This window comes from Bacillus rossius (genome assembly GCF_032445375.1).
Source record: "Bacillus rossius redtenbacheri isolate Brsri chromosome 4 unlocalized genomic scaffold, Brsri_v3 Brsri_v3_scf4_1, whole genome shotgun sequence".
NCBI lineage: Eukaryota > Metazoa > Arthropoda > Insecta > Phasmatodea > Bacillidae > Bacillus > Bacillus rossius.
The window spans coordinates 25,404,064-25,526,616 of NW_026962010.1; the positions used below are offsets into that span (position 1 = coordinate 25,404,064).

Below are 122,553 nucleotides of genomic sequence, written 5' to 3' on the forward strand. Positions count from 1 at the left end.
CTAGCACAGGTCCTGACTTGGACACAAAACATTTAGCTTCACACACTTACAGTGCTTGATGTGCAATTCCTTGATTACATAGGACTGCGCAGTGTAGGTAACATGTGCACTTATATTGTTACTTAATTCCCCAAGAAAAAAAAACCATTAAACACTATTGTAGTAGCTGACACAAGCAAATAACACTTGTTACTGTGGGACCATAGGCTTGTGGTAGGCCCTTAGCTGGGTTAGGTTATACCTGCCTATGCTGTGGTTGGTGGCAGGGTCTGCCAACTCATAGCAGTTGTTATGTATCCTGTCTGTGACCACATAGGGTCCCTTGAACAGCAAGAACAACTTCTTGGTGACTTTGTCCCATTTCTTGCTCACACTTGCACTCCTGCATAATACGAGCTCTCCTATGTTAAATTGCTTGACTTTCGAAGCCTTCTTCCTTCTTTGCCTTGCTTGTGCCTCAGACTGTAGGCGACTGTTGATCAGATGTTCTACCTCACTGCCTGTGGGTAGTTCTTCGTAATCGGTTTCTTTGTCAAATTTGGGCATATAGAGCGGGTCGATCGCCACCGATTTATCCAGATACAGAGCTTCATAAGGGGTGACATGTAGGCTCTGGATAGCGGGTATGAGTTCGGGGCGATGCAAACCTGACCCGTTCTAGTTTAATGCTCTATCCTGGTTGTTCTGGCTGCACTGCTGGGCAGCTGAACCTGCTGGGTTAGGCCCTGTCCAATTACTTGGACCATTAGCAGCCCTGTTTACTGCTGCCTGAAACTCTGCAGCAACAGGATTCACTGGTGCGTTACGTTGAAAATAGCCTTGTTGTGGCTGGAACTGTTCTTGTGATGAGAATGAGGGTGGTGGATATGCAAAATGAGTTTGTATGCCGCCAGACGAGCTGTGATGACTCGGTGGTCTGCCGCTTCTGTCTGGGCTGGCGGGGTTCTTGAGATGTGGCTGGCGGAAGTCATGTTTACCCCTAGTATAGTCAGCGTAAAATTGGCGTTGACTCTGGTGACGGTAGTCAGCCTCACCATCTGAATCTGCATAACGATGGGGGTACGTGACCTTCCTGGGGGGCCGTTCAACAGATGTTTTACCCAAGCGCTGGCCGTGGTGGCCATCCTCACCATCACTACAGGCATGTTTGTTCGACCACCAGATAGTCTTGTTGTAGGGCTTGTTATGCCTATTCTTATGGGTATACTTGCCCTTTTGTTTCTTAGCGAGATGCCCTTGGTTGTGGTCCTCATCACTCTTGACTGTACTCTCCCACGTCAAGGTGTGCACGTTTGCCTGCTGGTCCTGTTTGGTCCTGTTCTGCCAGTAATTGTGCACTGGCACATTCTTACTGGGTGGTTGGTGAGGTGTTCTTTCAGATTCCTCTCTAGCACCTTGACCTCGCTGTAATCTCTGTAGTTTGTCTACAGCCAGAACATGGTCCCTAAACTCAGTAACATCTTTGTAGGTATGTCCCGACATTTGTATTTGGTAGGCGATAGGGAGTTGTGTCAGCATGGTTGCGATGAATTCATCGTCTGACATGGTAATGTCTAAATATCTGGTGCGCTCATACATTGATGAAAGGTGCGCCTCCAGACTGCTCCCTTTCCTACTGTCGAATCTGTCGGAGTGTAGCTGGGCCCTCAAATTCCCTTGTACCTTTAGATTCCAAAACTGGGATCTAAATTTTTCTTTGAATTGTTCGTAGGATTTGATGTGCAGGCTTTGCAACTCCCACCAGAAAAAGGCAGTACTTTTAAGGGCTACGTTCAAACACTTCAATTTATCATTGTCACTTAGTACAAAGGTTCGGGCATATTCCTCAAATTTGTTGAGGAACCTAACTGGATTTTCTAAGGATTTGCCAGAGAACGTAGGCATAGCCTCAGCCCAATGTTTGGCTGGGTGATGTATCAGAGCCACCTGATCAAGATGTGAAGTACTGCAAGATGGGGTCTGATGAGGTGGTGTGGCGTTTGAGGTAACCACTGGGGCTGGTGGTGAAGGGTAACTGGCAGTCACGGTAGGCTGTAGGTTGGGTAGCTCTGTCCTGGAGGAGTTGGCAGTTGTCATCCGATTATGTAATTCCTCCCCTCTCAGTTGCCTCTGTTCTTGTAGTGAGCTGGTGCATGCTTGAGCAGCTTGTTCAGCGGCTGATCTTGCCCCTGACTCTACTGTTTCCATTCGTGACTGCAGAGTGACTGCTGTCTCCTCTATATGTGCGAGTCTCTGCTGGAGTAGCTGTGACTGGTCTCGCCCCTCTATTCTTACCAGTTCCATTGATCGAATCATGGAGGTAGTGTGTGACTCCAAGTTCTCAACTCTTTCTTGTTGTGTCAGTACCTGGTTGGCCAGCTGTCCCACCGACTGACATTGTTCCTGTAATCTGGCATCCAAACGTCCCTCCAGGTCACTGAGGCCTGTTTGCAGCTGATGATCTAAAACCTCTATTCTGGTGTTGAGTTCACTCTTCAACTCGCAAAGGTTTGCGTCCAGCTGACCTCTGACTCCGTCAATCTTCTCAGTAAGCTGCGTCACGTTCTGTGCGTTGTTATCCAAACGGTTGGTGATAGCTGCCATGTTCTGTGCGTTGTCCAGAGCGTTGGCGTCCAAACGGGTGGTGATAGCTGCCACGTTGTCGTCCAACCGGTTTGTTATAGTTGCCACGTTCTGTAATAACAACATAATGCTAGACCACTCAGTTGACGGCAGGTTCTCGGTCGGTGTGGTGGTGTGAGTCATGTTCGCTGCTTGCTCATCTTCAGCTGCAGCTGTAGGTGTGGCTGTAGCTGTCCCACTCTCTCTGTGACATTCATTTCTTTCTGGTGTGCTGGGTTCAGGCTGTACCTACATTACCAGTTGATATACAGGCTCATATCCTTCCTGTATACTGTCGTGTTCTGAGAGATCTTCCAGGTTGTTGCTGAGCTCTGACCGACTCCTCAATTCATAGGTCTTATTAACAGACATCTTGTGTTTTCACCTTGGAGAGGTAGTCTACTTAGGGATTCTCTTCGAGCCCCACACGTTGCGGCGCCACTTCCTCTGTTCTGCACCTCCCTTTGTTACACTAATAATTCTATCTCTCTCTTTCTTTAATTTATTGTTGAAGTAGGGAAAGAAGGCAGTACAGGGTGGAGGAAAAAAGTGTAGGTACTGTGTTGTTGATACCTTCGTAAACTTAATAATATAACATTGCATAAAAACCTTAGAAACAATGCTCTAACAAATAAACAATAGTAGACGGTAGCAACTGACGAATCCAATCTGTAGTTTACTATGGAAATATATAATATTTTAATTATGGAGTAAGAAATTTGTATATTATGTGGATAGGAAATTGATTATTTAAAGAGTGGTGAAACATCTGAGGTTTAATAGTTTGAACCATAGATAGTAAACATAACACAGCAACACTTTCAATAACAAACATACACTGACATACATAACCTGAACCTGACTCTTGATACATATGAAAATTAACAATATTATTCAACGATATAATTAGGAATCTTTTGTAAGTTTGAAAATATTATAAGAAATATATATATTCATCCTTTCCAAGTGTGTATAAGAATTTAAGGTTGGTGGAGTTATAACAATTTTAATACTCAACAATAAAATATGAATTTACTTAAAAATTCTTAATTTATATTGTGACAAATCTTTCCTGGAGATTATTTGCAGTTCAAATGTCTTAGGATGTATGTTGGCACAGATCACACCCAAAAGTTCAAAAGTGATTTAATTAAGTCCAGTAGTTGTTTCAAAATTTATATCGTTCATAAATCAAATGATTTCAAAGTGAGTTAAAAATTAGAGAGTTTAATATCAAATTAAATTCTATTTTAAATAGAATTACACGGCTTTAGTTCAGCGGGAGTACGATTATCTTAAAAGTAGGACTTCTGGGTGTCTAAGTAGAATTACTTCTCTTTATATTATGTTATATACACCATCTAATTGAAGTTCAGTTTTATCAACTTTTGCAACAATATAGTTTGTTTGGCTAGAAATCTCACGTATTTATAAGCATGTAAGCAAATTTATACTGGCCGCTTAAGCCTTGAACAATGGCGACACTGCTTAATTATGGCGTCCCTAGCTAAGCAATTCTTAAATTGGCTTATACTTGGCATAACTGCTTTAAATCCAAGTAAATATTACTTACAGTTCGTTAAGATATTTAGTTGTAACAATTTCATTAATGTACACAACCGACGATACCCTAAACTCATATTTTTAATAATTTTAATTGTTCAGGCGTCAGGCCTTAGCCTACACGTAGTAACGCCAAAAATCACACTTTTTTAAGTTACTTCCTGTTCCTGTGTGGCTGAGATACGTGTATACCCAATATATATGGTTCATAACATCCTTTCATGGCCTTTGGTTACAACAATACGGTAAGGAACTAGAATAAAATTAATTGAATTTACAAATTAAACAGATGGTCAGAATAAAAAAATAAACGGTAAAAAAAAATTAACGAAAATTACAACAATGCAGATGAAAGAAAAAAAAATATTAATATTATTAAAGTTCCACAGATGAAAAGTTTATGGTTGTAATAAGGCGAAATATTTACTAAACATTCATAGCAGATATCTTAATAAACACGAAGATGTCTGTGCTATCACCATGTAATAGTACAACGTTTATAATGAATATTATGATCTCTGGTGTCTACCGTTTTAACACCAACACAAGGTCACTTTCATCATAGAGCCAGTGATCATCACAAGCTTGATCAGGATAATTAATTTTATTTCGTCGTATCCATCGTTTTGGTCTCAAGACACCATCACAGTCTTCGATCTTGTCAGCTTTAGGTGCTTCAGCACAGTCTTCGATCACATCGTCAGCTACAGAGTCACTATCGACATCTCCGTAGAAGGCATCGTCTTCACCCGAATTACTGTAAGAACTCGAAATCGTTTATGTTGGAGCTTCTTTATTCTCTAAAATCTTCCTTTTTAGGAGTCCATCATTATTCCAAAGTATGGAGGATCTACTGAATATGGGCTTGAATGTATTCTCACTTTTCACGGTGTTGATACTTCCATTAGTTTCAGTCTTCCCGAAGCCATCAGCATCCTTCAATTTATGTTCTTCGTCACGATCGGGTGAGCTAATACCATCACGCTCAGGACAAGGAAAATTATTGTTGTAATGCAGATCACTCTTCTTTAGTCTAGTGGATCCATCGATGTCCTCTATGCCGTAAGTGGGCTTGGCTTTACATGTTCTACCATGTCTTTTTAAGCTGTCAATTCGTGTTAACAACCTGCTACACCGATTACAGCTTAACTTTTTGCGTAGTGGGTTTTTAATACAATCATTCTTCTCATGACGTCTAGCATTCCTTCTCATGACAAAATCCTTGCTACAGTATCTACAGCGGCTTCCTTCCGATTCAGCTGCAGATAACAAGCCATGATCAATGATAGCTTCTGTGAATAATGTTAGATGCAGACTAACAGTTTTCAAATTGGAACCATTACTTAAATATAATTTTTTAAATATTTCATCAGCGAGAGTTATCTTATGCAAATCAACTTGTAAGTAGTTCTGCTTGTCAACGACAGAAGATGCTACATTTTGCTTGTAGGTAAATAATATTTATTTTATGTGGGATGCCTGTTTCAGAACACTTTTTCGCGTATCGAGGTTCGCCACCCTGACTGGTACAACCTCGCCGAACCTTGCAATGCTTCAAGCGACCAGGAGCTACTTCAATCCTAATGTCATATCTTGCTCAATCAGGTAACTCATGTTGTTCCTAGGGCCTCCCATAGTCCTAGCTGCTATTATTTACTTATGGTTTGCTGAAATTGGAACAGATTCGCTAACTACCACTTGCATTACAGGAACTTCTAATTGGTCGGGGGTAAACAAGACCACCTCTTCCATCTTTAATATGCAGTACCTATCCTTCCATCTCAATAACGAATCCGTATCAGATCATGATTTACACTCCTAGAATTACCTCATTGGTAATATCAGCAACAAGAAATGTCTGGGTGAATGTCCAAGTTCCAGTCCTTCCGTACCCCAAAATACAGCTGTCCATGCACAGGTGAAGTTTCTCTGGTAGATGTTTAGTCTGTATGGGATATGTGTTTTCTTCAGCTTTTCGCTACTTACAATGTCTGTGCGAACTATAGATGCCGATGCCTCTGTTTCAACAGTAAATAAACACTGTCTGCCAATTACCGATACATTTAGCAACAAACTGGCATGGCCTCTACGAAGTAAGGATACAGCAAAAATCCTAAGGGCTACCAGTTCCTGTAGAGCTGGCAAGTACCCCCCTCACACCAGCTACTAATCGTTTCCCTGTTTTTTCCTGCATGTCGGGAAGTGCTGCTGGATGTGTCCTGGTTCATTGCAGACGAAGCACTGCAGGCAACCCCCAGCTCTTCTGATCTGGTTACCTAGACTGTCATATAGGATCTTCTTCAATGCCCTGAGAATGTCTACTCCATTAGTGGTGTTTCTGGTATTTAATCCATTGTAGGTCTCCAGTGCAGCTCTCCTTGTCTTGATTCTTGTGTTCCTTGAGGCACTACTCACTGCCTCGATTTCCAGAGTATGGACAAAGGCCTCGCAGCTCTACTTGTGCTGGGCAAAACAAAGAGTTTGCCGAACCTCTGTATCTCTGAGTCCGTCTATAAACGCACTGGTGACTAGCTGCTGGTGGAACTCTGTTGGTGCTTTTAGGTAGGCGAGGTGCAAAAGTCGTTCAATGTCGGCTTCGAATTCTTGGAGTGTTTCTGAAGATCGCTGTTGATGTTTCTTCAAGGCTGTTCTAAATACCTCGCTCATGTGTCGGTCGTCATACATAAGCTCAAGGGCCTCTACTAATACTCCATAGTCTTTCTGGTCTGGAACTGGTATGTCTGCAGCAGCTCTAGTGGAGATCCTCGCAGGGCCAATACGAGTATACGAGTGCCGTAGCCTTTTGTTCCTCGCTCCAACCATCTACTTCTTCAGCTGCTTCGAACTGTCTTCTGTACACTTCCACGAATACTGATCATCTAAGGTGGGTGGCTTGAATTTAGTGTGGCCGCTGAAAATGCCCCCCACCTTAATATTTTCGGAGTCACTCTTCTGGTTTGCAGCAGCTGTAGCTTCCTCGGTCACAGCCTCTAAACGCCATTCGTTTGCCTGTTCAAGTTGAATTAACTGCTGTTCCTGTCGGGCAAGTTGCTGTTCTTGTTGTAAGAGTTGCTGTTATTGATGTTCAAGATGCTGCTTCAAACTCTGCACTTTGCCTTCCAACTGGGTGCTGGTTACATCGAGCTCCTTCTTCATTTCTTCTTGGTTCTTATTGATGTCCTCTATCTCGGTCTTCATAGCATTTTTCACCTCTTCTTTGCATTTCTTGTTTTTATTCTTTATTTCTTCTTGGTTTTTTATCAATCTATTCTTAGTCTCTTACTGGCCATTCTTCAATTCGTTCTTCATTTTCTATTGGCCCTTTTTCATTTCCTCCTGGCCCCTCTTCAATTCACTCATACCATGTGAACCAACCTTTTGGGTAGGCCAGTGTGAGTCTTCCCCACCTATTAGATATGCTGAGCAAATACTGAACCCAAATCTAGAACATTTACTAAGATAATGCCGAAATAATCTAACAAATGAATAAATAGAAGAAGTCACAGCTTTTATAGTAAGCAACCAGGCTATAACATTTTTAGAAGATACTGACCTCGGGAGAACAAGCCTAGTCTACCATCGCATCAACACAGGTGATGCAGAGCCCATTCAACAAGCACAACAGCGGCTGCCTCTAGCAAAACAGGAGGATGCAAAGAAGTTGATCTCGGGTATGAATAGAGGGTGGTGTAATAGAACCATCAGCGAACCCTTGGGTTTCCCCTATCGTTTTAGTGGCGAAGAATGATGGCCAACTGAGGTTCTGTGTGGACATCACCAAACAGGACAGCTACCCCCTTCCACATATCGATGACACACTTGATACACTCTCTGACACCAGATGGTTCTGTACATTGGACCTGAAGAGTGGTTGCTGGCAAGTGGAGATGCACACTGAGGATAAGGAGAAGACTGTTTTCACGACAGGTAGTGGACCGTGTTACCATTCGAGTTATGTAATGTTTGCTTCAGCCTCCACAAGATCTGAGGTCACCAGGCATGATCGAACGTGCCTGCAATTTCCAAAGTTACACCAATTGCATAGTTCTCTTCTATTGCTTTCAGTACATTCTTCATAATTATTAAAGCCTTCTCAGAGCTGCAACCTCTTTTGAACCCATATTGTCTTGGGTGCAATCCATGACAATTTTACAAATGTGTAGATATGTACTTGCTCAGTAATATTTCATAATCCTTTTCTAAAATAGGGAGCATTGTTAAGGACGATATGACATTATCAACCTAATATCTTTACAATGTCCTTTGTAAATTAAATTCAATATCCCAGTTTTCCATAGGTAGTGAAGGGAAAATGCCTTTATCGAGACAGAGATTGAACATCACAGTCACAACTGTTGCCTTCTACTGCACTAGCTGAAGCGACGAGGTAAGAGATCTGACCTAACTCATAGTTAAATCGTAGCACGCCGCCTCTCCGACATCTGATGTCCGGAACAGCAAAGTCAGGCAAGCGACGACAAGTCCATCACCATGCATTTATAAACGTTACAAGTATCAGCACAGAGTAAGCTTGTTTAACCTGCTTATCAACACAGACACTATATACACTCTGAACAATTTGTGCATACCAAAATGAATGCGTAAGAAGTACATAATTGATAAACCTGTTTGTTTCTGGAGTGAAATCAGTTACTCTTCTTTTATCTTATATTTTTATGACGATAAAAAGCAACTAGCGAAGTCAGTTTAGTTAACAAGCCACCGTAAACAGACAAAGAATTTACGATCTCATTTGGCAGTGGTGCCAACTGCTACATGTTGAAATTTCAGCAAGCTTTTGTTAAATTTAATTTGTTTTTGAACATTACATATTAATCCCTGTTATAAAAGTGCTGAATAATGTAATGGAAGCGGCAATCTGGACTATTACATAGGTACAGATGCTTACTAAAATTTACTTTTAATATTTTATTTCAACTGAATAGAGAAAAGGAAAACATTTCTCCACTACAGACTTGTAATACCTACCCTCTTTTGAACTGTATATGAATGCATTTTCTATTAGTGTCGTGTTTTACAAAATTTTATCTGTGTATTTTAAAGGCTATTTGTTTATTATTACTATCAAAATTGCAATAATTTGTATGTTAGAGATAATATTCTGCTAGATGTGATATATAAAACCTTTTAAGCCTCCAGTTAAGTTAAGCAACTGAATTGGTTGTCAGTTTGTTTGGCGCACTATTCAAATGGTAGGTATGTTAACTGATATTATTGGCTGGAATTGTTTTAAATTTAAGTTGTGGTAAACCAGAAGGTAGAGATATTTTTAAAAAAAGGCCTAATTTATCATTATGGAGGAATGATTGATATAATTTGGCTTGACCCATTTTATGGCCTAACGGATATTCTAAGAATATATACGAGTTAAATACTGCTTAAGTTTAAAGCCAACAGAGCCTAGAAGTATTTTTGACATTTAGTCTGTTCGATAGCAGTGTTTCGCCGAAGATTTTTGATTATATAAAAATCAATAGTTGATTTTGTAATTGGTCGTAGCCATTTTGGTATCTTCTGGGGGATTTTAAATGTTCACCAATTGAAAATATGCGTACTGCTGCACAGGCACAACAAGACATATGCTTGGCAACCAGAACTACCGAGGTGAAAAGTAAACCAGCATCTATCCAGGTGGGACACCAAGTGTACATATTAAGATGCATTCCCAGTCATCAGGGGACCATAATTTCGGTGCTGGTTTAGCACTAAAATGGAGCTGTCCATGGATTGTTGTTAAGAAGACGGGTTCTACAGCATATAATGTCCGGATGAGCCAGGGTAAATTGACTAAGGTCCATTGTGATCATTTGAGGATGACAAAGGAGGAGGAACAGGAGCAGAATGAGAGCATGTTGGAAGGTGATTATCACCATTAAGCAGGAGGCGAACCAGTCTCAGGGCCTATGGTCATGTCCATGCTTATGTGAAAGAGTGGTGGCCACTACACTAGGGACACAAGAGATGCAGTATGGTATACATTATGACACATCGACCTCTTCCTCCGAAATCAAACTAGTTCCGTCTCTGATCCTAAATGGCCACTTGATTGCTCGTTAACAGATTCCTCTTTCCTAGTTAGAGTGAAGGAACGCCAGGACAGTGACAGTGGAGAGTAAAATGAAGCGGAAAACGAGGACACTCCTCTCGGTCGCTTATGTAACAGAAGGTGTGTTCCCACCCATTACCATTGTAAAGAGGTAAACAACTCAGTCCAGCTTCCCGAACCGAGAGACGACAAACCTGATGCGGGGTCAACATCTAATCATCCCGCCCAACAGGTAGAGAACTCCCAAGGAACTCACCCGAAGACAGGAGGGAACATGAACTCCCCACACCAGCGAGGCAGGACCGTACAAGATGCCTACGAAAGAGTTTAGAGGAATATTTTTGGGCCACATCATGACAGACATTTCCAGAAAGAAGGTGGGTGGCGAAGCCATCGAAAGAGAAAATTATCTGCTCTCGAACTTGGACAATGACCTGAAAAACATAATGAGCACAGCAGCAGGTCAGCACTTCGTCAACCTGCATGAAGTTTGGCGAGGTTTCCCAGTTTACATCCCACTACAACATTGTTACAGGGTGGTCCAGACATTGGGGCTTTCAGCAGCTTATGTAGTGAAATGCAGGGACTCAAGAACTGTCGACTGGTATGGTTAGGGGTAGATCTCCATGGCAGCCTTCGGGAGGGGGGCATATGTAGTGCAATGCCATTGCCCTTCAGACTTTTAATACCTTCAAGTAGCATCACCACCCAATGTATATGTTTGTAATAGGATAGAGGGACACAGACTATAAAAATTAAAAGGGTAACTTTTTATTTGTATGTTCATAGGGGTATTTGTATGTTTATAAATGTATTGGTATAATGAAGCACTGTAGTATTGTATAGAGAGAGAGCGCGCACTGCCCGAGGTAAGTGTCAGCATCATTCGCACCCGATCGATGGTGGCACGGTGGAGGAGAGCAGAAGATTGGCGGCGAATCAGTCGACAGCTGACCTTGGTGCTGTGTAAATGGAGCTCGTCGCTGGAGCGGTGAAACTGCGAGATTGGCGTGGCCTTCAGCTCTACAGTGTAGCTAACCTGTTTTCAGATGCGGACATTTAAACTGAAGTAGCATTGTTGAGAATGGGCAGTCATGTGGTGCATTTACAAGTAGTTTTGATAGTGAGGTCAGCAGTAATAAAAGTGTCTCAGAGTCTCCTCGTGTATGTTATTTGTCAGTGTGGTGTTCTGGTGGCCTGAACAGGCAGAGTTAACCCATCGTGCATCGTTTGGCCTTTAGGTGTCAAACCCCTGACCCTGAGTAGTATCGTGCCCGACTGTGTGCTGGAGCACAGTCACTTGTATATTATTCTCCATCTGACGTCCTGTACATAGTAACTTAGTTTTAAGAACATTAAATACATTAGGGGAGGTATCAGCAGTATTCTAAATTATTTTAAGTGATAAAAGGAAATTATGTTTTTACTGCTAAAAATAAACAATAAATAACAAACACACTATAAAATATTTGCAATAAACCTGGTTGCAATTGAAATAGATCCATGACTTAAATATGATCTGCATTCACAATTTTTTATAAACATACTTATACTTCTAGTGGTTTACACTGACTGAGTGTACTAGGCAATATGTTAGCAAATTATCCCAGTCTGCATTTGTATTTACAATCGTTTATTTTTGCCCATAAGTAAATTGTATCCTCTGCATATGTCGCCAAGTTTTTATCGTGCCTGATTTTACCTGTGCGATATTATTGTCTATCTAACGAAAGTTAATATATCAATAGTGACTTATTCCTATCTATTCATTAATTTCATGTGTAGCTAACCATCACTTAGCGAGATCAGAGATGATGGCATGGTTAGGAATTTGTGGATGAAATAGGTTCTACTTTAGTGTAGTGTGTCCCTGTGGGTATCACAATGAGAGAGAGAGCGAGAGAGAGTGTAACGTGTGTACCTGCGTACACATGGAAAGAATAGTGTCCCTGCCTTTTCACTGAATACCACCCGCGCAACAGCGAGCGCGCGGGCGCTCAAACGCCGCGGCAGGAGGCCTGCCGTCGTCGGACGAGTTCGTGCACCGTCGGCTGCGCGCGGAACTGGACGGAAACGGAAGTTGGGCTGGCTTCCCCCGAATAGACGAGACTGTTCTTCTTCCAGCTAGTCAGGGAAGCCAACGAGTATAAAAGGGCATGTGCCTAGTCAATCGAAGAGCAGAACAACTGGGACATCAAGCGGGCAGGCTGCCACGCTTCTACGACACCGCTCGCCAGGCTACACCGTCAACCACCACGTAGTTGCTGTCGCCCGAGGACCGAGAAGACTTCGACTGGGTGAGACCTCTCCAAGTTGTACCCCAGGATATGGACAGTTCATGTGGAAGCGTCGTTGTATATGGCATAAAATCTTTCCGAGTGGACATTAACTAAAAACGAAGGTCCAACCACAAGGGCAAGAGGGCGTGCGTTAGCAACTTCCGTGAGGGCCGAGCGAGCGGGTGTCGTGATACAATCACGAAACTATCGAGAGCGAGAGAGAGAGAGAGAGAGAGAGAGAGTGTGTGTGTGTGTGTGTGTGTGTGGTTGATCTACTGGATGACAAAAAAGAAAGGCACATGTGGTGTAACCTTCGATGCTGGATATAACTGTACAAGTAAGTGTTAGTCTACGAGTTTGACTTATGTTTTAACTAATTACCCAAAAATAATTTGGATGTAAAATTCTAGTACATACATGGTAACAGTAGGTACTGAAATAATTATGTAGTCAGAGTGTACTTACTCGAGCACACACTTATTGCCAAATACATCAAAATACATTAGAGTACCAATCATTGTTAATGTGGTTGGTGCCGAAAAATCAGGTGTTTAATATTGTACACATATGTACATAGTCATTACATCTCAATTCCATAGTTCTTCGACAAGGAATTTTGAGCATGCAAACTCTCAATGACCTACGTAAGGATGTGGAGACACTCTTCTCATCGCCACAAAAAAAATCTTCTAAATGCTCATACACAATACCCTTTGCACAACACATTTTACACTACAGCTGACGAACACCTTAATCCTTCGATGTACATGACAGTATAATAAGAATAATTTCCTCGTGACTTGTTCCCAGTTGCTTTTAGGGGATGTCTTCAGTAGCACCAGATCTCCGACATTAAACTTTCATATTTTTGAGGTAGGTTTTCTCCTATCCCTCACTTCTGCTTCAGTTATTAGTTTACCTGACTAACTCCTCAATCTCTTGTGTGTAGGTATTGTTTGTTCGGGGTCGTCACATTCAGGTAAGTACTGCGATGGAATTACCGCCGAGTGAACTAGACACAGACATTCATGTGGTGTTATATGGGTCGAAGTGTGTGTTTGTGTGGTTTAGCACACATTCGATGAAAGGCAGTTCGGCTGGATATTATGACTATATGTTAGGAGCATAGTACCTACTGAACACATCTGGCCTTCAACAAAGGAATGTTGTGGGTGCCTTGCAGATGAGATAGTAGGTATCACACCTAGCTTTCTGACACCTATTTGCCAGACTTCGCTGGAAAACTGTGTTCCTCTATCTGATAAAACATATGATGGTTGTGCCACTGTAATGCCCCTCGTGCCCCAAAATTATATTATTTAAATTTAATAAAAAAAATTGGTTGTCTGTAAAGTCGATTTACGGACTATAGTTAAACATGACAACATCATAACAAAACATTGATGAAATGATTGCGTACTTTTAGGAATAAAATTGAATCATTTTTATTTTAATAATAAAAGAATAAATACTTGAAATTATACTAATAATCAGATTTTAAAATGCAAGAATAATTATTAACCTTTATTGCCGAAATTGTTGTTGTAATAAGCAATGAAAACCACATTAACTTTTCACTTCACATTATAAACAGTCGACGAAATAGTTCATGTCTAGATGACTTGTCATTAATTTTAAAAACTGGCCTTTAGCTATAAAGTTTAAATATAATTATGAACAAGTTTTCATATAAATAAACTGTAATCAAATATATATCATAAATTATATGAATCACCATAATTCTGTAGCCGCACCTACTGGGATACAACTGAAAACGGAGAAATAACAGAGGTCTTTCCGTTAAGACCGACGGCAGATATTTGCTGGTGCTGCATCCAGATAACTTTCAAAATTTTCTAGGCCGAACCGGCAAGACAAGGCCTCCTTCTCATAGACACCTAATCGCTGCTCGGGCTCTGATAACGAGTGACTAGCATAGGCAATGGGCCTAATCTGGCCTTCCTCAAGGTGTCCTAGGATGGCTCCAAGCGCATTGTGCGAGGCATCAACCTGAATGGCAAACCGTTTACTAAAATCGGGTAGAATGAGCACTGGAGGTGAAGCCATACAAGACTTCAGCGCCTGAAAATATTTCTCTTGTCCGGGGCCCCACTCAAAAACTGTATCCTTGTTATGCAAAATATTTAAAGGAGCAGATAAAAAAGCAAAATTATAAATGAATCTGGAAAAATAACCTAACATACCTAAGAAACGCTGAACTCCCTTTAAATTGACAGGCCTAGGCAATTGGATGATAGGGGCGATCTTGTCAGGATCCATCAGGAGGGTACCTTGTGAAATAACATAACCTTAAAATTTAACAGATGTTTTTCCTAATGTAACCTTCTTCGGGTTAACAGTGAGATTGGCCCCTCGTAAACGAGAAAGGACTTCAGTCAGGTGAGTAATTTGATCCTCAAAGGTGTAACTGTAAACAATGATGTCATCGACATAATTAAACACATAATCATACTTAAGATCAGATATAACATGATCAAGGATCCGGCTCATAGCCTGACTGCCAAAACTAACACCCATAGGCACACAATTAAATTCAAAATGGCCAAAAGGAGTTGAAAATGCTGTATACTTGCGGCAACTAGGATCTAGCAGGCACTGGTGAAAACTTTTATTCAAATCAATAACCAAAAAATATCTAGCCCTACCTAGATGCTGAAGGGCAGACTCGACAGTAGGGAGTGGATAAACATCGTCTTTAGCAATTTTATGGTTCAGAGGAATGTAATTGTGCACCATGCGCCAGCTCGCGCCGTCTTTTTTACGCACTAAAAAAGAAGGAGTGCAAAAATCAGATGTAGAAGGTGAAATTACACCAGCGGCCAAGAGCTTATCCACGATGTCGCGCTTGGCCTGAAGTTTAGGGGGAGAAACCTTGAGATATTTAGCGCGGACAGGAACTTCATCCTTTTAATAGAATTTATAGGGCAAAATGTCTCAACGTCCTAATTTAGAGGTGATAACATCGGAAAAGGTGTGAACTAGGTCAGCAATAGCCTGCCCTTGCGCAATGCTATCAGCATCGCGGCACTCAAAGATAACAGATTTACTAAGCTGCGAACGTAAAGAAGCTCATAGAAGGGGCGAAATCAAAACCGAGATCACGCTGGCCCACATCCAGGATGCAGCGAGTCTTGCTCAAAAAATCTAAGCCCAAAATAAAATTAGGTGAAAGACCAGAAACAACAAGAAACTTCCAATTCCAGGAAAAATGTTTAATCTTGAAGTGAATAACAACGAACATATTTGCGCGAAGGCACTCGCCATTTGCCACGTAAATATTTATCTGGTTTTCAGAAAATACACGAAAAGAAAATTTAGGAAATGTTTCAATTAAGGTCTGGAGAAATGCCTCACTAATAGCCGAGCATGTAGCACGGGTATCAACAGGAGCCGAAAAGAAATGCTCGTGAATACACACGGGCAAGAAAATCAGAGAAACAGAGTTAGAAGCTTTCCTATAGAAGCGACAGAAACGACCTCTCTTCCGTCCTGTCAATGGCCGTTTCCCGGACAATTACTCCGGTAATGACCCAATCCCCTACAGGAAAAACATTTACGTGCGTTAACATCAACGTGTGCCTGATCACAGTCCTGAGTCACGTGTCCAAACACGCAACAGTTTGCGCAGCGAGCGCGAGTGAATGTTGGAACACCCTGTACCGGCTGTGTAGGAGTGGCAACACCGCCGCCAGTCAAACGCCGGCGCGGCTGGGAAGTGTCAAGAGGCAGGGCGGACAGGCGACCAGGGGGGGGGGGGGGAATTACACTAGCCGCACCGCCGGCGGGGAAGCGCGCACGCGACCCGCTGTCAAATCTATGTGGAGGCGAATGCCGCGCACGTGAGCTGTCATGAAGGCGAGGCACAAAGGAGGAATGCTGATGACTATTATTTTCCTGCGTGCGTGAAACACAAGTGTCAGCATCGTGTGCGTCACTGCCACGAAAATCTGACGTAAATTGTAGGCTGTGAAATCCCCTGTCACGAACACGTGACACGGACGTAGACCTAGTGGGAGGCGAGAACTCAGCTTCATATTTAGAAACCGCTAATAACCGCGCCTCTACCTCATTATCCAAGGCACGCAAGGCATCAAAGGTGGTAGGTGGAGCTAACATACCACAGTGGGTGAGCACATGGGGCGCAAAGTTGCCTAAAATAAGCTACTAACTCAAGCTCAGCGATGTCAATTTCCAAAACATCGGCATAGGAAACAACCTCATCAATGTAATGAGTCACTGACTCATTAGGACGCTGAAACCTGAAAATCAAATCGCGCTTACACGCGTCCATGACGCGCGGCGGACACACAGCACGAAGTACCGACGTCTTAAAAGTATGAAAATCGACCTTCTTTATCGATAGCCTCTGTTAACCTAGACACATAAATGCCAGTACACTTACTAAGCAGAGCCTTCATAAAGGCACCAGCTGACACCAAATTCAATTTAGCGAGGCGCTCAGCCTGTAGAAAAAAAATCTATAATAGGCCTAGGCTCACTACCACTCAACACAGGAAGGGATTTGAGAACAGAGAAAAATAATTTTTGAGAAAAGGAATTATCGGGAGCCGGACTTACTTCCAGTGTGGGCTGCGCCGTCGGAACACCAGACGAGACGTCACTGACCTCGCGTATGAATTGAACGAGCCGGGCGCGCAAGTCAGCCACTGTGTCGCTCGCTGCGGCAGGCAGCTGGTTCTCCTCGAGATACAGAATCAGCTCGTCGTGGTGAAGCCGGTAGATCCAGCTGACTCCCGAGCCGCTCATGGTCATGAAAGAAAACAAGCAAAACACAGCAAAACCACTGCCGAAGCAGAGTTGCGCAGAAGTTGTAGCCGCACCTACTGGGATACAACTGAAAACAGAGAAATAACAGGGGTCTTTCCGTTAAGACCGACGGCCGATATTTGCTGGTGCTGCAAGAAGTAAAGTCAATATACCAAATAACAAGCAAGGCAATTTATTTATAACAAATATGGCATACAATGCATATAATATAAGTAGTTTCTGAGGAATACATCCCACGGGAATCATTCATACAATACAAGTTAAAACAATGTTTAACAGCACAAATCATATGGGCCGCTAGGCAACAAGAAAGAAAGAAAGAAATTACACTTACAATTATATACAATTACTATTACCGTTACGACGTGGCTTGACAAGAAGTGTCCAAAGCCATCATGGCGTGCCCATATACAACCGCAGAAAAACAATATTACAGAAGCTGCAGGTAGTACTCGGCATGAGCAAAAGAAACTAAAGAATTTAATTAAGCAATGACCTGAAGGGTCCAAGATGACTTACAAACATTACTAAACATGGCAAAAATCCAAAGGTGAAGCGCGGCCACAACACACAAGCAAGAATAAGAGAACATACTAATTACTGAAAATTACAAAAGTTAATTTTCACAGCCGAGTACATACCAACGTGACGCCAGCCCCAAGTGACAGCCTTCGAGTCAGACGACCGATAGACTGCGGCAAATAGCCTGGGTGCCGAGGTTATATAGGCCGGGATCAATACACTTAAGAGTGCGCTGGTGGTGCGGCGCGGAAGGGAGGAAGAAAGGGGTGGGGAAGGAAGGGGAAGTCGGCGAGGAAGGGTTGAGGGGGAGTGGGGAGGGGAAAGGAGGGAAAGGAACGCTAAGCAGTGCCCGCACTGCTTCAATTCTTTAGTCAATTGTAACATAACTTATTATTACTGTACTCGCCGACAGATGCTACTTTTTTTTAATAATAAAAGAATAAATACTTGAAATTATACTAATAATCAGATTTTTAAAATGCAAGAATAAATAACCTTTATTGCCGAAATTGCTGTTGTAATAAGCAATGAAAACCAGAGATTAAAATCCGTCGAGAATATTTTTGTTTTTGTCTTCCAGTGCTCAAAATGATATGCAATTGTGGCCCCGGCCACAAAATTTTATTTATAATTCATTAATAATAACGCCCCTCGCGATAAACAAAGGAAAATATGAATTAAGGAGTGCCTGGTTCCCGCGATAGCGGATAGATATCGCTATTCATTCGGTTCGCGTCTGTCACCGTAGATGACAGCATGGTAGGGGAATAATATTATTTCGTTTTTATAACACGATTTTATAACAAATACACCAAACTTATGTATAATGTGTTACAATATTTTTTAAAACATTGTGCAAAAGATCCCGGGTGTAATTTGAATTAAGGTAGGTACGTGTACCCTATATGGCCTAGTACTCAATATGGCCTATTGACTAGTTCTTCGTAATGTCACCATCTATACAAAAGATGGTGCCAGCATCCTTTTCTAAAATTAACAAGAAGAGTGTGTTTCGTTTACCTGGTGCATAGTATCCATGAGCTGTTGGTGCAACAAGTAAGTGTGTTTATTTGTTACAAGGCATTTGTAGATTATAAATTTAATGTTGGTAACGTTTGTTTATAATAATTATATAATAAATTGTATGAAAATTGTTGATGTGTTCTTTGACAGTAAATAGTGTCTAGATTAAAGTAGTGTCATAGCAGTTCGCAACAAAATTAATAACAATGTTTTCTAACCTAAAAATCTTTATGAAGCAATGGGTACCAATATGGTCTAGTAGGCTATATTGAGTATATTTTCGATTTGCGTTTCCTCTCCCTCCCTATATAACATTATTTATTTCAGATTTGATATTTTTTATAATGGAAATAAATACTTTGGCTTCTTGTATATCTTTGATGAAACTTTCTAAAATTTCATCAGATTTTCGATACAGTGTACAGAATTCGAGATATGTTATGTTAAAATTTGGAAATTTATAAATAACTTATCATTGCTTTGTTGTCTACAATAAATGGTTTCTTATTTTCAGAAATGAAGTCGCCATCAAAGAAAAGAGGCAGGTGGAGACAGGAGGATCTAGAAAAAGCCTTACAAGCAATTAAGAGGAAAGAAATGTCAGATTAAAGGCAGCGTAACGTTTTGGTATTCCACGCAGGACCTTGCGGAGATATGTAAAATCTGGCAGAGTTACCAAATCAAAGTTAGGACGTAAGTTCGCTTTGTCTGATGAACAAACTGCAGAACTCTGTTCTCGAATCAAGCATTTGCCGAAGTTGGTTATCCTGTTACACCGAAAGTTTTAAGGTTATGTGTGTACAAGTACTGTGAGAAAAACAACATCAAACATCAATTTTCTGACATTACGCAAATCGCGAGTTGTAATTGGGCAAGAAAATTTCTGATACATAACCCTAGACTTTCGATCAGAAATTGGTAAAACCTCAATCCTGCTAGAGCGCAAAAATTAAACAAATATGTAATTGAAGACCATTTCAGTAAAATCAAAGCGATTTACGAGGATAACAATATTTTTGGAAGACCACAAAGACTGTTCAACATGGACGAAAAAGGATGCAGACTGAATTTACACAGAGAACCAAAAGTTCTAGCAGAAAAAGGTTCACGTCGAGTCCACATCATTGGCGTTATCTTTAAAAGATTTGTGCAATGGGAGCGCATGACTTCATGTAAGTTTTTAGACATACGCCATTGCTAAGAACTTTTTCTGTTGAAGAAAAACTAATAAATAAAATAAATAAAAATACACAAGAAAGACAAAAAACACACAAAATTAAGCAAATAATTGCTGTTGTCAACAAGAATATAAACACCACAAAATATTCCGAAACAGAAATATGGTCAACAAACAAAGAAAAAACAAAGAAAAAAGTACTAAGTGAACAAAAAACACACAAATGATGACAACACAAAAATATTGAAACCAAAAATAATTCAGCACAACAGTTGAAACGAGACAAAAACACGACAAAACGAAAAGACAAAAAAAAACAATAGTTTTACCAAAACAGAAGCAAGCGACGTTTCGGGAACTGCTATCTGCTCCCGTCCTCAGGCAGAGACGCACATGGTACGGAAACACAGGTGCGACTGAGAAGGGGCTTGTTTGCTCGAGCCACTGAGCCTGCACTCGTGAAGAGTGCCGCCCAGCGACCCTTTGCAGTTTGATATGGAGTACCTAGTCCACTGGACTTTTACCTCCTGCCTATGGGTTGTATCAGCTAATGATTGACTTGATTTAAATGATTGGCTTTTGCCTGCTTAGTTTTAACAAATCCTAATTGGTCAGTCCACCTTCCAACCACCATGGGCAGGTAGCCAGTTGGCCGAGCTTCCAGTACATGTTGACACTTATTTTTATAGTTTTATTATTATTTTCTGATTTTTATTTGGGATTTGCTATATATATATAATTTTTTTATTTTTAATGCTTTTTTTAAATTTTTTATTATTTAGTTACTGAGAAGGGGCTGGAAAATGAGGGTATTTATCAGAGAAAGGGCTACATCTTGCTCAGCCAATGACAGACGAGCTGTCTCCCCATTGGCTGTGCACCATGTAGTTAAAGCGGATTGGTTATGGTGGGTTGAGTCCTGATGACACAAATCAGGAATGCAGACAGTGACGTAAACAGGACAACACTAGCACTCACCGCACTGATAGAGTACTACACGAACAAGTGATGGCTGACACAACACAGACTGACGGACAAGCAGACACGCGGACCAGTGGACAGCTGAACGTACTTTACTGGAACGCAAACGGACTAAGAACACAGCTCCGGGAACTAGGACAAGTACTACACACGTACGCCGCATTGCAGTGGCACTAATCACAGAGACAGTGATGACACAGACAAGACGCGCCAACCTCCCCGGGTACACGACGTACAGGGACGACTCAGGGCGCGGTGTGGCGGTGCTGGTGAAGCACGGACTAAGACACTACCAGGCGCCGCGACCGCAGATGCGCAGCATGGAGAGCCTGGCTGTGGTTGTCCCCGCAGCCGGGGGCGAAATGCTGCTGGCGGCGGTGTACCAGTCGCCAAGCAAGCCACTGCAAGACACAGATTTGACAGAACTGACGTCCCGCTACCACATTTTTGTGCTAGCATGTGACTTAAACGCAAAACACACCCACTGGCACTCCCGGAGCATAAACACCGCGGGCAGACGACTGGACGACTACGCTGCCACAAATGGCTACGCAGTACTGGCCCCCGAGACCCCCACGCACTACCCGTACCGGGGGGGACCCGGTGACGTACTAGACATAATAGTCACTAACATCACGAGCCACACTTTCACTTTGACGTCACTCAGTGAACTGGACATCGACCATAACCCGGTACTGTGCGAAATGACCACATAAACGCACGCAATACTCAACAGAATGCCCAGACTAATACACAAAACTGACTGGACTATGTACAAGATGCTGCTGGATGACATTGACTACCCCACGGCGGACATAGTGACTCAGGATGACGTAGACACGGCCGTGGGATGCTTCACGGCCACAATCAAACAGGCGGAAAGAAATGCCACAACATCGGCACCACCCCGGGTGCGACTCAGAGAGGAGCACCCGGAAGTGGAGATACTGATAGGCCACAAGAACGCGGTGAGACACGAGTACCAACGTACTAGACTGCCAGCAAGCAAAAATACGTACAATCGACTGAAGACCAAACTGAGACAGCTGTCACAAAGACTCAGAGTAACTGAATTGGAGGACAAACTACGCTCACTGAACAACAACAAAGGAGGGGTGTGGAGGCTAGCCGCGTCACTCAAGGGGGACCTGGCACGCCGGCCAATCCCCGCCATCCATGGAGTGCGCGGCATGGCCTACTCTCCAGGGGACAAGGCAGAGGCCATAGCAGAGACACTAGAGCGACAGTTCACACCAAACGATGACCCACAAGACGACGACTTCACTGACGAGACCGAGGGGAGGGTCCACCGACAGCTCAGCAGACTGGTGGCGCAGCCCCTCGACGAGCAAGAGCACGTCACTCCAGCCGAAGTGAGGCACGCGCTCAGGGAGCTGCCGCCGGGGAAGTCGCCGGGAGCGGACAGAGTATCAAACATGATGCTAAAGAAACTCCCGGACAAGGCGGTGACCTTCCTGGCGGCACTACTCACGGCGATACTGCGCACCGGGTACTTCCTGCAGGCCTGGAAACAGGCCCACGTCATCACGCTGCCAAAGCCTGGGAAGGACCCGGTGTTCCCGCAGAACCACAGGCCAATCAGCCTCCTGAGCGCGCTCAGTAAACAGGCTGAGAAGACGATCCTCACTCGGCTGAAGTGCCACGCGGCAGAGCTGGGAGTGATCCCGGATTTTCAGTTTGGTTTCCCGGAAGGGCACTCCACGGCTCACCCACTGGCCAGACTCACTGAAGCAGCCACCCAGGTCTTCAACTCCAGAGAACACATGCTCGCAGTGTTCCTGGACGTTGAGAAGGCCTTCGACAAGGTCTGGCACGAGGGCCTCCTCGCCAAGTTGCTCGACTGGCAGTTCCCGCCGAGGTACGTCCTCCTTGTTGCCAGTTTTTTAGCGGGACGGTCCTTTCGAGTGAAGGTGGAGGGGGCCCTCTCAAAGCCCAGGCCCATCACGAGCGGAGTGCCCCAGGGGGCGAGACTCAGTCCCTTCCTGTACGCACTGTATGTGGCAGACATTCCAACATCACCTAACACCACGACGCAGCTATTCGCTGATGACACTGCCATATATGCGACAGGGGGGGGGGACGTCGAGGTCCTCCGCGACATCATGCAGGATCACCTGCGCATCCTGGAGGAGTGGCTGGAGCGCTGGCGAATGAAGGCCAATGCCGATAAGTCAGCCTCAGTCCTCTTCACCCGTCGCAGGCCGCAGCCCCCCGCACCTCTCTCACTATTTGACACCGCCATTCCTGTGGCAAGGACGGCCAAATACCTGGGCCTCACTCTTGACACTAAGCTACTCTGGTACAGCCACATTCAGGGCAAGGTAGCGCGGTGCCGACAGATGGTGGGCGCGCTGTACCCCCTCCTGAAGGGGAGGTCGCTGCCCCTCCGGACGAAGGCCCGCGTATACCAAGCCATCATCCGCCCAGCTATGCTTTATGGCGTGGAAACATGGGGCTACGCAGCCCACCACGTCATAAAGCCAGTTCAGATAGCTCAAAACAGAGTACTGCGACTCATCACTGGGTGCAGTCTATACACGCGTACCACCACACTTCATGAAATCACCCGCATTCATACCATTTCACACACCATTGTCACGCAAAACGCACGCTTCTACGGGAACGCAGAGGCCCACAGAAACGCCCTGGTGCGAGAGCTTGGAGACTACGACCCAGACGAGGAAGTATCCTACCGCAGACCACGACTACCAGCCCCTGACTAAGAAAGATGCAACAGGACAGACAACAAAAATGACAAGACACAGAACAACACAGAGGGCGACATAACGCAACACGCCAGAGCACAGGGGGGCGGCTGTCCACTGCCGCGGGGCCCCGGCAACTGGCACGCAGTAGGGGAGGACCCGAAGGACTGGACACCCCTGCTACTGTTCCTGTGCCAAGTGAGGTACCCGCGAGGGCGGCCGAGGCATGCCCCCCACAGCACAATTCGGCCGCGGACGCAACTCCAGGCAGCTGCGGCTATGGCGCGGGCGGCTCGCTTCAAAACCGGGCCAGCCAGAGCCATTTGTAAAGGCCAAACCAAGTCCTGAGGGAATAAGGGGGGGGGGGGTCACAGCCTACACCATGCCAGCTGAGCCTTACAGGGGCCTGCGGGGGGGCGTGGCAGGGGGCGGGGGGGGGGGGTCCGGCCTGGCTGGCCCTTCCTACCACGCCCCATGCATATGCCACCCCTGTGCGCCGCAACACGAAGACCAGACCTATACGAAATGAAATACGCAAACCAGCAACGACCGCCAGCAGAAGAAGCACGGGTGCGCGGGGTGTGCCCTCCCCTCCCCCTCCGCACGAGTGCAACTCCTGCGGGAGGGGAGAGGAGCACTCAAGTCGGGACCTAGAAGCGCAGCACAATCACAAATTCATAATAAATCACAACCCACCATCACTCAAACATTTCAACTCATTCACACAAACACACACACTCAAATACTCACTCCCACACTCATTGTCACACACACACATTCTCAAACATCACAGAAAACAGCAAGCTAAATCCCCGCACAGGGATTAAAACCAATTCACGAAACGCCAAAACATACCACACAAAAACAAAACAAGAGGTTAGGGGCGGCAGAACGCGGCCTGGGACTCTTAGCGAGCCCCTGGTTCGAGGCCAAAGACAGGCACTCGGGCCGGAGGCTCGCCAAAGGCAATGATGACAGTATCAGTTCCGCGACGCACAGGTCGCAGACTGTGTTGTCAGCATTAGCAACTGATCTGAGCCATGGTGGGTTGAGTATTGGCTATTGTTTTGTGCTGCAGGGATGTTTCTCTCTTTATCAAAGTGATCCACATATTTTTTAATTCAATGCTCTGCTGGCTGAAAATATTTTTATTGCTAATAATGAAGGCTAATTCTTTGATTTTCCTTTTTATTTTATCAGATTCCTGTATGAGTGGTGTGGAGTCTTCCCAGAGAATTTTGTGGCTATTTTCCCATGTATGTTCAGCAAGCCTGGATTCTTGCAGTTGTTTTTGTGTTCTTTGATTCGGGTGGATAGAGCTCTGCCAGTTTCACCTATGTACATGTGACCACATTCACAGGGGATCTGATACACACAGTTGTGAGTTTGTAATTTTTCTGTGGCTGGTTTCACCTTGGTAACAATACTTTTAATAGTAGATTTAGAACGGAATGCTGTTTAAAGTCCATATTTGTTTCCCAGGCATCTTATTTTTTCTGAAAGCCCTTGAACATACTGAATAACTAGGGTTCCTGCAGGTTTCTCAGTTTCTGTGGATTTGAGTGTTTTGTTGGATTTCATATGCTGTTTGATGGTGTTGACAGGGTAACTATTGGCTATGAGTTCTTTTTTTATACGATTGTGTTCAACCGCAATAGATTTCTCATTAGAACAAATCATCTCAGCACGGTTGGTTAGTGTGTGAATTATGCCAGTTTTTGTTGTTTTGGGATGGTTGGATGCAAAATTAAGGTATTGGCCTGTGTGCGTAGGTTTCCTGTATACTTTAGTTTCCAGGCTGTTGTTTTTCCTGCTGACTAGTACATCCAGGAAAGGAATGCTACCTTTGGTTTCTTTTTCATATGTGAATTTTATTGATGGCCTCAGAGAGTTGAGGTGGTTCACAAATTCCTCCAAAGTTTCAGATCCATGTTGCCAGACAGTGAAGGTGTCATCCACATAACGGAGCCAGATTTTAGGAGGGCTATTACTTTTGCTAAGTGCTTCCTGCTCAAAGTTTTCCATAAATATATTGGCCAGAAATGGTGAAAGAGAAGAGCCCATTGCAATGCCATCTGTCTGTTTGTAGAAAATATCCTTGAACTGGAAATATGTTGTGGTGACACAGAGGGTAATCATTTCCATGATGGATGGGATTGGTATTATAGTTCTGTCCTTTAGGGTTGGATCAGCTTCCAATTTGGCCTTGATAATGCTGAGTGTTTCGGCTACTGGCACATTAGTGAAGAGGCTTTGGACATCAAAACTCACCAGGGTATCGTTGTTTTCTATTTTCAGTGTTTTGACTATAGAAATAAAATGATTAGAATCTTTGACAAATGTATCTGTCTGTCCTGCTAGTGGCTCAACAATTTTCAGGAGATATTTTGATAGTTTCTGGCATGGGTAATTACAACAACTGATGATCGGGCGCAGAGGCATGTCGGGTTTATGAATCTTTGGAAGACCGTAAATGTGGGGTTCTTTACTGCTGTGTGGTGTCAGTTCTGATCTAGTTTTTTCTGGGATGTGATTCTGATGTTTTTTTAGAGTTTGGTACACTTTTCTTTCAATACTGGCTGTGGGATCTTTTACCAGTTTTGTATATTGATCTGTGGTAATCAAATCAGTAATTTTTTGCTCATAGTCTGATTTGTCAATTATGACTGTAGCACGACCCTTATCGGCTGGGAGGATTACAATGGTATGGTCGGATTTCAAGTTTTGATGGCCTTGAGTTCATCAGACGGCAGATTCGGTTTAGGCGGACCAGCTGAGGTGATTGCTGTACGCACATTCCAACGAAATTCATCTTGTTTGGCGACAGGAAGTTTGTATATTGCACTGTCAACAGATGAAACTATGTCAAGTGCAGGAATGTGTCGTGGAGCAATGCTGAAATTGAGGCCTTTTTGTAAAACATTTTCCTCGCTATTGGACAGCTTTCTTGAAGATGAATTAACGACAGTGTTGATGTTCTGTGTTGTGGGATGTGTTTTTGTATTCACCATACTCGTCAGTTTGGCTAATTTATCTTTTTGCTTCTCTTTGCACTGTAGAGACCTCTTTTGGACAAGAGTCATTCCTAGAGGACTCACAATCAAATCCCCGGTCAACAGCAAACAGGCTCAACAAATAACCCGGAAAGCCAGCCAACAGCTTCTGAGTGAAAGAATTGCCGCACATCACTGCCAAAAATCACATTTGAACAATGAAATTTCGGCACTACAGCTTGAAATTCAGTCTACTGTCAATACTAAAGATTTCAATTGCATCTATCAGTCCATCACGAATCCGGTTGAACACAATCGTATAAAAAAAGAACTCATAGCCAATAGTTACCCTGTCAACACCATCAAACAGCATATGAAATCCAACAAAACACTCAAATCCACAGAAACTGAGAAACCTGCAGGAACCCTAGTTATTCAGTATGTTCAAGGGCTTTCAGAAAAAAATAAGATGCCTGGGAAACAAATATGGACTTCAAACAGCATTCCGTTCTAAATCTACTATTAAAAGTATTGTTACCAAGGTGAAACCAGCCACAGAAAAATTACAAACTCACAACTGTGTGTATCAGATCCCCGGTGAATGTGGCCACATGTACATAGGTGAAACTGGCAGAGCTCTATCCACCCGAATCAAAGAACACAAAACAACTGCAAGAAGGGTGAAACCCTAAAATCCAGGCTTGCTGAACATACATGGGAAAATAGCCACAAAATTCTCTGGGAAGATTCCACACCACTCATACAGGAATCTGATAAAATAAAAAGGAAAATCAAAGAATCAGCCTTCATTATTAGCAATAAAAATATTTTCAGCATTGAATTAAAAAATATGTGGATCCCTTTGATAAAGAGAGAAACATCCCTGTAGCACAAAACAATAGCCAATACTCAACCCACCATAACCAATCCGCTTAAACTACATGGTGCACAGCCAATGGGGAGAAAGCTCGTCTGTCATTGGCTGAGCAAGATGTAGCCCTTTCTCTGATAAATACCCTCATTTTCCAGCCCCTTCTCAGCGAGTTATGGGAACGTAATAGTTCCCGGTATCGCTGTCACACGCTCCTGGCCGAGCATATGAGGAAACGGCGGCAGCCCCTTCTCAGTCGCACCTGTGTTTCCGTACCATGTGCGTCTCTGCCTGAGGACGGGAGCAGATAGCAGTTCCCGAAACGTCGCTTGTTTCTGTTTTGGTAAAACTATTGTATTTTTTTGTCTTTTCGTTTTGTCGTGTTTTTGTCTCGTTTCAACTGTTGTGCTGAATTATTTTGGTTTCAATATTTTTGTGTAGCCATCATTTGTGTGTTTTTTGTTCACTTAGTACTTTTTTCTTTGTTTTTTCTTTGTTTGTTGACCATATTTCTGTTTCGGAATATTTTGTGGTGTTTATATTCTTGTTGACAACAGCAATTATTTGCTTAATTTTGTGTGTTTTTTGTCTTTCTTGTGTATTTTTATTTATTTTATTTATTAGTTTTTCTTCAACAGAAAAAGTTCTTAGCAATGGCGTATGTCCAAAAACTTACATCAAGTCACATCATTGGCAATAAGTACAGGGAAAATGTGACGATTGTCACTTGTGTGAGTTCAACGGGTGTAGCCATTCCCCCAATGATATTATTCAAGGGATAACGAATGAGGCCAGAATTCACTGATGATTTGCCAGTAGGATCAGTTTGCAGCATGACTCTGAAGGGTTCCATGGCAACAAGCACCTTCATTGAATGGCTGCACCATTTTGGACATCATAAACCAGCAGGTCGTTGTGTCCTTATTTTCGATGGTGCCAAGAGCCACCTGGACTACGAAATAGTGGGCACTGCAGAGCGGTATGATATCGTATTATACTGTCTTCCTTCTAATACAACACATGAACAGCAACCTCTTGATAAGGCAGTTTTCCGTTCCTTCGAATACCACTAGGATGAAGAGGTAATGTTGTACTGGCATCACCATGGTGAAAGAACCCTATCAAAACAAAGTTTTGGAAGAATCTTCACAAAAGAATGGGACAAATCACTCATAATGTCAAACATAAAGTCTGGGTTTAAAGCAACAGGTATGTACCCATATGATCCTAATGCGATTCCTATGATTGCATATGCACCAAGCATAGCATTTGAATTACTACATCCTGGACCACCAAACTTAGGAGCATCACAACTGCAACAACCACAGAATGGACAATCACAACTGCAGCAACCACAGACAGGATCATATCAACTGCAGAAACTACAGTCCGAACCATCACAACTACAGCAACCACAGCCCGAACAATCTCAACTGCTGCAACCTCAGACTAAACCATCACAACTGCAGCAACTACAGCCCGAACCGTCACAACTACAGCAATCACAGCCCGGAAAATCTCAAGTGCAGCAACCTCAGACTGTACCATCACAACTGCAGCAACAACTGCCCTAATCATCACAACTGCAGCAACCACAGCCTGGACCATCATGGTTGCAACCGCAACCTGAACCATCTGTGGAGCAATTTCGCAAAGCCTTTTTTGATCCCGATAATGGGAAAAAAATGCTCATAACAGTTCATTTTCTGATTTACTGCCAACCCCGAAGAAAAAAATCAAATATTTAAGAAGAGAAAACCTGCTATAAACCGCAAAGGTGTTCTCCTGAAGAAATCATTGTTTTCAAAAAATGTGCCCACCATTTCTAAGCCATCATCACAATCAAAACCCTTCCAAGCAAACATGCAACGAAGATAGCCAAGTTGACTTCAGGTAAAAATCAAGATTCTTGGTATTGTAGGGTATGCAACGAAACTTCAGTGAAGGACATGCGTTTGTGCATTAGTTGTGGATAATATCTTCATGAAGAATGTGTCGGACTGCCAATAGATGACAAAGACTATTTCTGTTGTCCATACTGTGAAAATTCAGACTAGAAATAACAACTTGTTCCTATGTGAATGTGATTTTTTTTAATGCCTCTCATGTGTAGTCCATATTGAGTACACTGTGTACCCAATATGGCCGATGTGCACTTTTTTTAAATACATTGTTATGTAATTCCCTTCATCTTGATGTTTTCGCCATCTCTCTGGTATGTGTAAATGGTATTCCTTCTTTTCTTTCCAGGTGTCATTATGCAATTCTATGTCATTAAACAATTAAAAACAATATCTTATAATGTGTAAAAACAATACCTTATTATGTGTAACTGTAAAACACCATTTTTCGTTAAAAACGTATTTGAATATCAACATTACTTTTGAATAACCGTACCGATTATGCTGAAAATCGGTGGACGATCGTTAAATTACATAATATCAATAATTCAAACGACTAAAATATAATTGAAAAGTCCAATCGAGTGGAAGAGAGATGCCACGCATGCGTACAATTAGCATAACAGGACACATCCGTAGTGGGAAATCCGTGGTGGGATAATGTGTGTTATGGGACACTTTTTCGTGCGTGCAGCCGGCGTTCATCGATTTATTAGATGTTGTCACATCAAAAATCCTAGGAAACAGCTGAGCAAAAAAATAAAGAAAAGACAAGTATTTCCAGAGGTGGCACGAGGTGGTGAACAAGACAATTTGATACTCCCTGCTCACAAGCAACTTGGGAGCTAAAGGATCGTTTAAATAGATTGATGTGTCCCGGCACCGTGACTGGTGCTGGAGAGGCTGGAGGTGGGGTGTAAACCCCCTGGGGCTGTATGTCCTCAGTCGCGGCTGCCGATTAGCTCCTGGAGTCGGGCCGCAGGTCCTGGGACATGGAGAAGCGTAGGGGAAGGGTCCAGAAAAGGGTCGAGGAAGTGCAGTTAGTTGAAGCCCTAGAGCGAGCACCCGAAGGCCGCTCCAAGGGGGGAAGTGGGGCTCTTAGAGCGAGCTCCCGAGGGCTGCTCTAGAGGAAAGGGGTTTTAGAGCGAGCTCCCGAAGGCCGCTCCAGAGGAAGGAAGAGGGGAGGTACGGAGAGGAGAGAGAGAGGGGAGTGAGAGCAATAACTTTTCCTCTGTAATTCACATTGTACCAAGCTTAATAGCTAATTACTTAGTGGGGAGCTCTGTCTAGGTAAATATTTACCTAGCTTAAATATAACTCTTCCATACACTGGTCACTGACACAAGCGAAACGTATTGTACACACAGGTCATCATTTTTCCTCCCCAGTAATCCACACACAAGGACACTATTTAATAATTAGCACATAGCACTGACACACATTTTACATTGTTCATTAATTACAAATACATATGCACTGTTATAAATATCAATAATGCTTGACGCCATTTATGTTTGGTTGCGGCACCACTCGTCGCCTATATCCCAAGGCTGGTGTAGAGAAGTCTGTGGGATATGGCTTTTCTTTGAGAGGCGGCCATGTTGGTTTCAGAGGGAGGAGGCCGAGGCCAAATGCAGGACACGACAAGATATATGTTAATAAGAAATAAATAAATCACTACATAAGTAGATTGGTTTATAAGTTTCCTGGTTTATTTAAAAATAATAAATTAAATCTGTCTGTCATTTGTTTTGGATTATTTAAGTTTCACAATGAAGGGTATTAACAATATATTAAAGTTTGATGCCAACCGCCGGTGCTCCCTCTGGATCACACAAGCCGTTACGTCCCAACAACACTTACTTGTAAGTGCAACGAACACGCCCGAGCGTGATGTCCGCAGTGTGAGTGAAAGTGCGCCACGACGAACACCAAGTCGACTACAGCGCCCGGCCGGGTGTGGCCATGCGCTAATGTATAATTAAATCAGTAATTCTTCTTTTTAAAACAACCAAATTAATAACAATTAAAAGATACTGAAATAATATCGAAATTATGTGCAATTGTTAAATAATCATGTAATATCAAATATATCAATAAGTCCAAAACTGGTCGGAGCTGTTTTCCCGCGCTACTCGCATCTTGGCGCGAGGTCGCGCTGCATTCTCGCGCCAGTTGCCATCAGGAGCTCACAGGGGTCGGTCGCTCCGCGAACGCAGAGCCTACAGTTTCGCACCATGTCCAGTTCATCGCAATAACTGTAAGTTTACCAAATCTTTTCATTTAGCTCTGCGCCGAACCCACTCAACCGTACGTTCTTACGTGCGGCTCTTCGTCTCCTAGTCCGTCACCGTCATCCTCCCCACTCATAAATGTTCAGGAAGCTTATTCCGACAGCTCTCCTGCGACTATTTCTAACCGTCAGAATTCAGTTTCACATGAAAAATATGAAATACGCAGTTGTGATGAAATGGAACCAGGTAAAGATGTAGTACAATGGAAGTTGTTTCGAGGTTCTAAAAATGAACTTCAAGAATATTGGATAAGGAAAGGCCCTTCATACTGTCAAAATTTCAACCACAATTTTATTGATTCTGTTCGTAAATATAAGTGTTCACAAGATAGCGAAAAAGTAATTGAGCCACGAACATTGCGTCCATCCATGTTTTTTTTCCAGGAGCTTCAGACTGGGGAGAAAATCAGGCGTGAATGGTTACTGTATTCACCATCATCTGGTCGAATATATTGCTTTGTTTGTAAACTTTTTGGTTCTAATTCTTCCAGTCCCTTCTGTTCAGAAGGCTTCAACGATTGGAAACATGCAACACAGTCTCTAACTGGCCACGAAAATGGGAAGGAGCATAGAAATAATATGTTAGTGTACTTGAGATGCTGCAAAGAAGTAGGAAGAATTGATACAGCACTCCAGATCGAAATTAATAAGGAATGTGAATATTGGCAGAATGTTTTGGTTAGAGTTGTCTCTGTCGTAAGGTTTTTAGCTGAAAGATGTCTACCATACAGAGGAGATCAAGAGAAATTTGGTAATCCACATAACGGGAACTATTTAGGGTCACTTGAGTTGATAAGTGAATATGATCCGTTTTTAAAAGAACATATAAAGTAATATGGAAATACAGGCCGAGGAAATGTTTCTTACCTGTCGTCTTTTGTACGTGATGAATTCATAGAAGTGATGGGGAGAAAAGTGTTTGATCAGATTGTTATAGAGGTTAAGGAGGCCAAGTATTTCTCGATATGTGTAGACTCCACACCGTATGTAGCACATACTGATCAACTGACGTTTATTATTAGGTATGTAATAAATAGTGAAACAACTGAAAGGTTCTTGAAATTCATTGCCATTAATGGGCAATCAGCCGAAACACTCTTCAAAGAAGTAACTGGTTTGCTGAGAAACTGTGGTATTCTTCTTGAAAATTATCGGGGACAATCTTACGACAATGCATCAAACATGAGTGGCAAATACACTGGTTTGCAAGCAAGAATCAGACAAGAAAACCCACTAGCAGAATTTGTATCATGTTTTTCCCACTCTTTGAATCTTGTTGGTGTAGTAGCAGCAGAAAGCAACCAAAATATGACAAAATATTTTGACTTCATTCAATCACTAGACGACTTTTTTCCAGCATCAACTAGCAGATGGAACATTTTGTTATTTGCTATGACTGATTCAAGTAAAAAGCTAAAACCACTCTCCAACACTAGATGGTCAGCTAGGGCAGATGCTGTTTTAGCATTGAGCGAAGGATATGAAGTGATTGAGTCAGTACTGGGTGCGATTAGAAATGACACTTAGCAGTACGCTGACACGAAATTAAAAGCTGCAGGTTTGAAGAAATGCATGGAAAGATTTGAGAGAGTGTTTCTCACTTACTTTTGGAATGATATCTTGGGAAGAATCAACAAGGTCAACACAGTCCTGCAAAAACCTACTCTTACCTGACACCTCCTCTCAGTCGGGCCAAACTTCGCACTGGCGTACTCGATCACATGCCTAACAACGTCGCCGTCCACCTAGTACAGGACCGTACCCATCCCCTCCTGACTCTCATCCGTCTGGACGAAGATGGGGCGTTCGGGTGTCAGTCGCGACAGTGTGTGACAGTTCCGGAAACGGTCTTTGACCTGGCGCAGGTCCTCGTCTGCGGTGGGTGTCCACCGGAAATTGGCCTTCGGCGACAACATGTCAGCATCGGGGCCGTGATCGTTGCGAAGTCAGACACGAAAGACCGCAGCCAGTCAGCAGTCCCATCAGCTTTTAGAGCTGTTTTCTGGTGTTTGGCGCCTGCTTCCCTTCCAAGAGTTCTAGCTGGTCGGGACACAGACGGCATCCCTCTGCCGTCACCAGGTGACCCAGGAACACAATCTCCTCAGCCCCGATGTGACACTTTTTTGGGGCGCACGTCAGTCCGTTTCTGGCAAGTCCTTCTAGGAACAGCGCCAGGTGGTGCGCGTGGTCCTCCCACATTCCAGAGTATATGATGACGTCATCCAGATAGGCACTAGCGAAGACACCGTTTTACCCGTCCAGGACATACACCATCATAGACTGGAAAGTGGCCAGGGCGTCCATAAGCCCGAAAGGCATGGCACAGAACTGAAACCATTGTTCGTCTGGCGCAGTGAACGCCTTCTTAGGACCGTCGGCGGGGCATACTGGCACCTGCCAGTAGCACTATTTCAAGTCCAAGGTCGAAAAGAATTTTGGCGTCCCCCAGCCCGGCCAAGGCATCAGTAATATTTTTTTCCGGGTGGGGGGGGGGGGGGGCGGGCGGAAACCTTCAGTCGGTTAATCGCCTTGAAGTTCACGCAAAAACGTAAACTTTCGTCCTTTATGGTAGCCAACACCACCCTCGAGTAGTATGGAGAGGTGCTGGGCTTGATTACCCCGTCGCGTAGCATCTCGTCCACCTGGGACTGAATTGCCTCACGCTCCCGGGGCCCGAACCCGAACACCCTCTCGAACAGCGAAAGGTGCGGCACCATAGGTATTCTGTGCTACGTCATAGTCGTGCGCCTTAACCAGTCTGCTGCCTCAAATACCTGAGGTTGGGACTCCAGGGTCCGGCTGATGACGTCGATGTGTTCCTCAGGGACGTTATGCCGGAGATCCTCCAGGTGGGTGACCAACTGAGGAGGGCTAGGGGGACTCTGATGCACACCGTACACCATCCAGCGCCCCCGGTTGCCAAAAAGCATTCGTCCGGCTCGCACCTCCACAGCAGCATCGAACTCGTGCAGCCAGGGTGCCCCCGGATCAGCTCCTATCGCAGGTCAGGGACCACCCATTCCTCGATGCGACTAACATGCCCAACGATGTTCAGCATTACCTGGATGGTGCCCCTCGCTGTTGTGGTGGTGTCCCGGGTGGCTAGCCGCACCTGCTCCGGATGTGGTACCGTCGCCTCCACGTTGACCAGGTGAGCCGCCACGCAGGAACGGCTGGTGGCCTTGTCCACCAGAGCTAGCAGCCCCTGGCCATCGGCGTGGACGGGTACCCGCAGCAGCTGGCTCCTCTGGTCCAACTCGTCCCAAGTAGACCAGCGTCTGGCCCCCTTCGTCCCAAGGCACCTATTCGCCCGGCTGCGGGGAGGCCCTGAGGGCCCCAGTTGGCAGTGCCGGTGCCAGCACATTTTTTCTTGGCGGGTGTCTCCACCGGTGTCAGGCCGATGGAGTGGTAGGTCCTTTCCCTGGTGGTCCGATGACGAGGGCACGGGAGTGGTAACAGCAGACCTACCTGCTGACGGTGGCCTGTCCCACTCCGTCGGCCGTGTCTGAGCCCCCGGTGCCTGATGTGGTAGGTTAATTAGTTCGGGTGCTGGTTCGGCTGGTAGCTGATGGGCCGGGGCATGGCACCCAGCTGTCTGACCGCCCCCGGCTCTGTGTTTTCCTCCGACAGCATGTTTGACTCGCGCGCCTCCTCCAGGGCAGCCCTTGTGGGACACACATGGTGCCAGTGATACGCCACTGGACAGAAACGGCAACGCAGCGGGCGTTCGTCGCTGTCCTCACTCGTCCTGCCGTCCCCGTCCGGGACTGCCGTGGGTGGGCGCAGGCTCCTCCCTGACCGGACACCTGTTGGTAGCTGGATTTGCCGCAGATTCTCTCCACCGCTCAGTCGCCGTCTGGTACTTCTGTTAAGGTCGGTCCACTCGTCCTCCGCTGGTCCTGGAGCCCGTGTGCAGTCCTATGCTCTGGCCTCCACTGTAGTAGATCCCGTTCGATTTTGCGGGCGAGGGCCACAAACTCTTCCGCACTCCGTCTGACCGCCGCCCTCATGACGACTGTAGATAACGCCGGACGCGGGTCCCTTCCTTCTGCCATCCGCCGGTGAAGGCGCAGCTTCTCGAAAACAAAGCGCTGTCCTTTGTGGCCGGCAGTATAAATCCCTCTGGCACCTCGCGCACACCTGGTCGTTGTCATAACTGGCCTCAATCTGACATACAAAGTCGCCCCACCCTGTGCTATTACTTCCCGCCATGGACCACCAGTCCCTTGCTTCTTCACGGAGCTGTCCGCTTGCCCGCGAAGTCCATTCGGCTGGTCGCACCTTGTATAGTTCCAGGAGATGTTCGCACTTCTGCACAAACCCCCGTGGATCCTCATTGTCGTGACCCGAAAATGTCGGCAAAGTGAGTGGTGCACTCACGTACTGAATCACTGTCACCTCACCATCGATGCGCTCTATCCCCGCGGTTACATTCATGACAGTGCCCCACCAAGGCCCCCACGTGATCGCGTCCTGTGGTCCTGCCCGCTCCCTTCCACATGTTTACTACGTCACTGTCATCCTTGCCATCACCGATGTCCTTCATTGTGCCCCGCACCGCGTGCCTTGCTGCATTGCCATTGTTACTCGCAAACATGTCCCGCGTATCGTATGGCACTGCCTCGCCAACGTCACTCTTTGTCGTGTCCCGCATGACACAATTTCCCATGCTGCCAACGTCACTCATGAATGTGCCCTGCATAGTGTATGTCACTGCCTTGCCAACATCACTCATCACTGTGTCCCGCATCGCGAAGTCTTTCACTCTTACACCTATGTCATTGGTAAAGTATCCTGCGCAGCGTATGTCAATGCCTCGCGAATGTCACTCATCACCGTTTCTCGCGCGACATCTCTCACTCTAATGCCTACATCACTGGTGAACATGCCCCGTGCAGCGCAAGTCACTGCCTCTCCAACGCCACTCTTTATCGTGTTCTGCACGACGCATTTCCCTGTGCTGCCAATATCACTCGTGAGCATGCTCCGCACAACGTACGACACTGCCCCGCGAACGTCACTCATCGCCGTGTCCCGCGCAGCGAATGTCACTGCTTCGCCAACATCACTCTTTATAGTGTCCCGTACAATGCATTTCCCCGCGCTACCAATGTCACCCATGAGCATGCCCTGCGTAGCGTATGTCACTGCCCCACGAAAGTCACTCATCACCGTGTCCTGCGCAGCGTATGTCACTGCCTCGCCAACATCACTGGTCGCTATGTCCTGCACAGCGTATGTCACTGCCTCATGAACGTCACTCATCGCCGTGTCCCGCGCAACGTCTTACACTCTAACGCCTACGTCGCTGGTGAATGTGTCCCGCGCAGCCTAAGTCACTGACTCGCCAACGTCACTCTTTATAGTGTCCCGCACGACGCATTTCCCCGTGCTGCCAATGTCACTCGTGAGCGTTTTCCACACAGCATATGTCACTGCCTCACCAACGTCACTGGTTGCTATGTCCTGTGCAGCAAATTGTACTGTCTCGCCAACGTCCCTCGAGAGCAATCCCCGCACAGCGTATCGCACTGTCTCTCCACCATCGTTCGTTATTGTATCCCGTGTGGCGTATTGTATTGTGTCCAATGTTATCAGATCCTCTGTAACTCACATTACTTGTCTTCCCGTCATGGTTATCGATCACGCTCTCTTCCCCGCCGATCGCTAACATAACCCATGATCGACTCGCCGCGTTATCGCGCGCAGCCGGATCCTGACGCGCCACCGTCTCTGGTTTGCGTCGTTTCCACGATGCGCAAACGCAGCTGCTTCCTGTCGCGCCACCGTGGCGCGCACCAACTCCTGTTGCCGCGTGGAAAAAGGTCCGTGTTCGGCGACTCGCGTCCTGTTTGTAATGACCAGTGGCCACTCTAGTTGGGCAACATATGACGTCCCCAGGGCTCTCAGCCCCTTTTCGGTCCCCGAATAAAGTCAGGAATGTGGATTAATGTAAATGCCCGGCTAATCCAGCAAGTAGGGACGGGTTCGGGCCTGTCGTGGCCGAGACCAGAAAATTAAGGAGAAAAGGTTCGGAATGATTGAGGAGGGTGGAAACCAGGTTGAAATTAGGTATAGTTCGCTAATTGTTTGTACGCTGGTTTATTGCGGCTGATCCGCCTTTGCCCTAACCGCACCTGTCCCACAGTAACGGTAACGTAACTACATGTTTTGATGTTATCTGATATAAACATTAATAAATTTAGTTCTGTTAAGAATAAGTATAAATAAAATAAATAAATATATACATAGTGAAAGACTTACAGTGTATTTTTTTCAATGTAAAACATATATTTTATTGAAAAACCGTTGGAATTGTATTTTTTTTTGTATCAATAAACTGGACTTAAGTTAATGTAATGACGTCCCTCGGCCTGAGGTCCCTAATTTCCTGTTTGCGAAAATGTCCTGTTTTGCCCATGTAGCTCTCGTCGGTGAGAAGTGAGTTTAGGCCAACGTGGCCGGGACCGGAAAATACGGGACCTGGAGGGAATTTTACGTGGGGAAGAGGAACGGTAGGTAGTTCCAAGAATAACTCTGTGATGTCCATTTCCACGAGCCCCTTTTATTTCCGTACAGAGAACCTGCCGCAGCCTGGCCGGCACGTAGCGGAACGAGGGCCCTCCCCGCCGCGACCCGGACTCCCGGAAATAGGTCTCGTCCTTAGAATATGTCCCGACACGAAAAAAAAGGAGGTAACCCCGTAGCTAATGGTTCCGGTTACGATATTGTTCCGTATTGATGCAAAGCGCGTACACAGCCCGTCACATAAGAGGAATAAGGTCCTATGAGTGCTGTAGTGACTGAGAGGTTCAGCGGTCCGGAGTGGCACTTACACAGCCTATAACGTATGCAGGAGAAGTCCCGGAAAATCTCGTAAAACTGAGTACGTCCAACGATATAACGAATGCAGCTCAGCTGCAGAGACGACCCGTGACGTTTCACTGTCGGCGAACTTCGAGATAAGAAACGCGTCTCCCGAGCAGCGCGGAGCGGAGCGCGCATCTGCTCGCTCTTGTACCTCGTTCACCACTTCCGCCCCCCGCCCGCAAGCCGGCCGAGGACCGCGGGCTGTGGAGGAGGGGAGGGGAAATCGGCCGGCGTGAGAGAGGCCCGCCTCGCGGTGCGCCAGGCTGCGATTACATTACTAACATAGCATAAGCACTTGAAAGAATCACAGAATTATTAAAATGACATGAAAAGTAATTAATTAATAAAACGAAATACACATTAATTAATTAGTTACGAATAAATGACAAGTGAAGTATTTACACAATGTTTCAGACTGAGTGTTGTTACATTACAAAATATACGCAATTGTGGAGGCTCGTGAACACTTAAAAGTACATAATAAGCATAATTATTTACAACACACAAAGAAGCCCACTGGCATGCTAGGGCGCACGCGGGTGCGTCCCTGACCGTAGCACTTCACAGACGGTGCACTGGGGGGACAAACCTCCCTTAGGACCATGTCGGTGGACAGGTACGGCCTCTGCATCTGGGAGGGTACGACTGTCGTCGTATGCCCCCCCTCCCCCTCTCCCGAGGCCTTCCTGGCCCCCGACGTCGTCCTAGACCGGCAGCTGCGTTCGCGTCCGACCACGTGTCTGGTCGTCGGAGTTCGTTACGTCATTCTGTATGGGTCGGGCGAACTGGGGCAGGAGCTGCATCACACTGCAGCGCAGCCCCCCGGCGGTCGTCTGTCGTACGTCTCGGGGTTTGTACTGACCCCCCACCCATAGTCCTGGAGGTAGTGAGGGGCCGTCGTCTCACGCGTAGACCGGCGCAATGCCGGCCCTCTCACCGCGTGAGCGGTTGTCATTGGCTCCCCGAAAGGTAAGTCCAGGACCACCTGCTGGGCCCTGTTGACATCGCCCTCCCCACTGAGGAGCCAGACCGTTACCCCGTCTGTAATGTCCTTGTTCACGTCCGTCCTCGTCACCCGCTGTTCCCAGGGGTGGACGCGTCTCCGTCCACGCCTCTGGACAGGCTCCGGCAATGTCACTACTGGGTCAATCAGGTCGACCAGATCGTCCTGTACAGTGTCGTCATGCGTCACGTCCTCGATGAGTGGTATGTCGTTAACGTTGGCATTGGCGTTGTCGTCGTCGGGCGGAAGTACCCGGTCCACAAAGCGCTCCAGCTCTACCATGCTTGTGCCACGCGGGCCCCTTCCGCCCCTCCTGTCGGGCGTTCTTGCCCCACCCCCTCTCGCCAGCTGGGAGCCGCCGTCTCCTCCCTGATGTCCCCTCGTAGGGGGCGGAGTCGATATTGTCGTGCGGGCCCGTTCGTGCGTTGTGCCCCATATTTTATCGTCTCCGTCAATTTCCCCGCTTACCACCCGCCGTGACCCAGGGTGGGCATGTCCCCGTCGACGTCCCTGGTCCAGCTCCGGTGGCATCACCACGGGGTCACCGAGGTCGAACAGTATTTCTACGGCGACATCGTCATTGGCTCTGTCCTCGACCACTGGCCCGCTGTCCTCGTGGTCGTCCTTGTCGTGCGTCCCATCTGCCAATCGGATGTCGTCTCTATGTACCTTTGTCATCCGTCCGTCGGCGCGACCTACGAGGTATGTGGTGGTCCCCAGTCAGTCAACTACCTCCTGCGGGCCTGACCACTTAGGGGCCAGACTGGCACAGAAGCCACTCTCGCCAGACGACAGGTGGTGACACCTGACAAAAACCTGCTGGCCAGGCTCCAATTGTCCTGGGGGCTGGTGCGTCTTCGGCGTGCATCGGGCCAGGTAGTCAGCCTGGCGACGTCGGGCATCTTCGTGCAGATCGTCCGTGATCATGTCGTGCGAGTCAGGGGGTGTGCGTGCTTCCCCGGGCAGGGCAAGGTTTCGGCCCTGCACCAGTTCAGCGGGGGATTGGCCCGTGACAGCGTTCGTTCGATGGCGCAGGCAAAACAGCAGCGTCGGCAGGTGCAGGTCCCACTTGGTGTGGTCCTCGTCCAACCAGATGTGCAGCTGAGTCTTAATGTCCTGATTCCGCCTTTTGGTCAGATTCGTGTGCAGATGGTAAGTGGGCGTCGCAGGACATTCACCAGTTTCTCCCCGGGAACTGCACCCCGTTGTCCGTCAGCAGGACCGCGGGGTACCCGTATCGCAGGAAGAACTCTCGCTCGAGCAGGGCAATCACGGTGCCGGCCTTCACGTTTGGCACTGCGAACGCCTCCGCCCAGCGGGAGAAGACGTCCGTGACCACAACAATGAAACGCCGGCCACGGGACATGCGAGGATACGGCCCCATGATATCCACCTTCACAGTGTGGAAGGGATCCTGGGGTCGTCGTGGGACTTGTTGCTCCTTGCCGTCGGGTCGCCTGGACTTCCGCTCCTGGCAACGCAGGCAGGCCTGCACGTAGCGTCTCACTTCTGCCGCATCGCCAGGCCAGTGGAACGTCCATCTGACCTCACGCAGCATCTGCTCCGCACCTGGGTGTCCCGCCAGGGGGTGGTCATGCAGGTAGCCCATGACCCAGCACCTAGCCTCGGGCGGCACGTGGGTCTGCCACCTGCTCGTCCTGTGAGCCCCCTGGTCAGGAGCATCCCGTCCATACTCCGGCAGCCTGGTACCACCTGTTCCCCGCACTCAGTCAGTCGAGTCTGGGTGTCGGGGTACCAGAGCTGCGCAGCATGGACCCATTTGAGCAGTTCAGTCATAGTCTCTGGTCGCGCATCAGGCGCAGGGGCAGTGGAGCTGGACAGCGCGTACAATGCACACGGTCGCGGCACCGAGTCCTCGGCCCCGCGTTCGCGCTCAGGGTGGAGCACTTCCTCCCAGCCCTGGTCGTCGTGGAACTCATTCTCAGGATCCGGATTCCGGGACAACTCGTCGGCCAGTTGATTTTCATGTCCAGGAACGTGTTCGACCGTGAACGGAAATTCCTGGATCAGCATGGCCCACCGAGTGAACTTATACTTCCGGCCCTGAGCGGAGTCAAGCCAGCGGAGGCATTGGCTGTCTGTTCTCAGAGTGAATGAGTGCCCATCGACGTGGTGACGGTACCGCTATAGGGCCCAGACCACCACAAGACACTCCTGCTCATTCACGTGATACCTCCGTTCAGTCTGCCCAAACTTGGCGCTGATGTACTCGATCACGCGCCTCACACCTTGGTCATCCATTTGGTACAGTAACACACCCATCCCCTCCTGACTCGCATCCGTCTGGATGAAGATGGGGCGGCTGGGCACCAGACGCGAGAGCATGTGACAGTTCCTGAACCGGTGCTTCACCTGTCGCAAGGCCTCCTCCGCGGCGGGGGTCTACCGGAACTTAGTCTTTGGCGACAGTAGGTCTGTCATCGGAGCCGTGATCGTGGCGAAGTCGGGGACAAAGGACCGCAGCCAGTTAAGCAGCCCCAGCAGCTTCTGGAGCTGCTTCCTGGTCTTCGGTGCCCCCTTTCCCCCGATCAGCTCCAACTGCTCGGGTCGGGGACGGCACCCCTCCGCGGTCACAATGTGTTCCAGGAACTCGATCTCAGTGGCCCCAATGTGAAATTTATTTTGGGCACACATCAGTACGTGTCTGGCCATACGTTCTAGCACCAGTGCCAGATGGTGAGCATGCTCCTCCCACATCTCGTCCAGATGATAATGTCGTCCATATAGGCACTGGCGAAATCACCAATGTACCCATCCAGAACATGTATCATTAGGGCCTGGAACTTTGAACGGGCGTCCATGAGACCAAACGGCATGGCACAGAACTGGTATCGCCGGCCGTCTGGTGCTGTGAATGCCGTCTTAGGGCGGTCCTCCGGGCATACTGGCACCTGCCAGTAGCCCAATTTCAAGTCAAGTGTCGTGAAGATAGTCGCATCCCCCAGTCCTGCTAGAGCGTCCGTGATTTTGATCTGCGGGGGCGGGGCGGGAATGGTCAGTTTATTTACTACCTTGAAGTTTACGCAAAAGCGTAAACTTCCGTCCTTTTTGGTGTCCGGCACCACCCGCGAGCTGTACAGGGAGGTGCTGAGCTCAACCACTCCATCACGTAACATCTCGTCAATTAGAGTCTGTATTTCCTCCTGCTCTCGGATGCCAAATCCGTACACCTTCTCAAAAGGAGGGCGTCGCGGTACCATCGGTATCCGGTGCTCGGTCACGTTCGTCCATCGTAGCCTGTCCGCGGCCGCAAATACCTGTGCTTGGGAGGCGAGGACACTGTTGATGGCATCGACGTGCTCCTCGGGAACACTGTGCTGAAGATCCTCCAGGCAGATGACTGACTGAGGGGGACTGGGAAGAACCTGGTGTACGCCGTACACCGTCCAGCGCCACAGGGTGCCGAAGTGCATCTGCCCAGCTCGTACTTCCACGGTGGCGTCGACCTCGTACAGCCACCGGACTCCCAGGATCAGCCCCTCGTGGAGTTCGGGGACCACCCAGGCCTAGATGTGGCTCACGTGACCAATGATGCTCAATATTACCTGAGTGATGCCCCCTGCTGCGACAATGGCGTCCCTGGTGGCCTGCTGCACCAACTCCCTCCGCGGAGTCACCGCCTCCACCCTCACCATGTGGGCCGCGATGTAGGATCGGCTGGTGGCGGTGTCCACCAGGGCCAGCATCTCTTGTCCGTTAGCATGGACGGGAACTCGCAGCAGCTCCTGCTCCTTGGGGCCGACCTGCCCCAGCTGTGCAGTCGTCTGTTCCCCACAGCCCGCGGCCTCCTGGCCGTCCGGGCATCGGGAACTCGCAGTGAAGTCCTCAGCTCATCCTGGAGTTGACGCGTTGATGTTCCGGTGGTCCACCTTGTCGACGGCAGGTCGACGAGGCGGCTGGTCCGGCCCCCGAAAAAACCTCCGTCGGGGCCGCTGTGGTCGTTTTGACGCTCAGTTGTCCCTGGGGTTGTCCCGGCACGGGAACAGCTCACGGGGAGCATTTCTGTTGCCCCTCGCTTCCCGGCGACGGACATGATGTTGGTGTTGTAGGCGCGGGCGGTGGTCGACGAGTCCTGCTGGTTACTGGGTCTGCCAGTGGTTGGTGGGTCGGGGAGCGGCACCCAGTTGTCCTTCCGCCCCCGTCCCCGCGTTTCCCGCCTGCGACGTGTTGCCCTCGCGCGCCTCCTCCCACGCGGCTATGGTGGGGCACAAGCGATGCCAATGGTAATTTTTGCCGGGCAAAACTGGCAACGCGGAAGACGCTCGTCCCTCTTCAGCATTCCTGTCCGCTCGTGACGTTCCCCTCCTGCTGCAAATGTCTCTGGGCACCCCCTGGTGCCACTTCGGTCTGCTGTCTTCCGAGGTCCCGCGTCATCGGTGCAGCTCACCATGGCCATGTCATTGTCCGTGACTTCTGTGACGGTCACCCCCCGCAGTCCTGAGCGGGCCCGGGAAACTCTCGCGCCCCTAAGTGCCATCCTCCACTGCAACATGTCGCGCTCAATCACGCGAACGAGGGCCACGAACTTCTCTGTGTCACATCCGGCGGCTGTCCTCATGAAGGGGTGGAACTCTGGTAACAATTGTTCGACGATGGTTGGTAACACCGCACTCACGTCCTCACTTGTCCCCAATCGGCGGAACATGCGCAGCTTCTCGTAGATGAACTGTTCCGTGCTCTCGTCTTCGTCCTGGTTCCGGCAATAGAACGTCCGTAGACACATCGCACGCGCCTGATAGTTATCGAACCTAGTCTCGACTTGGCGTACAAAATGTCCCCAGTCGGTATAAAAACTCCCGGCCATTGACCACCAGTTTTCGCCTCGCCGCGGAGCTGTCCCGCCACTCGCGACGCCCACTCTGCCCGTCGCACTTCGTACAGCTTTAGGGGGTGCTCGCACTCCCGCAGAAACTCCCATGGGACCTCATTGTCTCTCCCCGCGAACTGCGTATTCACGTACCGCACTACCGGCCTCTCAACGTCCGCAGGCCTGTCGCTCTGTTCCCGTTTACAGTTGTCGTCTGTGCTGTCCGAGCCGTCCGCGCCTTCGGCCGCGCCGCCGGACCCGCACACTACGCTTTTCACGTCAACTTTCGCGGAGTACCCTTCCTCGTACATGTCTGTTTCGAAACTGATCAGATCGTTTCTGTCATGTCCTGTCTGTTTCCACGGCATCCTACCCGCCGGCGCTACTGATCCGGGACGTAATCGCAATCGCCCCCAGTAATGCAGTCCGATCCTTCCCGTCACGTTATCTTCAGCCGGAGATCCCACTGCGCCGCCGTCTTGAATTCCCGTCGCTCCCATGTCGCGCTATCTCTCGCCGAAATATCTCGTGTTCGCGCCGTTCCCGCGCCGCGATATCTCTCGCCTACGTCTCGACTTCGCGCCTTCCCGCACCATGCTATCTCCCGCCGGTGCGCCGGCGCGACGGCTCGAGTTCGCGTCGCTCTCACGCCGCGCAACTGCACCTGCCTCCATCCTGTCTGCGTGTGCTTACGCGCGCTTACGTGCGCTTACGTGCGCTTACGTGCACTTATGTGCGCTTACGTGCGTTCGTGTGTGTTTACGGCCATACTAGCTGGGCGCCAAATGACGTCCCTCGGCCTGAGGTCCCTAATTTCCTGTTTGCGAAAATGTCCTGTTTTGCCCATGTAGCTCTTGTCGGTGAGGAGTGAGTTCAGGCCAGCGTGGCCGGGACCGGAAAATACGGGACCTGGAGGGAATTTTACGTGGGGATATGGAACGGTAGGTAGTTCCAAGGATAACTCGGTGATGTCCGTTTCCACGAGCCCCTTTGATTTCCGTATAGAGAACCTGCCACAGCCTGGCCGGCACGACGCGGAACGAACGCCCTCCCAGCTGCGACCCGGACTCCCGGAAATAGGTCTCGTCCTTAGAATACGTCCCGACATGAACAGAGGAGGTAACCCCGTAGCTAATGGTTCCGGTTACGATTGTTCCGTATTGATGCACAGCGCGTACGCGGACCATCACGTAAGAGGAATAAGGTCCTATGAGTGCTCGTAGTGACTGAGAGGTTCAGCGGTCCGGAGTGGCACTTACACAGCCTATAACGTAGGCAGGAGAAGTCCCGGAAAAACTCGTAAAACTGAGTACGTCCAACGATATAACGAATGCAGCTCAGCTGCAGAGACGACCCGTGATGTTTCACTGTCGGCGAACTTCGAGATGAGAAATGCATTTCCCGAGCAGCGCGGAGCGGAGCGCGCGTCTGTTCGCTCTCGCGTCTCGTTCACCACTGCCGTCCCCCGCCCGCTAGCAGGCCGCGGAGGAGGGGAGGAGAAATCTGCCGGCGTGAGAGAGGCCCGCCTCGCGGTGCGCCAGGCTGCGATTACATTTCTAACATAGCATAAGCACTTGAAAGAATCACAGAATTATTAAAACGACAAGACAAGTAACTAATTAATAAAACGAAAAACACATGAATTAATTAGTTACGAATAAATGACAAGTGAAGTATTTACACAATGTTTCAGACTGAGAGTTTTTTTACGTTACAAAATACACGCAATTGTGGAGGCTCTTGACCACTTAAAAGTACATAATAAGCATAATTATATACAACACAAAAAGAAGCCCACTGGCATGCTAGGGCGCACGCGGGTGCGTCCCTGACCGTAGCACTTCACAGACGGTGCACTGGGGGGACAAACCTCCCTTAGGACCACGTCGGTGGACAGGTACAGCCTCTGCATCTGGGAGGGTACGACGACTGTCGTCAGTAATACAAATTATTATTTATTCATGTAAAAATTAACAACAGCAGAAAATATTGCAATTCCTCCAACTGTATATTCAATATTTTTGTTTTAAATAACACCTATAATAGCACCAATTTGCACCTTGTAATACAAATTTTTCTGGGAAGGACCCCGAACCTCCTGTTTTTTGCTTGGGGTATGTTCACTCCTGCGAAAGGGGCCTCTTTTCGGGATAATGCCAGGGGCCTCGCAGAGGCTTGATACAGGTCTGCACATATGAATACAAATTTAAGCAGTAGACTCCTTAAAATAAAGTCGTGTCAGCAAGGCATAGAAAAGAGAGTATCGACCAAATACATCGCGGCTACTTAAGTTGTTATTATAATATAATACAAACCCTATATATATATATATATATATAATATATGATAAACTTATTTTAGCTGCGTTAAACAAACTGTCATATTAATGCTAAAAACAGAAATTTAACGATTGTTAAGCCAATATTCATAGTAACTCAACTATCTGCAACAATATGTCATCCCTACATGTTAAAAAAAAATTTTAAAAGGAGGATAACAAGTTCAATATATTCATCCAGCACTGCGATGAATTATTTAATTTCAAAATCAAATTACAATTGAAAAGTTTGTGCTAGCTCAGACCAAAAATAAAGTTTAATAGTGTGACATGTTTTAAAACATATTTGCCTAATTTATTTGATGGCGGAAATTGTAGTTCATTACTACCCCTCCAACTGTATCGTCAAACATAGATGGAGGCAAATATTTGGCAGTGTGTCAAGGGCAAACACAGACAATATTACACACACCCACACCCTAACTTCTCAACTCCATGGTACCAGCCATGGAGTTAAGAAGTTGGTACCAGCTGTATAACATTTCTACTCTACGTTAATAATTTCGTATTAATAATATAATCTTTGCCTTGAAATCACATGCAACTGCTTTCTAGTAATGGTGGTTCAGCGGAGTTGACTGAAACGCAAATTATTATAAAGTTGCATTAGATTTCTGGTTTTTTTGGATATTAAGATCTATTAATTTCAAATATTGTAAACATGAGGATCTGCGGCCCCAAACTTTCTCTTTGTGGATTAATCATCAGCGTGTGGGGTGTTATCCAGTTGGTAAGTGCTTGTGTTCTAGCTACGCCCACTAGTTTATATAAACAAGTGGATTATATACATGTGTGTGTGATTTATTTTTTCAGGTTTTGATGGGAATATTTTATTATGTAAGAAGTGTGGCTTTGGCGGAGGATCTACCTGGCTTGGAGGAAGAACATTTTCATACTATAAATGACTTTTACGCTAAAGCGGATCTGGGTTATACTCAGGTTAGTTTCGTTTATACAAGATGTTACACACTTTGTTGTCTTTGTTTATTACAGCAGATATTATCTATAGTGAAGTATTTTGTCTTAATTTGTGTACGTACTCATCTGCAATCAAGTGTCATTTGAATACAGTTTTGTTTAACTGGCTTTATAAGAAGTTTAATGGGTAATTTTAAAAGTTAAGTTTTTTTTAAATTAAAAAATATATTTTTTTTTTTAGCTTCTGCCATGTTTTCAAATCATTTTCGAAGATGGTGTCCTAAAACTTTAATCATGAGAATGGTTGGTGGTGTTAGGTTAGCTACATTTAAAATACTTTCAGATAGCCCAGGTCTTGTTTGGAAAGTTGGTTAGGTTCTAGCCTACCTTGAGAGTAGTCTCAATCTCGATACCGTGATATTGATCACGTCACCCTCATGGCTGTGCTCATGTCATTACCACCCCAACATTCTTAATGGACAAGTGTGGGAATATTAAGGTTTTAGGCAGGAAAAATACATATGCTCATTTTGCATAAAAACTTTTCTTGGTAAATATGTAGTGTACGGATTAGCGCCAAAAAAAATCGTAAAAATCTGAAATAACTTTCATTATATGCTCTTTTATGTCCTCTTTTCATAACCGCCTGCGGAGATAAATTCCAATTACTTTTGGAGATATCGAATTTTTAAATTTTAATTAAATTAAAATTTTTTTTATAAAAATCTGAAATAACTTTTATTATATGCTCTTTTACGTCCTCTTTTCATAACCGCCTGCGGAGATAAGAAATTCCAATTACTTTTGGAGATATCGAAATTTTAAATTTTAATCACTATACCTGCACATTCACACGGAATTCACCATTGTTTTTTGTTTACGAGTATCAAATGTTTTTTTTTGGATAATGTTGTCACGTGATAGGCCAATATTCAAATGAACCAATAGGCCGCCTCCAACTTAGGTGAGTTTTTAACGTTTCAAATTTTTATGCTTTAAAAAATTACGTTCGTTTCTACTGTTAATCCTTTGTTCCGGTTTGTTAGGTTAGGTCAGCTACATTATAAATACTTTAAAACTAAACAACCATTAAAATTAATTGGTAAATATGTAGTGTACGGATTAGCGCCAAAAAAAATCGTACAAATATAAAATAACTTTCATTATATGCTCTTTTACGTCCTCTTTTCATAACCGCCTGCGGAGATAAAAAATTCCAATTACTTTTGGAGATATCGCCGTTCTTATTTTGCAATACAAGCCCTATGTTATCATTCAACAGACGCCATTTTTTATTTTGCAGTGTGCGCGTGAATGCCTAAATAACAGAAATTTTCCATTAGGTAAGGTTAGTTACATTATAAATACTTCAAAAAAAAAAAACGGAAATTAAAAATAATATCAATTAATTTTACTTATATAGTTTTAAGTATTTATAATGTAACTGACCTGACCTAACAAAACGGGACAAAGGTAGATTAGGTCAGGTCAGCTACAGTATAAATACTTTGAAACTGAACGGACATTAAAAATAATGGAAATTAATTTTAATGGTTGTTTAGTTTTAAAGTATTCATAATGTAGCTGACCTGACCTAACAAACCGGGAAAAAGGATGAACAGTAGGAACTCACGTCATTTTCTTTTTACGTGATGTAGTCGTTCAACTACGTCGGGGAAAAAAAAATCATTCTTGTAAACAAGCAACAATGGTGAACGCGGGAAGCCTACGATTCACTCATCCTTCTGGACATACCCGAATACTCACGTTGGCAAGCCTTCTTTCAACAGACGAGTGGCAAACACCCGATCGTGCATCTTCGGTTTTTTTTTTTGTTTATTGTAAATAAATATGCGACTCATGAAAACTAATGGTCAATTAGGTTATGTTAGCTACATTATAAATACTTGAAAACATTGTGGATGGTTGATTTGGTTAGGATAGCTACATTAAAAATACTGTGAAATCATGTAAACGGTTTCCTAGTGCTGGGTAGCTACATATTAAAAAGTTATTTGCTAAGCAACCATAAAATGATTTTACAGTTTTTTTAATGTAGCTATACTTACCTAATATAACCAACCATCCACAATGTTTTAAAGTATTTTTAATTACTTCTTGCTAATTTTAAGAAAAGAAGGCTTGCCAACATGAGTATTCGGGTATGTCCAGAAGGATGAGTGAATCGTAGGCTTCCCACTGAACGCTGCATCAGTGCACAGCATGAAAAATAAAAAATTCTATATCTCCTAAAGTATTTGGAATTTCTGATCTCCGCCGGGTTTAATGAAAAGAGGAAGTTAAAAAGCACAGAATAAAGGAATTTTTGGAATTTTAAATTTTGTTTTTAACAAATATTGCCCAAATATGAAAATTAAAAAATTCGATATCTCCTAAAGTATTTCGAATTTCTTATCTCCGCAGGCGGTTATGAAAAGAGGACGTAAAAGAGCATATAATGAAAGTTATTTTATATTTGTACGATTTTTTTTGGCGCTAATCCGTACACTACATATTTACCAATTAATTTTATTATTTTTAATGTCCGTTCAGTTTCAAAGTATTTATAATGTAGCTGACCTGACCTAATCTACCTTTGTCCCATTTTGTTAGTTCAGGTCAGTTACATTATAAATACTTAAAACTATACAACAAGTAAAATAAATTGATATTATTTTTAATTTCCGTTTAATTTGAAGTATTTATAATGTAACTAACCTTACCTAATGGAAAATTTCTGTTATTTAGGCATACACGCGCACACGGCAAAATATAAAATGGCGTCGGTCGAATGATTACATAAGTCTTGTATTGCTAAATAAGAACAGCGATATCTCCAAAAGTAATTGGAATTTCTTATCTCCGCAGGCGGTTATGAAAAGAGGACGTGAAAGGGCATATAATGAAAGTTATTTCAGATTTGTACGATTTTTTTTGGCGCTAATCCGTACACTACATATTTACCCATTTCTTAATTAAACTTACTTTCAGGTATCATATTTTATACTACAGACCTACTATTATTAAATTCTAAAAAAATGATGAATGTGTATTGCCTACAGTATTATAGTTTATATTGCAGTCCCACCTGGTTTAGTATATTTTCCGATACCACTTTTGATTACAGTATTAGTTTTTTAACATTCATCTATAATTTAAATGTCCTGGGTATCGTAAATTAGGTATGCTATAGCATCATATATTTAAATATATATATATATATGTATATATAAAAAACCATACCTAAATACATATTACCCACAGTATGGTATTACATGCTAGAATTCCGCTTGTTTTAGTACAACTTGCGATTCCACTTTATGTAAATAAATTATTTTCAACTGATTTTAACGTCCCGGGTATCATAAAGTATACTACAGCTCTTACCTATTCTAGTATAGAACATAATATCAAAGAAATATTTGGTATGCCATAATGTAGTTCCCTCAAGAAACAAATATTTTGCAAAACAAATGTGAAATTTTCCTGTCCCAAATGCCCTATTCCCATACTTGTACTGTAAGAACATACAGGTCGGGATTACTTCAACACCGCCTGGGTGATGACTTCATCAATGTCATTACCTTTTAGCAATCCAAAATAGTTGAACTAACCTCACCAAAACTTTTGCTTGGTTGCAAAAAAAAAAAAAAGTAAATTTTTTACATCACTGCTTTTCGGTAAATAAAATAAAATTACAAAAATTCTTTTTCAAACCCAAAACAGTATTTATAAACCTCAACAGGTTTCTGAGAAATTACAGTTTATAGGTTACCTACTTTAAGTAGCCTATGCAGTGAAGTGGTTGTTGCCATGTGCTTTAGCATAGCAACATGGGAAACCTAAGATTCACACGTCATTCCGAGGTCCAAACTGTTCCGAAGTTCACAGCTCGCACGTGAAACTGCACTAGCACATATTATAAGGGAAAAAAACCACACAAGAAAGATGTCAATATGGCCTTTCATCAACTTCAGTTATGGAGAAATTAGAGTATTGTCACACTGTAAAATACTTAAATATAGTGTGAACAGTTGGTTTGGTTAGGTTAGCTACAATATAACAGGGTGTCTACTGACCGGGAAATTCGGGAAATTCGGGAATTGTACATGAGTTTCACAACCCGGGAAAAAAACGGGAATTGTACATGATTTTTGCTTAGTGTACGGGAATTTTTTTTCTTTGCTCGTGCAATTTTCAAAGTGTTTTCACTTTTAAATATATCTCAATACAGAAGCCTTCGCACAGACCAATAAGATTTATGTCAGTTGCTTGATCAGAAGTCCAAGAACGGACTGATAATTTTAGCTAAAACATACTAGAGACTCGTAATTGCTTTAGCTTCTAATGCACGTCAATCCGTACTTCGGTCCAGAGATGTGAGGGGAATATTAAGAAGAATTTGCTGGCGACACTGTATTTTCTCTCGCTCTGTTTTTCATTTCGTCAGTAGTTTCAACGTCTCTAGTAATTCACTTTGTTGTTTACCTACCTAATCAGGGCTTACTGCGTAATAATTTACTTTTTTTTCTCTTTAAGGATGCCTTAGTTTTATGTTGCGTGTGTTTACCTAATCAGTGCTTACTACGTAATAATTTACGTTTTTTTCTCTTTAAGGATGCCTTAGTTTTATGTTGCGTGTGTTGTTTACCTAATCAGTGCTTACTGCGTAATATTGTACGTTTTTTATTCTTTGAGGATGCCTTAGTTTTATATTGCGTGTTTTTTGAAGCGGATTTGAAACGTGAGTACCATCATTATTATTTATTGATCTCGTTTACACCCGCTCCTTGAGTAACGTTGTTCAATTTCTGCTGTTTTTAAGTAACGACGTCTGTTATTTACAGCATAATTTGAAGTAGCGCCCTTTTGTCTTCTTTCATTTATGTGAAATTTTATTGTATCCGTTTAATGGCAATGTTATTCGCGTAAGATTAATTCAATGCAACGAATTAATAGTGTGATGAAAAACAAACGCTATTTTGCTTTCCTTAATAACTTTTCGCGTCTTTCAGAGTTTATGGTCTTAAGCATATTTCAGATATATTTCTATAGTTTGCATTATGTAGAAATATCTCCGATGACCGAGTTTTCAGCCACTGTTTGTATTACATTTGGCATGTCAGCAGCTGCTCTGGTGAGCAAAGCCAGAATCTTCCAGGGCTAGTTTAACTTCAGTCATTAGGATTCTCTAGTGGCTAGTTACAAACAAATTGTTCTAGTAAACAACAGTCGGGAATTACGTTAACTGATTAAATAATCTAAATAATAATATAAAGTGTTTAGTTTATGCTTTGTTAAAGCATACTGGAGGTTAAATGTATTTCCTCCATTATAACATACGCGATAGTATCTTGATTAAAATGGTGTTAGGCAAGCATGATTGGAAAACAAATTATTTTCATTGACTAACACACTTATGGAAAAAAAATATATTTGACTAGCGCTCTGTTTTTCACTAACCAATTATGAAATTACTATAGGGGCGGGTGTAGCTACTTTAAATATTAGTGTCTTACAAAGTATTATATGGCCTGTATAAATTCTTATATCCTATTTTACTTGCATTTATAAATACTCCTAATGTTAACTGTCTTCAAAATTTACCCTTTTTTCATTTTTATGTTTTTGTAGATACGTGATTCCTTTATACTTGCCTCAATGGCTAGGCGTATTCGAGGAAGAAATTCATTTCAACCACAATGGAAGGAAGAATTTCCATGGCTGCAAGAAGTCGATGGAAGCAATCATTCTGCCAGGTGTTCAGTCTGTAGAACTATTTTCTCGGTTGAGTCCATGGGAAGAACAGCTGTTGTCAGTCACTCAAGTGGTAACAAACACAAACTTAGATTAAGTAGCTCTGAGAAGTCCACCTCTCTTGACACGTGGACTACAAAAGCCGGTTCAGTTCATGTGGCAACTGCAGTAGCAAATGCTGTAGCTGAAGCTTCCTCTGTGTCTTCACTATCGAAGCTCCCTTCATTAGGTTTGGGCTCTACTGTTGCTAGCAGTTGTGAAGTTTCACAGGTAGGGCACCAAGTAAAACAGCATACTGTATCAACCAACCGTGGTTTAAGTAGTTATCTTAAAAGAGATGAAGTCACACGTGCTGAAACATTGTGGTGCCTCCAAACAGTCATGAACCACGATTCCCTCAGAGGAGCTGCTAGTAGTGTTAGCCTCTTCAAAAGAATGTTTCCGGACGATTATATTGCTAACAGCATGCAACTTCAAAAAGATAAGATTTCCTATGTTATAGTATATGGTCTATCTCCTTACTTCCATAGTGAACTTAAAACTCGCATTAACAGTTGTGACTTTTTTAGCTTGGGTTTTGACGAAAGCATGAATAAAGTAGCACAAAAGCAACAAATGGATTTGTCTGCAAGATTCTGGGACATTTCACAAAACAGAGTATGTTCTCGTTATGTAACATCAGTGTTCCTGCATCACACCACTGCTGAAGATCTTCTTAAAGCTATAAAAGCAGGCCTAGAAGATTTGGATTTTTTGAAGATCATTCAATTGTCGATGGATGGTCCTAATGTAAATTTCAAATTATTGAAACTTTTGGCTGAAGATACCCGATCTTTTCCAGATGCTCCACAATTTCTTGACATTGGATCTTGTGGACTGCACACTGTTCATAATGCATTTAAGACTGGTATCAAGAAGACTTGTTGGGACATAATGGAGTTCTTCAGAGCTTTATACTATTTGTTCAAAGAGGCTCCGGGTCGACGAGGCGACTATACACAGGCCTCTGGATCTAATGTGTTTCCTCTGAAGGTATGCTCAATCCGCTGGGTTGAGAATGGAAGAGTAGCAAAAAGAGCTAGGGAAATGTTGCCACATGTTGACAAATACATAAGTTCAGTTAAAGGCACAGCCAAGGAACCAACATGCCGTAGTTTTTCAACAGTTTCAAAGGCAATTAAAGATAATCTTCTTACAGCTAAAATAGCTTTTTTTGAGGGACTGGCTGAAAATGTGGAGGAATTCTTAAAGGAATTCCAATGTGATGCTCCAATGGCACCATTCCTCTATGATGCTTTAACAGTTTTAGTGAAGCATGCTATGACGAAAATTGTCAAGAAGAATGTTCTTGAGAGTACTTCTCTTCAAAAAATAGACGTTTTGAAGCAAAATGAGAGCAATTCATTTATCTGTCTTAAAGACATTAAAAATGTTGACCTTGGTTATGGGACAAGGTTAGCTTTGGGAAAGTGCAAGAACGTCTCCGAAAAAGATATTTTACTCTTTCGTAAAGATTGTCGCACTGCTCTACAGCATTTTGTAGTAAAACTAATGCAAAAGTCTCCTCTGAAATATCCTTTGACCAAAGCATTAAATTGTCTGAACCCGTGCCACATGTCTACAAATGCTGATGCTTGCAAACAACTTACATCTGCTCTTGAAATTGTTCTTAAAGCAAATCTTTTTTCTGCTACCACAATAGAAAGGGCTGACCGTGAGTACAAGGTTCTGTGTTCACAACCACTTGTAATGGAAGATCTGAAGACATATTCACGATCCGAGACTCGACTGGACGCGTTCTGGATGAAGTTGATAGATGGTAAAAAGGAGTATGAAAACCTCGTTCCAGTAGTTAAACTTCTCCTAACCGTATCACATGGGAATGCACCCTTAGAGCGTGGATTTTCTGTAAATAAAGAGATTTTAGTAGAAAATATGAAAGAAACGTCTGTCATTGCACAGCGTCGTATTTATGACCATGTAACCTATGAGGGTGGATTGATGAAACTTGACATTACAAAACCCATGATTCTTTCAGTAAGAAATGCGCATTGCAGGTATACAGAAGCACTCAATGAACAACGACAAGCGAACGCAGATGCTATGAAACTTTCGGAGGCAAATAAACGTGCTGCTGCTGAGCTTCGAGAGCTTAAGGAGAAGAAAAGGAAGTTGATTGAGGATGCTGAACGAGAAGTGTCCATCATCAACGAACGTGTTAAGGAGCTGCAGAAATAAGTACCATAACTTACTTAGAATTGAAATCGAGTTTTCGGACTATTGTGGACCTGTGAAATAATTTAGTCATTTACAAAAAATTGAAGGCTAGAATTTAACTTTTCATAAAAATTGTATTTTTGTGTTATCAATGGTGTAATGTATAAAATATTACAAGGTCACTTATGTTTTTATCATAATTTGTTTTGAAAATAGTGTCGTGTAGTGTGTTTATATTGTTTGTATAAATGTCACAGTGTTGAGGCAGAAGTGTTATAAGGTATACAGCTGAACTTTATCAGGATACGTTACTAAAAGGGTTGTTACCACGGACAGGTTTTCAAATAAACCTTTTAAGACCAAGTGTTCAGGCATGTGTATGTATGCTTGCATATGTTTGTAAATTTTGTTTAATCATCTTTATTTTTGTAAATCTTCTGAATATCTTTGCAAATTAAATTTTTGAAACTTAGAAATTACTATAATTTAGTTTCTGTTATGTTAGTAAAGTGCAAAACTTTTGTACAGGAATTTTCTCAGAAGTGTACAGGAATGTACAGAAATTGTACAGGAATTTTGCTAGCTCAGTTTGGTAGACACCCTGTATAAATACTGAGAAATAGTTTAACTGTTGATTAGGTCAGGATAGGTACTTTTAATTTTTAATGTAGCTAACCTAACCTAATCAACCATCTCACTCACCAATTTGTAATATGTACACAGAACGCACATGAACGTGGCCTCGGAATGGACTCTTGGGAATGTTAGGTTTTCCCACACTGAAAAGCAAAATGCAGTGGCTGCATCAATGCACAGGTATTGTAATGTAACCTATAAACGGATCATTCTTAGAAACTAGTAGGAATTTAATTTTTAGGGTAAATATAGGAAAGTCTTTAGTGTTTGAAAAATGAATCTTCAGAATTTTATTATTTTATTCACGGTAAAGCAGTGACATAAGAATATTACTCGAAAATCTAATCTAAGATAGAAATACTAGTTTTTTTTTACCTTATGTTATAAATCTTATTATTCACCTACTGTAAGAACACAAATATTTAACCTAACATCACAAATCCAACACATTTAACACCCTTTCCCTTCTACAATTTAATAAACCTTTTAACAATTAAATTTAAAACAAAAGTCTTCCTGGATTTGTATCAATAATAATCTCTATATTATTTCTTGTATATATTATATTAAGGCCAAAAATTAAACTAACATTACACCATTAAATACATACGTAATCGTGAAATACAAACTGTCACTTTTCTTGTTGTTACTACAATCACGTTACATTCTATCTCGTACATAACACCATTAAATTGATTCAACTTAACAAAACACTAATTTTGTAACTTTTCTTTGGCATGCATCCAAGTTTTTTTTTCCTTGATCCTGATTGCATAATCCTATATACATTGATCCGGTGGTACATGATGCTTGATGTTTTAATTTAGTACATCGAAAGATACAGGTCAAGCAACTTGAATAATTACAATATAAACAAATTATTTTAGATTTTTATGGAAATTTCTTCTCTAGTATTAGTATTCAACTTATCCTATTTCATTGTTATATCACAAGGATTAAATAATGTTCAGGATCTTTCGACAAACTAATTAAAGCCACCAAGCATAATATATACAGGATTATGCCATCAGGTTCAAGATATGAACTTGGATACATGATATGGAACTCAACTTTTACTCTAATTTTCATTTCTCTTGTGACTAATACACTTTGTGTACCACCCATATTCTGTACCTCTACCTTTGTAACATTATTTGTTCTCTTTAACTACTACCAACATTATTCTCCCTTATATTATTACCACTTTAAACTTTACATTACTTCAACCATCTCACTTTTATTGGCTTACTTACATGTTGTCATATATTTCTCCTACTATTTTCCTACAGAATAAAAAAATATATGTAATGTACTGTATTGTGTTTTGAACTAGACCAAATTTTTTTTAATGTACCAAACTTAACCACTTGTTATATTTGTAAAACTAAAAGTAGGCCTACCTACTAGAAGTATTACAACACCATATCAGAAAATGATTCTAAAACATTACAGGAAGTAAAAAAAAATAATAAATAAAAAATTTGAATTTTAAATTTCATTTTTGGTAAAGAGGCACTTTTTAAAAATCACCCAAAATAATTCCTAAGGGGTTAATGATTAGGTAGAGTTATCTTTTTCAATAATCAACCAACAGAAGGAATTATTTTGGGCATTGCAGTAACACTTACTTTTTACCAAGTGGGACAGTGTGTTAGAATTTGCCATTTTGATGTGTGTGTATGGATGTTAAGCTTAAAATTTTCACCTTATGTTTGTGTACAATTTTAATGATATTATTTATAAATGTGGCTGATCAAATGTTTCACTGAAGTTAACAAAATTTACTTGATGAGACAAAAAGAAACTCACCCATATCACAGGTTATTACAAGTCCTTTGTAGTTATGTAGTGAGCACGAAATGAGCAGATGTTCAGCGTTGTCTGGAATTTTCCAATGAAACAAAAATTTCTCTAGGTACCTAATGAAATGTGGATTCAGTACACCTACGTCCAGGACACTTGCACATACTTGATCCACAACCACTGAAGACGTCTCATTAGCACATGTCATTTATACAAAAAATATTCAACTATAAAGTTAAAATAAGACCACACCATGTGCAGCTGTCTTACATTCCAAAGTTTGAACTTGGAGTAACTTTGAATGAACTAAAGTTAATTAATAAATTACAAAAAAATAACAGGATGTGTAAAATAAAGTAATACCTATATAAAAAAAACCCAAAAAAACATGATACATTTAAATAAATTATTACATGAATCCCAAAAGGTAGTCAAATGGTCCTAACAGTGTTGTAGCATTTGCACCTGATTCTTTTTTTAATCACAGGACACGAATGATTATCATGTTGAATACAAATATGTACTTTACAGGATGTTTGGAAATTGTTGTGCATAAATTTAATGGGTGGCATGGAAATACAAAACAAGCAATTTGTGTTATGAAAGCATATGTCCTGCAAAGTTACAGGGACAATCATTAGCATGGAGTTTGGTGTACTTCACCCTACTGAATGAAATTACCCGTTTCAAGCAGTAGCTGTTAACGAGCTTGTCTAGTCATGGGTGTACCTGTTTTAGTGAGGCAGGATGATAAGCGTGACACTCGCTGATGCTGAACACAAGGCTGTGGTCTGGCATGCAGTCTTCTTTTGCGTAGGGCAACAATGAGTGTGACCGGTTACAATAATGTTATATGGCAGAGAAATGAAGATAAAGGTGTCATGTCAAGTCCCTTGAGTGCTTTCAAGAATTTGTAAAGGATGTTTCATGCCTAAAAATTATTCTGAAAAAAATGCAATTAGCCATTTTCACTCTTCTGAAGATACTGTTTGAGAATGAAATCCGTAAATAGGACTACTCATCCGCCCTCAAAGTATTCTTAAATGTTTTCATAAACAGACACCACTTGGATATCTTGAGCAGTTTTCAAATTGGGTGGTAATTTCTGAAACCCTACGCACTGCATGTGTGCCCAGGTGCACTTAAGAAGTATTAAGAACTTCATAGGTACAATATTATATGGTGAATTATGATAAAACCAACATAACACCTCAAAGCATATAAATACAAGATGCAATAGGGAAGTGGAAGTTAATGTACCTTAAAACACCAAAATGCAAGTAAAAACATTAAGTAAATCAATTAGTAATTTGTCTAAACTCAACGCAAATTAAAAACATTAATCTTTTACTTGTTAAATTATTAAATGTAATTTATTTAGCATTAATTTTATATCAAAAAGTACCTACAATCTAAATGGATGTGAAAAAAATTAATATTATGTAGTTTGTACCTTCATCTTTTATTATTAACATTTATTTTTTATTAATAATGTTAGCACATTTTTCAAACACAAAAATTGGCCAGTTTATTTTTCTTTTTCTTAGTGGTCTGTTCTAGATAAACTTATAACTTATAACTAATAATTTTTTTGTATAATGGATTTATTAGAGACTATGTTAGTGAAATAAGTAATATTTTAGTATTTTCATATTTTATGAATAAAGTCAATGTTTAAAAAATAAAAAAATAACACCAAAATCTCCTGTTCTAAAAATGAAATTGACCAAAAAATAATATCATTTAATCTTGTCCCTACCTATTTGGTTCATGTGTGTAGTAAAAGAGTCCTTGGTATTTGAGCACTGCTCCTGCTTTTTGTAATTTCTTTTACCTCATACACCATTAACACATGGCCATGCATGCTATTAGTGTTTGTCACTTCTTTAATCGCAACACTGTACCACTGACTGTCACAACCAACCTGTCACTGTGCTACACCAGACAGCAGTTGACTAACTATAGACGTGTGAGCGTGGCTCATCGCCTGCCTACCCAGGCATTTGAATATCACTCACTGCAATCACACGTCCGGTCAGTTGCGTTCACTCAGTCCGGTGCTACGGCAATCAAGTGCTGCTCTGCATCGTACACGCGCCACCAGGCAGCTGACTCAGAGAGCACAACCTCATTATTACAAACCTGAAGGGTCCAAATTTTAGCACTTTGTAATAACAAGGGTTTGTATTAACCAAACTATTGGAAATCGTCACAACAGGAAAAAAAATTGATATAACTTGTAATGCCTATAATATTACCACAAAGAAAATACACTGTAATATAAGCTGGCTCCACTATATACATAACATTATTTAAAAACACTAAAAAAACATTTCAATGCAGTACCTACAGAAGAACCCATAATACAAACAAAAGCTTCAAAAAAACTTACAAAATTACATAGCACTTTATAGATACAAACATTGTTCAAACCTTATCACTTTGTAATAACAAAGTTTGTATTAACCAAACTATTGGAAATCATCATGACAGAAGAAAAAAAATTGATATAACTATAGTTACAACCAACAAGAAAATACTCGGTTTGTAATATATGCTGGCTTCACTACATACATAAAATTATTTAAAAACACTAAAAAACCAACTCAATGCAATACCTACAGAAGAACCCATACAAAAAAAAACCTTAAAAAAAACTTGCATACAAAATTACATAGCACTTAATAGATTCAAACATTATCTGTTTCAACCTTCGGTTTGAAAAAAGTGTCAATTCTGGTTTGCGTTATTTGGTTTTTATAGGCATTGTTTACTGTAGAACAAAGTTTATCAAAGGCCAGAAGTTTTTCAGTGCCAACATCAATATTTGATAGCACATTTTCTAATGTTGCTAAAGTACTGTTGCCATTATTCTTACTTGGTAGTGATGAACACACTTCATCATTTTCATTTTCTTCACTTCCAGTTTCGTCAACACTTGCCTGCACAGCACAAGACTGAGCCTTGTTAATACACATCAGTTCATCATCCACTGGTGCTGCACTTGTTGCCACATCGTCATCAACTCGCACAAACTCACTGAATGGTTCCTGAAACTGTAGATGTTCCTCAAGCTGGTACCATTCTTCCACATTGCAATCTTCTACTTCTGGAGCCTGAATTTCACTGGCCCCAATACCAGCTTTCCTGAAGCAATTTGCAATGGTAACAGGTGTAACTGCATCCCATGCCATAACAATATTTTTCATTGCTTTCAAAACATTCCACTTGAAGTTTGCCTCCTTTTTCAACTCAATCTGACGAATCAAGTATGAGGTGAGACGAGTCCTGTAGTTTTTTTTTTTCACGTTCTGGATGACCCCCTGATCTAAAGGTTGCAGGAAACTTTTGTTGGCTGGGAGGTACAGCAATCTCACATGCGACAGCTCAAGTCCTGCAGAAGAGTGAGCAGAACACCTGTCTAACAGCAGTAAAATTTTCTTGTTTGTGCAAGCCATGCATCTTTCAAGTTTAATTAACCATTTCTGGAAAATTGGGATGGTTACCCAAGCAGCTGAGTTGGCTTCATAGTCACATGGGAGATTGCTTATATTCTTAAAACACCTTGGTTTTTGGAATTTTCCCACAACAAGGGGAGGAATTGTTGTTTTTCCGCTTTGGTTACAACACAACGAAGCAGTTATACGTTCTTTGCTGTGTTTCCCTCCATGGCACTTTTCACCTTTTACAGCCAATGTCTTGTTTGGTAACAAGTTATAAAATATACCTGTCTCATCCATGTTAAGTATGTCATCTTGATCGTACTGATCAAGTATTGGCTGAACAGACTGTAACCAATCCTTCACTTTGGTCGTATCAACAGCTGCAGACTCCCCACATACAGTTTTTCCAACAAGATTGTTGCGATCTTTAAATCTTTGAAGCCAACCACTGCTGAACTTAAAGTCCGAAATCCCTAACCTCAATGCTAGGTAATCTGCCTTTTTCTGTATCATTGGGCCAGAAATTGGCAAGTTTGCTACACACATTTCTTGATACCACTGTAACAAGGTAGCTTCCATTTCTTCGTGTTTTGGACCACGCAGTCTTTTTCTAGATAACTTGCAAGAACTTGTCAAAGCTAATTCAATTTTTTCACGATTTTTTAGTATCGTCGACAAGGACGAGAGCGGAATATTGAATTCTTTAGCGATTTCAGTTTTTGTTTTTCCTCCATTGTCAACTTCTTTTATAATACTAAGCTTAACTTGCAATGTTAGATCATTACGTTTACGTTTTGCAGTCATTTTACACTAGAAAAACGGTAGGTTATAGTACACGTGCAAACAAAAGGAAATACTGAAACTTATTTCCATAGATATCTCAACTTCGTATGTGCACTTCCGACTAATATAAATAAGCTATAGAGTACCTTCCTTTTAGTTTTCAGTTTACAAAACCTTTTTTTTGCTAGTTTAGTTACGATCATCAACACTAGAGTTGCGCTTTTCATCTTGTTTTTCAACCATTTTGTGTTTTACGATGCGTACATATGTATATCTTTGGAGAAACGTTTGTTTACATAATTGTGTAAACGTGATTATGTTTTGTTAAACTTTGCCCGTGAAATTCGTATTAACCGTTTACTTATACATGTAAACAGTAACTTGAGGAATTAGAACAACTTCGTATTTCATATTAACCGTATTTCGTATTAAACGTACTAAATAACATTGGAAAACATACTTCATTTCACGGGACTGTGAAAGTACTTCGCTTAAACAGGAATTTCGTACTAACTGATTCATATTAATGAGGTTTGACTGTAGTTTGTGTATCTGTGTGTGTAAATACCAGCCAGTGGGTACTATGGGTGTCCAGCTTTGGGGAAAACCTGGAATTGTCTTATGTGCAGTTTCACTTGGAGCTGAATAGGAAAAAGTTTTTGAATTTTTAAAGCTGGCAATAGCCAGCCCATCCAGTTCTGTGAATGGCAGATTTCATCAAACCTTTCATCCTACAAGCAGATGCATCTAGCATAGTCATTGGCACTGTCTTATCCAAGGAATTCAATGGTAGCAGACAGCTCATATCATTCGCCTCACGAACACTTACTCATCAGGAAAGAAAGCATCTTCAGTATATGAGTTAGAATTTAGCTGTAGTTTTTGATATTGTTAAATTCCGACAATTTTTGGAACATAAGAAATAACCCTTACAGGCTAGGCCCTTGCATGGCTTTTGGCATATCCTAAACAATTAGGCAAACTCTAATATTGGATTGCCAAAATTTCTTCACTCAAGATCTAAATTCAGAACATCTGATGCTCTTAAACCATTGTAGCAGACACACTTTCTCGAATGTTCAAGAACCCCTCCGACCAAACTCCTTCAGGGGACCCTCCAAACTGGTGTCATGCTTTGCTAACTGAGTTTCCTTTGGCATTCCGAGATCTTCAGTTGCACCAGCAGTCAGACCCACACATTTATAATATCATCAATCAAATTAAATCAGGATCTGTTCCAAAATTTTACAAATTTTCCAAAGGACTGTCAAACTATTTCAAAATTGCCCTGCCTCAAAATTTAAGGAATGTGATTTTCCAATATTACCAAACCTTTTCCCTTGGTGCTCATTTGGGCACCTACAAAACAATTCAAGGCATGCATCGGGATATTGCTGAACAGTTAAGATTTGCAAACTCTGTGCCTTCAGCAAACCAGCCCAGAAAACCCTGTTTGGTTTTTTATGTTCCGATGGGGCGGGTCGCCATGCGAAAACTTTTCATTGATTTTATAGGCTCATTTACATGATCCACACCATTCTACTGATGTGCATAAACGCCTTTTCAAAATTTGTATGGCTCATTCCTTTAAAGAAAGCAATAGCAAATACCACCATTTCTGCTCTGCAAAACCATATCTTTAGCAATGCTGGCCTCCCATCCATAATTGTCTAAGATAATGGTACACAGTTCACCTCTAAATCATTCAAAAATATGTGTTTCTTGCATGACATCCAACATTTCACCACATTATCCGAAGCCGTCGCATGCAGAGCGTTACAACAGAAACCTCCGTTCTGTGCTCATAGCTTATCATGCAAACGCACAGGATTGCGTGTTACAGATGGCATTTAACTATGCTTGCCATGAAGGACACAAGACAAACCCATTTCAAATCATGTTCATGTACCGGCCCAACATTCCTCTTTCCAACTGCTGGTCTTAGCAAGACCTTTTGCATGATGAACCAGACATACAGGAAGTTTGGAAAAGAGTTAAAGAAATCTCAAACTTGCTCATGAAGTAAACAAGAAGAAGTACTCCTAACCCTTAGAAGTTAGACGACATCCCATGAGCAAGGCCATAGACAAGAAGTCTGCCAAGCTCTCATATTGCTGTGTTTTTTTATCACCAGGTTCTGGAGAGTCTATTTTCTAAGCTCCAAACATCAAAAAGATGATTACCCAACCGAAAATCCTGTCATAGAGTTAAGTTCATACTAAACCATGGTACTAATTATAAGTATGCTAGCAAGTATTCTCTGAGCTTTAAGTGGTGCCACTTTAGTTCATAAGTTTATTGTACTTTTTACATATGAATTATGGGTATCTTGTTTTGTTGCTATGTATGAGGTTAGCTACTTTACTCTGTGTTCAGGGTTCAGGTACTGACCCTAGGCTCATTCGATCAATATAACGAGGTTCATATTTAAATTTTTCTAACTTATCCTAAGGGAACCTTATAGTTATAATTTAAACTTTTGCCTGTTGGTTTGACCACAGCGGCCAGCCGTGCTTTCTTCTTCGCAAGCTGTGTTAGCCGCATGTTTCCTACTCCCCCTGTCTCTTTGCACACTCCAGCGGGTAATTTCTCCCGTCAAAACTTCGGCAGCACACCCGTGTATTCGAGCACCCTGCTCTTGTTGGCAAGTTTCGTCAGACACCCTTATCTCTTCTCGAGCTGCCACCAGAGCACACTATGCAGCACGTCCTGAGGATGTCTCCTCAGGCTGCTCCCAGCACAGCGACTGACCGTCTGTGTTCAAGGAAAAAACCCACTGTCAGTCGTATGATTTTAATTTTTTTTAACTTCAAAGCAGTGATATTCATTTGGAGTCTGAAATGACCATAAACCAAATAGTTTTATGTAATCTCTATTATTTGTTGAAAAACCTTATGTTCAAAGGCTTTTTTTGGTAAACTTAGTTGATTATGTTATTGTCATCTTAAGATACCATAAAGAAAAACTCCAGACCAGTAAAGTATAGAGTAACAAAGATAATTGTAGTTTTTTATATTTTATCGGTAGACACTGATCATAACTAATGCTCCAATCCACTGTAATGTTTAATAAGTGACACGTGTGTGTCATCCTATGAAACTGAGCATGCATTTAAACTCACTGTTTATTAATAAGCTACAAATTAATGAGATGCGACAAAAACAAATTTTTTTCCTTATTATTTTGTTTTCTTTACTTGCCACTGACTTCTGATTGGTGGTTCAACATCTCCACGTGAACAAGAGAAAAACCAGGCAAGAAAAGTTGCATTGAACACTACATTTACAAATACATTTTGATACAGATATGCATTGACAATAGTCGATAAAAAAGAGTTCTCAGGACACTAATATTAAATAAATTTGTAATCATAATAGCTGGAAACGACTGCTATAATGACAATTTGCATAGTGCATGAGTTCAACAGAACACATTATTTGTGCTATGAAAGTGTAAAGTGTCTCTGTAAGTGTATTAAGTGGGACGGGAGGCTGTATGGGCTGTGATACTAGAGAAGTGGAGGGTTTAGCTTGCCAGACTTACACTCTTGGGAGGCACAAGGTAACTGTTGGTTCTCTTCACCGTACTTAACTATTTACAGTAATGGAGGCTAAAAGCGATATCTTTTCCATGCTGTTGTCCGCTCCAAATGGCTTTCCTTCCCCCTACTTTCTTTCTAAATTTTCCAATGGTTTCGACTGTAATCTCCGAAGGATACTGGCTGCAACAGATTGGAAGAAAAAATGTTCACAGTTGTCCAGAAACTTTGGAAGTTAACACTTTCTCAAACACTGGTGCTTTGACCTTTGCACCATACAGTGCTTACACACTACACCTTTTACAAAGAAATCATTCATGTTGCGATGATGGTTGTGATGTAACCTTATTACATAATGCAGTAACGTCAAGAAATACATAAGGGCCATCTGGTTGAGCCTCTTCACTTTTCTGCACAAGGCACTGAACCGATGAGCAGTCTTTGCATCGGTAAAGCACCTCTATGAGACCGAAGCAGTGACAATATATTTTATAGTGTAATATTACATTTATTCCTAAAATAAAGGTGCAAAAAAATTTTAATGCATAAATATTAATAAATTTTAGCCCTTTTAGCCATACTAAAGAACTAAACTATGTAGTTTAATTAATTGTAAAAGATCTGAAATACTATTCATAAGCAGATACTTTTAAGATATCTAAAGCAGTTTTTAAACGGCATGTTGATGGCAACTTTAAATATTTCCTGTGATGTAGAACCAGTTTTCTTAAGCTGCTAGGCAGACTGCCATGTGGCTTCTTTGGAAAATGTTGCCTGAACTGAAAACTAAAACTGTGAGTGTTAGCTCTCGGCCGAGGTGCTCAGTGTGGTTGTGTTTGCAGAATGCCTACAACTGCTGGATAGCAGCGTGCTTGTACGTGCTGACGCTACTTCTGTCTGCGCACCAGTTCTACGTGAACAGCAGGTCGTCGCACACGCTGTAGTACCTAGTCCGTGTTTGCTGTGCGTAAGGGTTGTATTGTTTACATGTTTGTACATGGGTATATTACCCAGCTCTCTAGTTGTGGGTAGGAGGTGGTGGACCCATTTTGAAATGTAGTATTATCAAGTATTTTAACTGTTGGCTCTGCAGTGTCCTGCCACCTGTATCAATTATGAACACAGTAACAGTTTTTGGTTTTATGAAGTTATAAATATTGTTTTATTTTTTATTGTACATTCCATTAAATATAGTTATTTTCAATACAGAAAAAAAGTATGCAAAACAGTTCAGTGGAAGTTCATTATAAAGTACATCTCTTGATAGGATTACTCACTTTAAAGTAGTATTTCTATAACCCTACAGATGTTTATATTAAGTAACAATTCAGTATACGGCACTTTCGTAATATTGTGTCAAATTGAGTTTTTTTGTTCATTGTAATGAGATTTCACTGAATATTATCTGTATGGATTCTTGTGTGTTCAGTAAATGTCTAGCCTGATTCTTAAAAAAAAAAAAAATACAGGTAGGCTACAGTTAAAATGTAACATATGTATATTTGTGATTTTTCCACTTGGTGAACCAAATTACTCTCCATATTTTTTTTTTTTTTTTATGTAGTTGTCCTGAAATATTGTATTATATGTATTTAATTGTAAATTATACTTGTGTTTAATATGAAAAGAGAGTTTCATTATTTAACATTCAGTTGAGATTGGCTTGGAATGGAATAATGGCTGTCAGGCCGGGATTACTATGACTTGATGTATCAAGTAAACTATTACTTGCATTCATTCATTTCAAGTTTTATATTATGATGCTACAAATTTTCACTTGAAAATTAACTAAGGATTGGAAATTGAAACTAATAATAGCTGAGGAGTTTGATTTAACTAAATTCTAGTATTGTCTATATTTCAAGGGTATTAATATTATTATTCAGCTGTGACATATACTGTTGGTGAGACATCTAAACACAGGTGACAAGGAAATGACATGACAACAATAATACAAGAATTTTGTACAAGTTTGAAGCTTCTTGTCTTATTGTGTTATTGTGTTCTACTTAAGTTGCTGTAAAATGTAGGAGGATGGAAAGAGCTATATTTAGAATAAATTGATTTACTTAGACTTTTATTTTACACTTGCATCAACAGTGCATACAAACTTGTGTTAATGTTTATGAAATGTTTTTTTCTGCCGTACAGCTTTAAAAAATTAAGTCAGTTACAACTCATGTGTTCATTGTATGAAACTGCTGATTGTCACGCTTCAGGGGACCGTTCCCCCTCATCGATGTGCCAGGGCACCGGCCCTCTGCACCTTCCCTTAGCATTCATCATGGCTATCCATTTATAGTTCTTATCTGAGAATATGTTTAAAAAACTGTAACCCGACTATGGGAAAAAAAACACTAAAAGGTAAGAAACAAGGTAGGTGCTGTTGATATCATTGTTTTATTGAGTAAAACAAGTCATTTGATATGTTAGATATTCCTATTTATTTAGTTCTATTGAAATCCTCTGTCACTTCCACATTAATAACATTATAATTCCATTCAAATGCCGTAGTTGTGCGTTGTCAACTACAAAAAGTAAGCATTTTAACTTGATACACAAGCAAGCATTTTAGTTTGATATATTATAAGAATGGTAAATTAAATTATAACATTATATCAATATGATAGAAGATTTTAATTATAAAAGATTGATCTTACTTAATCTTTTATATAAAATTATCGTGTCACAGTGTTATCATACTCCTCCGAAACGGCTTGACTGATTTTTATCAAATTTTGTATGCATATTCAGTAGGTCTGAGAATCGGCTACTATCTATTTTTCATACCCCTAAGTGATAAGGGTTGTCCACCCTAAACATTTTTTTTTAAATTTTTGGACAAAATTTTTTATTCTTTTTATAATGTGGCATTAAAAAATACATACAACCCTAAATTTTCACCCTTCTATCACCAACCCCTAATTTTTAATAGAATTTTATATTTTTCATCCCCGGTCGATAGCTGATCAATTAACACTTGATCAACCTTCCCCGCCTACAGCGAGCTCATTATCTGGATTAACACATAGACCACATATTAATATGAAATTCCATCCCTAAGGGAGTGAAAAAGTGATAATTTCATTTTATAATGGAAAAAATCATAGGTCATAGACATACAAATAGTGAGTGAGTGAGTGTCATTTCTTTATGTCTGCCACACGATCATACACATAGTAAGGTCTGGCAAATTCATATTTTTCTCCTTAGTGAGACCAGTCCGCTTAGTGGAGCTCGCAGCGGCTAGCAAAATAAAGGCGCTTATAACAGTTTTGTTCTTAACTTCGTCAATAGATAGAGTTAGTTGACTTGAATTTTAAACACACTATCGTTTGATGCGTTTGTCATGTCTTTAATTTTCATTTGTTTGTGCCGTATGCATTCGTATACCATTCATCCGATTGCGATGAAATTTTGGTAATTTGTTATGTGCATGCTCATGAAGGTTACTGAGATGGTATAACTATTTTTCAATAGTTGGAGCACGAATCGTGTCAAAAAATGTGTTTATTTCATTTTATATAGCGGCACTTTGTCTGTTTTTGTTGAATAAGTGCGCACGCATGACACAATTTATTTAAATATAAAAGAGAGACAGAGATAGAGTGATATATATATATATATATATATATATATATATATAGTGATATAGAGACGGAGAGATAAGTTGAGATAGAGCGAGGTATAGAGAATGAAATGGGTTAGATAAAGAGATATATAGATGTATAGAGCTATATAGAGATTTATATATAGAAGAGATAGAGATAGTGTGAGGTATAACATGTAAATATGTAGATATAAAGAGAGAAATAGCGATAGAGAGATACATAGATATATAAAGATGTAGATAGAGATAAATATATGTTTAGAGAGATGGATAGATGATTTGTATATGGGTAACTACTTCAAACATATTACAAAACAAAACTGAATGAGGCATTTCAATGCATGCCGAGAATTAGCTAGATAATGGAATCTTTTTAATATTAGTAATCTCTTATTTTCAAGCTTTAATCTATAGTGCTTTATAGAGTCTAGACTACATACAGACCACCAATTTTTTGATATATACAGGTAAATAACTATACACTGGCAGAACGTCTGTCGGGATCTGAAAGTGATATAAATTATTTTGCACACTTGACATTCAATTAAGAAGACAATTACTTACTACATATGATTTCGAAAAATGTCCCATTCACCCTGTGTTCAGCCTGGGCAATGCCGGGTACTGCAGATAGAAATTCCCTATAAATAATTTATATTGCAAAACAACGTTTGCCGGGTCAGCTAGTAAAACTATAATAGTAATCAACACTTACCTTATTTCTTACCTTTTGGTGTTTTTTCTGTAGTCTGGTTACAGTTAAAAAAAACAAATCTGTAGTTGACAATGCATGACTACAGTATTTGAATTGAATTATAATAAATGCGGAAGTGACAGGATTTCAATAGAACAAAATAAATAGGAATATCTAACATATCAAATGACTTGTTTTAATCAATAAGATGATGATATCAAACAGCACCTACCTTGTTTTTTATATTTTAGTTTTTGTAACCGTAGTTGGGTTACAGCTTTTGAAATTTTTTTTAATTTAATATTTTTCGTGTTAACCTGTGATGCGACAACAAAAAGACGAGTGATATAATAGCATGAGTAATACATACTTAATAATTAAACATAGACCAGGACATTCATGATAAAACAATTGCTCAGTATACGGAATTGGATACAGTAAACCACCTTTATCTGCGTACCGGCAATGCTAGGAGATACAGCATAGGCGTAGTTAACATGAGTATGTGTGAAATGTAAGCTTAGTAGTAAAGGTGAAAGTTTGTAAGAAAATGTGAGAATGAGAGGGAGGTGTGTGTGTCTGTGTGTGTGTGTGTGTAATATAGTTAAGATTAGGGATGGGACGAATCCACATTTTGGTCGAATCCGAATCCTTGTTCGAATCCTCAGTGTTTGTCATCGAATCTCGAATCCCAATCCCACACTAAACTTCACCACATGTTATTAAAAAAAATGCCACATATATTTTAAAAAATTACATAGGCCTATGTATTAAAAAAATCACATGGGTATTTATAAAATTATAAAATAAGTGCATAGTGTATACACCTGATATAAAATAGAGACAAATAACCTCAAAAACCACACACGTAAGTTTGCATCTGTCTAATTCTCTGTTAAATTAATCCTTCCAATGTTTTCAATAAAATACGTTTGTATAACAGACACCATTTAAAAAAAGTTACATTTTTTTCTGCAATGTTATATTATTGAAGGTTGGAAATGATCGAGTAGTTATGCTAATTGACAAAATACAGCGTAGTTTATCTAATGTTTGTGCTATTTCCGTTACCTTTATAATACAATTTAGGTATCCATACAATTTTCTAGAGCTGGACGAACCTCAGTTCTCTGGTTTCGAACCGAACCAAACCGAATTGAACCATAGCAAAAAAATTTCGAACCGAGCCAACCTCATACAGAAATAATTGTTTTGAGATAAAATGAACTGACCACCAGCATTTTGGTTTTTTAGCCCAGGCATTTTAGGGGAAAAATCGAGCAAACCTAAAAAAAAGTAATGTAGTTTTGAAATTTGGCAAAGACATTCCTTTGGGTGTTAAAAATTTATCCTAAAAAGTCCCCATCTTTCAGATGCCGGCTTCATACTTTTTTAAGGCAATAAGGGCGTAAATGCCAAAATATGCATATCACGACTGTTGCGCGAAAAATGTTCATTCTAATATATCAAAATTTGGTCAAAATTTTAAAGTTAAGGGCTCAAAAACCCATTGTTGTGCAGTAGTCTTGTAATCCTTAATATGTCAGTCAATTATTATCGCATACACATGTTTGACCCAACAATGTAAAGCTAATAAAATAACGTAAAACTTTTATAAAGGTATGTTTTTGCCTATCAGTGGTGGATTTGATGTAACTGGTGATTGTATAGAGCAGTGATACATTTTACTTCCATTAGTTGAGTATAAATTAGGTTATAAGATAATGTTTGCTGCGTATAAAGTAATAAAAACGAATGATTAAGGACTAAGGGCCCTTAACTTTAATTTTGACCAAATTTATATATATTAGAATGAATATTTTTCGCGCAACAGTCGTGATATGCATATTTTGGCATTTACGCCCTTATTGCCTTAAAAAAGTATGAAGCCGGCATCTGAGAGATGGGGACTTTTTTGGATCAATTTTTAACGGAATGTCTGTGCCAAATTTCTAAACTACATTATTTTTTTTTTTAGGTAAAACACTAAAATTCCTGGGCTATTTAACTGAATGGTGAGAAAGAAAGGTTCTCCAGCCATATATAAAATTAAAACATTATATAGCTTAGCTTTATTAAAACATTGCAAAACATTTTATAAGTAAAGTTTATGCAATAATAAATAATGAAGGAAAGAAAACAGTTTAGAGAAAACCATTTTGCATTTAATTTCTTTATATATATATATATATATATATATATATATATATATATATATATATATATATATATATATATATATATATATATATATATATATATATATATACACACACGTATATATATATACACACGTATATATACATATACATACATATATATATTATATATATATTTATAGACACACACACACACACTTTTAATTAATGAAGAAGTTCCATCTAAATTTCAAAAAGACTATCTTCCTTTTTCAGTGTACACTAACCTACATTAAAAAAAATATATTTTATATAGATGACGAACATTCAGCATAAGGCCACATAACATATTTTTGTGGTAGACATAACCTAACATTTTTAATAAGTAAAACTTTTTTTTTGATAGGACTTTAAAAAAAAGTCGAATGTGATTTAAGTTACCTATCTACATTACAAAACCCGCTGACTGCAGTTGCTATTTTCTTGGAAGAATGCTGCTCATCAGAAGAAACTTTAGAAATTTTTTGGGGTGGTTCTGGGTCGTCATTATCTTTTCTCCATTTGGAAAACTTGAACGACGTAAGCCTGCTCATCGCAAATCACCTCAAGAACAATAATATTGTAAACGTAACGTAAGAAGTGTGGTTATAGAAATTTGCGTAGGAAAAAAGAAAACACGAGAAATAATGATGGCTGCCGCGACTTCGCTTGCCAACTTAGTACCTGACTGTTATAACCAAAAAGGCCAAAGAAAATAAATACATCCCAGTAATTTAAAATACGTAATTTACATAATCATTTCCTACCACATTTGTCTGGTGTTAACTTGATCACATTAGTTTTGCCGAAATACGAGAGTTCTCGTACATGCGCTTTAGTTTAACGTATGGTGATTTTACAACACTTCTCGTACACGCACTATAGTTAAAGGTATAATATACAATACCTTTGGCATTTGTACGATAGTTTCAATTATGAAGTACGAGAAATGCATAGAAAATTCTCTAAAGTAAACAAAAAAAACAAAGTGCGCCTATATGAAAAAATGCTATGCGAGTTATGCGACGATTAATATTTTTTTTTTATTTTGTCTGCACTTGAAACTGTTGAGGTGACGATTATGCGATAAAAGTCGGAATATTTCAAGTAATGGTATTTTGTTGTGCTGTTTTGTTAATGGTTTCAAATGGGGGTTAGAAAATTAGAAAAACATAATTTTTTTTAAATAACGTTCGGTTTTTCGAATATATTTTAATAGGTTTCGAACCGAACCGAACGTAAGGGTTCGGTTCGGTTCGAAATTTTCTAACTTCGCCCAGCACTACAATATTCAATTACTACCTAAAACTCTTTAAAACCCACCTCGGATCCTACGAATCCTCGAATCCATAGGATTCTGTATATTCGACGAATCCAAGATTCGAAAATCCCATCCCTAGTTAAGATGTATGTAATCTTGCTGTACATAATTTAAAAAATAGATACAAGAAGATAACTGGGTATTTACTTATTAGTGAGCAGAGTCAATACTTCTCAGCCTTTCCAACTCCATCAAAGACGCTGAATCTTGAGGGTTGCATAAAAGTTTCCGCGGGTCCAGTTCGCTAATAAATAAACCCTCCAATGTTCTTAGCCTACTTAATCCAACGTAAACTTGGCCCTTTGCAAAAATACATTTTCCAACGTCAAAAAAAAGAAAAGAAATGAAATCGGTTAAAATCGGGGTTTACAAGATAAAATCAACTCCTCCTCCTATTGTTGAAGTTGGTTAAAATGTAGCCTATGTTACCCGGGCCATAATAACGAATCGATTGACAACTTACTCATCAAAATCAGATTAATAGTTTAGGCGCTACAGAGGAACATATGTAAATACATACATACATACATACATAGACTGCTAAAATGATAACCCTTCCTTTTGGCTTTGCCGTAGTCGGGTAAAAAGGATTCATACCTTCTCTACTCCCACATTTCACTCATGAATGCCACTCCAAATTCTTTTATATTGCACACGATCAACAAAGCTGTTTGCTACATTCATAACCAAATCAAAATTCTTGTCTTTGTTGTTCCATGTAAGCCTACACGTACTCTATATTTTTGGGCCTAGAAACATAGGAATTTAATATTTTTTTTAAACCAGCATCTATTGTGATATTAGCTTTTGTTGTAATTATTTAGAACTTAATATTTACATTTCAAATGTATAAAAAAAATAGATACTAATGTATAAAATATCTACAAATAATACAATTTGTTTATACCTTCCTACATTAAAACCACAAAAAAGTTTTCATGCTCATTTTGCCTATAAAAAATTGTTAGTGGAATGTGCTAGCAATCTTGTTCAGTTTTATTTTATAGTAATTTACAAATCAACTGGATTAATTTGGTTAGGCTTATATTTTTAAGTTATCTCGGATGCATCGCAGAGACATGGAAATATCATGAAGCATAATCACAAAAACTAGCGTCAAGAACAATAACCAGAAAATCATCACATGGTACAAGTGTAACATTAAGGAACTCTGAGTGCCTATATAGCATTCTCAAGTTTACTTCACTTTCTCGTAAAAGTAAACTGCAGGAGAGTGCAGCTTGTTTTGTTTTAATTGTACTAGCCAACCATACACATGTCGCCGTGAAACAAGATAATGTGCGGCAAATGTGGTGAATATGTTGTGCTGGTGTATTTACTGATGTACTGATGTGCCTGAGGTGACAAACATACTTCAAAAAATATAATACATGTGCATGTGTTTTAGACAAACTGAAAAATAAGAATATAAGGTGAGTTGAGTCACTAAAAGTCTATGATTTTTTTTTTTTATCCAAACAGGAGGCTGTTACTTCATAGGGCCTGTGATGTTCTTAATATACTTAAATGATTATGTCCGTAACACATGACAAGTTACAATCGTGCCCTGCTAAAACGACGACTGTTCCTTGTACATACATAAACACTTGAAACAATATGTCATCAGGGATTTCAGGTAGTTGGGTGTTAAGTTCTGTTTATGATTACTCAATTATTCAAAGACTGTTAGTAGTTTAATTTAAATAAAAGAGTTTCAAATTAATTTTAAAATTTATTCTCCTTAGGATGAAAACTGAAATGTCCTTTACAAGATAGGTCACTCACTCACTGCTGCAGATTATTATTCACATTCCTGTGCCTTAAAGAAATAAATGTCCCTAGCAACTGTTATCTAAGTACTAAATAACACTGGAACTAACATCACAGGCCTGCGCTGCATGTGTGAGGCCTAATTTCTAATTGAAATATCAGAAACTGGGAAAAATCGAAGGGTGTATTATTAGTTGTGTCACTGCTCTGACCCCAGATGTTACATTGTCCACTTTAACAATGTCATAAGAATGTTTCTTGGGCCGCCGAATGGTGCAACCTCTCAGGATGGCACTCGAACTACGACTGGCGAGGCTATGCAGCTACGTCCACCATGCGGGGAAGAGGCAGGTGACGGACCTTGCCAACCAATCACAACATAGCTCTTACAAGGACACAGTAGTATACAAATTTCTTTTTCTTTGCATTGAGGCTTTTCTGCATAAAATCATGAAATATAGAACACTTGGCTCTGACAAAACTTTGATAATTTTACCGTCTCTTGAGGAAGCATTCATACCTCTGCTGATTTTCCCATTGTAAGAAATACATTTAGAAAATGTCAGAAAGTCTTAGTAGGTACTGAAAAAAAAATCTAAAAAATTGGTGCTGCTGAGTTTCACTTGTTCTTTCTTTTCCCAAATCAGTACACAATGTTCTAGATATTACAGAAACAATTATAGCATCAAAATAAATACAAACATAATACATGGGTATAAAAGTACTATTGAAAGTAAATAAAATATGGAAAAATGCAGTTCTTTACAGGTGAACTCTGAGCGACCTCCAGGCCTCCAAAGCTGTGGACCATTCAACAGCTTTCTTCATGCTTTCTTCGTTAGTACTGGAACTGGCATTCACCTCGTGGTAAGGTTCTGTCACGGTTCATCTCGCACTGGTGCTCATGTTTCTTGAGGCAATGTAGGCAGGGTGGTAACAGAATTGCAGATCTTATGGTGGGCTAACTGAATCCCTGAATCCATCTATGATGCACTAGTAGCTAGCTGCTGTCGGAACTCTGCAGGAGCCTCTGGGTAGGGTAGGTGCACAAACCTCTCGATGTAAGTCTCGAATTCCTGAATTGTTTCTAAGTATCACTGTTGACTAGTATTCAAAACAGTCCTGTACACATCACCCACATGTCGTTTGCCATACCTCAGTTCTAGGGCTTCTACTACCACTGAATGTTCCCCCTGTTTCGAAACTAGTATAATTTGCAGCAGCTCAAGTGTATATCCTGGCAGGGCCAAGACGAGTGCTGTAGCTTTCTCTTCCTCGCTCCACCCATTCACTTCCGCAGCTGCCTCGAACTGTCATTGTGTACTGCCCACAAAGATTGGCCCTTGAAAGTGGGTGGCTTGAATTTTGTGTGGAAGTTGGACATCTCCAGAGACACTCATCTGACTTGCAGCAACTGTAGCTCTTTTTATTTATTTGGCATTCTCAGTTACTGCCACTACACGCACCTATGGGTATTTGTTAAATTTAGCTGGCCAAAAGTCAAATTCTCAGAATTGCACTTGGGTGAAAAAACAAGTTCCTATAAAAGCCAGGTAGTTGGGTGACCCAAAAGATAGGTTCAGTTGGATTTTAGGCATTGCTCGCAGTGGTTGTGGATTTTTGATATTCGTGTTGTAAAACTCAATGTTTAATTATTTATTATTTTATGTTATGGTGTGAAGAAATAAATCATAGTTATGGATTCTGAAACTGCTGGTAAGTGCCTTTCTTTCAGTAGTATAAATGTTTTAATTTTACTTATCATTTTTTTTTTTTTTGCCCTTTTAAAAATGCATTTAAATTCCATTTTTATTTCGAAAATAATTGTTTGTGAGGTTTTTTATTTTTAGTGCCAGGCATTGCCCGGATATGATTGTTACATATTCTTAAAATATAATTCTACTTTCGAAAATTGGTTTCAACTAATTCCTACTCCATGTAGAGCAATTTCTAATTTCTAGCATGAAAATGTGAAAATATTAAAATTTTCTATAATTTTGTTTTCTTATTTTAGGACCTTCTGGAAGTAGTATAATGACTTGCAAAGAAATATTTGACCTGATGAGATCGCAAAATGATCTCAATTTCAAATGTCAATTAGAAGATTACTTATTTTCACATAAACCTTTTACTGAAGAAAAAGTGACTGAAATTAAGCATAATTTTTCAAGATTGAGATCAGAAATGAAACAGCGCTTGGAGCAGCAAAAAACAGACATGATTTATTTGTGAAAAACAATGAAAAGTGTTTAAGTGGAGTGTTTGAATTACCCATATTAATGCGAAGACCAGGTAGACCAGCAAAATCCTTTCAAGATGTAGTGAGCGAAGCAAAAGATGGAAGACTGAGAGTATATGTTTGTTGGATAGTCCTGAGAAAATTATCTATGCAGCTCAAATGGAATTGAGAGGCCAAGGATATAGATATGCGTCAAATATACTGAAAGAAATTTCAGAAAACAAGGATCGGGTTAAGAAGTACAGGAAGTCAATTCAGTGTAACAAGGCACATGCCAAGCAAGTTTGTCCAGAGGAAGCATTAGCAATGTTTGTAGACACAGATTTGCCAAGAATACAATATGACAGAATCAGACAAACAACAGGAAATCTTCCTTGCTACTCAGTTTTGCAGCAATATAAAAAACAATGTTATCCTCCCGATGAATTTTTCAATATAACCGAAACCTGTGCCAAAGTTAATTTACAAGATGTCGTGAACCACACCGCCGAAAGATTACTGGTCCATTTAAAAGAAGTTTTGAAAACCCTTAAAGATGATGAAAAAGCTCTCAAAATTATTTGTAAATGGGTATGTGATGGCTCACAACAGGCTCAGTTCAAACAAAAGTTTGAAAATGATAGTGGATGCGACTCACATATTTTTTAAAGTTTGTTTGTGCCGCTGCGGATATAGTATATGGAACGGAAGATAAAATATTTGGTCAAAGTCATGTTCAAATTACACAAATTCTGGAGGACCACGCGAGAGTAGAACCACTACTTGTCGGTAATTATGATACACTGATCATAACTGTTTCCTACTTCCGGCCAGTGTGACCACACACATTGTAACAAAAATATCCACTGTAAACAGATAAGTCCTAAACATGCTACCCACTGAGATATACATGAGGTCTCCTCAAAGAATTTACATACATATAAAGTCACACTATTTACAATGCATTGTATTTACAGAAACTGCATTGGTTATTGTGTTATTGAACAGGAAGTCTGTATAACTTATGTACTGGATTACAAAGTTCTCCCTTCTGGGTGTGTACTGTGGCAAACCTGATGACTCCATCCTTGCCTGAGTGCACCTTAACCACTCTGGCCATGCACACCCTTGAGTTGGCACATGTTGTTATACAGTGAGGACAAGGTCACCCTATGATCTGGGTGATCCACTTTCCCCGAGGCTACAACTGCTGTAGCTGTTCCCTGTACCAACGAGGGTGCACACCATCTTCCATCTTCTGGAAAGGAAAATTGTCTTGTCATCTTCATCTGGTTCTGGTATAGCTACAAGCGGAGATCCGGTCAGGAAATGTCGTCATGAGGGTCAGACGATATGGGAGTTATGGTCTGGAGTTAAGACAGCCCCAACTCTGAGTGAGAACCTGGTCGCCAACATGACGGAGATGGTATTTGGCAGATTTCACAGCAGCCTCCCTCAATCCTCCTTGTTGAGGACTTGCAGATGGGAGAAAATGAAACACAATGGAATGTGTCAATGCAAAATCTTGCCAGGATTTTGATTTAAGGAGGTTCTGGAAAACTCGGGTGAGCTGTCTGGACGCTCCCACAAAGTTAGTGCCGCAATCTGAGTTCCTTGACACGAACCGTGAGAGAGCTGCAATGAAACTATCAGCAGTCAAGTCAGTCACAATGTCGATGTGGACAGCCTTTGTTACAAAACAAATAAAAATGGAGAGACATGCCTTTTGAATTGGATAATGCCGCAATCCATTCAACTGAATTGAAATGGGTCGTGCATTGTCTACACCTGTTCGCTCAAATGCACGAGTAGGGGTAACTCTTGATGGCAAATCACCCATTGGCCGTTAGTGGTAATGGACAAGAGGTACCCGCCTGCCCTTTAACATCACAGTGTCACTTGATCCACGTGGAGAGGGGATGAACTGTGGGAAACAAAGCAAGCAGACACTGCCTAATGCTACATATGGCCGCAACTGCGATGACGACGAAATTGGAGATGAAGATCAAACACAGACTTTTGAGTCTTGCAGAATTTCACAGAATGAAGTATGTAGTTAAGGCTCAAGAGACTGCAATTCAATACAATGAGCAACAAGAAGAAGCTACAGGAAGTGACATAATAAAGCTTTAAAGATGGCGAGATTTGGCGGCGAATAAACGGCACTCATCAGAAAATCAGACTACAGTAAAAAATTTCTTTAACTCCTCAAAGGACTGAACTTCAAGTTTAACATATATAACTCATAACTTCAAACAATAATTCTGTAACTGTAAGTTCATTTCAATTATTTTTTTCTATTGTTTTGTTGTACTCGAACATGATTACAATGTAAGATTGTAAGGTGTATAATAAAATATGTACTGTTACGAACTAGAGCAAGGCCGGGACACGTGCAGGTGCAGAGCTGGCTGGCGGCAGCCGCAACATGAGATGCACCGCGCGCGCCTGGAAGATAACAAGGATTGTCGCTTTCCCCCCTCCTTCCCACCACTCCCTGCGCAGCACCCTGCCTTTGACACATAACTGACACCTGACAGCTGCGGAGTTACGCGAGCTGCCGACACGTGTTTCGAGAGATTTCTGCCATCGGTATGGCGCGGAATGAAGCGACTGGCCCCAGTCGCGCCCGGGGGTTCTGAAGGTGTCTGGGCCTATATATGTGCCTGGGACGCCGGCCTTGGAGCAGTGGAGTTCAGGTGGGAGCGTTCCCGCGGCGGAGTTTCCGGGGCGATGGTGCGGCAGAGTGGCGAAGGTTCCACGGCGAAGAGTTCAGTTCCGGGCAATAGTGGTACAGGCGCGGCGGAGTCCCAACCGAAGTTCTGAGCGAGGCGTCGGGCGGACCCTCGGCGACGGAGTCCCGCGGCAGAGGTTCACGAGGGGTGCTGCGGCGAGAGTTGCGCCAGAGGTGCGGCCCAGCGAGGTGTGTGGAACGAGTGACTGGGGAAGCAACATTTTTTAAGTAAAATTGATTAATTGGCATTTTCAGATTATTTGCTAGTAATGTAAATAATGGCAATAAATAAAAATGTGTGTGTAGTAAAATCTATTAATTGGGCTTTCCTTTACGAACCCGCGGTAAATCGTAACAGTACGTACAATGTATGTTCCAAGATACAATGTAGCTTAACATTTAAGAATTCACTCCTCCCTATTATCTGATGTTTTGCTTATGCGACGGATTCATCTTGATTGTTAATCAATCTGTATATAATATTAGTATTGTTAACAGTACAGACTGTGAATGACTGTTATGTCATATGTCAGTTGAAACAAATAATGTAATACAGCATATATTCACAAGCTTGTATTTAATGAAACTGTGGTAGTATTTATAGTCATGAAGATTCATATAATTGATTTACTACTAGCTTCTGTGAATTTAAATTTTGAGGTGATACCAAAGATATAACTTTGTATTTATTTTGATAATAAATTTTAAATTTTATTTTATTTAGAATAGGCACCCTACATGTACCCTAATCCTGGTTCTACTTATATACAAAATAATTTAATTATTCCCTCATCTACGCATAGCCCTGCAACTACCTGGACACAAAATATGTTATTCCATATTAAGTCCACATAGAATAAAATGTTAGAACCATACTCAGGTGTTTGTTGTCCACGCAGGTCGTGCAGTCAGAGTGCTCGTCTTCCTCCAAGGTCATCCAGGTTATGTTCTCGGCAGGGTTGAACCTGGACTTTTCACAAGTGCAAAATGTGACAGATGTCGTATTTTGTCATTTCAATGTTCTCATATCACCACCTTTCTTTGTCTTGAATGACTCCAAGACATTAGGCTCAATCCATTTCATTTAATGCTATATCTAATACGAAGAAAAAGGCGTGATATAAATCTGATTCAAACAAATTGTTTTACACCAACACTGAAAATATATCATGTAGTTAATAAATGCATTTTCGAGCTCCCAGGATACAATGGAAAGACTACGGTATTGCAATCTTAAAATTGGTTCACGACAAGATCTAAAACAAAAGATTCCAGTGTGATGTGTTGGGTGGAGAACACTATTTGCAGCAGGAAATGAAGTTGAATGTGTCACACCTCTCTAACCACAGCCCAGGTTTACCGTCATCACTTCTCCAGCACGCATGGTGACAGTGGCAGCAGTAGTGAGATACTTGTTGAGGGGTGAGGGAGGTTCATGAGTGAGGCAGTGTTTGTGTGTGTTAAAGTATGTGTGATCGTCTGTAACATTTCACTTAAAAAACTTACATATACTAATAATAAATACTTCACTCCAAAAAAGCATTATTACTGCCTTCATGTGCAGATGCAAGTTTGTATTTGTATCCAAATTTTGTGACGTATTAAGTTCGGATCAGTTTTGACAACTCGTAAATTTTTTAAGGTTGACCCTAGTTATATTTGTGAGATTCCTCAGTTTCCTAAAGTCACTATTGTGTTCATTGGATTGCAAACCAACAAAAATGATAATCTCTGGAGAGCACTGTGTGGGGTAAAGTGCACAAGGGCTTAGTCTCTTCCACACAGTCAGTCATCAAAGTCCCATTAGTCAGGTAATGAGATGGCAAGAAGCATGGATGTGTGAAGATTCGGAAACTTGGTCAAACTGACTAATGTTATTTTGGCTTTAAGGAAATTTATGAACTTGGAAAACTCTAAAAGATTTTTTTTTCAGTGCAGAATACAGTAAAAGCCATATTTGACTTGGTTGTTCGGAGACAAATAACATATGTGCTATCAGCTTGAGCCGGCGTCATTGTCGCCGGCAACAGACATCTGAACTTCGCACCTGCCTCAAGGAGCTTGCCCACGATGAGAGACTATCCCCTCTCTTTTTCCCCCTGAGCTTGCACAGTAGAGCCTTCTTTATGTCTTGCCTCCGAGCTCTCAACATGTTCGTCAGTTGACTTACCTTTCGGTTTGCTGGGTCAATGCAAGGGGGCGGCAGCATAATGTAAGTCGTTACAAAACTTGGTTATAGCTTCAATTTTTTCTAAATTTGCTTTTTGACCCCGCCTTTTGAATTTTCTTTTGGGATAATGATTCTCTTTAATTATGATTTCAGTAATGGATTCATCGAGTTTGACGCAACCATGAGCAATATAGGACTTGTGATGAGCCAGGGTCATTTGTTCCCTTGCAACTTGTTCCTATGCAAGGCCACAGGTCAGTTGCGTGTGTATGCGATGTGTAAAAGGCTTAGAGACATTCCCTTGTAACTGGCATGTTGTGTCAAAGGACTTTGTTCAGTCACGTTAAATTGTGTGTGTTGGAGTTGGCGCGGAACTTGTGCAGCACTTAAGATCTCTGCCTTTATTTCCTTCCATTGCCTTGTGTCGCTCGCGTCTTGCTTTCCTTTTTTATGAGCTTGCAAAGGGCTTTAAGGATAATATTCGCTTATGTGCGTATGCTATTGTCCGGAGACCGATAATGTGTTTGTTAGTATGCAAGGCTTTGTTAGGAAGTACGTGTTAACATTGAGGTGCTTTGTGATAATGGTCTGCACCCATGGGAGAAATGTAAAGCTTTTTTTATCTGGATGTAATGAGTTTACTTGTCTGTAGAAATTTCTTTAATGCCTTGTTATATTTTATTTTTTTTTGCTCGAGGCTTGTGTGAGACAGGTGTGCAGAGAACCATTTGCGAGCTTCAAACACTGACTTTTGAACTCGGCCCTAAATTTTGTAATATTTTAATATAATTTTAATATAATTCTGCCTGTGGGCCTCTGATATTTCTTTACGTGTATATTGCATATCATATGTGTGGAAATAACTATATACAAATAATGCAATGGATTTAAGATTTTTATAGCATATAAAAAGTCCAACTTTTGAATTTTGAATTGTTCTATCTGCTCTGTAATGCTATAGCCCCACCTTTTATTAATTACATTTCTTACACCTAACACTTTCAGAACAGGGCTGGAGTCTACACTCGGCTCTTCCTTTAAACTTGTACAGGAATCCAGGGAGTTGAGTCAGCTGTGAGAGTTTGCAGTCCTGAGTTGATGCATAGCTCAGCCCCCACCCACTGCGCTTTCAAGCTAGCTGCATTTAATCGGGAAGAGAACCAGCACAGTAAGCTTTTATAGATGTGTTGAAAACCATTTGGCTACAAACGTACTGACGTCAGCTGGGGCTTCGCCCCGCGAGCCTGATCATCCTCCGTTCCCTTTCCCACCACCTTTCCTGCCCGGCATTTGTGTCGTGACGTACGTAGCCGAGTGAGATTCAAACTGCGCGCCACGAACTACAGCAAGAGGGCGCTTAGCTGCAGTGCGCCACACCCCTAATATATATTAATAAACATTATAATCCTTTTTTCTTTCCGCCCCAAAACAGTGTAACGATGGCTATGCATGTGAGTGTCTTTTAATTAACGAGTTTATGATAGTTTGTTATTTAATAAGTGAAAGCACGAACAAGGACGCTCCCTAGCGGGCGACGGAGGAACTAGCATGCAACTCATTTGAACCATGTTTTATTCTTATAAGTAATTATTACAGACGGTCTGGACATGGAAGTAATTTAATGATTTAGGTAAAAGGATTTATGTATTTTCTAATAGTAACCCGGGGCACGCTACAGCAAAGTTGTAACGGTAATTGTGTTCTGCGCGAAGGGCGCCATGTTGCCACCCGCAAGCCATGAGCTCAGCCCAGTCTCCTTCTACAGCCGGCCGAGAGCGGACGTCACCATTGGTTCACCGAGTAGTAATTCTGTAAATTAATTTATTCAAATCGCTTTCTTTTCATCCTCGGGGCCTCTCTCGGTCGGAGAGACTGCTTAAGTAATAATTATTCACTCTTCGGAGTTATCTCATCGGCGTATTAAGTAACAGCTTGAGGCGGCACGTGCGTGGTTCGCCTCTTCACATAATCTGATTCGTGCCTCGGGCGTTTTATAGTTGTATCAACGGAGGATCGTGTAAAGACGTGTACCGTGAGTAGAATAAAAACCAATTAACTGTGTTACGTGTTTTGTGTTCGGGGGGGGGGGGGGAGGGGGGCACGTGGGTCCCTAACCTGGTCAGCGGCGTGTGGGACGCCCTGAGAGCCCACTGCGGTAATTAGAAGCGTGCCAGACGCTGAGAGCGGGCTTAGTTAGGGACAGGAGCTGCGTATAACATCAGGAGGGCTAATATCTCGTCGCACACGGGCCACGTAACGCCCTGAGTTAGTCTTTCAGCCGGGTCCACGTGCCCACTCATGTGGTGGCGCCCATAAACTTCCACCGATATTCTCACCTCAACACCGGTACGTCCTCAGTACAATGCTAGGACAGAACCACCCTGGCATGAAGTGACTCAACTCTGGTGGAAAAACACTGCAACCTACTGGTTACATCCCCCCCCCCCAACCCCACCCCCAATAATTATTTGGCAATTTAGACATGTATCCTCTAAGGAATCATAAATATCATAATAATCTCTTTTGCAGAAGTAATATACTATATTGGAGAGAAAGGTATGTGTTAAACATTTACTCTTCTATTTTCCTACCTTTCAGTTATATAAAACTAGAAAACATAAAATGTAGCTATTATACTAGCTAACGAGAAGGTCTGCTGTTCCTCCCGACCGTGAATAATCCACAATCCAGGTTTGGCCCGACTGGACTCTGACATGGATCTCCTTGGTGGTGGCTCTGGTTGTTTGGTGTTTGCTTACATTCTGTGATTTCTGTCTGTTACTTCAACAATATGTGTATTAAAAAAAAGCCTCGAAAATACAAAGACTTAAAAAAAATTTATTGTAGTGAGTACAAAATCATTACACACACACACACCTGTCATTAAAAACATATTATTGAACTAGGGTTACAAGTTGTAATTGGTTTAGTAGCTATAGCCAGCACCATACTGTTTTGCCTATAATCCGTATAATCCAAAAATACGAACAAATTATTATGTATATGCACAGTTATTATTTTTTAACAATGAGAACTGTTGTTAATGTTCTGCTACTTTAACAAGCCCAATGCACACCAAAAGCCAAGTGCTAACTGTTTACCTGTGCAATTTTAATACAAACAACTGTGGGAGTTTGGAACAAGTTTCAGCTTTTCTCCGGGAGCTCCTGTTATTCAAACCCAATTGCCATATGATGCAAATTAATTTCATCCAGTTATAACAATGCATCATTCCATAATGGCTGTTAATGCAATAAAAAAAATATTTATTAAGCATTGCCATCTGCTGAGGCAAACTGTAACTATAATTAATACTTTACTACTGTAACATGCTGTTTATGCATAACAGCACCACTTCATACAGTATAGGTGTTTTAAACATACAGTAGAACCCCTATTTAACGAAAACAGCGATTTAACGTAAAGGTTTTCAGGAACCATAAAAAAACCACCAATTTATTAAAATAATAATATAGATTTCCAAAAAATGAAAGTAGTAAATTGTAATGGAATCTAATTGAAAAATACACTCTGTGGTGTCAGTAATAGAATGGAGGTACTATATATTAATATGTGCCTTTGCATCATCTGCCCCAATACGAAAAAATTAAAAAAAATTGTTCAAATTGCTTAAAAACTCCGGGCGCTGTAACTGAATTGTGTAGGTGCGTGCCATTGCGCGCGCCTGGATAGATAGACTGTCGGCGACACAAGACGTCAAGAAGGGTTTCTTTGTCCGCATCTCCCTCCCCCTCGCCAATCCGTGGCTTGACTCACCACGTTATCTTCCAATCACGCTCGCATAGTAACAGTGATAGCCAATAATCACACGTTTATAAATATTTCCTTTCCCATCCTCCAGGTTTTTTCAACTTGTGACCACGTCACACCAATACGCCATTATCATTATTCTGCTAGAGGTTAAAAGTAACGAAAAAAAAGCGTACCCGTATGTATTCGTTACTATAACAATTAGTACTCGTTTCTATCGTATCGTTACTCCTGATACCGCATAACATGCTATGTTATGTTCAGTGGCATAGCCAGGATTTGTGCCGTATTAAAGCGGGGGGGGGATTCCGGGGGTCCTCCCCCAGGAAAATTGGATTTTAAGGTGTAAAATAGTGGGATTTTAAGGTGTAAAATAGTGCTTTTTAGCAGTTTTCGGTACTTAAATTTAAATATTGTAATGGTAAAATTTTTATTAATTTTAATATGAAATTTGTTTGAGTGATGAATAAGAAATTAATTAAAGATTTGGGGCTAAGGGGGGGGGGGGGGGGTTTAACCCCTAAAAACCCCCCCTGGCTACGCCCCTGGTTATGTTGCAGCAACGAATCGAGTCGTATTGCGTACGCGTACAGTATGATGTCGCGTAAATAATAATAAATAGAATACAAACAATTAACAATATTTGATAATTAACAGTTTTTGTTAACCAAGAAACAATTAAATCTCAATAGAGCGGTTTTTTATATTATCTCTTTTAAGATAAGAACAAAAAAACGTGAAAATAGGCGATAATAAAAAACAAAAACATACATATTTCTAATTTGTAAACAATACTTTCTTACGTTGTTTCTGTTCCAATCTCAAACTTTGTCTACACACACAATACCTACCTTTAATAAACAGTAAAAAAACTTGAACGACGAATTTCCAAATTATACTTTACTTAATAAACATAGTTCTTTGTAACGCAAATTCATCGAATATGTGCGCGCATGCGTAAAACATACGAAAAATGCGAGTAACGAGATGCAGCAGTGTGTAACGTTTCGTTACTTGTTACTAGATGGCGCATCCGTTACTCAGTACCGAATACATACGGTTTGCTACAGCTCTGTTATTCTCAGTAAGAGCTTTGTGCGCGGTGTTTAGTTTTTGGAATACGTTTTTTATAAGTGCTGTTCGGACTTCAATTTTTTGCTTTTCTTCTTCGATTTTTACTACAGATTGCGATTGGAATTGACTACACTACCTGCTTAGCTTTTTTATTGGTACATGACTTTATTTACTAACCATTTCTTTCTGGGGATTGTAAATAATTAATCATTGGTATCAAGACATCAAGATGAACGTAAATTTGAACATTTCAAGGCAGCGAGAAAACTGGTGCATATACCAATAAAGTGGTATTAGAACTGGACAAAACTGGAACAGGGGCGGTGGAGCTTTTATTTTTTTCCGCTAAGCTCACGTCTATTGGCTGGCTGCTGATGGAAGGTCATGAGTCTAGGCGGAACGTAGAGTGAGTTATACTGCGCATGCGCAGCTCAGCGAACAAAGAGAGCCAGCCGGCGGCTACACCGCGCCATAACAGCAGCTGACCAAGTACAATGACCTTTCTCCGCGTACGGCGCGCTATTGACAGTAAATTTCAGTTTGCGGCCATTTTTTTTAATTTTTTTTACTGTGACGCAATGTGTATGTAGCTTGTATTTGTTATAAACGCTGCAGGTTGCGACTGTATTTTAATAAACTTTAACGTATTTCTTACACTTTTTTATTTTATGCCTCATTTTTCACGGTTTCTGAAAATCTGTATGTATGACCGAGGTGTACGTACGAACCGGGGGCCGTACGAGCGAGATCAAAAACGTTGAAGATGGAAAGTTGACAAAGTCTGAGAAAGCACGGCAGCACAAGATATCTGTGTCGACCCTGTCTAAGATATGGAAACGTAGGGACGCGATTATGAGTGCGGGGGTCATTGAAAATCGGTAAATCGGATTTAATGAAACATCGACTTAGAGTAAACATTTTCGGTAACCATAGCACTTCGTTAAATCGGGGTTCTACTGTAACTTTATCATCAACCGGATAAATTTGGCTGAGCTACAACAGTGTTGAATATTGTGTACAAAATTCTTAAGTATTGTAAACAGTACCTATAAATAGACTATTTGTCATTACATTATGGTTGTACATTTATCCTCTACAATCACATGGTGGTGTTTGTCAAACAGACATGTAGCTCTTTAGCTACAAGTTCTATACTCAACATTTTTTGGTTAGTAAAGATAACTTTAAAAAAATCTATAAAACAAGAAATGACTTAATTTTTCTAAATGATCTAAAGTTATAGATGTGGATTTTTGGCCCTTTTTTTCATATTGCAGCCAACCTAACACACAACCAGCAACTAATCATCACCTGATGATTCTATTCAACTGGGAGGATTTACATATTGATTCGTTGAACACTATCACAATGCCTATCAAAATTATGTGAAGTACAGAATATACTGGTCGAGATGGAAGCCCAGACAAGAAAAGGCATGGTGACACTCAACTGACCACACATGATCTGTATGAACACAATATTTCACATGATGAAAGACTTTGATGGACAAATTTATCACCAGAGCCATATGGATTATGCGATACAAGATACAGGAGTACACTTGATCCTAGATACTCAGATTAAAGCCAGTTATGAAAAAGATAGTCTTAAGAGAAAAATACAGCTTATTTCATTTTCCAGCAGCTACAGTTAGGTAATAATATTTACTGAGCAATGTTCATATAACTACAGTAACATTCATTATAAAACATTGTGCCAAAATCATTTATTATTAACATTGCCCCATTGACGTTCAATCAATTGACTACGTACATCGTGATCATAGCCTTAAGTATTCTGAAAAGTAATAAATTATTTTAAAATGATACTTCGACTTTAAGTGACAAAACACTTCATGTTAATTTAAGTTCAAATAACTTCAAAAAGGTAAGTTACAATACTGATGCAATGGCCACAGCTTACATAATGATGTAACATTTCATTTGTGGCTTGTCTTGAAGAGTCCTGTTTCAATACGTGTGGCCAAGCCTAACTATTATACGTCAGTCGCTCTACATCAGCCGCTCGCGTGGAACCTGGGTTTTCTCCTGGAGCTTACACCCAGCAAAACTATGATGTGATTACAGGGTTTCTACCAGTCATGGAAGTCCTGGAAAACTCACTCAAGTCTCATGTTGGTCACACTTTTTCTTGTTGGTGAATTACAATTTCCAGTTTGCTGCCCCTGGTGGATATGCCGTCCGAATCACAGAGAGCCTGTAAGCCACGCTCACATGTAGTTTCATCTTCCCAAACGCTACTGCCTGCATCTCATTTCAATGGTGAAGAGAACTAACCAACCAATGAATGCTACAAACACTATTTTTTTCATTACCTATGTGTATAACTACAATGAGTATTTGAAAATAGAAATTATATTTAAAAAAAAATGGGTGCGTGTACTTATGTATGCGCGTGAGAAGTTATACTTCTTTGACATCATATAATATAATCACGAACAATTAGTTAAAAAACCCGCCTTAACCTGTTTGATATTATAGAAGATTTTCTCGCACGGTGGTTGGCAGATTCTTGCACGCTCGGCTCAGGTGGAACATGACAATTTTTCGTGCATGCAGCCGGCGTTCATCGATTTATAAGACATCACGTCAAAAAAATAATATTATGTGTACTATAATATGTTAGGTACCAAATATTTAAGTGCCAAGTAAATGCTACTTATTTATATGAAATATGTAAACACACTTTTGATGTGTAAAGTTGATTCTTTATTTCTTCATACGAATTTAAAATTAAAATTACATACTAACATTAATTTTTAGTTTATGATGAACTTGCATTATTATATATTTAAGTATATAAGACTAACTTGCAAATAGAACCATCTTGAACATAAGAAGGCTAGAACAAAATAGCCTCAGATTGTTTATAAATCAGAAAACTTCTGAAACTACCCTATACTAACATCACTTTGCGCTGCTACAAACAAACAAACAAACAAACAAACAAACCAATACATTATTCCATACTCTTACATAACAAGAGGGCAGTCACTAGGCAAGATTTTATTTGGTGGAAAATGGTTGGATTAGTTCCACACTGAGTGTGTGATAATGTCACAGCTTCGTGCAATAGTTACAAGAATAACAACTCGCTGGCATGCAGCAGGAGGTCACACGAGCTGAAAGTATGAAAGTAGTTTTATACATGGCAGCCAACATTTTCATTCACCTACAGTCTTATTAACTCAATTTTGTATTTTATTTAAGATAGACAATTTAAACAATAATTCAAAATTTTTTAATTTCTGAAAAGTCAATATGATTTTAGACTGAGGTTTTAAACAAGTTAATATTTATGTTTTTATTTTCCTTCGTATATTTAAGATGCATAGGCATAGTCTTTCATTAGTCACATTTGTTGGTGGCTTTTTTTTATATTAAATTTATGTTGTTCTCCAATTATTTTGAGTTTAAACATTTCTTAATCAATTTTAATATGTTTGCACATTTTCTCCAGTTTCCTTCCTTTTAATAATTATGACATGCGTTCAGAAACTGCCATATTACAAACCTTGTTTCACAACTGTTGTTTATTTTTTAATTTGTAACAGCATTGATTTGTGTTTCTGTCTGCTTACACAATCTATCACTTATTTTATTTTTTGCAGTTCATTATTATAAGGAAGTTGTACTATGTCAGCACTTGTTGTTAAATCTGTAAGTACACAAACAAGTCTAGATGTGATTCACAACATAGCCCTACAGACCACCAGTGAGAAGTGTTATCCTTATAAAAGAAGGGAAGGCGGGGGGCAGCTTGGAGGTGTTCAGCGCTCCCGCCTGTATATCCTGTCGAGGAACTTGAAGAATATCCTGTGCGGCAAGCCCCGGGACATCTGCTGGATGTGTGTCGAGATGCGGTTGTAGGTCTCCTCCTCGTAGATTGCGAAGGTCGCCCGCAGTCCCAGCTCCTCGTACAGCCTCTTGATGGTGGCCACCTTCTCAAGGTCGTTGTGCCCAAAACATTCCTGCAAGGTGACAGAGGCTCATTAACACATCTAATAATGAACTAATGTTTTCTGTAATCATTTGTGTCCTTTGAATTAGACATTATTATTTTGATAAAAACCACCATTAATCTCTCAATGGAAAAAATTTCAGATTTGGTTAATTGCTAATTTGAAACTTAATCTGTAAAATAAAATCAATTTTGATGTTTTAAGTAAAATGCACACCCAAAAAATATCCAATTTTGCAACACTGTTTTTGTTATATGTCAGTTGCCTAAAACACTCTTCTCTTGAACTGTACAGTAGTTGTGCCTGTGTTGTACGTCCCCCACTGGCACCACCTGCCTTTAAGCCACACAGAATGGTCCCCCCTCCCACCTCGAACAGCATTAGGCTGCTGGCAGACCTTTAAGATTAGTCACACAAAATAAACACTTGTCAAAGTTCAAGGGACAGAGTGGAGCATTAGTAGGAAGAAGTAAGGTGAAGTAAAGTTTGTGGAAATAAATGCAATTTTTATTTAATTTATTAAATTTTCTCTTTGAGTTTATTATTTTTAACATGAAAGTATTAATGGGTAAACAAATCCCGCCTAAACCTCAGGCTTCTCGTCCACGATTGAAATAAAAAACACTTAAATTTTAAGTGAAACAATACAGTTTAATATTTTAATAAACATTTCTATTTTATGTGTTTGAATTGTGTCGAAGTAAGAATTTGAAATATGTGAATTGAATTTGAAAATGTACAAATTGAACTTTGTCTTTTTTTATGCAATTTGATTATTGCAATGTTTTGCTACAAACTGTGCCAGAAATTAGGCATTTCGGCACTTTTTATTTTAATTTTTATTATAATTTTAAATTATTTCTGGAAATTTTATTTTCTATATAATTTGGTTACAATAGGGTGATTTACACTTTGTTAGGCTGGTGTACTCTATGTAGTAAAACTTTGTGCCAGTGGACCGAAGCACCTTTTCTCAGGGATCTATCTGATATTTTGCTAGTCTAATGTAGGCGTTAGAAGCCCGTATGACATTTCTCCCGCTTACAGCCACGCTCCTGGCCTGTAACATTATTTCCCTGCATGACTAAAACTGCATACAACAGCGCTGGACGAGTTGTTACCACTTCTCAAAAACGAGCTTACCATAGCCTTTCCTGTCACGCATACGTCTTAGGTTCTCTCTTAGAAAGTCACGGCTAGGACGCTCATTGCGTTTTTTGTCCACTCTTACCCCTTCTAGCTCCCTCTCGATTCTCAGAATTTAGCCCAGGATCATTGCCCTGATGTGAACCCCAGCAGGCAGCGACCGACTTCAAGGACATTTTGCCATAGAAAAAAATATGTGCAAGTATGGAACACACACGACATTTAGCGGCGGACATAGTAACTTCTTCTCTTGTTGCCAGCACATGGAGCTGACGCTTGCGACATCTGGTGGCAATCTTGCTTACATCCCAGCTACCTTCCCCTGTAGGCCGCCAGAATGCAGCACCAGACTGCACCATTAACCCCTGGCTATAGCAGACGTCTTGGGCGAGTCAATTCTTTTTTATTTCAGACACCCCTCAACAGGTAGCGCTAAAATCGGCCAGTGGCATCAACTTCGAGACATCAAAGTCAGAGTTTTTTGTGATTCCCACTCGGGGAACTTCGGAACCTTTCGATCCGGACGCCCCAGTCTCCCCCACCACCTTCTGATTTGAGTTTTTTCTTTTAATTACGAGACGTGGCTCTTCTGCGGACACTTCGCGTCGCCATTGCAGACGGACCGTTTGTATTTACCAGCGGATCAACGAGACGCACTACAAGACTTCCATCCGGCCGCAACCGATGATGTAGTCGATTAAACAAGGGATGCTATCCCTGTAAATTTTTTAAGTAGTTTAGTCCGTCTGTTCAGTACAAAGAATAATAGTTATTTCTTTTAAATAATTTATTTTTAAATAACGGAAACGTCCGCGCCTGCCGCGTATCTGCGAGCTCCATATCCGGCCTTGCTACGGTTCAGAAACTAGAAGCCAACTTCCCTGTCTGGTGAGTTACTATCAGCGACATTCCCCAACCTCCCTTTACCTTTTGCAGGCATTTTCTGCCCAGTTTGATAACTGTCTGTGTACTAGTTCTGATCATGTTTGATTCGGACTGTTCACAGACAGGGTCCAAGAGCCGAACGCCGAATTGGCATTTTCACGCTCTTCCACCTCAACAAACAGGCGCCCTGGCACCATGTTGACTACTGATCTCCGGGAAGCGAAGCACCGACCTCCGGTGCTACAGTATTTATAAACTTTTTTTTTTGAACATTCTTTAAATTACGATGTTCGAACAAGTTAATCATATAAACATAATTTCTGGACTTTAAGAATATATACTGAGATGGTTCAAAAATATTAGTATTTTTTTTATTGGTTTATGTAATTTTAATGAAACCTTTTTATAATCTAATTCCGGACCGGCCCATATTTTTTTTTCTTTCTTAATATACCTGAGAGCTCTTTAATTATGTAATTGATATTGTATGTTAATACCTTTAATACCTGTGATAAGTTTCCTAAGTATGGAGTAATTATATTCAGACGGAATCACACCAGCACAAAACTTAGAGGTGAGAGTTTATTTCCACATACAGATTTAACAAAATATTACATTCTAGTTTGCAGTCAGTATTTTACTTTGTTATTTGGTGTAGTCATGTATGTTCAGCTTTACTTTTATGATGAAATTTTATAAGCATATTGGAGTTGGCTATTATTGTGTAAAACGTCAGCTTATGGTGCAAGAGGTTATAGGTTCAAATACCGGCCACGTTTCATTTTTTTTTGCGCTCGTAAGTTTTAGTTATTGTGTAAGCCGTTTCCAAAAGCAATGCAACTTATAAACCCAATAGAGCTAGATAATGTAATAGTCCGCTGAAACTTGGTTTAACTCCTGCTTAAGCAACATGGCTATAAATGGTAGAACGTATCGCAGTCATGCCATGCAATACAAGCACCATCGACGTACCCATCAATCTCAAAAGTTGCAGCAGCATTACAAAACTTGAATGGTAACACAGTGAACTGGAACAGACCACTACCTGTCGTGAAAGCTGTCTTCTCCTTATCCTTGGGGAGCAGTTCCACTTTCCAGTAACCACTCTTCAGGTCCAGTGTAGAGAACCATCTGGTGCCAGAGAGTGTATCAAGTGTGTCATCGATACGTGGAAGGGGGTAGCTGTCCTTTTTGGTGATGTCATTCAGCTTCCAGTAGTCCACACAGAACCTCAGTTGGCCATCCTTCTTCTTCACTAAAATAACTGGGGAAACCCAAGGACTCACTGATGGTTCTATTACACCACTTTCCATCATACCCATGATCAACTTCCTTCTTCCTGTTTTGCTGGAGACAGCCGTCGTGGTGCTTGTCGGATCGGCTCTGCATCACCTGTGTTGATGCGATGGTAGACTAAGCTTGTTCTCCCGAGGTCAGTATCTCCTAAGGAAATTACATTCTGGTTGCTTACCAGAAAAGCTGTGACTTCTTCTATTTCTCCATCTGTTAGATTATTTCGGCATCACCTTAGTAGATGTTCTAGATTTGGGTTCAGTGGTTGCGCATCATGTCTAATAGGTGAGGATGACTCACACTGGCCTACTCAAGTGACTGATTCGCAGCTAGCTATTGGGTCCCCTGGTTTAAGGACCTTTGTTCGAGAGTCGAGGTTGGCCACCCTGACTGGTACAACCTCGCCGCATCTTGCAATGCTTCAAGCGACCAGGAGTGTCTTCAATCTTAACTTCATATCTGGCTCTATAAGGTATCACATGTTGACCCTAGGGTCTCCCATTATCCTAGCTGCTATTATCTGTTCATGGTTTGCTGAAATTGAAACAGATTCCCTAACTACCACTTGCATTACAGGACCTTCTAATTGGTCGGGGGTAAACAATACCACCTCTTCATCTTTAACACGCTGTACCTGTCTTGCCATGTCAATAACGAATCCAGGCAATTCATGATGTCCAATCCTAAAATTACGTCATCGGTAATATCAGCACCAAGAAAGGTCTGTGATAATGTCAAAGTTCCAATCCTTACCTCAAAATCCAGCTGTCCATGCACAGGTGAAGTGTCTCCGGTGTCTGTTTTGAGTCTGTATGAGATAGGTGTTTCCTATAGCTTTTCCCTACTTACAATGTCTGTGCGAACTATAGATGCCGATGCCAGTGTCAACATTAAGTAAACACTGTCTACCATTGATTCATCCATTAAGCAACAAACTGTCTTGGTCTCCACGAAATACAGATACACGAAAAACCCTAGGGGCTACCATTTCCTGTAGAGCTGGTATGCACCCTCTCATACTAGCTATTGCTTGTTTCCCTGTCGATCATCCTGTTTCTCTTCCTGCTGCGATGTCTTCCTGCATGTCGGACAGTCACACTGGATGTGTCCTGGTTCATTGCAGATGAAGCACCGTGGGCCTCTTCTGATCTGGATACCTGGAGTGTCATTCAGCATCTTCTTCAATGCCATAAGAATATCTACTTCATTAGTAGTGTTTTGGTATTTGCTTCATTGTAGGGCTCCAGTCCAGCTCTCCTTGTCCTGTTGCTTGTGTTCCTTGAAACACTGCGTGCTGCCTCAATTTCCAGGGCATGGACCAAGGCCACGCAGCTCTTCTTGTGTCCGGCCAAACGAAGAGTTGGACTGAACCTCTACATCTCTGAGTCCGTTTATAAATGCACTGCTGGCGGAACTCCGCTGGTGCTTCTGGATGATATGCACCAGTTGCGATACGTGCCTTCCACATACAAATGGACTTATTTTCCTTAAGTAACGTATTTTGTAATGAAACATGGATAATGAATCTTAGTGAGGGTTCTAGTAATTATGTTAGTCTTTCCGTCGTGCAGACTAAACATACCAGATTTAACAGTTCATATTTATGTATATGCAAGCAACATTTAAATCATCCTGGCTCATTAGCATACTTATTATTGTATAATTTCACGTGTAATCAATGTAACAATGTTGCACTACTGTATAATCAATGATTAAACGTGTGTAACACTTAAGAGTAATACTGATGCACACATATATATGTAGATATTCCTGTTTGTATTTTGCTCATTTAATGTACTTGTGCTACTTGTGAATGCCTAAGGCTACTCAGCCTTATAATATTTGTTTATGGGCCTATTTGTTATTGGGTACTTTACTTGACGCTCTTCACATATTTTTCATCATGTTCATATGCTTTGTAATTACTATTGGATTGTGTTAAAAATGAGTGTTTATATATGTGTCAAATTATTTCCCATGTTAACTGCCTTAATGCATATGTTCAATAACCAAATTATTCTCAGTTTTCTTCTTTTATGTGAAAACAAATAACTTCAAGTATTCCTACCACAAGGAATTTTCGATCATTTTTGGGTGATTTTTTTTATATCTCCTTTTTTTGTCTCCGTCATTTACATAACTTAACTACTCATTTAAACGGTGAACTACTGATAAACTAACGTAATTAAAATTTCACAACACCCTCTTAAAAGACTCAAAAACAATATCATGAAGTAAAAACATAATTTTGAGTTTATAATGGCTTTTCTTCTGAATTATCTCCCTTTAGCTAGCTGCAGCATAATGTAGTAACATTTGCACTCAAATATTTTATTTTTTACAGAATTTGGTTATATTTTTCTCCAAAAGAAAACTATCTTCTGAACTCTGAAGTATAATTTTTTTTAAATTTCACTGAATGGACATACGAAAATCATGTGCACAAAGTATAACCTTAATGAAACAATAAACATATACAAACAGAAAATTAACCATTTTATGGTTAGAAACAAATGTTCTGGCTTTAAAAATGGTAATACATAAGCATTTTTAACATCAGGTCAAAAATTTCTTTTAAAAATGGCATTAAACTATATGTGAAATATGACATGCACGTGCCGCGCACATCTATAATCACGAAGCCGTCAGCCCCTTCCTTCCTAAACACGTGTGCGCGCCGCCGCCTCCGGCTGTGACAGTGGTCACCGTCCGGCCACAACCGCGTCGCCCGTTGCCAAGGCGACCGCGCCGCGTCTGGGTTGCCATGGTAACTAGGCTGGATGCGCGCGCACCATCCCCACTTTCGTCGGCCGCCACGCCCACCTCCCCTCTCTTGCCAGTTCGGCTGGATGCGCGCGCACCATCCCCTATTTCGTCGGCCGCCACCCCCACCTACCCCTCTCCTGCCAGGCCGGCTGGATGCGCACGCACCATCCCCTCTTTCGTCGGCCGCCACCCCCGCCTACCCCTCTCTCTCTCTCTCCAAGCCGGCCGGCTGCACACAGCACGCAGGCCGGCTGGACTACCTGGAAGCGGCCTGCGATTCCCGGAATTCCTGCCCTTCAGACGTCACGCCTGGGCCCTCAGGGGGGGTATAAAAGACCGGCCCTTGGGCCGAGCGAGTCAGTCGGTGTCCTAGAGACACCGAGGCAGCCGAGCCCTTGCTCATCGCGCCTCCTTCGCTCACCGTGCCCTTTTGAGGCAGCCGAGCCAAAGCCACCGCCCGAGTGCTGTGACGGACGACGGGAATCGCGGCTGTCCGAGTGAGAATCTAAGAGGACTAGAGATAGGATCTGCCTTACTCCAGGCCGTAGGAGAGGAGTGAAGTATTATTTTCCCTACTAATGTAAAGGGGGACCGTTACTAGTTGGTTATTCAGTGAATAAACAAAGTTATACCAATTCGAGTGTTTCCTTTCGGGAGAGCAAGTCCTAGAGCGCGTTGCTCCAGCCAGACCCGCAGCGCCAACAGCTACCAGGGTTGCGTCGCCACAGCCTCAGCCAGACAAGCAGCGCCAACAATCACCAGGGACCTGTCGCCAGTGAGTATTGTCGCCGATGCCTTATTCCTACAGAGGCACAGGGAAGAAGCCCTCTCAGGCCCAGTCTAGTGGGTGCTGCCTTCCCCCCTGCAGACCTCGACCCATCCCTGTGGAGGGAGACTCAAGAGACGCAGCCCCTTGGGTCTACGAAAAGGCCCGAGATCGCGCAGCGGCCGAGAGAAGGCAGGCGATAGGGACCCCCACTCGATCGGTGTTCTTCCAGGCGCCCATCATGCTACCATCCGCCCCCACCCTCATCAACAAGGAAAGGGGCGACGACCACCTGCAGGGCGTTCTCCGTTGAAGCAAGCCACCAGAGTTCATCAGGCCCTTCCCACCAACCCCACCGATGGGACTACACTAAAAGCCTAGGCAGCATAACAATGGTTGTAGCATGCCGGAAATGCTAAGGGCATGCGACAAATATTTCTAATAACTTTTGATGTTGACAAAAAATAATCACATCCGCCCTTTTACTAGGTAGTCAAAGATATGAAGATGCATGGCATAACACTTTTGTGTTTGTGGCGAACAACGATAATATCAATTGATGCTGTAGTAAAAAAAATATACATTCGAAAAATTAAAAAATCTGACGTACAGCAGGCCATTCCAAAATGGTATCTTTTCAGTGTTTTGCAATGTTTTACATTTTTAGGGCAATGTAATTATGTAAAATTAACCATTAAAGAAAACTGTGCAAATATAAATATGAGATTATGTTGAGAAGTGTTTGAAAAATAATGGTATGTGATTTTACGCGTGTGTGTCTAATATGTAACAAGTTATAAAAAAATCAAGTCTTGTCCTCTAGAGTATAAAGAACTCGACTTTCTAGTCAAGTTGACCTTTAGCTACTCAACTGACTCGGCTCGAGTAGTCGAGTCTTGGCACATCCCTAGTTTTTTCAATGTTTCCAAAATCTTTTCAAAGAATGTTCAAAGCTAAAAAAATTTAAGTCTGTCAAACATTAGGTTCAATAAATTTAATCACTTTATGATTAAGTATTTCTTCTGAATATAATAACATAAAAATAATAGTGAGGCACATAACTCAACCCTCCTCCTCAACTTATAATTCCATGGCCAGTGGTTTAGTGGTTTGACCAACATCTTGAACACACATGTTTTATAAAAAAGGTTGAAAGCAGTCATCCAGTAAGCCTTTCAACAAATGGCTAAGATAAATGCTCTCTAAATTGAAATAATTATTGAAAATTTTGGTATAGCTTAGATAAAAATCTTAAAGTAGGCATCTGCCAAAATTATGGTAAGAGGTTGTAGACTATGAGACTACTGTTCACTCACTTCCTTTATCCTTTCTCTTGCTTTATTTATATTTTTCTCTCTTTCTTTTTTACCTTTCTCCTTCTCTTCCATCTCATTTCTCTTTCTCTCCTCTTCATCTTCCCTTCTCTTTGTCTCTTTCTTCTTCTTTATATTGCTTTTTTCACTTAATCTCCTTTTCTCTCTCTTTCTCTCTCAATAAAAAGCAAGTCTAGCTAAAGGTTTGGTACGGATTTTATTTATGAATCATTTAACCATAGCATATTCTATGGTTTCTATCAATTCAGTTTCTCCGTGTTTTAAGCGTCAAATAACATATCATCATACATGTTAGTGTTGTGACTGCATTAGTTGCCAAGGATGAAGACTAGAGGACAGCAGGATCATCCGCGATCCCATTCCTGTCACGTGAGTGTGGAGGGCGAGGAAATAAACAGTGATCAAAAGAAGCATAACGGCGTAAGTGATGCAGCTTGTAGGCAGGATGAGTAGTTTTTCAACTAAGCTGCTTCCAGCTTGTCTAGACAAATGACTTTCAAACATTCTTAGATTTATTCTTAGTAGCATTTATACAAGTTTTCAGAAGGCAAAAATATACACTGGTCATCATAGAATTTCTGTTGTTAACTGCACTGAACAATACAGTTGGTCACTCACTGGTGACTCTCTTGTCAAGCATAATAATGAACTTTCAGTTCCTTCTTACTTTGGATATCGTATTCCACGTGATCAAATGCACCTTCCCTTATATGGAGAGCTTTGAATCCCAATGTTAGACATTGGTCAAGCCAAGGACATGGAAATAGCAAGACAGTGCTAGCCAACTGAAGGTGTAGAAATAAAGCTGAAACTATAGTTCTCAGAAGTCTATCAAATTTTAGTTGTATTGTAATGCTGAATATAGAAATTACTCAAAATAAATGTAAGACTAAATCAATAATGTATTGATGCAACGTACCTTTTTAAAATGCTTCTAAATGTCTTAACATTTCACACGCTATTTGTGTTTACAGTTAATGATAAAATATATTGTTAAAATTAATAAAACAGCATACAAAACTTGGCATCAGTGGAAAATACCTGTATATAATTGGAAAAAAATTACGAATTACAAATAAAAAAATTAAATGTAGCCTAAACTAAAAGTAAACAACATTTCTTAGTCACTATTGACGACAAAGACATATTTGTTAATATTTGAAAGCTTGATTAATATGCCAAGAGAATTAAACATTATGAAGAGAAAGAATTAAGTCTCCCAGATAGTTAAGAGCTGAGACGTATGCATACCTCGAAGACTGCTCTCTGTGCAGATGAAACTCGCTGCAATGCAACCACAGCCAGCCAGGTGCATTTGCCGTTGGAGATGTCTCCCGCTCCAGACTTGCCAGTTGTCTCGTTGTTTCCAAAACAGTCCAGGAAGTCATCCTGGAAAACATTTACACACCACGGAATACAATCAGAACATTCCTTTGCTATTCACGTTTCTTGTAAACAGATATTACATTTACTTGAGATACTATACATATTATTTTTACAGTGTAACATTTTGTTAATGTTGCAAACCCCTCTACAAACATATGGGGAAAATAAAATTTCAACACCTTAAAATAGTATAGTAAACAAATGCCCGAAGCATGACTTTACCTATGTGCTAATATATACATGCAGGTACACATTAATTACAACATAAGCAGTGAGACAAGTGCAGCTAGAGCTTCTGAATTTGTATAGCATTCTTGGTTATAGGCATACTATGTTTAATACATAGTTCTAATTAAATTAAATACTGTGGTAAATAACCTATGCTTATAGGTAGAAAGACTGTAGGCAAGTGTAACTACATTCTCTCATTACTACTAATATGAGTTGTGTAGACCATCTCTCTCTCATTTATTATTGAATTGGTGGAAGAACTCTCAGCTGTGTAATCTGCCAGCTGTAAGAAAACATATTGTAAAAAATAATCTTGTTCGTAGAATTAGGTAGGCGACACTTTATTTATGATATTTTTTTATTCTCATAAGTTATTCTTATAGTGTTATATTCATGTTTCTCAGAGCGAAGGTAGGATGAGTGCTTTAGACACAAGTAATCCATCCTAACCAAATCTTTTGCTGGTCCTCAATGCTTTGGTTGTAGAACAACTCTGCTTGCCCCGAGCATGCCCTGACCAGGATACGGGCAAAATGTTGACGTCCCGCACGATCAGTAGTGGCTTTCAAGGCCGTCATGTTTCAAGTAAAAAGCTGTTATTGTCCCCTTCTGATATTTCCAACAGTGTCACAACACAGAAATCGCCAGAATGCAGCCCTGGCCAGAAAACGCTACAGCAACACATGTGAATTAAATTATTCAAAAAACATATCCTGAAATATCACACAAGTTCTGTGAGCTAAAAATTCACGATAGAGCAAATCCTTCAACGACCTATTAAATCGTTCAAAAATAGTGGCTTTGACCTTGCTATGGCTAGAGTAATTATTAATGAATGGCATACCTCTGCATTAAGGCTTGAAATGTCTTACTATAAAATTCACTGCCAGAGTCACTTTAAATATTTTTTAATCGGCCCGAATCTTTTGTCATTTGTTTAATTGGAACTGAACATGCTCATTTGCTATAAACGTCTAGCTGTCAGGATGTACTTTAATCATCTCTACAAGATCAAACTGTAGTTCATCATAAAGCCCATCTGTCAACACTTTTCTATGAGGAAATATTCTACGAGCTCCACAATGTGTCACGGATAATTTATTTTGCAAAGGATCCTGATTCCTGTAACACTTCAAGGATTGATAACACTTTGTTGCTGAGTCCAGTATGGCTAGCGGCTTGTGTCGTCATTAGTAATGTTAGTCTACAAATCATTTCATTAGGATCAACATAGTAAAAATAATTCTTTGTGCATTCTAAATCCAATGTTTTTTTTTGTAACATCCCACTGCATTGTTGCTGTGAGCCAATATGTATGTGGAAGCAGTCTCTTAATGATACCAAATTTTGCATGAGAGATGATTTGATAGCAATTTTTTTTAGAATATATTTTTTTTAAATAAGCATTCATAATCTTGAATATATGGCTATACTGTTTAAGATAGACTCTGAATAAGTACGTGGTTCTCAACAGAATAGCAACTCGAATAAGCCATTTTGACACAGATTATATTGTTACGGGTACTCAGTGATACACGAGTTTCTCCCTGCCCCTACACTTGGCTGTGATACTACCCGCACAAGTGCCTTTCCCGCGCTTAGATTTGGTTCAGGTTTCTTCGGAGTCCCTCTGCCACATTCGGGGGGGTGTCGACGTGGCTGAAAGCACGAGACATACGCCATGTTGTTCTTAGCCAGCCGAGATTTTGGTATAAATAGGGCTGCTTGAGCAGTCCGCACGCAGACAGTCCCAGCAACAACGACAAGCATGCCACCTCGGCCTCGAGTCTACACAGTCAGCCTGTCGCCCGCTGCCGTCACCGCACAGAAGCAATCACCCACAAGTGGGACTTGGTGAAAACAGTATCAGTTATACATGCACGTCGCAGAGTAGTTGTACTCTGGACTTGTGTTATTTGCAAGTGGCCGGACATTTACGTTGCTAGGTGGTAATTCAGATTTGGGACTTAGTGTTCAGCGATAGTCGTGGCAAATGCTGGAAGAATAGGGGCATGCATTGCCGACAGCGAGGACTTAGGGCGAGAGTGGTGGCCAACTAAACTGACTGTGACTTACAATAAGTTCAGAGGAATTGGACTTAACCCTTCACCGCCCCTCATTTAATCCAGTTTACGAGTGACATAACAGACTTGGGCTTGGCGAGCTAGCAGTTATGAGTTGAAGCTATGAATGCGAGGGAGCAAGTGGTTGTTGAACACTTTGCTAACAGGGTGTAGGGATTACACCCAGTTGTACGAGTGCTGTTTAGGAGCATTGTACGACTGCTACTCGCTACCAGGACCACCGTCACCGAGTGTCCGCCACTGCTGCGAGGGAACTGCAGGCAGCGTGCTGCGTTTGAGCCGGGGAACAGGGCTCCAAGAGCCGGGAGAGTCCCTCATGGAGACCAGTCCTGCGGGTCTCCAGGGCCAACCCTCAAGGCGAGTACGACCACTAGTTGGTCTCCCCACTATTCGGTGGGGCCACATAGTGATTACAAGTCAGATATGTTGTTTTAATGTAAATTCCAAGTTTATGTATCATATTACTGTAATTATGATTGTAGTTATTGTTTAGGTTGAGGAATTAATGTTTCTAATAACTTGCAAACACGGTATATGTTTTCAATAACCTGTAAATACATGAATACGAGAAAAATATAAAATTTCTCTTGTAATTTTTTGCCTACAGAAATTTTGTATATACAGTGTAAACTCTATATAACGACACTTAACGGACTGAGCAATTTTCGGCGTTATAGAGAGTGGTCGTTAAATGGAGAGAAATAAAAGCTATCATTTTACTATTCTATAATAATATGTATTTACAAATATAGTACACATTTTACACACAAACATTAATATTCATACAAATAACAACACTTATTGCATTTAGTCTGTTTGTTATCTTCGTCTGTTTTTTGCTGCTCCAATTTTTTAATTGTATTTTCTTATGTATTTTACTGATATCTAGAGATATCACCTTGATTATATAAAAAGTAATTTTCAAATAGTTTCGCTGCATCAAGTGCTTAGTGCTTGATAAAACGTTTTCGTCAATACACAAAGATTTTCGTTTACTCACCATGTTTACAGTTCGAAAGTCTGTAAGCAACTGCGAAAATGATAACGTGTAACAACTTGACAAAAGTATAGTGACTGAGGTAAACATGTGCAAGTTAATCATAGAAAAACAAAAGACAAAATTTCTTAGAAACTCTGGTACGTTAGTTGAAGTAAACACGTGCTAGATAATACAACAACAAAACAGCAAACAAAAAAACCTACACAGCTGCAGTTCTCATCAACTTCGGCAACTTATAAAGTACTGCTTAATGATTTACAATGCCGTATTGTTGTCGGTTAAATAGAGTGAGCGTGATGCTATATAGTGTGTATTATTGTATAGAAAACAAGGTAAACCAACCAAAGTCAAGCAATTTCAACGTTTTAAGGAGTTTGTCGTTAAATCGAGTGACGTTATAAAGAGTTTACACTGTATATATATTTTTACGCAGCTACATATTGTAAATGAGATTAAGGATTGTAACATAAAGTCTTGTTAAAGTTTGCCACTTTTATTTACGCAATGTCAAAACGCAAATGGTACAATTATAGTGGTTAATCTCCAAGTGTATAGAGAGGCAAGCTGTGTCGTAAACTTTTAGTAGTTATTATAAAGGAGAACTTGAACATTGTAAATATTTGCTTTAATGTCAGTTTCTTTATTAAGTACGTCTCCAGACTTTTGTTGAAATAAAATTTCTAGAATACTTTGACAGTGTGTGTACACGCAGCACACACATCGTTGGTCAAAACAAAGTTTATTTAAGGGTGCTGTTTATAACTATTAAGCTCTATAGATAATGTTTGTTAATTTTGTGTTTACAGCACGGTGACTTCATTCGGTGAGCTTCTGCTGTTATCAAGAGCTGCAAAGAATATTGTCAATATGTCAGAGTATTTGCCATTTCATGTTATACATAATTTTGTTTCTGTTCATAAATAAATCATGCCTTAGCACATTTTGTATCTCACTTGAGCTACCGTTCCTAAGTCGTTATAGGGAATTCCGATTCCTTGTAGGGTGCTTATCATAACAATATTGTTATGGCGAAAAAATACTTCTGTATTCCCTACAAACCAGTGTTATTGCGTTTATAGAGGTCATAGATCCCATCACTCGAGCAAAGGCTATATGTAGTTCTGTAAATACGATTGCACTTAGCACCTCCATATGGAACAACGCAATGCTTCGTAGAGCTAGCGTCCGGGCTCTTAGTTCCATCACTGGCAGTCATTTCTAAATGCCCTTTTAAAGTAGCAGCTCCGAGGACTCTTGTTTCAGAACCTCTTGGTCGACATTACTTGCCAAAGGCTGCATGAGGGAGGGAGCCGTTCCAAGTTTATCAAGATGTGAATTAACGAACTTGAATATTTCTTCATTAATCACGCCTCTCTTCATTCGCTCACGCTTCATCAATATAAATATTTGGGTTGCATAATTTGTATGACATAATCTAATGAATTTGACTTGGCAGACATGACTGAAAAGAAAGCTTATAGTATAGAGCCTTTTATAAAAATATTCCCCGTCACATGCAGATTGTGATATTTAAGGTCTAGATACAGGAGGTTTGGTTGTGGAGGTGTTGATTTCACAGTCCTAGGTGGAGGTGTAGATTTAGTTAGAGGTGACTATACTAATGGCAATCAATCTGTTGACAAAAGTTTTTAAACCATTGATTGAGCAAATCACTGAAGCATTCACGTTAATGATCATTGACATATCAAGAGTACTAGACCATATTTTCTGCAAAGTCTCTATTGAATAACCATTTAACATAGTTTTCATAGAAGCCATTAACATATCACGAAGCACACTGTTATCATGAGTGAGTTTAGTTTGCAGCATTGCTCCAAGAACGGATAGATGCTAATTAACTTGAGCAAATGATTGTTTACCATGTGACTCCATGCTATGTAGATATGAGCTACTCCATTTTGTACATCCCTAGTAGAAGTTAATATTTCACCAAGCTCTATAACTTGTGTTCCATTTACATGGAAAATAATTGTTATGCCTTCACGTTATCAATATCCACATTATTGACATGATGCTTATTCGCGCCGTCTTCAGAATCCTTCAGGATGCCCAATTGTTTTGAAAGCATTCTGCTTAAATCACAATTTCCATCAAGATCACGCGACAAACACGAGTCATGCTGACGTTCAGAGGTCCACCTCTGAATTCTGATATGCTATAGATTCCTCAGTGATTAACCACTATAAAATGATCAAAAACAGTGAGGGTACCTACCTTTTTGTATGCAAAAATTCTTCACAATAACAAGAAATCCATGCTTGTCTTTCTAATACATATAAGGAGAACATATCTTTAAAATCTTGAAATCCCATGTCACTATTGACATGATCATCATATGCATGATGTAAATTAAGTAAAGCCATGCTGAAAAGTACGATAATGTTTGAATTATCTGAAAGCAAAAAATGTTTAGGTATTCTGCGATACATTTGATCCAGGTAAAAGCAGTAGAAATTTGTGTGTTGGTCCACAGAAAAATATTGTTGTCTGATCCCTTGTTTCTTGCTATCACTGAATTGGTCTTCACTTCATTAGGAGATACTACATCTGCATTTTATGTAAATGGGAAACATCCCAAGCCTTCCGCAGCGCTTAGAACCATAGCCAAGAGTTAATACTTCGACTGTTGCAGCGATTATGAATACAGGTATACCTCTTAATAAAGTAATAGTTGTATAAAGTGTTTGCTTCTAATTCCTAACTATTTGTTAAACAGGCATACATTGTTCAGTATGTTATAGGTATACGTTATTACTTATTAAGTATTAACTATATGAATTTTTAACTTGTGGTTAGTGATAATAATAAAAATAATAATAAAATTATGTGTTGTTAAGTATGAAGTAATTTTTATTAAATAATAATTATTTACATGTTCAGAAAAAAAAAACATGTATAGCTTAGGTAATATTAAAGGTATCTTGTGTTATGTAGGCATATATAGTATCAACTGCATAACATCCATACTAGCATCTCTGCAGCTATAGTCAATGTTTTATCTGCATCCCAAAACGTCTTCATGATTCCACCAACCAAACTTCTCTCTCTTTCAATGTGTAGGAACACACTTCCCGCCACACCGACAGGCAGGTAAGCCGATTACGTTATGAAAGCCCGCAAGCTTAGGGTGACTTCTCTTCAATGACCGCATCTGTTTTGCAGCCCCCGATACCTGTGCGTCGCCCTAACAGAGCTGGCGGAGTTCGAAGCCAACGTAACTATGTAGTTACTTGAGCTTCACATGTATGTTTAAAAAAACTTCCACTGAGCCTCTCCCATCTTACAAATATTTTATACCCTTACAAGCAGCTGCTTTCACTAAACAGCTAAAAGTAATTTTCAAACTTTGTTTAAAAAAAAATCTCTGTGTGAAATATTAAGTGTAGCTGCTTTCACTAACAAGCTAACAAGTAATATACTTTTTTTGATGTTTTAAACAGATTTTTGTGTCTTCCTCGGGTCTACGTCGTAGAGGAAGCCCTAGTTAATAAATGTTACATGAAGCTCCTAAGTAATACTTGTAAATATTTTCCCCCACAATTTTTAATATTACGTGCGCCTGAATAGCCTTTCACCATCTAGCCAATTATACCTTACATAGCACCCTATTCACTTGCCCTGGAAACAAATAAATAGCCTTTTAAAAAATTTGTCTAAAACGGAATTTTGCACATATATTTGTTTTGTTTCAGAACCCTGGCCAACGGCAGAGCAGGAACGCCTTGGGGGGAGGAGGCGAATCAACAGCCCTGGGTCTCGTCTGTGATGGGGGGCCGTCCCAGGAACACGTCCCCGAGGGCCCGCCACCACCTCCAACTCGTTCAGGGCAGCGGAGGTTGTGAGAAGGGGGCGGCCTCGTCTATATCCTCCGTAAATGTCAGTAGGTGTCCCCTCCTCCACCCCGCAATTAACACATTATCCAGACACTTATTTGATTAATAAAATACATAAGAGACTTCTGACGCATGTTCTTGATAACTGGGTCAGTTTCCCTGAAAATATAAAAAACTTGGGTGAAACAAAGTGACGTGGAAGATTAAATTGTTCAGTGGTTTCAAAATAAACCCTGCCTTAGTTAGTTGCGCCCTGCGGCGGGCCGGAGGAATGCGTGGCTGACGCAACCATGAGATAGCCACCCCCTCGAGGGTGCAGTCTTTCATATCATAATTATTCCCTTAGTTGTCTGTGTGTGTCGGTCACCCCCGAGGGTGCTGCCTTTCATAACGTGATCGTAACAGTCGACCAGCGGGCCCGTGAGAGCCAGCCCCCCTAATGACATGCGCTTCCGCTGCCTGTCTGTGTCCCCACACATTGGCAGACAGAGAAGTTTACTTGGTGGAATCATGAAAACATTATGACTATAGCTGTAGAGATGCTGGTATGGATGTTGCGCAGTTGACACTATATATGCCTACATAACACAAGATACCTTCAATATTAAGCTATACATATTAGTTTTTTTCTGAACAAGTAAATAATTATTATTTAATAAAAATTACTTTATACTTAACACATAATTTTATTATTTTTATTATTATTACTAACCACAAGATGAACAATTCATATATTTAATACTGAATAACGTATACCTATAACATACTGAACAATGTATGCCTATTTAACAAATAATTAGGAATTAGAAGCAAACACTTTATACAAATATTACTTTATTAAGAGGTATAAAAGAAAGAAGACCATTTATTTTTTCTAATTCTACAGGTATAAAGGCATTCCACAACACAGTAAAAACACAAATTTGGTAATAAGCTAGCACTATGATGTAAGTAGAAGGCAATTATTACTAGCATGATGATGGTATGCCTAAAGCTATGTTATAAACATATTTTCCTAACTGCAGAATTCAAGTTGGTTGGGGTATGACATTACAACACACAAAAATAGGGGATAGTGAAACAACTAGTACCATAAAAGGAATTTAAATTTACCCCCACTAGCATTATAATAAAATAATAAGCATACTTATAAATAAAATAATATACCTATAGCTTTGTTATAGTGGTAGACAACAAATATGTCAGTCCAAGATGATGTATTTAGTATTACAACACACAAACTAACACTATAAATAAAAATAGTGGTTCCTAGCAGCCATATTTATTTTCTTATCATCATTGGTGACACATTCCACAAAAAAAAAGTTGGAAACTCCCAAGCAGATGATTATGTATTTTTTTAAAATATGCAACACATTCCAATTTAAAGATGACAACCCCCAAACAGACAATTATATATTTTTTTAAGTATGCTACCAGTAATAAAGATGGCAGTCTACAGCAGCCACAGTAATTTTTTTTTCAAAGTTGGCACCAAGTACTATTAAAAAATATGATGGCCTACTGCAGACGACTGTATAATTTTTAAATATGCCGCTAGCAACTAGTATTCAATAAGTTTAAACTTGGTGCGCCTCTGATGTTTGAATTTGCCCCGCCACCAACTAAAAGCATGTATTCCGTATTCAATTCTTGCTCCCTCAACAGATGCTCTGGTCTAGTGGCTAGCGTCACTGACTACCAATTTGCGTCCCCGGGTTCGGAGCAATAAAAAGATATTTATTCGTGATAACAACGGCCGGGATTTAAAAGGCGACAGACGTGTTTCGTGCGCGCTCCGCTATCTTAATGTGCTTGTTGTTGACGTCTGTCATTACCCCGGTGATTTACCATCATTAATTCTTCGCTTTGTGATCAATCTGATTTTCTGGGGTTTCCGTTACCCTTTTGCGATGTTTCAATTGGTGAAATAGATCAAGTGGATTCCTTAAAAATGTTTAGGTCTCCTACGAAAAAAACACCATCTACAACTAATGAACATCAGGAACAGCCGACGTTTAAAATAGCGAAGTTGCAAATTTCTAACATGGATGAACTTGTTAATACGGTGAAGTCTCTTTGCGATAAGGTGGACGAATTAAGGAGTGAAAACGCAGTACTCAAAACCCTGCTCATTGACTCACGCACTGAAACGGCTGAAATAAAACAAGAAATAGCTGAAATAAAACAAGAGCTCCTATTTATCAAGAAAATTAAAAACGACAATGTTAAATCCTACAGTCAAGTTGTTAAGAAACCCTCCAGCGGCAAGAAGAGTGAACATGTTGCAACGTCTGTTGTCTCGAGTAACGGTAGTCCGTCTCCTGACCTACATTCGACACAGCGGGAAGAACGCGGTGTCGCGAGTGTAAACAACACCATCCAACAAGCTGACGAAGACGGATTTACTGTGGTGCAACGTGCACGAAAACCCGCAATCAACGTTTCCTCTGCACCCAACCGGGAACAGGATCGCAAAAGAACGACTATGCAAATCTGCATAAGAAACATTAGTACCCTCAAAACAGTTGGTAAACCTGTTTTAAAAAAAACAAAAGCCTTGTTTGTTACCCGTTTTGATCCGACCGTTCAGGAGCATGAAATAGTGGACTATATCTCCAGTGAACTCAATCTATCACATGTTAAAGTAGCTAAACTAAAAACAAAATTTAACACATATGCCTCCTTTCACATTTCGGTTCTGGAAGACGATTTCACTCGAATTAACAACATAGTGTTTTGGCCGAGTGGTTGCCTAATTAGCCCATTCTACGGGAAATTACATCCTGAACAAATTGCTGGCAATGAGTCTACGTCTGAAAATTCCGGTGTTACAGGTAGGGCCAGTCCCAAACCTGTGACTGCTTCGACCTCTTTCCAGGTGCCGGGAGGAGCATCATAAGTGTCGTCCATGTCTTGTATCTCCATTGACCGTGAAGTTTTTTATCAAAACGTTAGAGGTCTTAGAACTAAATCTATTGAATTTTTTGATAATTGTATCAGTTGTCAAAAAGATATTATCTGTCTTACAGAAACTTGGTTCAACAATTTTAGTATTAACTCTCACTATTTTACTGACCAATATCACATTTATAGAAGTGATAGAAACGAATTACTGACATTGAAAGAACGTGGTGGTGGTGTACTTATAGCAGTGAACAAATCCAACTTTTCATCTGTTCAATCTTTACATAATTTCAATTATCCTGGAATTGAAGCTCTTTGGCTAAAAATTTATTTAACCCCAACAAAATTTTTTATTCTAGGCAATATTTACTTTCCCCCTCAAACATCCCCTATCACTTACCTTTCTTATCTTCAGTTCTTAGAAGATAAACTCACAGTCTATCAAGACGACATTTTGATTTTGGGTGACTTTAATGTACCTGGAGTTGACTGGACCAACAAACAAGCTACCCAGATTTTACACACGCATATTAAAAACAAGGCACAATACCTGATTAACTTTATTTCTAGTCTTAGTTTAACACAATACAATAAAACTCAATCATCCAAAAATCTTCTAGACCTTTGTTTCAGCAATGTTTCTCAGTGTTTAATAACTAAGGCCGATGAAGCTCTTGTTAAGGAAGACCTATATCACCCAGCCTTAAATATAAAATTAACATTTGATAGTCTCTCTCATGTGACCAATTCTTCTGTCAATTTTAAATCGTTCAAAAATGGTGATTATGCTGGTCTTTATAATGGTATCAGATGTCATGATTGGTCTAATTTCTTTAAATCATCTGATGTTAATAATCTTGTTGATGAACTTAATTCTTGTATATGCACAAATATGAACACCTTCATTCCTACTTTTACAAGAAAGGTTTCCTCCTACCCAACCTGGTTTTCAAAAGATCTAATTCAAGCTCTGAAGTCCAAGAAGCATTTTCACAAACTTTATAAAAGAAACTGTAATTCATTGTATTTCTCTAAATTTTCATTTTTTCGTAAACAGGCCAAGCACTTAATCAAACGTGATAAAATCAATTGGTTAAGAGCAATTAATAATAATATCAAAAATAACCCGAAGAAATTCTGGCGCTTTGTAAAAATAATGAAACATGGATATTATGATCATCTAGCTCTTGAAGTTAACGGTAGTGTTTCCAATGATCCTAAATTACTTTCAAATATGCTTGCGGATTATTTTTCTAGTGTTTATGTGCCACCTACTCACACAAACAATGTTTCCTGTTCATCTGTATCACATGACACAATTTCTGCTCCTATAATATCTGAAAGTCTAGTACTTTGGGGCATCAAAACTTTAAAAACATCTATGTCAATGGGTCCCGATGGGATACCAAATTTCATATTGAAAGGCTGTTCTCATCTTTTAGTTCCTCTTTTAACTCACTTATTTAACATGAGTTTAAAAACTCAAGTATTTCCTGATGTATGGAAAATTGCCAAAGTTATCCCGATTCACAAAAGTGGTTCTAAATTAAAGGTATCAAACTATCGACCTATATCTCTATTAAATGGCTTTTCTAAAATCTTTGAAAAAATTATATTCAAAATTATCAATTTTCCCTTAAAAAATAGACTCTCTGTAAATCAACATGGCTTTCGAATTGGAATGTCTACTGCTACAAATTTAATTACCTTCCTCAATCCTATCTACTATGAAGTCACTAACAGGGGCCAGGTTGATGCCTGTTACTTTGATCTAGCCAAAGCTTTTGATTCTGTTAGTCATCCACTTCTACTTCTTAAACTATCCAATTTTGGTTTATCTGACAACTTTGTTAATTGGTTTTCGAGTTACCTCAGCAACAGAAGTTTCTTTGTCTCTATTAACAACTGTAATTCAACTCTTCACAATGCCTGTTCTGGTGTTCCTCAGGGCGGTACTTTATCTCCTTTACTTTTTAATCTATATATCGATGATATCACACATGCCTTGTCCCACTCTACTGGTGTTCTGTTTGCAGATGATCTTAAAATCTGTAGAAAAATCATTTCAGTCAATGATTGCATTTTATTGCAATCCGACATCAAGGCAGTTAATCTTTGGTGCAAATCAAATTTTGTCCGTCTTAATCATGATAAAACAAAAATAATTTCCTTTACCAGGAAATATTTTCCTATAAACTATGAGTACAAATTAGAGAATTTAATTCCAAAAACGATTGCTTTAAAAGATCTTGGAATTATTCTTGATTCTAAATTATTTTTTCATCAACATGTAGATTTTTTAATTTCTAGTTCTCTAAGAACACTTGCCCTAATTAAATATATTACTTACCATGCCACTAATTCAGATTCCATTATTTCTCTTTTCTTAGCACTTATTAGGTCAAAACTAGAATATTGTTCAGTAATATGGAACAACATTAATTCATCTGATATTGATAAAATTGAAAATATTCAAAACAAATGTATTAAACTTATTACTCAAAAATCATTTCCCCCTCCTAAATTAACATCACTTTTTGATCGGCGTGCCCTTCTTGACCATCTTTTTATTTCCAATTGTTATTCTTCTAAAATCAATTGTAAATACATCTTAGATAATACTGGTTTAAGAGTCCCCCAGTATCATAGTCGACTTAAGTCTACTTTCTGTACAATCAAGAGAAAAAATGATATTATTTTTAGATTAATAAGCAACTATAATAGTTTAGACCCAATAGTAACAAGCTTAGCCAATTAGTAAATTATTTTAGTAGCACTTGCAGCCAATTCAATTAACTGTGTATTCTTAATCCACTAATTTTCTGTATTTTTGAATTTATTAATATTTTTTGTTTATTATTATTTTTTTGTTTGTTTTGTTTTGTGTCCTTTGTCTGTTGTGTATTGTGTGTGTGTGTGTGTGTGTTTTTTTTTGTATCGTGCACACCCCTGTAATCTCTCCTCAGAGTGTTGGTGTGCATGTCACAATTTATAAATAAATAAATAAAATAAATAACACCAGCACACCACACCAGCTTCAGAAAAATGAACCCAGATTACCACCTGTGATGTCACCAGCACACAACAAGTGCCACGCCCCCCTCGCCACGTGGCCCGACCACCTGCTGCCACGCCCACCTCGGCAGAATCAAGATGGCGGCCGTCTCATGATCCCTCCCGCACCCCCTTTGTCCTAGGTATGTCTATTAACCCCTCGCTCTCCCTACTCAAGTGCATCACTGTTGCAGTTTCCTCTATGTTTCTTATTTCTGGGAATATCTCTTAATTTGCATAAAAAACTAATTGAATTACTATGCTAAGTACAAGACATGACAAACCAGTTTCAAACACGTTGTTTTGTTTACTAAATATTTTTATTCTCATGCAGGGCCGTTAAGAGACACTAAGGTTTGGGTACAAATAATTTTGTCAGTCCCCCTCCCACGAGGAGTGTACAGCTTTTTAACCCCATAATGCAAAAAATAAAAATAAATGAAGACTGTAAACATTACGAAGCTATAATTGTATTTAACATGATCTGCACGTATTGCATGACTTTTAAGGTTTCCTAAGAATTATATTACAATAGACTTGTGATATTTCATCCTATCAGGGTAAACCCAAGCATTAAAAAAAATTTCAACACTTAACCGGGTACCTCCTGGTGTCCGGCCCTTGGGGAATCACCACCCCCCTGCCAGTGCCACTCGAAGCCCCTTTTCTTTCATCTACCGTTCGTGTCAACAAAGGCTGGCACAGAGCGAAAGTGGAGAGAGAATATGCGTTGAAAAGGTTCAGAAAACTGTTTAAAGGAGTTGCTACTGTCCAGCATGCTTGGTAATTTTTTGTAATCAAGATTACACACTGCTAAAACTTTAGTAAGTAGTTTAGTATCTTAGTTCTGATTGTAATAAACTAAGTAACATGTTTGAATTATAATTGAAACGTGAATGCAATAAAACTCGCAAATTAATATCCCATTATTCCGTTAACAGCTCATTTACTAAAATTAAAATTGTAAATACATAAAATTAATAATGATTACAGATAAAATTATGGTTTTAATCATATCTCTCCCGTCTGAAGATTTATCTACGAACGTTTTACCACTGAATTCTTAATAGTTTTTGACTAAAGCTTGAATATTAAAAATTCCAGAAAAAAACAATAACGTTGATTAAAAAGTTCAAAAATAAATCATACACCAGAAAGCTTAAAATCTTCTTTAGCAGCTGAACCATTAACAAACATATTATTTTTTTGACTATGATCTGGTGCATCATCGAGTGGGCAGCGTGCTCCACCCTGAGTGCACCCGTCGTCGTGAGGCACGGTGTCGACAAGTCTCCAAGTCAAGGAAGACTTAAAAAGTGGTTTGAAATCTCTTGTGCAACTGTTATGTCCTTATAATAATAATAACAACAACAACAACAACAACAACAACAACAACAACAACAACAACAACAACAACATCCACCACTATTATTATTTTAAAAGACTTCAAAGATTTGCCCTTATACCCGCCAACCTACATGCCAGCGTGTTAAGGTCAAACTTCGGACACACGTTTCTCAGCAATAGTCTTGTCTCAGTGTGCCAAACAACCTATTCAATTTCAACCAAATAGTTTCCAAAAACCTTGTGGCATTGCAAAATAATACTGTAATACCTTAACTCAAGAACCTTAAATGAAGGCACCCACCTGCACTTGGAAGAAGTGACCCATCTCAAGTAGAATAGTCTGGGCTTGCCGAAACATCTCTGGGTCCTTGTAGCCAGCCTGGAATACAAACAAGGGCAAAAACATAGTTGTATCACGAAGGAACAGATATTTTTACTTCTTAAACCCTACCTGAACCCACATTGATCATCAATATTTTTCTCTTTAGCTCACAAATATGGGTAGTTGTATAGATAAAACAATCTTGTCTTAACTTTTGAGGTGCATTAAGCTTTCACCAACTATTATACAGCTCAGAAAAGAGATCAAATATTAGCCAACTATATTTTTAAATCTACAACAATGCATATAATTGTATGTGTGTTGCAATAATGCAATAATGCAATAATGCAATTTCAACTGTAAATATCGGGGATTGAAAGAAAGTTAAAATGTTGTGGTAAGACACAATTTAATACTTAAGATAAATTCCAGTTGAATGAAGCTGAGCCAGGATAGGAATTATTATTAGTTATGGTGTGAAGTGACCCCCCACCCCCTTTTAACATTCTTGGATGTGTTCGCTACTGTGTTGCTAGTGCCATCTTTAGCGATGCCAAAGCCTATGGTATGGGCAACCCTCAGCGCACCGGAAGCCTGAAGCATGTGGTGTAGGCAACCCGGCACGCACAAAAGAAAAAGTGTCAGTACAAAAACCAGTCTCTAATATCAACAACGAATATTACTTCATCGGAAGTCCGCCATTGTAGCCAGCAATCAGACGTTTATAGGAGAATATTCTAGGTTGTCTCGATAGCTGCTCAAGACGAGTATGTAAGGGCTTGATTTCGAAGACCACCGGCAGTTGCCCACCGGAAGATCGTGCTGATGCCGCTCCAATGCTCAAACTTGCCATACGTCATGCTGCCCGTCATCGCTGGAACTTAAGGATTGGCGTGACCGTCACAAACTAAGTTAAGTTTGGTAATAGAATATTTCGCTGAGTCCTGTAGATGATAGAAAACATTCAAAAGGGATCTCTGAAGGAAGTGTTTGAAATTATTCCAAGTCCACTTTGGACTTTAACTTTTGTGGTGAGAGAGTACAACTTGGAATTTTACATCTACGCTATTACGTAAGGACTTTGACGAAGTATGTACTTCTGATAGTGGCTGATGTCATAGAGTTGTTGGTGGTTGGAGGCATTAGGCGGCTATCACCCTGGATTGTGGACTTTGATATTTTCAGGAGAAACTGTAGCCAAACGTTAAGATACGTACGTAAAAGGTGTTACGTTTACGTATGATGAAAGTCGCTATGTTGCACTCGACTCAGCACATGAGGACATTAATAGAAATAAGGTCCTTTATGTGAATTTCCAAGTTACACATACATACTGTGTTTACGGTCTTACAAGGAACACATCCCAAGAAGAATACGAGTGCACAGAAGTTACACTCTATGGATTTCTTGTACGCTTCGCTGTACATGAGCATGGGTGTGTGATAAAGTTGTTACGAATGTAACTGGTGTTTGAAAAGCATGTGCTTATGTTTACGTTTGCGTAGAAGCTCGACCTCATGCAATGTAACAACGGGAGATGCTGGGATATTAAGCACGGGAAGACTTTCTCAGCGGGATCGAGACTGCAGATCTACTCGTTGCTGAACTCGCCCGCGGACAGCCCAGGCGCAGCACAAGTTACAGCACACCACTACTTCTGCGAGAAGCAGCGAGTGGGGACTCGCTACTCGAGGGACTGTGGTGCAGGCAAGGGCCGGCATGTTTTAAGTACCGCACGAATTCATGTAGTGGTTACATCGAGACTCTCAGATACGTAAATATTTTATGAGTAACACATTTTGTTGATAAACTTTTTATGATTTTGCATTATTGGATAAATAAAGTTAGCCATTGTTGTGATTGTGCACTCAGTGACTCAAACAATAATTTAATGTTGTGTATAATCTATACAAATATTATAAAGAGGAAAGATTTGTTTGTTTTTTTGTATTGAATAGGCTCCGAAACTACTGGACCGATTTGAAAAATTCTTTTTCCATTAGAAGCCGACATTATCCCTGATGAATATAGGCTACTTTTTACCGCATTATTTACTAACCACATTATTTAAGCAACATATTTTAATTTTTCTATCGGGTCAGTCCATATCAAGTGGTCCAGCTCTGGTTGCTCGACTATTTTTAAAAAAATTCATAATTTGAGCCTTGTTAACATTATGTATTGACAGTTTAAAACTGACACAGTTAAATTTTTATTCTCACTAGTTTGATTATGGCAGCCATTTTTTTGTCATGGGGTGCGACAATTTTTACATTTACAAGGGTTCAGCTACATTGCTATATCTTGGCTCTGGTAGGCCATATCATGATGAAACAAAATCTGAGGGGTTAAGCACATTTTAAGCTACAATTCTGATGACAAACCATTTTTTTAACATCACTCAATCTTGCCAACTTTAAAGGTTGAACTTGTGCCTTAGAATTGCAAAAATTTGCATTTTCATAAATTTTTTTAAGTTTTTAAGAGTGAAGGCAGTATCTGTTGGGCTTCAAAATATTTATGGATGTGCTTATGTAATAGTAGAGTAAATACAAATTATTTGGAGTGTGAGACTTCAATACTTTTTTTTTTACAATTTTGTAAAAACCAGTTTTTTCAGATTTTTGCTTACTTTACGGCTTAATATCTCTGGTGGGCAGTTATCTAAAAATCTTAAATTTACACACAATTAAGTACTCCATGGTACATAACTCCTGTAAAAATTTAGACTTTGAGATTCAACTGGTTCGGTAGTTACAGCCTTGCTTTTACTTGTGTAAAATTGCATTTTTTTTTGCAACAATGAAACTATAATAAATTCTAATTATATTTTTAAAAATCTTAATACCCTAAAATTGGCATTTACTATGCAATTGAAAAGAGTTCTCCGACTAAGAACATTAAAAAAATATGCCTGAGATGTTTACCACTGTTTGGAGTGTGCAGGTCTTAACAGGCACGGACTTGCTCTAGTATGGTCTGGTATTTGTTCCATCCTGTTAGTCTGCCAGCAGCTCTGGTATAGGAAAGGTGGTTTGTGTTTCCATGAAGGTTTTTTGTTTTTCGGTATGGAGAAAGAGTGTTCAATAGGACATTTAACAAATGAACAATGCCACAAATGTGTTTATGGTTCAGTGCAACAGGAATTGAAGAAAATCTGTGTGTTTAGTTTAGAACATCAACAGCTAATATTTACCAGAGTTTCTAGTGATGTTAAGTCTGTATGTAAGTACCATGAGATTAAGTATCTTATTAAATATCACCATATATTTGGCCGGTATTGCAGTGATCCTTTACAAATACATAAAAAGGCAATCACAAAAGGACTTAGGGAAATACTTCCTGAACACATGTATAAAAAAACAAACTACAATTTACTGCTTGTCCCTGGTAAGTCCTTGTGTCCTACATGCTACAAAAAAATATTTGTGACAGCAAATGATGGAACAGGGGACACATGTGATTCAGACTTTATTACAGAGATTGAAAAGTTGGGAAAAGTAGACAATGTATGTACTCAATTAGGGGTTTCGCCAGCATCTAAAATAAGAAAATTGGGTTTAGATAAAAGACCACAAGCAATAGCTGACAAGATCAGTAAAGTTTCAAATGTTTTGAAAAGAAATCTTGAGGAATCTTTTGATGAAGTGATGGAAAACAGAGAAGCAAGTGAAGAGTCTGTAGAAGAGTTTGACGAATTAATCAAGAAACTGAAGGATAAATGTGCTGTTGCAGGAAAAGAAATGAAAGTGAAAATAATTAGTTTACTTCCAAATTCATGGAGTCGACTAAGAATAACTCAAGAGTTCAATGTATCTGATCGTTTGGTAAAACTGACAAGAGACCTAGTGAAAGATCAGGGCATTCTACCAGAGTTGGGAAAGAAAAAGGGTTTTGGCATTCAATCAGAGGTGGTTACTACAGTCCGTGAATTCTATGAAAGTGATGAATACAGTCGTCTTTGTCCCGGAAAAAAAGACTGTTTATCTGTAAAAATAAATAACATGAAATGTCAAAAGCAGAAGAGGCTGGTGCTTTGCAATTTGAATGAATTGTTTGTGGAATTTAAATCTAAACATCCAGACTGTAGAATTGGAAGATCAAAATTCATTGAACTCAGACCTAAGTGGTGTGTCACAGCCGGATCATCGGGAACACACAATGTTTGTGTTTGTACTTATCATCAGAATGTTAAGCTAATGGTTGATGGTGCAAAGCTTATGAAAGATTACAAAGACCTACTTGCTATACTCGTTTGTGATATGAGTAGTTACGAGTGTATGATGGGCAAATGTGTTAAATGTCCAGGAAGTGAAGCCCTAGTATCTCTGTTTGATGAATTTGAAGAAAGTGATGCCATCCCAGACAACATAATTTTTCAACAATGGACCACAACAGATATAGCTGAAATGATAACTGTTATTCAGCCAAAAGAAGAATTCTTTCTGTCCCTTATTGAAAAACTTGATTCACTTAAAACTCATCATTTTATATCAAAGATTCAAAGTCAGCATTTGAGAGAGAAGAAGGAGAAACTTAACGAAACAGAGTGCATTGTTCTTGCAGACTTCGCAGAAAACTTTACATTTGTTATCCAAGACGAGATTCAGAGCTACCACTGGGTAAATCGCCAAGCAACTGTTCATCCTTTTGTGTATTATTACAAAGAAAACGATAAACTTCTAACCCAATGTGTTTGTGTAATCAGTGATCATTTGGACCATAACACAACAACAGTGCATACATTTCAATCTCATCTTATGAAACACTTAAAAGACACTGTTCCTTCGGTTCAACATATAATTTACTTCTCAGATGGATCATCAAGTCAGTACAAAAATAAGAAAAATTTAATTAATGTCTGTCACCACAAGAATGATTTCGGTCTTAGTGCTGAGTGGAATTTCTTCGCAACATCACATGGAAAAAATGCATGTGATGGTGTTGGAGGAACAACAAAAAGGGAAGTAACAAAGGCAAGTCTTCAAAGAACAGTCAAGGATCACATTCTTTCCCCTGAAGATAAGTATATGTACTGTACACAGACTATTAAAGGTATCAAATATATATATGTTAAAGAAGAGGAAATTACCGCTCGACAAGAAGAGTTGAAACCTAGGTTCAACAACTGCCAACGGCTCCCTGGAACACGAAAATTTCACCGCTTTGTTCCTCTCACCGAGATTATAATGAGATGCTATGCAACGTCCAAATCAGAAGAGTATGAGGATCTTCCAGTTTCAACCAAGTCCATCCCCATGAATCTTCGGAACAATGACATTATCGCCTGTGTGTATGACGAACAGTGGTGGCTAGGAGTCATTGAAGAAGTTAATTTTGTGAACAATGATATTTACGTAAAATTTTACAACCCAGCTGGACCTAGAACATCATTTAAGATGTCATGTGCAGACAGAGTGTGGGTGCCGCTTAAGAATGTGTTGAGGAAGCTCAGTCCATCAGAGCTATCCACAGCAACTGGACGTTCACACAACATTTCAGCATCATTATCTGAAGAAATTTCAATGCTGTTTAACAAACATAAGAAATAAGGTACAAATTAAAATCGTAAATCATTTGTCTGTTTAAAAATGTGATATAGGAATGACTGTTATAATTAATATTTTTATTGCATAGTATACATGTGTTTTGGCAACAAACTTTAGTGTAATACTTTTTATGACTTAGTACAAGCACTTACAGCATATATATAAAATAATTAAGAACGTATATAAAATTACTAGGGTTGCTTTTATTTATGCAAATAAATAAAAAAAATTACGAGTTTGGCAAGGCTGTAACTTCCGAACCAGTTGAATCTCAAAGTCTAAATTTATGCAGGAGTTATGTACCATGGAGTACTTAATTGTGTGTAAATTTAAGATTTTTAGATAACTGCCCACCAGAGATATTAAGCCGTAAAGTAAGCAAAAATCTGAAAAAACTGGTTTTTACAAAATTGTAAAAAAAAAAAGTATTGAAGTCTCACACTCCAAATATTTTGTATTTACTCTACTATTACATAAGCACATCCATAAATATTTTGAAGCCCAACAGATACTGCCATTCACTCTTAAAAACTTAAAAAAATTTATGAAAATGCAAATTTTTGCAATTCTAAAGGCACAAGTTCAACCTTTAAAGTTGGCAAGATTGATTGATTTTAAAAAAATGGTTTGTCATCAGAATTGTAGCTTAAAATGTGCTTAACCCCTCAGATTTTGTTTCATCATGATATGGCCTACCAGAGCCAAGATATAGCAATGTAGCTGAACCCTTGTAATATTGGTTATAAAATTGTCGCGCCCCATGACAAAAAAATGGCTGCCATAATCAAACTAATGAGAATAAAAAATTAACTGTGTCAGTTTAAAATTGTCAATACATAATGTTAACAAGGCTCAAAATATCAATTTTTTTAAAATTGATGGAAGCTTCCAATAAATTTTTTTTGGACCACTTCATATGGATTGACCCTATCTTTGTAATTCCGTAACTAGCAACTGTCCGTCGTTGTTTTGTCTCTCTTGATGCTCGCGTTCCCACCACCGCCTGCCTCTGCTCCCGCGCCCCGCCCACACCCCGCTCGACTCGCTAGGCAGCAGCATTTGACCTAAGCGTCACTGCAGTGCGGGAGGGGAGTCAATGTCACAAAATAAAGTGCCGCATGGCTCACTCGCGCGGTCGGCTCCCCTACACAGCGGTTGTGTGCGATTT

General features: G+C 40.6%; 3 protein-coding genes across 3 annotated transcripts; 2 read left to right on the plus strand and 1 right to left on the minus strand.

Annotated features, from left to right (window-relative positions):
* Window positions 1–47,274: 47,274 nt before the first annotated feature.
* LOC134541727 (ribonuclease kappa-like) lies at window positions 47,275–67,567 on the plus strand. The gene is made up of 3 exons (XM_063385374.1): window positions 47,275–47,575; window positions 47,659–47,784; window positions 66,783–67,567. The coding sequence occupies exons 1-3, from the start codon at window positions 47,507–47,509 to the stop codon at window positions 66,882–66,884; spliced, it is 297 nt and encodes a 98-aa protein (XP_063241444.1). The 5' UTR covers window positions 47,275–47,506; the 3' UTR covers window positions 66,885–67,567.
* LOC134541726 (uncharacterized) lies at window positions 51,830–56,219 on the plus strand. Its single transcript, XM_063385373.1, has 2 exons — window positions 51,830–52,507; window positions 53,398–56,219. The coding sequence occupies exon 2, from the start codon at window positions 53,425–53,427 to the stop codon at window positions 55,756–55,758; it is 2,334 nt and encodes a 777-aa protein (XP_063241443.1). The 5' UTR covers window positions 51,830–52,507; window positions 53,398–53,424; the 3' UTR covers window positions 55,759–56,219.
* Window positions 67,568–85,452: 17,885 nt separating the features above from the next.
* Window positions 85,453–116,708, minus strand: LOC134541558 (farnesyl pyrophosphate synthase-like). The gene is made up of 4 exons (XM_063385071.1): window positions 116,643–116,708; window positions 115,816–115,893; window positions 100,903–101,040; window positions 85,453–91,470 (listed from the first exon to the last, which is right to left on the minus strand). The coding sequence occupies exons 1-4, from the start codon at window positions 116,706–116,708 to the stop codon at window positions 91,270–91,272; spliced, it is 483 nt and encodes a 160-aa protein (XP_063241141.1). The 3' UTR covers window positions 85,453–91,269.
* Between the last annotated feature and the right edge of the window lie 5,845 nt (window positions 116,709–122,553).

Coding starts and splice junctions, on each gene's coding strand:
- LOC134541727 (XM_063385374.1), top strand. CDS start 47,507: ATGAGGATCTGCGGCCCCAAACTTTCTCTTTGTGGATTAATCATCAGC. Junction 47,576..47,658: donor TGTGGGGTGTTATCCAGTTG/GTAAGTGCTTGT, acceptor TTATTTTTTCAG/GTTTTGATGGGAATATTTTA. Junction 47,785..66,782: donor CGGATCTGGGTTATACTCAG/GTTAGTTTCGTT, acceptor TTGTGTTTGCAG/AATGCCTACAACTGCTGGAT.
- LOC134541726 (XM_063385373.1), top strand. CDS start 53,425: ATGGCTAGGCGTATTCGAGGAAGAAATTCATTTCAACCACAATGGAAG.
- LOC134541558 (XM_063385071.1), bottom strand. CDS start 116,708: ATGACGGGCAGCATGACGTATGGCAAGTTTGAGCATTGGAGCGGCATC. Junction 115,894..116,642: donor TCAGCACGATCTTCCGGTGG/GCAACTGCCGGT, acceptor TTTGTATTCCAG/GCTGGCTACAAGGACCCAGA. Junction 91,471..100,902: donor CACAGAGAGCAGTCTTCGAG/GTATGCATACGT, acceptor GTCACCTTGCAG/GAATGTTTTGGGCACAACGA.